The following is a 144179-nucleotide window of genomic DNA, read 5'->3' on the forward strand; positions in this document are numbered from 1 at the left end:
GGTGGTGATTGACTCCGCTGTCCTGGCGTCTTGAGGGAGTTTGTTCCACCATTGGGGAGCCAGAGCAGCGAACAGTTTTGGCTGGGCTGAGCGGGAACTGTACTTCCTCAGTGGTAGGGAGGCGAGCAGGCCAGAGGTGGATGAACGCAGTGCCCTTATTTGGGTGTAGGGCCTGATCAGAGCCTGGAGGTACTGAGGTGCCGTTCCCCTCACAGCTCCGTAGGCAAGCACCATGGTCTTGTAGCGGATGCGAGCTTCAACTGGAAGCCAGTGGAGAGAGCGGAGGAGCGGGGTGACGTGAGAGAACTTGGGAAGGTTGAACACTAGACGGGCTGCGGCGTTCTGGATGAGTTGTAGGGGTTTAATGGCACAGGCAGGGAGCCCAGCCAACAGCGAGTTGCAGTAATCCAGACGGGAGATGACAAGTGCCTGGATTAGGACCTGCGCCGCTTCCTGTGTGAGGCAGGGTCGTACTCTGCGGATGTTGTAGAGCATGAACCTACAGGAACGGGCCACCGCCTTGATGTTAGTTGAGAACGACAGGGTGTTGTCCAGGATCACGCCAAGGTTCTTAGCGCTCTGGGAGGAGGACACAATGGAATTGTCAACCGTGATGGCGAGATCATGGAACGGGCAGTCCTTCCCCTGGAGGAAGAGCAGCTCCGTCTTGCAGAAGTTCAGCTTGAGGTGGTGATCCGTCATCCACACTGATATGTCTGCCAGACATGCAGAGATGCGATTCGCCACCTGGTCATCAGAAGGGGGAAAGGAGAAGATTAATTGTGTGTCGTCTGCATAGCAATGATAGGAGAGACCATGTGAGGTTATGACAGAGCCAAGTGACTTGGTGTATAGCGAGAATAGGAGAGGGCCTAAAACAGAGCCCTGGGGGACACCAGTGGTGAGAGCGCGTGGTGAGGAGACAGATTCTCGCCACGCCACCTGGTAGGAGCGACCTGTCAGGTAGGACGCAATCCAAGCGTGGGCCGCGCCGGAGATGCCCAACTCGGAGAGGGTGGAGAGGAGGATCTGATGGTTCACAGTATCGAAGGCAGCCGATAGGTCTAGAAGGATGAGAGCAGAGGAGAGAGAGTTAGCTTTAGTGGTGCGGAGCGCCTCCGTGATACAGAGAAGAGCAGTCTCAGTTGAATGACTAGTCTTGAAACCTGACTGATTTGGATCAAGAAGGTCATTCTGAGAGAGATAGCGGGAGAGCTGACCAAGGACGGCACGTTCAAGAGTTTTGGAGAGAAAAGAAAGAAGGGATACTGGTCTGTAGTTGTTGACATCGGAGGGATCGAGTGTAGGTTTTTTCAGAAGGGGTGCAACTCTCGCTCTCTTGAAGACGGAAGGGACGTAGCCAGCGGTCAGGGATAAGTTGATGAGCGAGGTGAGGTAAGGGAGAAGGTCTCCGGAAATGGTCTGGAGAAGAGAGGAGGGGATGGGGTCGAGCGGGCAGGTTGTTGGGCGGCCGGCCGTCACAAGACGCGAGATTTCATCTGGAGAGAGAGGGGAGACAGAGGTCAGAGCACAGGGTAGGGCAGTGTGAGCAGAACCAGCGGTGTCGTTTTACTTCGCAAACGAGGATCGGATGTTGTCGACCTTCTTTTCAAAATGGTTGACAAAGTCATCTGCAGAGAGGGAGGAGGGGGGGAGGGGGAGGAGGATTCAGGAGGGAGGAGAAGGTGGCAAAGAGCTTCCTAGGGTTAGAGGCAGATGCTTGGAATTTAGAGTGGTAGAAAGTGGCTTTAGCAGCAGAGACAGAGGAGGAAAATGTAGAGAGGAGGGAGTGAAAGGATGCCAGGTCCGCAGGGAGGCGAGTTTTCCTCCATTTCCGCTCGGCTGCCCGGAGCCCTGTTCTGTGAGCTCGCAATGAGTCGTCAAGCCACGGAGCGGGAGGGGAGGACCGAGCCGGTCTTAGGTTCTTGTCTGCCATATGAGTTCTGTTATACTCACAGAAACTCCATAGTGTTTTCTATCCAAATATACTAATAATATGCATATCTTAGCTTCTGCGACTGAGTAGCAGGCAGTTTACTCTCGACCACCTCTGGGCACCTTATTCATCCAAACTACTCAATACTGCCCCCAGCCATAAGAAGTTAAGAGTATGTGAACATATGCTACTATTCTATATTTTCCCTGATTAATTTCACAGCATGTAAGAGGATTTGCCAATTTGAAGACCCTGTTGACATCTGTGACTTTGCATTGACAGTGGTCTAATAGGCTAATGCCTAGGCCTATATTGGATGAGGGGTTACACTCAGGCTTCCTGTGTCTAATGTAAATATTGCTGAGTAATAGGCCTAATGGGCGAGGGGTTAGGATAAGATAAGATAGATAGGGGAAGTGTAAACTCAGATGGCCCACAACAAATCTACTGTAGGCCTGTCATATTTCAATAGAAAACAATATAAATTGATTGTCCATCTTAAAAATAGATATTTTACCTTTTTTTAACTAGACAAGTCAGTTAAGAACAAATGGTTATTTACAATGACGGCCTACCCCATACCAATAAACACATTAATACAAACTGAATCTACATGCCGTGTTAAAAAAATATTCATAAACCGTTATAGCTGGAAATATATTTACAAAGTACAAACCAGTGATTGCCTACAAATCCCGAAAGTCTTAGCAGGGTCCAATTTGACAATCGTCCAATCCGCGTCATGACAGCTCCGCACGTGACTCTGGGTGAAGTTATTCCTGAGAGAGCGGTGCAAAACAGACTGACAAATCCAGGAACGGAGAATTGCAGTTTGTGTGTAAGTAATACAAATTACGATAAAAAATACCGCGGCGAATAAATTGGGTGGGCTTTTCGGCAGCTGTTGGTTGATGTTATGTTGTGCTGAGACGAGAGAAACGTTCGCCGTTGTGTTCTAAAGTAGCTGTCGGTTTGTGTTTGGGCCTTCGCTATTTCCTGGTCGATGCTCGCGAGCTCATTCTATGGATGTGATGCACTGGCTCGAGTTTTGGCTTTGCGCTCTTGCTGGAATGGGGGGCAAAGTTGTAAAAGTTGTCTTATCGTGTGTTTGAAGCCTTTATTTTGTAAACATTGCTTTCAGTTGGTGGTTATTTTTTGTGTTTACAATGTTATTTGAGCCGTAATGTCTAGTATTGAAGCAGAACGTTTTTTATTTTCTTTCAGCGCAACATTGAAGCTAGTTTTGCATTCCATTTCTCCTTCACCTCACTTGATTTTCGGGGGGATCGGGCTAGTCAGCAAGCAGGAATTACAAGTAAAGTCAGTTAGAATACAAAACGTTCCCGAGATGAGTAACTTTAGCGTGATATGGTTTCAATTCAAAACACTTCGTTTCCCATATTTCTGCATTGAAAGTCTGACTTCACTTGTGACAGTCCCGTGCTAGTGCTACTTAGTTGCTACAGTATTTGCCACTCACACTGACACAAATGGAAAGTGGGGAGGTTGTCATGCATTGTATCATATTAGCATCGACCATAAAAGTCATCGTGATAATAATCTCAGAGCTTGAAAGGAACATTATTGAATCATTAACGTTACAGACCTCGTGTGGATATTTTTTAGCACATAAATGTATCCAAATGGTTTTTAATATTGCATTCATCCAAAAGAGGTAACCAGAATATAGGACAGAATGCTTGACCCAAATGGCATCCTATTCTCTATATGGTGCGCTAAGTTTGACCAGGGTCCATAGAACTCTGGTCAAAAGTAGTGCACTATGTAGGGTATATGGTGCTATTTTGGATGTAAACCAGTGTTTGACCCACTTGCAGCATCAGCCTACAGTATGATAATATCAACAACAATGCAGGTATTGATTTAGCCCTTTTGGGGGGAGGTCTGTTTCTGTGTCTGTCTCTGTGTTTGTGTGATGGATTGAATAGATAAGAGTAGTTTGTAGTAATGTACTGTATGATGAGGCTTGATAAGCTAGGGCAGCCCCCTTGTCTCCCACTGCCTCCCACCCAGGCGGTAGTCACTTGTCAAATATTCTGAACAAAAATATAAATGCAACCATTTCAAATATGTTGCTCAGATACAGTTCATATAAGGAAATCACTAAATTCATTAGGCCCTAAATTCATTAGGCTCTAGCCAATCAGAATGAGTTTTTCCCCACAAAAGGGCTTTATTACAGACAGAAATACTCCTCAGCACCACCCCTTCCCTCCTCTGACGATCCTGCAGGTGAAGCAGCTAGATGTGGAAATTGTGGCCTGGCATGGTTACACGTGGTCTGCGGTTGTGAGGCCGGTTGGACATACTGACATATTCTTTAAAACGACGTTGGATGCGGCTTATGGTTGAGAAATTAACATAAAATTCTCTGGAAACAAATGAGAGAACTGCACATTTTAGAGTGACCTTTTATTGTCCCCAGCACAAGGTGCACCTGTGTAATGATTATGCTGTTTAATCAGCTTCTTAATATGCCACTAGCAGGGATAATAACACATTTGGGCACAACATTTGATAGCTTTCTGTGCGTGTGGAACATTTCTGAGATCTTATTTCAGTTCATGAAACATGGGACCAGCACTTTACATGTTGCGTTTATATTTTTGTTCAGTGTATATATTTGTCTGTGTTTGTGTGTGTCTGGCGGGTGTGTGTCAAACGTTTTAAATAACGATGCTCTTTGTCTCGACGCAGTGTATCACTACCTCATTGGTACAGTATGTTGTGACCCGATGTTGCTATATCAGCTATAGAGACTGGCACTTTCAATTAAATTATTGTCTTGACTTATACCTTTAGCATTTAAAGGGAAAATCCAAATGTTGACTTTTAAATCAGTGATATATAGGCCTATCCATTTGAAGAATGTAACTTATAAATGCCTCATGAGCTTAGCTCACCTGACCCCCAAAATATAAGCTGTATCACAACCGGATGTGATTGGGAGTCCCATAGGGCGGAACACAATTGGCACAGCGTCGTTCAGGTTTGGCCGGTGTAGGCCGTTGTTGTAAATAAGAATTTGTTCTTAACTGACTTAACTAGTTAAATGAAGGTTCAATTTTAAATAAACACGGTTTAGTTTCAAAACATGGTTAAAACGAACAGTTTGTTCCCATGGATGGTCTGTCCTTGCATCCATATGAATTTGACAGTGGTTAGACTTACATTTCCCCATCCCTCAGCTGTTTACCAAAAAGGTTGACTGCTGTGTTCATTTTTCGAATCCCGGATTGCCCTGTTAAACTGACATCAACCAACCGTTGGTTGATATTCCGGTGCTGGAGTAAACCAGGCTGAACTAGGCTATATGATGCTAAATATAACTCAAGTGGTCACTACTTCAAACTGTAATAGCTGCTCCTTGAGATGAGCGGTTTTATTTGTGTGGTGTAGTGTGTGTGTGTGTGTGTGTGTTAGGGCAGGGGTTTGAAATAATTTCACCATATGAATAGTATCATACATTTTTGTTGGATATCAGATATCCAAGGCAACCCTGCTACAGCCAAGGCTAGCTAATTTGTTGCATCCACAATGTTATTTATCATCCAATATAACAATGACTGTCTTGACTGGAGTAGGCTAGAGAAGCTAGTTAAGGATCCGCCAGTTTTTTTTTCAATTTTCGTCTAAAATGACATACCCAAATCTAACTGCCTGTATCTCAGGACCTGAAGCAAGGATAGGCATATTCTTGATACCATTTGAAAGGAAACACTTTGAAGTTTGTGGAAATGTGAAATTAATGTACGAAAATATAACACAGTACAAAAAATTGCATGTTTTTTCTTTGTATGCTAGAGAAATGCCATAATCTATTATTCCAGCCCAGGTGCAATTCAGATTCTGGTCACAAGGTGGCAGCAGTGTATGTGCAATGAACCATTGCATTTCTGTGAAAAAAGACTAATCAATACCCAAATGTGCCAAAAAAATGTATTAATAACTTTTCATGTTCATTATAATGCACTCTCCTCAAACAATAGCATTGTATTATTTCACTAATACCTACTGTAAATTGGATAGTGCAGTTAGATTAACACTAATCTAAGCTTTCTGCCAATATAAGATATGTCTATGTCCTGGGAAATGTTCTTGTTACTTACAACCTCATCCTAATCGCGTTAGCTCAACTGTCCCTCGGGGCACCCACCGATCTTGTAGAGGCTAGCTAAGCTCGCTAGCTAGGCTAATTGAGGCCACATGCTGCACTTTCTCCCCAACCCCATTCAGATAAAACAGCCTACCTGTTGGTTGCTCGTTTTAGCCTACTTCTAATAAATAAAATAAAAAGTATTATGCAATTTTATTGCATTGCATTGAGCTGCTTTGATTGGCCAACATAAACAACAAGCTACCTCTCACTTTCTCCATATCGCTAACTCTCTTTGTTCAGTATGTTTTATTGTGGTTTGCACCATGCACGTCATAAAAACTACATTAAAACGTTTTTTATTCAATTAATAATTGAACATTTTTCTTTCAGCCTTAGCAGAATATGTAGAATTGCAGGAAATTTGCTTTAAAACAGCTACATTTTGTCACTGCAGCCAACAGGAGGACCTCTAAATTTTTCGGACAGCGACCGCATCATTGACCATGCTCATGGCTACGCCTACCACCTAAGCTCCATGTTGTTCCTGAAAAAATTATTGAATGTAACAATACCACATGGATATTTTAATTTAATGTCGGAAAAAGTCTTTCCGTGTTAAAATCAGATTAAAATAGGCCTATTTCTCGGGCAAAAATGAAAAACCCACACAAGTTTCTGAAAACAAACGTTCGTTCGGATATTTGAATAACTGCACATCCGTGTGTTTTTTAAATATACCTCAGTTTGATTCACAGCTGTGTGTGTTGATATACACTGAGTGTGCAAACCTCAGAAACACCTGCACTGAACACTTTCCATGACAGACTGACCAGATTTAACTACATTCAGGTGGCAGGCGCAACTGTTTGTGTGTGTCAAGAGCTGCAACGCTGATGGGTTTTTCACACTCAACAGATTCCCATGTCTATCAAGAATGGTCCACCACCCAAAGGTCATCCAGCCATCTTGCCATAACTGTGGGAAGCATTGGAGTCAGCATGGGCCAGCATCCATGTGGAATGCTTTCGACATTTTGTAGAATCCATGCCCCAATGAATTGAGGCTGTTCTGAAACACCTTCCCAATTAATTGTTCTCTTCAAAGTAGGCATTAAACATTGTTGTAGACACATCTCATTATGGGCATTAATATGGGGTTTGTCCCCCCTTTGCGGCTATAACAGCCTCCATTCTTCTGGAAAGGCTTTCCACTAGATGTTGGAACATTGCTGCGGGGACTTGCTTCCGTTCAGCAACAAGAACATAAGTGAGGTCGGGGACTGATATGTTGGGCGATTAACAATCCTATCCAACCCAGAAATGTGACATTTAGAATTCTGGATCCGGACCCTCTCTGGTCCTGGATCGGGTCTCGGGTATTTGGGTACAGGTGGATCTGTGAAGACCTCTGTGGTTCTACGTTTTGGGGATAACTATGAGTGGAAACAGTCCCAATGACTTTATTAATCAATATTGATATCTTACGTTTTGTTCTCTGACCTCTCTCCTCTCCTATCTTCTCTCCTCCTGTAGAGTCAGTGGAAGAAGCACTCCCCTGTAGAGTCATGGCCTCTGCATCAATACCAGTCTACAACCGCTCAAATAACCCCCTGGAGAACAGCTCTAGTCAGAATGTAAGGATCTCGCTCTCTTCCTCGCTTCTCTTTCCCTTCTCTCTCTTTCTCTATTTGAATTCAAAGGGCTCTCTATACTCGCATGTTATTTCTCAAACTCTCTCTCTGTTCTATGTTTTTTTTTGGTGGTTTTCAGCATATATTATTAGCTCTACTGATACCGTACTACCGACCACATCTAATAAGCTGTTTCAGCGGTTAGGCTGAGCAGGGAAGATGATGGTGCCAGTCCACACTAATACATGCAAACTCTCATCTCTCTCACTTACATACTTGTATGCATTCACACATCCCTCTACACCAGGAATCCCCAGTAGGTGGGCCACCGGGTATTTTATTTGGCCCCACAAGTTTTCTTTGCAAAAATTTCTAAAAACCTATTTTCGCTTTGTCATTATGGGGTATTGTGTGTAGATAGATGAGGGGGATTTTTTTTTTTTGATCCATCTGCAATCTCAAGTCAGTGACCAAACCTTTTAACCATGCATTTCCTAGGTTGCTGCTGTTACTAGCTACTTACCCTCTTCTGTCATTAATAAGTTATGGTGGCTCTACCTAACATCCATAGGCAGTAGTGCTGTCTTACTCACGGCTGTGTTGAAAGCTCTTATGTAGGAACTCTTGTCTGTACAGTTCCGGCAACCAGCATGAAAGCAATTTATTGCACATAGTTTTTTTAGATCATGTGTCAGTTGGTTCAAATTCTTTTTAAACGTTCCTTCGGCCTTCCAGGATAGTGTACACGGTATAGAGTTTTTGTCAATAGACACCCTCTGTCTGTACTCATTCCTATTGGCTCTCGAATCAGGAAGTCCTCGAGTGGCGGGCCAATAAAAACAGTGCTCTTATAGCATTGACTGTTGAGGGTTTTCCATGCAAAACAAATGACGGCTAGGTACAGTACTATGGACACAAGTGTGGCTTTGTCGAGACCTAGGGAGGCTAGACGCCAAAGGAAACAGTGCCCCTTGCTAGACACACAAACACTTTCTCTCACTCACACACACACACACACACTCTTGCGCATGCGGATGCGGATGTACACATGCTAAACAGTAGCCTCATTTTCTTTCTCTCACTCACTCTCGCATACAGTACATCCCTGAAGATTTTGTGTTTTGTTAGCTGTTACTCTTCCTGCGGTCCAAACAGGAACAAAACAACACATCATAATATAACAGTAGACTACATCATAAATAATACAATGCATCATAATAAAACAGTAGGCTACATCATAATAATACAATAAATCATCATAAAATAGTAGCTGACATCATAATAAAACAATAGGCTACATCATAATAATTCAATACATCAAACAAGACATTGTGCATATACATTATAAGACATTGTGCAAATTTGCACAGCTCCTTTATTAAAAATGTACAATATTAAAACAATACAATATTACAAAATGTGTGTTTTGTAGTGTGTGTGTCTTCACAGTGCGTGTTGTACTGTACTGTGAAATGTTTTTAAGAAATCTGATTGTACTGCTAGCTTGAGTTAATTGATGTGTAAGAGTTCCATGTAGTCATGGCTCTGTAGTGCTGTGCGTTTCCCAGCCTCTCTTCTGGACTTGGGGACTGAGAAGAGACCCCTGGTGGCATGTCTTGTGGGGGTATGTACTATATGGGTAGGGGGTATGTACTATATGGGTGTCTGAGCTGTGTGTCAGCTGTTTGAACAGACAGTTCGGTGCTTTCAACACGTCAATACCACTCACAAAGACAAGTAGTGATGCAGTCAATCTCTCTTCCACTTTGAGCCAGGAGAGATTGACATGCATGTTCTTAATATTTAGCCCTCTGTGTACATCGAAGGTCCACCTGTGCTGCTTCGTTCTGCGACAAGTGTAATTTGCCTATGTCCATCTTTTCAGTACTTGACCATATAACTGGGCTGTAGTCCAGGTGTAATACGTAGAATGTATGCACACATGACTGTAAGTCGCTTTGGATAAAAGCGTCCGCTAAATGGCATTTATTATTATTATTATTATTATTATTATTATATTAATAAAACCAGGGGCAGTGGGACTTGCTTTGTGGAATGTGATGTCAAAAAAGCAGAGCATCTCTTTATTACGGACATACTTCTCCCCATCTTTATATCCATTGAATCTATATGTTTTGAACATGACAGTTTACAATCTAAGGTAACACCAAGTCATTTAGACTCCTCAACTTGTTCAACAGCCACACCATTTATTACCAGATTCAGCTGGGGTCTAGAACGTAGTGAATGATTTGTACCAAATACAATGCCCTTAGTTTCAGATGTCCAGGACTAAGGCTGTTGCGGTGACCATATTACCGCCACACCCGGCAGTCATGAGTCAGGGCCACAGTAAAATTCCACATCACCATAGGTCAAAGTAATCTCCTTTTTATGCACTTTGGACTTACTTTGGTAGTACCCAATTTGCTAACAACCATCAGGTCTCTAATGGCCTGGTACTCGGGGCTCTATTGTCCCTCTAACCACTCAGGCATCAATGCAACTACAATCACAAAACACATCAAAACAGTATGTTGCTTTTAAAGCTCACCTCACTGTGATGATCAACTTGAAGAAAGTTCATCAACAGCAGGTTGAAGCTGAGTGTAAAACATGGTCAATGTGGATTTTGCTTCAAAGCCTAACATAACGATATGGACAGCGCTTCCTAAGGTGATTATTGATTCAAAAACACCCATAGACATATTAGAGCTTATGCATACACAATCGGCTTAGGAGCCCAAGCCTCCCCCCCCACAAAAAAAAGGAATTAAAATGATTGTTATACAATACATTGCCTACTGCGTACAGTACCAGTCAAGAGTTTGGACACCTGCTTATTCCAGGGTTTTTCTTTACAATTACAATTTTTTTCATTGTAGAATAATAGTGAAGACATCAAAACTATGAAATCACACATGGAATCATGGAGTAACCAAAAAAGTATTAAACAACTCCAAATATAGCTTTACGTACGCTTGTTATTCTCTCAACCAGCTTCATGTGGTAGTCACCTGGAATGCGTTCCCTTTAACATTTGTGCCTTTTCTGGATATTTGTGGAATTTCTTAACACTTAATTTGTTTGAGCCAATTGTGTTGTGACAAGGTAGGGGTGGTATACAGAAGATGGCCCTATTTGGTAAAAGACCCAAGTCCATATTATGGCAAGAACGGCTCAAATAAGCAAAGAGAAACCACAGTCCATCATTACATTAAGACATGAAGGTCAGTCTATCCAGAACATTTCAAGAACTTTGAAAGTCTCTTCAAGTGCAGTCGCAAAAACCATCAAGCGCTATGATGAAACTGGCTCTCATGATGACCGCTATAGGAATGGAAGACCTAGAGTTACCTCTGCTGCAGAGGATAAGTTCATTAGAGTTACCAGCCTCAGAAATGGCAGCCTAAATAAATGCTTCAGAGTTCAAGTAACAGACACATCTCAACAGCAACTGTTCAGAGGAGACTGAGTGAATCAGGCCTTTAGCTATTCAGGACCAGTTTATTACTGGCCACCCATTCTAAAACTGACCAACTCTTTACTAAGAGTTTGACTTCATTAGCTGTGATTGCTGATGTGTTTATGGTTGAGTCATCAGCATACATGGACACACATGCTTTGTTCAATGCCTGTGGCACGTCATTGGTAAAAATACAAAAGAGTAGAGGGCCCAGAGAGCTGCCCTGTGGTACACCAAACTTTACATTTGACATAAGACAAGCTTCTATTAAAGGAAACCATTTGAGTTATATTTGATAGATAGCGCTGAATCCACAATATGCCAGAAGTTGAAAAGCCATAATGCAAGTTTTTTTTTTTCTCCAACAACCGCTTATGGTCAATAATATCAAAGGCTGCACTAAAATCTAACAGTACAGTTCGCACAATCTTCTTAACAATTTCTTTCAACCAATCATCAGTCATTTGTGTCAGTGCAGTACATGTTAAGTGCCCTTCTCTATAAGCATGCTGAAAGTCTGTGTTAATTTGTTCACAGAGAAATACCTAAGCACATTTTTGCTCCTGAACTTGTTTAGGCTTGCCTTAACAAAGGGGTTGAATACTTATTGATTCAAGACATTTCACAACTTTTCATTTTTAATTGATTTGTAAACATTTCTAAAAACAATTCACTTTGACATTGTGTCATTGGCCAACATACAATACTCCATCTCAATTGAATCCATTTTAAATTCAGGCTGTAATAAAACAATGTGGAAAAAGTGAAGGGGAATGAATACTTTCTGAAGACACTGTATTTGAGTGCTAAAAATAGAAGTCAACTATACCTGACACGTATAAGTGGTTTATGTTAATTTCCCATCCTTTGTCGGGGCTGCTTGTCAAGCAGCAGAAGTTAACTGATCATGTTTACTTAGCAAGCTACCGCTTGAAACTTTGTACAGTTGGCTTTTTTTGTGTGCTAATGTATAAAAAGGCCACTATGTTCTTGGGAACTTTCAATGCTGCAGAAATGTTTTGGTACCCTTCCCCAGTTCTGTGCCTCGACACAATCCTGCCTTGGACACAATTCCTTTGACCTCATGGCTTGGTTTTTGCTCTGACATGCACTGTGAACTGTGGGAACTTATATAGAAAGGTGTGCCTTTCCAAATAATGTCCAATCAATTGAATTTACCACAGGTGGACTCCAAGTTGTAGAAACATCTCAAGGATGATCAATGGAAATAGGGATGCAACTGAGCTGAATTTCGAGTCATAAAGCAAATGCTCTGAATACTTATGTAAATAAGGTATTTCTGTTTATATTTTTAAAAATTTGCATGTCATTCAGGGGTATTGTGTGTAGATTGCTGAGGTTTTATTTTTTAACTTTTTTTACATTTAAGGCTGGATCTTAACAAAATGTGGAAAAACTCAAGGGGCATTTAACATGTAGGCTATTGATTATAGACTTAATTAAGTTGAGGTTTCCTCTCCTCACTTTTCTCAGACAATTTATGGCAAGGGCTGTTTTCTCGTCTCCTAACGCTGCTGCTGTCGCCAATATTCTGGTTAATTTTGCTGTTTTGCACATAGCGAAATGGTCTAGGAAAAGCCAATTCAACAGCGCACTGGTGTGTTTCAGGACAGGGGCTGCTATCCAATGCGGTATAAATGTCTTTTTGTTATAAAATAATATAATTTGTATTCGTCTTGCGCCATTGTTCTTATGAGATATAACCACATACAATTTCAGTAGCACGTGTCTTAAAGTGATGGACTGTGTCGCCCCCATGGCCTCCACAATTGATTTTAGTCCCCTCAGACAGATGCGAATCAGACAAGTGTCATGTTTTTTGCTTCTTCTCTGCTAAAAAAAATTCTGTCAACCAACAGCCTATCGACCAAACAATCTAAATGGGGTCAGCCTTAATTGATGGACCATGTCAAATTGGCTAGCTAGCTAATAACAGATCACGTCAATATGGCTAGTTAACGTGCTAACTCTCCGGGGAAAAACTAAATGGCTATATCCAAATATTGTTTGATTTGCTTGCCATCTATAGTGGTGACGACAGTAGTCCGATTGACAACTTTACCAGAACGAGAACTTGCAGATGTCAAGCTGTATAACTCTGATAGAGCTCTGCATCATATTGTGACTGTTTATTGATAACGCCTTGGTGGCACACTGAGTTGAGATATTGGAATCCTCTTGTCTTAACCTGTGTATTTTGAACAAAGAAGGAAGTAAATGCCGTATGTATCTTTCTCTTTAAGGAGGTGTGTGTGTGTGTGAGCCCTATTAATGTTCCACTGTCTGTTTTGATGGCAGGCATCCAGAGAGAGTCTGAAGATGGAACCACTGGCAGTCACCCTACTGCCCGGAGAGGAGAGAGTCATAGGTGAGTTTTCTAAACTGTTTCTGGGTGAATCTCAATTGTATTTCCTTGATTGTGTGCATCCTCGCTCCTCAAAACGTATTGGAGGTGAAGATCTGAGTGGAGGAGCCTCAGATCTTCTGCTCCAATGTGCTTTGAGAGGGATAAAGAATTGAGGAAATATTATTGAGATTCACTCTCTGTCTCAAAGGAACCTCTCATAACAGCAACTCTCACTAGTGGTTAGTTTCAGATTCCATAGATGGTTACATCATATAGGATTTCTTGAATGTGATCTGTATTTAGCCTTGTAACCTTTCTCTAGCTGTCTTAGAGGAACTTCTCATAACAGGAAGAACTCACATTTTTTTTTCTCTAGCCTTGAAATTTGGTGACATCATTCAGCTGCAGTAGTTGGTGTCTTAGAATACTTACAGTGCATTCGGAAAGTATTCAGACCCCCCGACTTTTTCAACATTTTGTTACGTTACAGCCTTACTCTAAAATTGATACTTTTTTTCTTGCTGTTGTAAAATGTATGTGAACCCTTAAATTGGTCATCAAATTTGATCTGATCTTCATCTAAGTCACAACAGACAGTGTGCTTAAACTAATATCACATACATTATTGTATTTCCTTGTCTATATTGAATACATTTAAACAAACATTCACAGTGTAGGTTGAAAAAGGTAGGCTAATGACTTCTCCAAAAGCTAATTGGACTCCACGTTAGCGGACTCCTGACTCCAATCAATGAAATGAGATTGGAGAGGCTGGTTAGAGCTGCTCTGCCCTATAAAAAACACTCAAGAAATTTGGGTTTGCTATTCACTAGAAACATTGCCTGATGTGAACCATGCTTCAAACAAAAGAGATCACAGAAGACCTAAGATTAAGAATTGTTGACTTGCATAAAGCTGGAAACGGTTACAAAAATATCTCTAAAAGTCTTGATCATCAGTCCACAGTAAGACATTGTCTATAAATGGAGAAAGTTCAGCACTGTCGCTACTCTCCCTAGGAGTAGCAGTCCTGCAATGATGACTGCAAGAGCACAGCGCAGAATGCTCAGTGAGGTTAAGAAGAAACCTAGAATGTCAGCTAAAGACTTACAGAAATATCTGTAACATGCGAACATCTCTGTTGACGAGTCTACGATACGTGAAACACTAAACGAGAATGGTGTTCATGGGAGGACACCACGGAAGAAGCTTCTGCTGTCCAAAAAAACTATTGCTGCATGTCTGAAGTTGGCAAAGGTGCACCTGGATGTTCCACAGCGCAACTGGCAAAACCTTCTGTGGACAGATGAAACTACAATTGAGTTGTTTGGAAGGAACACACAATGAATTCCCAAGTTTAGCCTAACATTCTCCTGCAAAATGTCTTGATATGTCTGCCAATGGAAACTCAAATTAAGTTTGGTGATGCAATAGGACAACGACCCAAAACAGAGAAGTAAATCAACAGAATGGCTTCAACAGAAGAAAATACCCCTTCTGGAGTGGCCCAGTCAGAGTCCTGACCTCAACCCGATTTGCAAAGTTGTGGCTTGACCTCGAAAGCAGTTCACACCAGACATCCCAAGAATATTGCTGAACTGAAGCAGTTTTGTAAAGAGGAATGGTCCAAAGTTCCTCCTGACCTTTGGGCCGCTTGTGAATACAACTCACATATAAAAAGTGAATCGATTGAGTGCTCTACGATAATAATGGCTGGTCAACGATTCACGCTCAGATGATTAGCTCAGATGATTAGCTCAGATGATTAGCTCAGATGATTAGCTCAGATGATTAGCTCAGATGATTAGCTCAGATGATTAGCTCAGATGATTAGCTCAGATGATTAGCTCAGATGATTAGCTCAGATGATTAGCTCAGATGATTAGCTCAGATGATTAGCTCAGATGATTAGCTCAGATGATTAGCTCAGATGATTAGCTCAGATGATTAGCTCAGATGATTAGCTCAGATGATTAGCTCAGATGATTAGCTCAGATGATTCGTTGAGAGCTCCGAGACAAAATAGCCAAGATACACCCCTTTCAACCTACATGACGAGCAACGGATATATAGAATAGGTCACGAGGTTAAGATTTGTATGAAAGATACTCTCTGCTATGTATTATAGGTATCTGCTGTGTCAACAATTTTCATTGTGTAGAGACCAGTGTCTGGCCCTCCGACTCCAAACTGGAACCATCTCTCCCTGATACGGTATAGAACAGAAGCATTAACTCGTGCTCTTTAGGTTTTATCACCCAAAAGACATTGTAAATCTCCTCCCAGAGGCCCATCCTCAGTAGAACACACACACAGTAGTTAACAGAATACACTATTCTGTGCAATGAAATAACAATCTTGCAATTTTCCACCATAATTTCCAAAGGGTTCATGTACTTTTTCTTGGCACTGTACATTATTTTATAAGAAAGAAATTCTCATCACACGATAACCCATAATGACTAAGCAAAAACTGTTTTTTAGAAATGTTTGCAAATGTATAAAAAATCATTTGTCAAACTTACTTTTCCCCCACTGTATGTAAGGTATTTAGTCAGCCACCAATTGTGCAAGTTCTCCCACTTAAAAAGATGAGAGGCCTGTAATTTTCATCATAGTACACTTCAACTATGACAGACAAAATGAGAAGAAATAAATCCAGGAAAAAACATTGTAGGATTTTTTAAATGAATTTATTTGCAAATTATGGTGGAAAATAAGTATCACATCTGGAGTCACATCTGGAGGAAACCCCGCACCATCCCTACAGTGAAGCATGGTGGTGGCAGCATCATGCTGTAGGGATTCAGTGGCAGGGAGACTAGTCAGGATCAAGGGAAAGATGAAAGGAGCAAAGTACAGAGATCCTTGATGAAAACCTACTCCAGAGCACTCAGGACCTCAGACTGGGGCGAAGGTTCACCTTCCAACAGGACAACAACCCTAAGCACATAGCCAAGACAACGCAGTAGTGGCTTCGGGACAAGTCTCTGAATGTCCTTGAGTGGCCCAGCCAGAGCCCGGACTTGAAACCGATTAAACAACTCTGGAGAGACCTGAAAATAGCTGTGATGTGACGATCCCCATCCAACCTGACAGAGCTTGAGAGCATCTGCAGAGAAGAATGAGAGAAACAACCCAAATACAGGTGTGCCAAGCTTGTAACGTCGTACTCAGGAAGTCTCAAGGCTGTAATTGCTGCCAAATGTGCTTCAACGAAGTACTGCGTAAAGGGTCTGTGATATTTCGGGAAATATTTTTAATACATTTTCTAACATTTCTAAACTGTTATTGTTTTTTCATTATGGGGTGTTGGTTGTGTGTGTGTGTAGATTGAGGGGGAAAATAACGACTTCATCAATTTTAGAATAAGGCTGTAAAATAACAATGTGGAAAAAGTCTAGGGTTCTGAACCCTTTCCGAATGCACTGTATATACAGTATACCGCCCACACCAAAACGTGGTGTGTAAGTGTTTACTGAAAATATAACCAGAGAGGTGGTAGGGAGGAGATTCCTGTTGGGGTTGTCACAGGAGAGGCTCAATATGGAACCAACTCTCCCAGCCGTGTCAACTTGCATTGTTCCAGAGTAGTTATAATGTTGCTATCGCTCTCTCAATTTGTCTCTCCTCTTCAAGGCTTTATTGGCACGGGAAACATGTTTACATTGCCAAAGCAAGTGAAATAGACAAACTAAAGGGAAATCAAAAAATGAACAATAAACATTACTCTATCTCCGCTCTCACTCGCCCTCTGGGATCACTTCTGCCGATGTTATTTATGATGATATGGATGATTTTTAAGACTGGTTGAATACAGCTTTTGAAGAGGTTTTCTTTTCTTGCTGTAGTGTTTACATCATGGTTTGTTCTGAGTTTGTGTGGGTACGTGTGCATTGTATATTATTTTGTCATTCTTATATTGCTCGTTTTCTCCCCCCCCCCCCCAAGACAAAGACATAATGTACATATGTCCATTCAGCGGACCTGTCAAAGGCAAAGTCTTCATTACTAACTACAGACTGTACTTCAAGAGTGCAGACGCAGTGAGTAGTACACACATACGTACACACCCCCAGGGACTACTGCTGGGACAACACACACACACACACACACACACACACACACACACACACACACACACACACACACACACACACACACACACACACACACACACACACACACACACACACACACACACACACACACACACACACACATCTGTCTGGTGGTTGCGTCTTGTGTGGCAGACAGATGGAAGGCATCAGAACACCCAGTCAGTCTAACTCTCTAAATAACATGACTGCTATATACTTAACTACTCCTTGTCATTGAACTGTTTGACCAAGAAATCAAAGAGCATATGAGAAATCCACAATCACTGGTTCCTGTGGCATGCATTGAAACGCGTGGCCTTATCGTGGCTTTCTTTCGCAGGATTACAAGAAATGAACAGACTTGTTTAGTAAAAGTGTTCACTAGTAAACACTATGTTAAGGTGTGGAATGTTCATTGTATTACAAGAAAAAGAAATCGCAGGTCTATTTCCCTTCAGCAGGGGGCATAATCTGTCCGCCCACAATTCACCTGTGGGAACATGGCGGCTCAACACCAGACAACAGAAAGAGCTGGCCACTACTATCCGAGAGATTACCTCTGCCCTCGACTTCACTCGCCGTGTTCACTTCTAAAGTAGATACCTTTCCAGCTAAAGTGGAAAGTCTGAAGAACGCGGCCAATGCGACAGAGGTGAGACTCCATGACCTGGAAACACGAGCTAAGATTAGCGCGAGCTAAACTAGAATAGGCAATCAACTTCCTAAAAGAGAAAACGGAATCACTTAAATCATTCCCGTACATTCAATGTGTGGATCACAGGACTAGAAACTGGTGTGGAAGAGGGCAACCCAACTTCCTTCATGAGAAATATTTTCTATGACCTGTTCGAGTAGGTGAAGCTGGGTCCCGTGCCGGTGATTAACATTGCGAACCAAATGTTGCGAGCCAAATTATAATCATGTTTGTGCAGGACAACTCATTTCCATATGTTGGGTTGATAATTTTTATTATTACTTTTATTACTTTTCCGGGAGAGTACATGCATCTGAATTTGGTAAAAACCATCTCTTTGGCAATGCAGTAAGTGGTGTTAAATGTAATAAATTCTAGCTCAGTTAGCTTGGCCTGTTGACCGACTTGGGCTGCCACGTGTTGTTGCCTGTCGAATATGGACTTAGTGATGTTGCGCCAACCCCTGCCCCGATGTACTTGATGTGCTTTTGGCTTAACTTGTGTTTTAGCAACGATTCAAGTGTTTTTTTAGGTTGCTGGACCCAGTAGCAAAATGTGTCTTCCTTGCTGCTATTTCGCCCCACTTTCGATAGTGCTAACAGACCTTTGTTGCTAGTTTTGTCCCTCCTTAGCCACTTGAATTCGCGAACCAACCCTCTCGAGAAACATGTCAGTATTTTTCTGAAGAGGCGGATCACGTGGTAACGTCTCTGTCATTGTCCTCATCTTCTGGTTGTGCTTGATCATTTCATTTGTTTTTGTTTTTGTTCAACAAAGCTGAAAATACACCATGATTCATTGTTGTTCTTGCTAGCTAGCTAGCTAGCTAGCTAGCTTATGCCAAATAGCTGAAAGAAAGGGGCGGCACAGATCTAAGGGAAAGTTTGCAGGAAAAGGTATTGGTTGTGATTGGTTTAATTAGTTACATTTGTAGCATTATGATTGGTTATGATTTGTAATCAACGTATCAGCCTTTCTTGTATGAGCAGTGAAGAGAAGTGTTGCGGCAAAATATTCTTATGCATTTTTTTTTGTCGCGTGGTGCTCCCAAAATAAAAGTACTGGTCATGCAGCAATTGTTTTTGTTGCATCTGTGACCAAATTGGTCTCACTTTAGAGCCCTGCCTACAGGTCATGAGGACTGATTGTGAAGTTCTTGATTAGACTGCATTTCTTTCACATACCCTCTTCTTTTTTTGCACATAGTATGGAGCACTTGAAGCCATAATACAAATGGAGGGCAAATGTATGTTTGAGGTCATATATACCATATTGCTAATAATATATTATGACAATGGATTAAGCTAAAAGCTCTTGTTCCTACAGCTATCCTATTTGACTGTTTAGGCTTGCATATCTTTTTGTTATATATATTTTATTTTGTATTTAAACTGTTTTATGTTCTGCTTCATTTAGTTTTCAATACCTTAAAGGGGTGGTGCATTTTGCATCACCATGTTAATGTGGTCGTTAACACTTTGCTTCTTGAAAGTCCAATATCTTAACTTGACTGCTGACATGCAAAACATTTTAGGACTGTATCACCACGCTAACTACATCCAACACATTTCAGAATCTCCTAAAAGACCCACAAGAGGGTGTTTCAATGTTTAATTACTACAAAATCCTACATTCTGTGATCAATTTAAAATTGAACTTAATTAATTCATAATGATCAACAAAAATTGTCAATGACCCCCGGATTCTTTGGGTTTCCGCCAAAGATGGTATTAAAAATAATGAAACTGCATTTGCAGCTGGCTTGATTTAAATCACGATTAAAGCAGATATCAGAATTGGAAATGTTAACTGTGTTAGTCTAAAAATATATATATATTAGATCGGGTAGCTATTACTCTTTCCCAAGTCAAGACATAACTTAATTTATTCATAAGACAGAGAGCAGAATTTGCCATCCTTCGAGTTAGGCTCAACCATTACTTGCATGGTAGCCTCGTCGAGAACCAGGCTAAATGAGAAGCATGGGTAAGTCCATGGCACAAAATCAGCTAAAAGGGGGTGGGAACCAGGTGACTCCTCGCTACACGTCAAACCAATCAAATGCCTTACTTGGGCAGAGCATCAAAGGTGCTTATTAGATTAGTGTTGTAGGTGCATGAGGTTGGCAGATATTAAAACCCTACCAAAATGCACTTGCTTTCAAATGTTCGGGGTCACCTAGAAATTTCCATTCAAATAAGATCAAATAGATCAGAAATACAGTGTAGACGTTAATGTTGTAAATGACTATTGTAGCTGGAAATGGAGTATTTAAAAAAATGACATATCTACATAGGCGTACAAAGGCGCATTTATCAGCAACCGTCACTCCTGTGTTCCAATGGCACGTTGTGTTAGCTAATCCAAGTTTAGCATTTTACGTTAATTGGTCATTCAAAAACCCTTTTGCAATTGTTAGCACAGCTGAAAACCGATGTTCTGATTTTAAAGAAGCAATAAAACTGGCCTTCTTTAGACTAGTTGAGTTTCTGGAGCATCAGCATTTGTGGGTTCGATTACAGGCTCAAAATGTCCAGAAACTAATAACTTTCTTCTGAAACTCATCAGTCTATTCTTGTTCTGAGAAATGAAGGCTATTTCATGCGAGAAATTGCCAAGAAACTGAAGATCTCGTACAACGATGTGTACTACTCCCTTCACAGAACAGCGCAAACTGGTTCTAACCAGAATAGAAAGAGTGGGAGGCCCCGGTGCACAACTGAACAAGAGGACAAGTGCATTAGTGTCGAGTTTGAGAAACAGACGCCTCACAAGTCCTCAACTGGCAGCTTCATTAAATAGTACCCGCAGAACACCAATCTCAACGTCAACAATGAAGAGGTAGCTCTGGGATGCTGGCCTTCTCGGCAGAGTTGCAAAGAAAAAGCTATATCTCAGACTGGCCAATAAAAATAAAAGATTAAGATGGACAAAAGGACACGACACTGGACAGAGGAACTGCCTAGAAGGCCAGCATTCCGGAGTTGCCACTATTTAATCCATTTTAGAATAAGGCTGTAATGTAACAATAAGGGGTGGGGTCTGAATACCTTTCGAATGCACTGTATAGACTGTAGCTATTGAAATGTGTTGATGTTTTATGTTAATTTTAAATACAACCACTATAACAGACTACATACAGTATGATATACGGCTGTGTATGTTTGCTGTGTGTTTTATTTTGAAGAATTTTTATAGGGATTTTTTACAATTACCAAGGCAGTAGGAAACGAGTGACAGCAAGACAGGGTGACGAACCCAGTTCCTTGGGTAGCACTAATCGCATATGCCTTGATGTCTGGCGCGTTACCGCCAAGTCACGACGTCAGCATTGCTGTGTTAATCTAATATAGAAACCTGTTAAGACCCATGTCACTATCTATAATCCAATGCCTGATAGCCCATCCCCTGGATCCAAGGAAAGACCTTCATCTCAGCAGTGCTGGAATAGTATGCACACAGTGTGGTGTTTATACATGGCAACTCACAGTAGCTGCGCTTAATAGCATGCATTACGTGGCTACATGTATGTTTGCTGCATTAATTGAATCACTGATAACTGTTTTGAACCTCCTTTGCAACTGTTTGCAATCATCAGGGCCAGCTTTACAGTGGCCAGGTTTTAATGTCAGGGATCAAAGCTCTTCCTGACATCCCATCGCCTGGATCCGAGGAGAGACCCTCTCAACTGAACAATTATTAAATGTTTTGAATGAAATAACATATAAAATCATGAACTATCTTTTTGGTTGTAATATACATCTACATTCGGCTGATATTGGACATTCTAGGGAATAAGCATTATTTTTAATTAACTTGTTTCTGTGCTCCTTTTCTAGGCCTATGCACAGACAAATCCATATCCACTTACAATAGACACATTTGACAGCAGCGTAACACCTTGCATCATTTGACTAGAATATATTTTTTAAGAAGTCTACCACTGGATCAAAATGTTCGAGTCTCAAACGTGTTGGTGTAGATCACCTCCCACAACAGGTCTCCGTATAAGTCCTTTAATTTCCTAAATCAAAATTTGTTCCAAACACTGACGACAAACAATATCTCAAGAACAAATTCTAAGAGCTTGTGGGACATATCGTTGTAAGACAGTTACCATAATTTGAGCACTACAAATCTGTTAAGTGGCACATACTTCACAATTACTCAGATGTAATGGCAAGGAAATCAGATTTAATTCCTTTAGAGCTACTGGATGAAAATGAAATTCATTCAAAAGACATGAGGACAATCAATCTACTTAATGAAAATTATGTCCCGTATTCTTCCATAGAAGTAGATGGCAAGAACACTCAAACCCCGCATGGGAAGTTGACATTAACAGGTGATCAGTGGACAAAACCAAATGCAAATGCAGCAATTGGACATTTGAAAATGCCCTTGAACCCATGGACAAAGTCGAAGGCTTATACTGCCTGCCTTTCAACAGACTTCCACTGCGCAATTAACTTTACCGACGTCTACAAGACCACGTCCAATGGAGAAATTGGAACTTTGTACCAATTAAGGAACATGGTAAACAGAGGAAATGTGACTCAAAGTGCAGTTGGAGACAATTACAGGCCATGTTTGGATTTTTTTTAAAGATGGATCAGATGCCTCCATCACAGCTACGCTCCATTACTTTATCATGGCTTCAGCGCAGGACACAGTACACAGACATAGTCCACCAGAAGATTTCAAACATCTGCTACTGAAAAACAGAAGTGTTTTGATGCTCAGATGTTTACCATAGACACCTATGTCATGAACGATGACACAGGTTTCCACCGCCAGCTTAGTGGAGAAAAGCCAAACGCAGGACAGACCACCACAGATGCTGACCCGTCACTACCGTGGATTTAGCCATCCGGCCTTCCGAAGTCAGAAGAAACTGAGTTACCATCAGCAAAAAGAAACAAGATATCAGTTGCCTATAATCTAGCTAAAATTGAAGCCAGATCTAAAAGAAACACAGACAACACAGTTGATGCACTTTTCAGTTATCACTGTGGCCTGTGTGTATACATTCTATACATGAGGGTGATGGAGAGAACCTGCAGGCTGTGGAAATTCAAAACGCTGTATTTTAGGCAAGCAGAGAGAAGAAAACACAGCCTGGAGGGTCTGAAACGGCAGTTTGATCTAGCCTCATAAAGCCCCAGCGTGTCTCAAAGACTCGGGTGGAACGGCACAGTGAATACAGGTGGTGGATCAGAACACAACATAGCATTACACTTGAACTGCGAACACCATGTGTGCCGCGCAAAAGACCTCCTGCAACATCAAGGGGCCCGTGTCAAGTTTGACATTGCACAGAAAGTCAGCTGGACCATTGGAGAGCAGACAGACCTCGTGCATCAATATGATAAAGACTTTGAGCTGAAGGCAGAGTGTGGAAAGCACTCAATCTCAAGTAGATCTGAGGACATCGACCATATAGTAAGTGTGCTTCTTTATTGGAAGTTGTTTCCTTTGACACCTGGCAGGTTTTATTTACCCAAGTTTCCGGAACTTCCAAATGAAGCTGTTGCACAAATTGGACTATGAGGAACTATAGTTGTGGATCAACAACCACAAACTGAGCTTACACTGTGAGAAGAACCAACTGTCTGCTCATTTGGCACGCAGGCAGAGGCACAAACATTTGACAGTTGATTTCAGCTGCAGTGTTGACCCTCGAATGGAAATCATCTTTAACGCCGCAATTAGAGAAGTAATGTAGGAAAGAGGAAAGAAGATGCAGTACTGAAACCAATGACAATGTAGACTCAACCTGTATTTTTATACCGTTACAAATAAATGCACAGAAGAATGTATCATTATTTAAACTGAAAATATTATACAGAGCCTTCAAGGTATTCATACTCCTTGATGTATTCCTCATTTAGTTGTGTTACAACCTGAATTTAAAATGGATTCAAAATATATTTTTTTCTCTCACCCATCTACACACAATATCCCATTATGGCAATGTGAAACCATGTATTTATAAACGTTTTCTAATTTATTTGATTTGAAAATGAAATACAGATATCTAATTTACAGAAGCATTCACACCCCTCAGACAATACTTCGTACAAGCACCTTTTGGCAGTGATTACAGCTGTGAGTCTTTCTGGGTAAGTCTCTTAGAGCTTTGCAAACCTGGATTGTACAATATACAATACTTTTTTAAAATTCTTCAAGCTCTGCCAAACTGTTTGTTGTTCATTGCTAGACTGCCATGTTCAAGTCTTGCCATAGATTTTCAAGCAGATTTAAGTCAAAACTGTAACTAGGCTACTCAGGAGCATTCAACGTTATCTTCAACTCCAGTGTATGTTTGGCTTTGTGTATTAGGTGAATGTCCTGCTGAAAGGTGAATTAGTCTCCCAGTGTCTGGAACAGGTTTTCCTCTAGGATTTTGCCTGTGCTTATAGCTGTATTCTGTTTCTTTTATCCTAAAAAACTCCCTAGTCCTTGCCAATGACACCATAACATGATGCAGCCACCACCATGCTTGAAAATATGGGGAGTGGTATTTTTTATTACATTTTTGTTATTTAACCTTTATTTAACTAGTACTCAGTGATGGGTTGTGTTGGATTTACCCCAAACATAACTCTTTGTATTCAGGACAAAAAAATAATTATATATATTATATTTAAATGTTACTGAAGTGCCTTGTTGCAAACAGGATGGATGTTTTGGAATATTTTTATTCTGTACAGGTTTCCTTTTCACTGTCATTTATGTTAGTATTGTTGAGTAACGAAATTGCTGATCCATCCTCAGTTCTCATACCACAACCATTAAACACCAGCTTCAAAGATATTTCACATCGGTTTAGATGGTACAATGATTGAATGACTGCTGGTTTTGTCACATATACTGAAATTAGGCGAACCATTTCGAATTTTTGAAACCAGGAAATGGAAGAGCGGTTTCTGCATAATGCGCCTATTAATCCATTTTAAAATCAGTCAGTAACACAACAAAATGTGAAAAAAGTAAAAGCGTGTGAATACTTTCTGAAGGTACTGTATGTACATTTTCTTTACCATTTTCTTTACCATTTTATTTGTATAATGACTTTTACTTCCAATATTATGTACTGTTAACATTTTTCCTGCTGTTGCTGTCTTAAACCTTAAATAGGAAGAAGTTTTATGGGCTGTGATGTGTACACTAATGCAAGAACAGTACCACAAATGCTATAGCCTAGCCTTTTATCAATTCTCTATGCCAACTCTGGAGGGGAAAGTGCACACTTTTTATACTTGGAAAGTTGTTTATAGTAGTACACTTTCTTTTTAACGTATTTCAGCAAATAAAGGCAACTAAAAGTTCATTTACAATAAAGTCGTACAATCCAATGAGCATTAATGTTTTCAAATATGGATGATGTATTGAAGTTGAGTGAAGGAGAAAAGGGAGATCTAAAAATGCACTTTATGAACAAGTAACTATGGGTGACGGGTCACATCTTTGCCCACTAAATACACTGCTCAAAAAAATGAAGGGAACACTAAAATAACACATCCTAGATCTGAATGAATGAAATATTCTTGTTAAATACTTTTTTATTTACATAGTTGAATGTGCTGACAACAAAATCACACACAAATGATCAATGGAAATCAAATTTATCAACCCATGGAGGTCTGGATTTGGAGTCGCACTCAAAATTAAAGAGGAAAACCACACTACAGGCTGATCCAACTTTGATGTAATGTCCTTAAAACAAGTCCAAATGAGGCTCAGTAGTGTCTGTGGCCTCCATGTGCCTGTATGACCTCCCTACAATGCCTGGGCATGCTCCTGATGAGGTGGCGGATGGTCTCCTGAGGGATCTCCTCCCAGACCTGGACTAAAGCATCCACCAACTCCTGGACAGTCTGTGGTGCAACGTGGCGTTGGTGGATGGAGCGAGACATGATGTCCCAGATGTGCTCAATTGGATTCAGGTCTGGGGAACAGGCGGGCCAGTCCATAGCATCAATGCCTTCCTCTTGCAGGAACTGCTGACACACTCCAGCCACATGAGGTCTAGCATTCTTGCATTAGGAGGAACCCAGGGCCAACCACACCAGAATATGGTCTGAGGATCTCATCTCGGTACCTAATGGCAGTCAGGCTACCTCTGGCGAGCACATGGAGGGCTGTGCGGCCCCCCAAAGAAATGCCACCCCACACCATGACTGACCCACAGCCAAACCGGTCATGCTGGAGGATGTTGCAGGCAGCAGAACGTTCTCCACGGCGTCTCCAGACTGTCACGTCTGTCACGTGCTCAGTGTGAACCTGCTTTCATCTGTGAAGAGCACAGGGCGCCAGTGGCGAATTTGCCAATCTTGGTGTTCTCTGGCAAATGCCAAACGTCCTGCACGGTGTTGGGCTGTAAGCACAACCCCCACCTGTGGATGTCGGGCCCTCATATCACCCTCATGGAGTCTGTTTCTGACCGTTTGAGCAGACACATGCACATTTGTGGCCTGTTGGAGGTCATTTTGCAGGGCTCTGGCAGTGCTCCTCCTGCTCCTCCTTGCACAAAGGCGGAGGTAGCGGTCCTGCTGCTGGGTTGTTGCCCTCCTACGGCCTCCTCCACGTCTCCTGATGTACTGGCGTGTCTCCTGGTAGCGCCTCCATGCTCTGGACACTACGCTGACAGACACAGCAAACCTTCTTGTCACATCTCGCATTGATGTGCCATCCTGGATGAGCTGCACTACCTGAGCCACTTGTGTGGGTTGTAGACTCCGTCTCATGCTACCACGAGAGTGAAAGCACTGCCAGCATTCAAAAGTGACAAACATCAGCCAGGAAGCATAGGAACTGAGAAGTGGTCTGTGGTCCCCACCTGCAGAACCACTCCTTTATTGGGGGAGTTTTGCTAAATCCTATTCCATTTGCACAACAGCATGTGAAATTTTATTGTCAATCAGTGTTGCTTCCTAAGTGGACAGTTTGATTTCACAGAAGTGTGATTGACTTGGAGTTACATTGTGTTGTTTAAGTGTTCCCTTTATTTTTTGAGCAGTGTACTTTAGATAACTCAAAATGGGTATTAGAACAAATATTTAAGCCAAAGTATTTATTTACAGTGTGTGTATGGCTTACGTTCTACTATTCCACACAGCTCAATGGTTTCCACAACTATAATATCCAAGACTACATACATAAGTCTTTTGAAGTGTTAAGTATATATGAGAATGCCTACAATATTAATCAACACAGCATGAAAAAAGTCCACACATATACACAGTCATGTTTGCAAAAGACTTAAGTTGTCCCAACACTGAATCATAATCATCATCACTTAAGTGTTCATCATCTCCAAAAACCTCTGATGATAAACTCTAGGGCTATTGCATGTCTTATGTCAGTAATGGGCAGAGCAGAAACATTTCCTCAACTGAGAAACATAAGGCAATTGTGCTCCGAATGTTGTCCATGATTTTGTCAGGGTTACCCTCCATTGGCTGATGTGCAATAAACTGAGACTCCCATGAACACCTGTGTGTGCCATCTCAAGTGCAAGGTCATGTAATTTCTCTCTCGGGTATTACCTATGCTCTTCAATCACCAGCCTATGTCTTGGTTGTAATTGTTGTCCAGCATAACCTCTCCAAAGTGCTTGAATTGCCCTCACATACATCATTGTAGTTGCATGAGGTAAGCACAATTGTTACAGCGGTCATGTTTGGGTGATACTGGTTGCGTGACTGTTAGGGTTTTCTTCCATTAAAGGAGAGGAGGACCAAAATGCAGCGTGGTTATTTCGATACATGTTTAATAAAATATAAACATGAACAATACAAAACAATAAACGTAACGTGAAAACCTAGACAGCCTTATCTGGTGCAAACAGAGACAGAAACAATCACCACGAAATACTCAAAGAATATGGCTGCCTAAATATGGTTCCCAATCAGAGACCACGATAAACACCTGCCTCTGATTGAGAACCACTCCAGACAGCCATAGACTATTCTAGACAACCCCACTATACCACAATCCTAATACCTACAAAAACCCCAAGACAAAACACACCACATAATAAACCCATGTCACACCCTGGCCTAACCAAAATAATAAAGAGAACACAAAATACTAAGACCAGGGTGTGACTGTGACATCATAAAAGAGCTGTAACAGTTTCACCCGCTTGCAGCTTGTACTATTTGAAACTCCCAACAGGCTGTTTTCCATGTTACAGGATACAGTGCCTTCATAAAGTATTCAGACCCCTAGACTTTTTCCACATTTTTTTTAACGTTACAGCCTTATTGTAACATTTATTGAATTGTTTTTTTCTTCCCTCATCAATCTACAAAATACAGTTATTTTTTTTATTTTCACAACTGAAATATCACATTTACATAAGTATTCAGGCCCTTTACGCATACATTTTGTTGAAGCACCTTTAGCAGTGATTACAGCCTTGAGTCTTCTTGGGTATGACGCTACAAGCCACAATCACAACTGACCGTGATTGGGAGTCCCATAGGGTGGCGCACAATTGGCCCAGCGTCGTCCGGGTTTGGCCGGTGTAGGCCATCATCGTAAATAAGAATTTGTTCTTAACTGACTTGAATATAAATTAAAAGCTTGACACCTGTATTTGGGGAGTTTCTCCCATTCTTCTCTATAGATCCTCTCAAGCTCTGTCAGGTTGGTTGGGGAGTGTTGCTGCACAGCTATTCAATGGTCTCTCCAGAGATGTTCGATCAGGTTCAATTCCGGGCTCTGGCTGGACAACTAAAGGACATTGAGACTTGTCCTGAAGCCACTCCTGCGTTGTCTTGGCTATGTGCATCAAGGATCTCTGTACTTTGCTCTGTTCATCTTTGCCTCGATCTTGACTAGTCTCCCAGTCCCTGGTGCTGAAAACCATCACCACAAAATGTAGTCGACACCATGCTTCACCGTAGGGATCGTGCCAGGTTTCCTCCAGACATGACGGGTTGCATTCAGGCCAAAGAGTTCAATTTTGGTTTCATCAGACCAGAGAATCTTGTGTGTCATTTACTGAGATTCCTTTAGTTACCTTTTTGACAAACTCCAAGCAGGCTGTCATGTGGCTTTTACTGAGGAGTGGCTTCAGTCTGGCCACTTTACCATAAAGGCCTGATTTGGTGGAGTGGTGCAGAGATGGTTGTCCTTCTGGAAGGTTCTCCCATCTCCACAGAGGAACTCTGGAGCTCTGTCAGAGTGACCATCGGGTTCTTGGTCACCTCCCTGACCAAGGCCCTTCTCCCCCGATTGCTCAGTTTGGCTGGGTGGCCAGCTCAAGGTAGGGTCTTGGTGGGTCTTGGAAGGGTCTTGGCGGTTCCAAACTTCTTCCATTTAAGAATGATGGAGGCCACTGTGTTCTTGAGGTCCATCAATGCTGCAGACATTTAGAAAAAAAAAAATTAAAAAAATCTAAAAACCTTTTTGTTTTGTCATTTATGGGAATTGTGTGTAAATGTTTTTTAAATCAATTTTAGAATTTAAAAAATGTGGAAAAAGCAAAGGGGTCTGAATACTTTGAGGCACTCCCCACTCTTCCATATGCCTGCAATTAAGACTGAATGTCTTGTGGTCCATAGTTGACTACATGTTGGACACCCTCAAAGTCTACCCCTATGCCCAGTGCTGAAGTAGCCTAGCCATCACAACTCTGATATTAGATTAGTCTTATTTTAAGGCTGTGATGATGTGCAGTTTTATGTCCTTGGGTGTCTGAGTGGTACATGTCCAAAAACCTGTTTTCCATTGTGCCCTCTGCTCTTGCTGGATGCACAGATTTCTCCCCAGGGAAATTCTGAAAAACCTTGTTGTACCGAAAAGAACAGTCTTCAATTATCTTACACTATAGGACAGTTCTTGGGATCTCAGGTCCATTTGACTTCAACATTGTGAGCAACCATGAAAATATCTCTACGGGGTCAGAGGGCACCTTCTTCACGGCCAGTCTGATGATGTCCCTGTCAGGACTTTTCACAACCTCAAAACATTGCTGCGTGCATAGGTGCTTCGTTGTGCTCTTCCTTGTAGCATTGGATGCTGTAGCTCTGCTGGCCAATACAGGAACTGGTAGGGTGTCCGCAGCTCGCCAACCATTCCACACCACTTCCAAAAAGCAGCCTCCTTCCCCTGCGCCTTACCCTTTTATAGGAAATGGGATAAAAACAAGAAAATATGCAATAGTTGTAAATAAAGGACTAAATGTGAATCGTTTCTGGAAGCTAGTTTGTCTCGGGTCACTACTTCACTGGGCAGCTATTTGAATGTGTACTTTTTATTTTCTATTAAAATGCAATTGTTCAATTACGGGCCTAGGTGGTTTAGCCACAGAAAAAGACTGCAACCTTCCCGCTAGCCATGATTGGTTGAGTTAATGGGTGGGCTGGACATGCCGAGAGATGAGTCGGATTGGTCTGCCATATCGCATGCTTCTGTCTATTTGAGCTGGTCAGTATGTGTAGGTAATCCTGTTTAACGTGGCTTGTTGAAATCACTGGGATTAGAGTATGATATTTTAGGAGATGGAGAAAACACCTGTCTCTGGATTAACTCTTCAAACTAAGGGCAGCCATAGCATCTGTGACAGGGAGAAGCAACCATCCATGATGTATACAGGTAAGATGGTCTAACTAGCTACATTTTCAGATATTACACGTTTCTAATTTTGACAGACGTTTTCATTTCAAGTTAGTGTACTGTTAGCTAGCTAGCTAACGTTAGCTGGCTGGCTCGTTATGTGTATAATTTTATTATTATCTCAGAGCCATTTGCTTTGCTAGTTATAGCCTAATGTTAGCTAGATTGCTGGATGGTTAGTTACCTGCAGATTCAAGCAGGGTAGTAATGTCATGAGTTGGGATTATGGTTCATTGTTTACCTAGCTAGCTAGCAACATGTCTTAGCAATGTTTGTCAGTTAGCTTCGGTGTTTGACTGTTGTTGTTAGGACAGAACGATCAGAACAACCCTTAAAGAGATGGGTGGAGCTAAAGAGGGTGTGAACGATGCTGAATGGGTGTAAACAAAGATCTCTCCAGTAGGTACCAAAACATTAAATGGCTATTTTCTGTGAGGTTACAAGTTGATTAACTTTCAAAGCAGAATTACTTTCCCGTTGTTCCTCAAATGTAGCTTTGTGTGTCTGCTTTTATCCAATGTAAAAAACACCATTTCAAATTTTGCTACTTAAGACCGAATCAAGGCGGTCGGTCACAAATAATACTGGTTCAATGACAACATTGTCATGTTGAAGGTAGGAGCATGGCCTTAGTGTTCATTTAAAGTAATGTCATTTTAAGTAATGTCATTTTAACAGAAGGTCCAACATTATTTTAAGTGACATACAGTACCATTCAAAAGTTTGGACACACCTACTTATTCAAGGGTTTTTCTTTATTTTAACTAGTTTCTACATTGTAGAATAATAGTGAAGACATCAAAACTATTAAATAACACATGGAATCGTGTAGTCACCAAAGAAGTGTTAAACAAATCATATTTTATATTTGAGATTCTTCAAAGTAGCCTCCCTTTGCTTTGATGACAGTGTTGCATACTCTTGGCATTCTCCCAACCTACTTCATGAGGTAGTAACCTGGAATGCATTTCAATTAACAGGTGTGCCTTGTTAAAAGTTAATTTGTGGAATTTCTTTCTTTCCTTAATGCGTTTGAGCCAATCAGTTGTGTTGTGACAAGGTATACAGAAGGTGTCCCTATGTAGTAATATACCAACATTATAGAACAGCTCAAATAAGCAAAGAGAAACGACAGTCCATTACTTTAAGACATGAAGGTCAGTCAATGAGGAACATGTCAAGTACTTTAAAAGTGTCTTCATTTGCAGCTGCAAAAACATAAATATATTATAGGTACTTAGTTTTATTAGTTGTATTAGTAATTGCAGCAGTTTAAGATGTAGCCCTATTTAGTAGTTTTACAACTTTTTGTCTCTATTATTATTAGACAGTAGTTGCCATTATTATTCTTGTTATTTAGTATTGTTTTTTAATTATTTATTTGGACACTTAAAAATTGGATGGGCATCTCAAAAGATTTCATCCTGCAAAATGTAAAATACTAACTTACTAGTTAAGTTGCCTAACATTTAGTTAGCTGAACAATACCTAGCTAGATTGATTTTCAGCCAGGCTTAGAACAAAACATGCTTCATTTCATCAATATCATGCAAATAAGTAGGCCTACATGCAAAAAAGCTTATTGTCACTAAAACAGTTGTTAATTCGCTGGGGAGTTGCTGCTTGCTTTCCTGCTTGCTTTTGCAATGGAATAAATGGAGTGCTGAGATTACTTTAAAGCTACGACATCAATTTCAGATTAACCGGCTTTTACTGCAATTTCAGGTAAAAACTAAATATATTTCTCTAATTAATAAGAAAAATTTCTCTGCTATTATGATTTTTACTGTAGGCAATCTCTTGTAGTGAGAAGAGGCCCTTAGTCAAGCGTTACAATACTGTGCGTGTCTGCTATTGCTGTCTGTGTGTAGTTGTGTGTGACTTGGCTCTGTCTAGGTTATTCGGAAATGGGTATAACCACACTCTTAAATAAAGCAATATTGTGCCTCTAATTGTAATCCAGTCTCTCTGGTATTTTCACTTTCATTCTTCCTGTTTTAGACAAGACGTTAATCTCCAACACAACAAAAAGTGGGGAATCCCATATCCCTCTCTTGCTTTTTCATCCCTCTCTCTCTCGCTCTTTCCTCCTCCCTCTTTCTCCTGGCACCACCAATGTTTGGCACAGTTTCGTGGGCACTTGCTGTATTGTTTTCAGTTTCTGTAAATTGTAATGTTGCCGGGGCCAGTTGCCAGGGTCCATGGAGAGGTATGGGGGCATTGACAAGTTGACGGAGGGATGGAGGGAGGAGAACAAGAGAGAAGAGGGATGGTTAGAGAATGATAGATGGAACAGACGTGGAGGTCCCAAGGTTGGCTCTATCGGAGATCATCAGTCAGGGAGAGTGGTGTGTGTGTGTGCACGTGCTCGTGCATCTGTGTGTATGTGTGTGTGTCTGTGTGCATGTGCGTGTGTGTAATTGAGTGTGTGTCAGTGATGGAGTAGGTTATTACAGTCTACAGGGACACTACTGCAGCAGTAATGCTCTTTACTCCGGTCTACGTCCCAAATGGAACCCTATTCCCTATGTAGTGCACTATTTTTAACCCATATGTCCCATATGGCTCTGGTCAAAGTAGTGCACTAGATATGGAGTAGGGAGCCATTTGGAACGCATATTCCACTGTCTGTAATACAACATCTGACAACACTTTAACAATATGCTGACTTCATACTACTTCTACACACATGCACATACTCTGACTATGAACTGATGCACGTGATACGAATAAGTGCCTGCTACATGGGCCTATGCTTTACTAAGGGTTTACTTAAGTCTGCCCTATCTTGCATATTAAATATTGTCTACATAAATTATTTTCAAGAGTTTAGTGCATTACACAATTATATGGTTTGTGCCCTCTCAATAGCAATATCAAGTATGATTTCAGTTCAACCACTGCAGCACCAATCATCATTTTATGGCGTGTTCTGTTGTGATATAACTGGAATCCCAGCAGGACCAATCACATGTTTTTATTTCTTGTGACATCACAGGACCCGTCGGTGACCCTGAACGTTCCACTGGGTGCCATTGGCCGGGTGGAGAAGATGGGCGGAGCCTCCAGTCGGGGGGAAAACTCATACGGGCTGGACATCACCTGCAAGGTAAGATACTTCATCATGGCCCTGACACCCCTATTTTATACACAATGGTTCAGTCCTAGTCTGTCAGATATAATCGGAATGAAACACAATTTAATTAATTTTTAACATTGTGCTCAGAGACGTTAATTCCAGTGTTGGATCAGGAAGTTACAACATCAAGACGATAACTATTTATTTTGTACTGACATTTTGTGTGTTGTGTGTGTGTGTCTCCCAACAGGACATGAGGAACCTGAGGTTTGCGCTGAAGCAAGAGGGCCACAGCAGAAGAGACATCTTCGATATACTCTTTCGATACGCCTTTCCACTATCCCACGGCCTGGTACGTACACACCTTTTTTCCTTCTACCTTTTTTTATTTAGTCTCGCCTGATATTATTAACACTTTTAATAACTGTTTAACAACTATAATTGTACATGACGTGCTTTATTAGAGTTCGTCAGTTTGAGGTGGCCTGTATTTCTCTTTGCACATCATTAGAGTCAAACAATCACTCACAATGTGAGTAATAAAACCTCAGTATTGACAAGTCAATCACATTCTCTCTCTCTCCCTCAGCTTCTGTTTGCTTACCTGAGTCAGGAGAAATATGAAGAGAATGGCTGGAGTGTCTACAAACCCATGGAAGAGTTCAGGCGGCAGGTAAGCCTTATCATTGTCTTATTAAATGTGTCATTACATTGCTATGATAAGTCTTCTAGGTTTTATGTGTCTATTGGGCCAGGTCCAATGTCACAGCTTTTAACTCAGTCACTTACATGTAACTGACAATCCAGGAGGGGATCCTCAATCCAGGAGGGGATCCTCTCTGTTGCTGTTACCAAGAAGCTTGATCTTGCAAGCTAATGTTAGTCACTTTTCTAACAAGTTAGAAAAACCCAGCTGGTGAGAATGTATTTGGGACATCTTAGATAGTTAACTTAATAGTTATAAAATATATAGCTGGCAAACATTAGTAGTGAATTTCATACAAGTGCAGCAGGAGTGACTCACCTCACGAATCTCCCATTTTGCTCATCTTTGTAAACAAACATACACGACTGTCTCAAACAGCTGTTTTCGGAAACTAGTTACTGTAAGCTTCATAAAGTGATCTAACGACGAAATGGTAAACACAATCTGCTTTATCTATTATCTAGTGCACAAGTTGACTGCAGGTATTTGTTTAAAAAGTACTAATATTCAAAGCCAAAACAACATCACTTACCAGAATGCTAACGAAATGCTAACAAGTACTAAGGAATTCTCATAGAGAATGCTAACAAACATTTTGTACAGTTTCTGAACTAAACTGTACAAGTATACAAGTAACTCAAAAATTCTATTCACAGTTTGCTGAACCCCTAAACAAATATTAGCCAGCAAGACTCTTCATCCATGAGGGGACTATCTGCTGTTACCAAGCGAATGCATGAATCTTTTGGGAAGAAGCTAACCACTTAGCTGAATAGCTAACCAACGACTAAATTAGCAAACCAAATGCACAACTGCAAATAATTTAGCACATTTTAGACAGTTAACTTAATAGTTATAAGATATCTAGCTGGCAAACATTTAGTTGTGAATTCCATACTTTAATGAAATCACCAGGCACATGCTGCACGACAGTGAGTGACTCTGGTCTCTTGTTGTGTGCTTATAAACACACACTACGTGACTTGGAACGTAAGCTGCATAATAATGTGATAGGTGAAATGAAGAATGCAATGTTCTTTATCTCCTAATGTATTGCACAAGTTGACTGCAGGTATTTACTTAAAAAGTAGCTACAAATATTCAAATGTATTAAAAAATGTCAAATATTTTGAACTGTATTGAAGGTATTGAAAAAGCACCTTGTGGCTTTTTCGAAATACCCCTGTATACGGTATACTACCCAAGCCTAGTAGTTGGCCAACATCCTATTAAGACACTTTGTGTTGGTGTTACCTGTACTTAGTCTGTTTTTAAATACTGTCCTTATCCTGTCATCGGTGATGTTGTACTGTACTTCACCAATAATGCCTTCGAGTCACAACCTGCAATCTCTTCTCTGATTGGGTGTTTGTCTACCTCGGTCCCCAGGGCTTACCCACTGACAAGTGGCGTATCACGTTCATCAATGACAACTATGAGCTGTGTGACACCTACCCCACTATACTGGTGGTTCCCTTCAAAGCTACAGAGGAAGACCTGAGGAAAGTGTCTACCTTCAGGTCGAGAGGACGCATACCGGTAACTCCCCATTTCCTCATCCTATCCTCACATTCTTCCTGCCCTCTCTATTCACCTTATCCCGTTTCTTTTCTTCCATCTCTTTTATCCCTCTATCATATCCCCGTGTTCTATCTCTCTTACTTCCTTCCTTACACCCAACCCCCCTCCCTCTCCCACACCCCTCCATCTCCCACCTCCCCACTTACCTAACCCTCTCTCTCGCTCACTCTAACACTGCGTCTTTCTTTCTCGCCTCTCTCCTAGGTCCTATCCTGGATCCACCGTGAGAACCAGGCCGTTATCTGCCGCTGCTCCCAGCCCCTGGTGGGGATGTCTGGGAAGAGGAACAAGGACGACGAGCGCTACCTGGATGTGATCCGGGAGGCCAACGGCACTGCCAAGCTCACCATCTACGACGCACGGCCCAGTGTCAACGCCGTTGCCAACAAGGTCAGGGGACAAAGGTCACAGTGGGGTCAATGGATCATATAAGGGACACTGCCACCCTTTTTATTAACATGTACAGAAAAGCTAGCGAGGAATCTTTGGTATTGAGTTTTTTTTAATGTGAGCTCCTACATCACAGCAAAGCTTTGCTACATACAGACAAAGAGTCATACGGTGCAATGTTCTGGAAGGAGGTGTGTTGGTGATGGTGTCTTTTAGACATCCACATAGAATGGACTGTTGTGTATCTCTTGTTGTCTACTGTAGGGCCTTGCTAGTAGTCTCTTACATTGTTTACGGGTGTCAGAATCGAGGATGTAGAGTTTAGAAGCTAAGAGGCCACAACAACTACACTGTGTGTGAGTGTGTTTGGACTCTACTGATATGGAATCTATGACACCCAAGTGAGAGGCCTTTAACAGCTACCTGCCCTCTGCACATTGTGCCTGCAGTGTGTGTGTGTCATGGACTGATCAAAAGCCCAAAGCATTTACTAATGGCCCTGTTTGAACACCCTCAAGTGAGGAATGGGTAACACTTTATAATAACACCTTGGAATAAGGCATTTATAATGGTTTAGTAAATAGTTTATTCATCATTTAATAATCCTTACGCCCACATTTGTAAATGTTAGTAAACACATTTATTCACATTTCTAAACAACTTTTTAAAGTATGTTATGATTCCTAAGATCATTTCTAAGATTTTGAATATACAGCTCTGGAAAAAATTGAGACCACTGCAAAATGATCCGTTTCTCTAGTTTTACAGGTATGTGTTTTGGTAAAAATTAACATTTTTGTTTTATTATATAAACTACTGACAACATTTCTCCCAAATTCCAAATAAAAAATATTGTCATTTTTTGAGGTCTGACAACACTGCATTGTTTTTGTTATTTTGACCCGTTGTCATTTTCTGCAAATAAATGCTCTGAATAACAATATTTGTAATTTGGGAGAAATGTTGTCTGTAGTGTTTTGAATCAAACAAAAATGTAAATTTTACGCAAACACATACCTATAAATAGTAAAACCGGAGAAACTGATCATTTTGCAGTGGCCTCTTAATTTTTTCCAGAACTGTAGGTCCTTTAGCCAGCAGCATACCACTGCATACCACTGCTGGCTTGCTTCTGAAGCTAAGCAGGGTTGGTCCTGGTCAGTCCCTGGATGGGAGACCAGATGCTGTTGGAAGTGGTGTTAAAGGGCTAGTAGGAGGCACTCTATCCTCTGGTCTAAAAAATATCCCAATGCCCCAGGGCAGTGATTGGGGACACTGCCCTATGTAGGGTGCCGTCTTTCGGATGGGACGTTAAATGGGTGTCCTGTTATTAAAGATCCTATGGCACTTATCGTAAGAGTGGCTAAATTCTGGCTAAATTCCCAATCTGGCCCTCAAACCATCACGGTCACCTAATAATCCCCAGTTTACAATTGGCTCATTCATCCCCCTCCTCTCCCCTGTAACTATTCCCCAGGTCGTTGCTGCAAATGAAAACATGTTCTCAGTCAACTTACCTGGTAAAATAACGGATAAATAAAACAATAAGCCATTTACTAATCATTAGTGAAATCTTTTTGCAAGCCATCACTTTAGACGAGGCCTATTTATAGTTTATAAATACTTGATAAATGTTTAGAGTGACCAGTGTAATTTCTAACAAAAATATGGACAAGCCATTGGTAGACATTCCAGCAGTACCTGATGTTCCTTAAGTTCTCAAAATGTCCCTTGTAATTTCTTTTCAATATTCAAACAGGGCCAGTGGTTTTTGTTGTTGTCCATGAATGATGACATCACTCTCTAACCTTAACCTCTGACCTCTATTCCATCCCTATAGGCCACGGGTGGGGGTTACGAAGGAGACGACACTTATCAGAACGCTGAGCTGGTGTTTCTGGACATACACAACATCCACGTCATGAGAGAGTCACTGAAGAAGCTAAAGGACATCGTCTATCCCAACGTAGAGGAGTCACACTGGCTGTCTAGTCTGGAGTCCACACACTGGCTCGAACACATCAAGGTAGGGATGTGCATGCACCAGGGTTGGGCTCAATTCGAATTGAAGTCAGTCAATTCAGGAAGTGATTTGAATAAAAAAATAAATGACTTCTCCGTTTCAGTTTATCTAGAAGTCTTTGTCAATCATTGAATTGGAATTTCAGTTTGCTTCCTGAATTGACTGCCTTCAATTAGAATTGAGCCCAACCCTGGCACACACACACACCTCAACACCCCTCTCCTCTAGCTGGTGTAATTGGGAGCCATCCAGGTAGCAGATAAGATCAGTGGGGGTAACAGTGTGGTGGTCCACTGTAGTGACTTTAACGCTCTTGTTCTTTCTCACTCTCTCTTACGCTCTTACTCTCCTCCTCTCTCCAGCTCGTCCTCTCTGGAGCCATCCAGGTAGCAGATAAGATATCGGGGGGTAACTCTGTGGTGGTCCACTGTAGTGATGGGTGGGACCGGACAGCCCAGCTCACCTCTCTGGCCATGCTGATGCTTGACAGCCACTACCGCACCCTCAGGGGCTTCCAGGTGAGTACGAAGGATGGGAGAGAAGGGGAAAGGGGAGAGGGAGGGAGGGTGGGAGCAAGAGAATGGGTGATGAAGAGGGGACAGCCACTACAGCACCCTCAGGGGCTTTCAGGTGAGTAGGAGGGATGGAGGGAGGAAGGGTGGGTGGAAGAGAAGAGAAGGGGAAGGGGAAGAGGTACGGGAAGAAGAGGGGACAGCCACTCACACACTCAATGGAATCCGGGTATGTATGAATTGTTGTACTCAAATTGACGAGGCAACTAGATGTATAAATATACATTTATTAATTCATTCAGGTGCTGCTGGAGAAGGAGTGGATCAGCTTCGGACACAAGTTTGCCTCTGTAAGTCAGACAAATACTTTTTTTCTCCTCGTGGACATTTAATCACATTTATGATCAGGAAAACCACTCTGTGCTGTACATGTTCAGAGTTTTCTTCCCTGTTGACGGCACATATACTCTCTGCAATGTTATGACTGTGTGATTGCATAGATATCACCTCTGTCTTAAAGTATGTAAATGACCTAAAAGTACAAGCTACAGTGACAGGAAGCTGATAACACGCCATATCGTTTCTCTGTCTGTGTATGTGTAGAGGATAGGACACGGGGATAAGAACCATGCAGACCAGGATAGGTCTCCTATCTTTGTACAGTTCATAGACTGTGTCTGGCAGATGACCAAACAGGTAGGTACACACACACACTCACCTGTGTTTGGCTACGACTCTATCTCAATTTGTCTATCTCCACCTTCTCAACCATATTGGTGAGAAGGCCTAAGGTCCCTCTCGTGCCCTTCTTCTCCAATGGGTTTTGAGAAGGAAGTAAGGAGAGAGGATGCAAGGAATCAAGGAAATGTTAACTGAGACAGCCTTCAAGTTGTTTTCAAACCAGTCAGGCAATCAAATTTATTTATGAAGCCCTTTTTACATCAGCCGATGTCATAAAGTGCTATACAGAAACGCAGCCTAAAACCCCAAACAGCTTGCCATGCAAATGTAGAAGCACGGTGGCTAGGAAAAACGCCCTAGAACAGCAGGAACCTAGGAAGAAACCTAGAGAGGAACCAGGCTCTGAGGGGTGGCCAGTCCTCTTCTGGCTGTGCCAGGTGGAGATTATAACAGAACATGGCCAAGATGTTCAAACGTTCATAGATGACCAGCAGGGTCAAATAATAATAATCACCGTGGTTGTAGAGGGTGCAACAGGTCAGCACCTCAGGAGTAAATGTCATGTGACTTTTCATAGCCGATCATTCAGAGTTAGAAGACAGCAGGTGCAGTTGAGAGAGAGTCAAAAACAGCAGGTCTGGGACAAGGCAGCACGTCCGGTGAACAGGTCAGAGTTCCATAGCTGCAGGCAGAACCGTTGAAACTGGAGCAGCAGCATGACCAGGTGAACTGGGGACAGCAAGGAGTCATCAGGCCAGGTAGTCTGCTGCCTGTGACTGGAACGAATTGCAAAAATCGCTGAAGTTGGAGACTTTTGTCTCCCTCACCAACTTCAAACATCTGTTATCTGAGCAGCTAACCGATCGCTGCAGCTGTACATAGTCCATTGGTAAATAGCCCACCCATTTTTACCTACCTCATCCCCATACTGTTTTTATTTATTTACTTTTCTGCTCTTTTGCACACCAATATCTCTACCTGTACATGACGATCTGATCATTTATCACTCCAGTGTTCATCTGCAAAATTGTAATTATTCGCCTACCTCCTCATGCCTTTTGCACACAATGTATATAGACTCTCTTTTTTTCCTACTGTGTTATTGACTTGTTAATTGTTTACTCCATGTGTAACTCTGTGTTGTCTGTTCACACTGCTATTCTTTATATTGGCCAGGTCGCAGTTGCAAATGAGAACTTGTTCTCAACTAGCCTACCTGGTTAAATAAAGGTGAAATAAAAAAAATGAAAAAGTCCTCAGGGCTCAGGCATGGTCCTTAGGGCTCAGGTCCTCCTCGAGAAGAGAGAAAATTAGAGGGAGCATACTTAAATTCATACAGACAGAAGACAAAAGAAATAATCCAGATATAACATACTGACCCTAGCCCCACGACACATAAACTATTGCAGCATAATTACTGGAGGCTGAGACCGGAGGGGTCGGGGGACACTGTGGCCCCGTTCGACTATACCCCCAGACAGGGCCAACCAGGCAGGATATATCCCCACCCAGTTTGCCCAATCACAGCCCACTAGAGGGATATCTTCAACCACCAACTTACTACCCTGAGACAAGGCTGAGTATAGCCCACAAAGATCTCCCCCACGGCACAAACCCTGGGGGGGCCGCCAACCCGGACAGGAAGATCACGTTCATAGACTCAACCTACTCAAGTGACGCACCCTCCTAGGGACGGCATGGAAGAGCACCAGTAAGCTAGTGACTCAGCCCTCGTAATAGGGTTAGAGGCAGAGAATCCCAGTGTAGAGATAGGAACCGGCAAGGCAGAGACGGCAAGGGTGGTTCGTCCATTCACTTTAACACCCCTGGGCCAGACTACACTCAATCATAGGACCTACTGAAGAGATGAGTCTTCAATAAGGACTTAAAGGTCGAGACAGAGTCTGCGTCTCTCACATGGATAGGCAGACCATTCCATAAAAATGTATCTCTATAGGAGAAAGCCCTGCCTCCAGCTGTTTGCTTAGAAATTCTAGGGACAGTAAGGAGGCCAGCGTCTTGTGACCGTAGAGTATGTGTAGGTATGTACGGCAGGACCAAATCGGAAAGATGGGTAGGAGAAATCCCATGCAGTGCTTTGTAGGTTAGCAGTAAAACCTTGAAATCAGCCATAACCTTAACAGGAAACCAGTCTAGAGAGGCTAGCACTGGAGTAATATGATAAAAAATGTTGGTTCTAATCAAGATTCTAGCAGCTGTGTTTAGCACTAACTGAGGTTTATTTAGTGCTTTATCCGAGTAGCCAGAAAGTAGAACATTGCAGTAGTCTAATCTAGATGTGACAAAAGCATGGATAAATTTCTCTGCATCATTTTTGGACAAAGAATTTCAGATTTTTGCAATGTTACGTAGATGGAAAAATCTGTCCTGGAAACCGTCTTGATATATTCGTCAAAAGAGAGATGAGGGCCCAGAGTAACGCCAAGGTCCTTTACAGTTTTATTTGAGACGACTGTACAACCATCAAGATTAATTGTTAGATCCCACAGAAGATCTCTTTGTTTCTTGGTACCTAAAACTTGCGTCTCTGTTTTGTCCGATTTTGGGGCTTCACCATGTTTCATCAAAATGTACAGCTGTATATCGTCTGCATAGCAGGGAAAGTTAGCATTATGTTTCCGAATGAGGTAAAATATATAGTGAAAACAATAGTGGTCCTAAAACGGAACCTTGAGGAACACCGAAATGTACAGTTGATTTGTCAGGACAGACCATCCACAGAGACAAACTGTTATCTTTCCGACAGATAAGATCTAAACCAGGCGAGAACTTGTCCGTGTAGACCAATTTGGGTTTCCAATCTCTCCAAAATAATGTGGTGATCAATGGTATCAAAAGCAGCACTAAGGTCTAGGAGCACGAGGACAGATGCAGAGCCTTGGTCTGACACCATTAAAAGGTAATTTACCACCTTCATGAGTGCAGTCTCAGTGCTATGATGGGGTCTAAAACCAGACTGAAGCGTTTCGTATACATTGTTATTCTTCAGGAAGGCAGTGAGTTGCTGCGCAACAGCTTTTTCCAAAAGATTTGAGAGGAATGGGAGATTCGATATGGGCCGATTCGTTTTTTTATCTTTTTTATCTTTTTTTTCTATCTTCTGGGTCAAGGTTTGGCTTTTTCAAGAGAGGCTTTATTGCTGTCACTTTTAGTGAGTTTGGTACATATCCGGTGGATAGGGAGCCGTTTATTATGCTCAACATAGGAGGGCCAAACACAGGAAGCAGCTCTTTCAGTAGTTTAGTTGGAAAAGGGTTCAGGATGCAAGCTTAAAGGTTTAGAAGCTAGACTATTTTCATCAATGTGTCAAGAGATATAGTATTAACAAACTTGAGTATCTCACTTGATCCTAAGTCCTGGAAGTGTTGTGCAGACTCAGGACAACTGTGCTTTGGAGAAATACGTAGATTTAAAGAGGAGTCCATAATTTTCGTCAAATACGTTCGTGAATTTATCACTGCTGAAGTGAAAGCCATCCAGGCGTTACATTTCTCTTTCTTCTCTCTTCTTTCCTTATTTCCCCATCAGTTCCCGACAGCGTTTGAGTTCAACGAGCGGCTCCTAATGACCATCCTGGATCACCTGTTCAGCTGTCGCTTTGGAACCTTCCTCTACAACTGTGAGAGCGCCAGGGACACCAACGTAAGTCAGACTGTTACTATCTGTTTTATTGCTCTCTCTATCTCTGTTTCTGCCTCTCTCTCTTTATCTCTCTTTATATCTCTTTATCTCTCTCTCTCTTCCTTTCTCTCGCTTCCTTTCTCTCTCTCTCCCCCTCTCTCTCTCCCCCTCTCTCTCTCTCTCCCCCCCCTCTCTCTCTCTCTCTCTCTCTTCCTCTCTCTCTCTTCCTTTCTCTCTCTTCCTCTACAACTGTGAGAGCACCTGGGACACCAACGTAAGTTATGCTGTCACTTTCCTCATTCTCTCCTCCATCTATTTTTCTCCCTCTGTTTATCACTCTCTCTGTTCCTCTACAACTGCAAGTATCTGAGACCACAACATAATGAGTCAGAGCCCCACTTCTCTATCTTTTGGTAATTTCCTCCTTTCCAATACACCCTCTCTTCTCTCTACAATATTTCTCTCTACCAACCCTTTCCCTGTCTATAATATTTCTCTCTCACTCTCTTTGTCCCACCACGCTCCCTCCCCCTCCTTCTCTCCATCCTGATCATGTGAAGTAGAGCAGAAGAGAGAGGGAGAAAGACGGGACGCATTACTGGTTCTGAGTTTCAAACAGACAATAACAATGCACTATGGGGGATGCAACACACATTAGTACACACTGCACTCACTCTGACACAAACAGACTGTCTGCGTAACAGCACATCTAGAAAACACAGATACCCTCTTATCTACACACACCTCTCCCTTTACATCCCAGTGTAAACATTTGTAGACTGCACAAGAGTCTAATTATTGGTCCAGAGACTCATTACTGTATTCGCTCTTTCTTTAGTTTGCTCTCCATCTATCTGTGGTGCCAATGGCTCAGGTAATTCAGGGTTTGATTCAAGCATGGGCCATAAGCTAAATATATATATTACCTGTAGGTTGCGTTGGATAAAAACGTCTGATCTTTCTCCCACTATCCATCCCTCTCTCTCCAGGAGAGACGTGTCTCTGTGGTCCCTGGTCAAAAGTAGCCTATGCGGAGTCGCCAGAAAACGTTATCAGGGATACGGTATTTTCAACCTAACAGAAGTGTGAACTAGGCTCAGGCGTCTTTCTACCCCTGCTACGTTAGGTTAGGTCAACAGTCCTCCTAACCTCAACCCTTTCTACCCCTGCTACGTTAGGTTAGGTCAACAGTCCTCCTAACCTCAACCCTTTCTACCCCTGCTACGTTAGGTTAGGTCAACAGTCCTCCTAACCTCAACCCTTTCTACCCCTGCTACGTTAGGTTAGGTCAACAGTCCTCCTAACCTCAACCCTTTCTACCCATGCTACGTTAGGTCAACAGTCCTCCTAACCTCAACCCTTTCTACCCCTGCTACGTTAGGTTAGGTCAACAGTCCTCCTAACCTCAACCCTTTCTACCCCTGCTACGTTAGGTTAGGTCAACAGTCCTCCTAACCTCAACCCTTTCTACCCATGCTACGTTAGGTCAACAGTGCTCCTAACCTCAACCCTTTCTACCCCTGCTACGTAAGGTTAGGACAACAGTCCTCCTAACCTCAACCCTTTCTACCCCTGCGACGTTAGGTCACCAGTCCTCCTAACCTCAACCCTTTCTACCCCTGCTACGTTAGGTTAGGTCAACAGTCCTCCTAACCTCAACCCTTTCTACCCCTGCGACGTTAGGTCAACAGTCCTCCTAACCTCAACCCTTTCTACCCCTGCTACGTTAGGTCAACAGTCCTCCTAACCTCAACCCTTTCTACCCCTGCTACGTTAGGTCAACAGTCCTCCTAACCTCAACCCTTTCTACCCTTTCTACGTTAGGTCAACAGTCCTCCTAACCTCAACCCTTTCTACCCCTGCTACGTTAGGTCAACAGTCCTCCTAACCTCAACCCTTTCTACACCTGCTACGTTAGGTCAACAGTCCTCCTAACCTCAACCCTTTCTACCCCTGCTACGTTAGGTCAACAGTCCTCCTAACCTCAACCCTTTCTACCCCTGCTACGTTAAGTCAACAGTCCTCCTAACCTCAACCCTTTCTACACCTGCTACGTTAGGTCAACAGTCCTCCTAACCTCAACCCTTTCTACCCCTGCTACGTTAGGTCAACAGTCCTCCTAACCTCAACCCTTTCTACCCCTGCTACGTTAGGTTAGGTCAACAGTCCTCCTAACCTCAACCCTTTCTACCCCTGCTACGTTAGGTCAACAGTCCTCCTAACCTCAACCCTTTCTACACCTGCTACGTTAGGTCAACAGTCCTCCTAACCTCAACCCTTTCTACCCCTGCTACGTTAGGTCAACAGTCCTCCTAACCTCAACCCTTTCTACCCCTGCTACGTTAAGTCAACAGTCCTCCTAACCTCAACCCTTTCTACACCTGCTACGTTAGGTCAACAGTCCTCCTAACCTCAACCCTTTCTACCCCTGCTACGTTAGGTCAACAGTCCTCCTAACCTCAACCCTTTCTACCCCTGCTACGTTAGGTTAGGTCAACAGTCCTCCTAACCTCAACCCTTTCTACCCCTGCTACGTTAGATTAGGTCAACAGTCCTCCTAACCTCAACCCTTTCTACCCATGCTACGTTAGGTCAACAGTGCTCCTAACCTCAACCCTTTCTACCCCTGCTACGTAAGGTTAGGACAACAGTCCTCCTAACCTCAACCCTTTCTACCCCTGCGACGTTAGGTCACCAGTCCTCCTAACCTCAACCCTTTCTACCCCTGCTACGTTAGGTTAGGTCAACAGTCCTCCTAACCTCAACCCTTTCTACCCCTGCGACATTAGGTCAACAGTCCTCCTAACCTCAACCCTTTCTACCCCTGCTACGTTAGGTCAACAGTCCTCCTAACCTCAACCCTTTCTACCCCTGCTACGTTAGGTCAACAGTCCTCCTAACCTCAACCCTTTCTACCCTTTCTACGTTAGGTCAACAGTCCTCCTAACCTCAACCCTTTCTACCCCTGCTACGTTAGGTCAACAGTCCTCTTAACCTCAACCCTTTCTACACCTGCTACGTTAGGTCAACAGTCCTCCTAACCTCAACCCTTTCTACCCCTGCTACGTTAGGTCAACAGTCCTCCTAACCTCAACCCTTTCTACCCCTGCTACGTTAGGTCAACAGTCCTCCTAACCTCAACCCTTTCTACCCCTGCTACGTTAAGTCAACAGTCCTCCTAACCTCAACCCTTTCTACACCCCTCTCTCTCAATTTGTATTCTTCCCTTCCATCTCCCTCTCATGGAGGTTCGGTGTAATACGATGTCTCTGTGGTCGTTGGTGAACAGTGATACTTCCCACCTCTCTCTCTCTCTCTCTCTCTCTCTCTCTCTCTTTAACTAAAGTGTTATTGTTTTCACCAGGTGGTGCTGTCTAAGACGGTTTCTCTGTGGTTATTGGTGAACCTGAACCTTTTCCCTCTTCCTCCATCCTTCTCTCTCTCTCTCTCTCTCTCTCGCTCTCGCTCTCGCTCTCGCTCTCGCTCTCGCTCTCGCTCTCGCTCTCGCTCTCGCTCTCGCTCTCGCTCTCGCTCTCGCTCTCGCTCTCGCTCTCTCTCTCGCTCTCTCTCTCTCGCTCTCTCTCTCTCGCTCTCTCTCTCTCAACCAATCATTTTTCTTCTTCTCTACTTCTCTCTCTCCAGGAGGTACGGTCTAAGACAGTGTCCCTGTGGTCGTTGGTGAACAGTGACTCTACTTCCTACCTGAACCCCTTCTACACTCCTGAGTCCAGTAGGGTCCTCTACCCCGTAGCCAGCATGAGACACCTAGAGCTTTGGGTGACTTATTACATCCGCTGGAACCCACGCATACGACAACAGGTAGAGCGGGATGGGAGGATGGATGAAGAATAAATGAAAGTACTGTTACACTTTACCCTCTGTATTAAGGCTACATACCACTGTCATAATGGCCGCTTATGACAACTGACATTACACAGTCATAACACACATTTAGTCCAGCTAATATACTGTATCGTTATCTAGACCTGGTTCATAAGGCCAAAACTAATACTGTTATAACGATCACAACTGATGTTACAAATTTATAACATAAATGTAATAGGGAGGAGGTCAGAGACCTGACCATGTGGTGAAAGGACAACAACCTCTCTCTCAACGTGATCAAGACAAAGGAGATGATTGTGGACTACAAGAAAAGGAGGACCGAGCACGCCTCCATTCTCATCGACGGGGTTGTAGTGGAGCAGGTTGAGAGCTTCATGTTCCTTAGCGTCCACATCACCAACAAACTAACATGGTCCAAGCACACCAGGACATTCATGAAGAGGGCACGACAAAACCCATTCCCCCTCTGGAGACTGAAAAGATTGGTCATGGGTCCTCAGATCCTCAAAAGGTTTTACAGCTGCACCATTGAGAGCATCCTGATGATCCTGAGCAGTTGCCTGGTATGGCAACTGCTCGGCCCCCGACACTACAGAGGGTAGTGCGTATGGCCCGGCCCAGTACATCACCGGGGCCAAGCTTCCTGCCGTTCAGGACCTCTATACCAGGCAGTGTCAGATGAAGGCCCTAAAAATTGTCAGACTCCAGCCATTTCCACTAACTGAAGTTAACTGTAAGGATTTTTTTCCTAATACTGTAAAATGAACAGCTGTACCGAAAGACTTGTGTGATGTACAAATTGGTGATGGAGGAACTTCTTGATGCAGTTAAAGCCTTTAAGCCAGGGAAAACTCCAGGGCTGGATGAACCACTCCTACAAAAATTTGAACCACTCCTACAAAAATTGTGAACTATCTGGTAGTCAGCAAGAAGGTCTGATTTCACTATAACTGAAACAGGACCCCGTGTTGTGATGTTAAGGATCTCTACCGATTGGTGTCCCACCCGCTAGACGGTTGAGCTAATGTGCACTAATGCGATTAGCATGAGGTTGTAAGTAACATGAACATTTCCCAGGACATAGACATATCTGATATTGGCAGAAAGCTTAAATTCTTGTTACTCTAACTGCACTGTCCAATTTACTATTACAGTGCTATAACATTGAAAGAATACCATGCTATTGTTTGAGGAGAGTGCAGAGTTATGAACATAAAGTTATTAATTAACCAATTATGCACATTTGGGCAGTCTTTAAAAAAAAAATATATATATATATTTTGTAGTATCCAATTGTTAGTAGTTACTGTCTTGTCTCATCGCTACAACTCCTGTACGGTCTCGGGAGAGACTAAGGTTGAGAGTCATGCGTCCTCCGATACACAAACCAACCATACTGCACTGCTTCTTAACACAGCGTGCATCCAACCCGGAAGCCAGCCGCACCAATGTGTCTGAGGAAACACCGTGCACCTAGCGACCTGGTCAGTGTGCACTGCGCCCGGCCCGCCACAGGAGTCGCTAGTGCGTGATGAGACAAGGATATCCCTACCGGCCAAACCCTCCCTAACCCGGACAACACTAGGCCAATTGTGCGTCGCCCCATGGACCTATATAACCATTTCATTTGAGGACCAACATGTTGACAGCGGTGCCATACAGGTTGAAAAAGTAGTTGGGAAGAGATTGTCAATGTGCCGATTCAAGTGATACACAAAACAACGCGCTTGATTCTATTAAAATTATTATACAAAATTATTGCCAACAACAGAATGTTATGGGCGTACAACCATCTTAAATCATTAGATCACTTATTCTGATATTGCACCTGCATTATGTAACTAGTTTCTGGTAAGATTCATTAATGGCTTGAAAACACAAAATTTACCCCAAATGAACCCTACAAATAGCACTGTTCGGAGATTTGGAAAGCCATAGTCAATCAATCTTCAATATAATAATATTTATAGGAAACATTTTCATCCTTATCTTACAATCTGTACATACTATGCGATTTAGAAAGGTTTTGAATGTACTGTATGTGAAACAGAACAGTTAGAAAATATAGGGTACTTATTTACATAAGTATTCAGACCCTTTGCTATGAGACTCGAAATTGAGATCAGGTGCATCCTGTTTCCATTGATCATCCTTTAGATGTTTCTACAACTTGATTGGAGTCCATCTGTGGTAAATTTAATTGATTTGGAAAGGCACCCACCTGTCTATGTAAGGTCCCACAGTTGACAGTGCATGTCAGATCAAAAACCAAGCCATGAGGTTGAAGGAATTATCTGTAGAGCTCCGAGACAGGATTATGTCGAGGCACAGATCTGGGGAAGGGTACCAAAACATTTCTGCAGCATTGAAGGTCCCCAAGAACACAGTGGCCTCCATCATTCTTAAATTGAAGAAGTTTGGAACCACAAAACTCTGCCAAACTGAGCAGTTGGGGGAGATGGGCCTTGGTCAGGGAGGTGACCAAGAACCTGATGGTCACTCTGACAGAGCTCCAAAGTTCCTCTGTGGAGATGGGAGAACCTTCCAGAAGGATAACCATCTCTGCAGCACTCCACTAATCAGGACTTTATGGTAGAGAGAAGCCACTCCTCAGTAAAAGACACGACAGCCCGCTTGGAGTCTGCCAAAAGGCACCTAAAGGACTCTCAGTAAAATGGGAAACCAGATTCTCTGGTCTGATGAAATTAAGATTGAACTCTTTGGCCTGAATGCCAAGCATTACCTCTGGAGGAAACCTGGCACCATGCCTACGGTGAAGCATGGTGGTGGCCCGCTTTGAGGACAATACAGTGCCACTGACACGGCCTGCAACGAAAACATGCGGTCTCTCCTTCACTGCAGTCGAGGTGAGTAAGACATTTAAACGTGTTAACCCTCGCAAGGCTGCAGGCCCAGACGGCATCCCCAGCCGCGCCCTCAGAGCTTGCGCAGACCAGCTGGCCGGTGTGTTTACGGACATATTCAATCAATCCCTATACCAGTCTGCTGTTCCCACATGCTTCAAGAGGGCCACCATTGTTCCTGTTCCCAAGAAAGCTAAGGTAACTGAGCTAAACGACTACCGCCCCGTAGCACTCACTTCCGTCATCATGAAGTGCTTTGAGAGACTAGTCAAGGACCATATGGTCCTTCTGTAGCTCAGTTGGTAGAGCATGGCGCTTGTAACGCCAGGGTAGTAGGTTCGATTCCCGGGACCACCCATACGTAGAATGTATGCACACATGACTGTAAGTCGCTTTGGATAAAAGTGTCTGCTAAATGGCATATATTACCGCCCCGTAGCACTCACTTCCGTCATCATGAAGTGCTTTGAGAGACTAGTCAAGGACCATATCACCTCCACCCTACCTGACATCCTAGACCCACTCCAATTTGCTTACCGCCCAAATAGGTCCACAGACGATGCAATCTCAACCACACTGCACACTGCCCTAACCCACCTGGACAAGAGGAATACCTATGTGAGAATGCTGTTCATCGACTACAGCTCGGCATTCAACACCATAGTACCCTCCAAGCTCGTCATCAAGCTCGAGACCCTGGGTCTCGACCCCGCCCTGTGCAACTGGGTACTGGATTCCTGACGGGCCGCCCCCAGGTGGTGAGGGTAGGCAACAACATCTCCTCCCCGCTGATCCTCAACACGGGGGCCCCACAAGGGTGCGTTCTGAGCCCTCTCCTGTACTCCCTGTTCACCCACGACTGCGTGACCACGCACGCCTCCAACTCAATCATCAAGTTTGCGGACGACACAACAGTGGTAGGCTTGATTACCAACAACGACGAGATGGCCTACAGGGAGGAGGTGAGGGCCCTTGGAGTATGGTGTCAGGAAAATAACCTCACACTCAACGTCAACAAAACTAAGGAGATGATTGTGGACTTCAGGAAACAGCAGAGGGAACACCCCCCTATCAACATCGATGGAACAGTAGTGGAGAGGGTAGCAAGTTTTAAGTTCCTCGGCATACACATCACAGACAAACTGAATTGGTCCACTCACACTGACAGCGTCGTGAAGAAGGCGCAGCAGCGCCTCTTAAACCTCAGGAGGCTGAAGAAATTTGGCTTGTCACCAAAAGCACTCACAAACTTCAACAGATGCACAATCGAGAGCATCCTGGCGGGCTGTATCACCGCCTGGTACGGCAACTGCTCCGCCCTCAACCGTAAGGCTCTCCAGAGGGTAGTGAGGTCTGCACAACGCATCACCGGGGGCAAACTACCTGCCCTCCAGGACACCTACACCACCCGATGTTACAGGAAGGCCATAAAGACGGTCCTTCTGTAGCTCAGTTGGTAGAGCATGGCGCTTGTAACGCCAGGGTAGTGGGTTCGATCCCCGGGACCACCCATACGTAGAATGTATGCACACATGACTGTAAGTCGCTTTGGATAAAAGCGTCTGCTAAATGGCTTAAAAAATTAAAATAAAATAAAAAGATCATCAAGGACATCAACCACCCGAACCACTGCCTGTTCACCCCGCTATCATCCAGAATGCGAGGTCAGTACAGGTGCATCAAAGCTGGGACCGAGAGACTGAAAAACAGCTTCTATCTCAAGGCCATCAGACTGTTAAACAGCCACCACTAACATTGAGTGGCTGCTGCCAACACACTGTCATTGACACTGACCCAACTCCAGCCACTTTAATAATGGGAATTGATGGGAAATGATGTAAATATATCACTAGCCACTTTAAACAATGCTACCTTATATAATGTTACTTACCCTACATTATTAATCTCATATGCATACGTATATACTGTACTCTACATCATCGATTGCATCCTTATGTAATACATGTATCACTAGCCACTTTAACTATGCCACTTTGTTTACTTTGTCTACATACTCATCTCATATGTATATACTGTACTCGATACCATCTACTGTATGCTAATGCAAAGCACCCCCACAACCGTGCTTCACGGTTGGGATGATGTTCTTCGGCTTACAAGCCTCCCCCTTTTTCCTCCTAACATAAAGATGGTCATTATGGCAGTTCAATTTGTTTCATCAGACCAGCGGACATTTCTCCAAAAGTACGATCTTTGTCCCCATGTGCAGTTGCAAACCGTAGTCTGGCTTTTTTATGGTGGTTTTGGAGCAGTGACTTCTTCCTTGCTGAGCGGCCTTTCAGGTAATGTCAATATAGGACTTGTTTTACTGTGAATATAGATACTTTTGTACCGGTTTCCTCCAGCATCTTCACAAGGTCCTTTGCTGCTGTTCTGGGATTGATTTGCACTTTTTTCGCACCAAGGCACGTTCATCTCTAGGAGACAGAACGCGTCTCCTTCCTGAGCGGTATGACGGCTGCGTGGTCCCTTGGTGTTTGTACTTGCGTACTATTGTTTATACAGATGAACATGGTACCTTCAGGTGTTTGGAAATTGCTCCCAAGGATGAACCAGACTTGTGGAGGTTTACACATTTTTTTCTGAGGTCTTGGCTGATTTCTTTTGATTGTCCCATGATGTTAAGCAAAGAGGCATTGAGTTTGAAGGTAGGCCTTGAAATACATCCACAGGTACACCTCCAATTGACTCAAATGATGTCAATTAGCCTACCAGAAGCTTCTAAAGCCATGACAGCATTTTCTAGAATTTTCCAAGCTGTTTAAAGGCACAGTCAACTTAGTGTATGCAAACTTCTGGAATTGTTATACAGTGAATTATAAGTGACATAATCTGTCTGAAAACAATTGTTGGAAAATGACTTGCCATGCACAAAGTAGATGTCTTAACCCGACAAACCCGTTTGTTAACAAGATATTTGTGGAGTGGTTGAAAAGCAAGTTTTAATGTCTCCAACCGAACTGTATGTAAACTTCCAACTTCAACTGTATAACACACTGACGTATTGACCAGATAAATACTCTTGATGAACAGGACAATGACACTAAGCACACAGCCAAGACAATGCAGGAGTGGCTTTGGGACAAGTCTCTGAATGTCCTTGAGTGGCCCAGCCAGAGACCTAACCCGATCGAACATCTCTGGAGAGACCTGAAAATAGCTGTGCAGCAACACTCCCTATCCTACCTGACAGAGCTTGAGAGGATCTGCAGAGAATATTGAAACCCCAAAGCTTGTAGCGTCCTACCCAAGAAGACTCGAGCCTGTAATCGCTGCCAAAAGTGCTTCAACAAAGTACTGAGTAAAGGGTCTGAATACTTATGTAAATGTGATTTTTCAGTCTTTATTTTTATGAATGTTCAAAAATGTCTAAAAACCTGTTTTTGCTTTGTCATGGCGTATTGTGTGTAGATCTGAATACTTTCCGAATATACTGTAATAGTTGACTGAAAACACTATATATAATGTATACAGTATGTCACTTGTCAAACTCACTCCACGTAGGGCCATGTTTCTGTGGGTTTTCACTCTTCTCTTGTATTAGGTTGAAATAAGGTCGCTAATTAGTAAAGAACTCCCCTCACCTGGTTGTCTCGGGCTTAATTATAAGGAAAAAACAAAGATCAGCAGGAATGAGTTTGACACCCCTGCTGTATGTGTTTAAGTACTATCTATCCAGATGTAATGTATATCAAATAACTATATTCCTGCTATATACTGTAACTACTGTGGGAAAAAAATGCTTTGTATGTAAAATGTGCGTAGAATGTACATGTTAAAAGAAAAAATCTGTCAATACCTCTGTTTATATGCTGATCTTTTTCATTGTTTGCATATCATTCAAATCTTTTTTTCTCTCTTCCCCCACACCTCCTCTCTCTACCCCCTCTCTCACTCTCCCCTCCTCATTCTGCTCCCTACCCCCTCTCTCACTCTCCCCTCCTCATTCTGCTCCCTACCCCCTCTCTCACTCTCCCCTCCTCATTCTGCTCCCTACCCCCTCTCTCACTCTCCCTCCTCATTCTGCTCCCTACCCCCTCTCTCACTCTCCCCTCCTCATTCTGCTCCCTACCCCTCTCTCACTCTCCCCTCCTCATTCTGCTCCCTACCCCCCTCTCTCTCTCTCTCTCCCTACTCGTTCTCCATCCATCCATCTCCCTCCTCTCATTTCTCTCTCTTTGCTTCCACCTGGTGGTGGTTGTAATCTATTTGATCCTATCATACTCTACTCTATCTGTCTCTACTCTATTCTACAGCAGCAGAGTCCAGTGGAACAGCGTTACATGGAGCTCCTGGCACTGAGAGATGAATACCTGAAGAAACTAGAGGAACTGCAGCTCACTGACTCCTCCCCTAACTCCTCCCACCTATCAAATAGCTCTGCCTCCAATGCGGCCTCGCCCACGCAGCACATCAATCACCTGCACACCCCTTTCTGAGTGGGGTACTCAAACACACACACGTGAGTGTGTGTTTGTTCGTCAGGGTTGAGGTTACTTCGATATTAATTGAGTCAATGAATCAAAGGAAATATAATTCCTAATTTAAGAGTTGAAAAGTGAAATTTATTCCAAAATAGGAACTTTACCGATTCTTGAATTAGAATTTCAATTCACTTCCTGAATCGACATGTAATTTGACCCTGACACAGACACAATAAGTTGTTTTTTTGTACATAGCGTTAGTAAAGTAATAATGGAGATGATAAATAACATGGAAATCATGACGTATGACCATAACAAAAACGTAACTATGGTGATTATGCAATATGTCACAGTACAGCCTTTTGACAACTTTTGTATAACGTTGTTTTTTTCCTGCAAAAACAGAGAAGCCTTAATACGAAATAAAATAAATACTCAGTGTGTTGTAGATAAACTATAAAGGACGTGTGAAGGGTTAAAACTCAATGGCTGCATTATGATTCTCTACACTTTACATAGTGTGCACTCATTTACTCCCCATCATGCTTATGCATTGCATCGGTAAAAGCAGGCTGGAGGGAGTTTCCATCGTATTACTCACACCAGTCCAATCTGGGGGGGTGGGTGAATGAGTGCACACTTCCAGAAGAGTAAAGAATGGGAACATAGCCCCTGCTCCTCTTGAACTCTGTATACTGTGTCAACTCCAAGACCTGAAAAGGGCATTGTTAAACTGTTATGACAAACAAAAAGGGAAAGTTTTGACTATTAGTGCATTTGGCTGACTTAAATCAGTGTGCACCTGTACAGATGTCCTCTATGAGCAATACCAGTCCAGTCAACCAGTTAAGTTTGGATAACAAACTAGAGAAACTTCAGTAATAAGTTGGGTAACTCCCATAAGTTGGGTAAGTACAAACCCTGCAGTTCCCCAGTCCCAACTCACTTAAATTCTCTGAATATCTGCGTCCTTCAGTTTATTGCATACATTCGTAACAGCCCTAAGTCCTTGCATTTATCAGGGGTTGTCTGTAGTCCACTCTATGAGATGTCCAGTGGGCCTAGTATCCCCATGTATTTTACTGTAGAAGGTCTTTGGAGAGACATGACACTGAGTTGTATTGGTTTTTATTCGAGGAGCTGTGAGTTTTATCTCCAACAATGTCCACCCGAGCCTGGTCCCAGATCTGTTAGTGCTATCTTGCGAACTCATGCATGTCAAGTATGACAATGACCATAGGAATTGGCAAGACAGCACAAACCGATCTGGCACCAGGCTAGGTCCACTCAGTCAGTCCAATAAAGTTCTGCATCAACAGGACTCATTTTGCCAACCTAAAACTTGAGAACCTTAGAACCTGTCACCTTAAAACCAGTCAAACTCCTCTTGGCATAAACTTAAACCTGAAATCCCTAATGGTGAAACTGCCACGTCCATTTGCGATTATAACAACAAAGAAGTTACTGCAAACAACTAATTCTGGTTATTTCCCTCCGACATCATTGCACATGAATAGAAGCATATGTAATGCTTTTTTTTTTTTTACCACGATCTGCAACGCTCCCCAGCTCTGCTTCGTCAACAAAACAAAAACGATAACAACGGCCGTGGGGCGGACAGAGGCGCTGTTTTGCCTACTACTCATTCCGTCTTTAAACATTTGTCTCAACATTTTATCTCAGTCCAGGGAGCAAAATGGTTTAGATCAAGTTTGCTTGATTTGAAAGGTTTTAGGACTTCCACAGAGTATTCTCCAAAAGACTATGGGCAGGAAAAAGTTATTTTGACAAGAGCAACAACCAGAGGTGAGGTAAGATCGGTGGAAAAGTCCAGAATAGCTTAAAAACTTTCAAGGGACAACAATAAGGTGTCCCAAGTATTCTCAGACAAGATACAGTTCTTTGTACAATAACTACCATAGAGTTTGAGATACAATTTGGGATAAGATTAGTAAAAAGAAGTCTAGAAATGTTTAGTAACTCTTTTTAAAGGGCAGGTCCAGTGTTCTCGGGACCGCTGGTCGGGTCCAGTTCTGTGCCTTTGACCACCTGAGGTTCAACCTCAGGTAGACGTTTTGTACCCAAACCAGAGATCTGTATATAATGAGATGCTCATGTCTCTGCCCCAGCAATGGGAGTTGTTGACCCAAAGGCAGAAAGGCAGGCGACAAGCTTAGGTCAAAAATTAGCCCATAAAAAAACATTGGGCAATTTTTGAAATATATTTTGGCAGGAGTGAAACCTCTCGCTTCACCTCTTCCTCTCTGCTCAAACTATACATTTTGTCTTTGTTATCGTTCCTCTGTGGCGGGGAGAAAGGGAAAGAAAGCACCCTATTTGGTTGTGGCAGGAAAAAGGAAGCACCTGATTTGTTGTGGCGTGGGAAAGTCCAATCCTGATTCGTCGTCAGGGGGGAGAAAGATGGGGAAAGGAAACTGTTGATGGGTTGCTGTGGGTTCGTTTTGGTGAAGACTCTTCGTGTGGGTTACGCTTGTTTTAAAACGGTCACCATACTGGATATGGCAACGCCATACAAGAGAATGAATAGATATGACTTCGAAGGCTTGTGCGGGGTCACCCATGTTTGAAAGGTGGTGGTGGGGAAAGAATGAGGGCACTAGCGGCTCCCTAATGCCTCACCAGAATGCAGCACTTTGGAAGTCTTTGGCCTCAATAAGCGGCGGAAAGTTAAAAAAACGACACTGCAAGGGAAAAATAACCACATCGCAGAAGACTTTGTTGTTTGATTGTGTTAGTTGGTTGATTATTTTTAGCGAAAAATGTAAAAGACAAAAATCTATTTTTATTTTTTACTTTGTACAAGTACAGTAACTGATGTACACTGAACAAAAATATAAATGCAACATGCAACAATTTCAAAGATTTTACTGAGTTACAGTTCATATAAGGAAATCAGTCAATTTAAATAAATTCATTAGGGCCTAATCTATGGATTTCACATGACTGGGAATACAGATCTGCATCTGTTGGTAACAGATACCTTAAAAACAAAGGTAGGAGCATGGAACAGAAAACCAGTCAGTATCTGGTGTGACCACCATTTGCCTCATGCAGCGCAACACATCTTCACATTGAGTTTATCAGGCTGTTGATTGTGGCCTATGGAATGTTGTCCCACTCCTCTTCAATGGCTGTGCTAAGTTATCGTACACGTTGATCCAGAGCATCCCAAACATGCTCAATGGGTGACATGGCTGTTGAATATGCAGGTCATGGAAGAACTGGGACATTTTCATCTTCCAGGTTTTGTGTGACAGATCCTTGCGACATGGGGCCGTGCAATATCATGCTGAAACGGGATAGCGCCGAATGAATGGCATGACAATGGGCCTCTGGATCTTGTCATGGTACCTTTGTGCTTTCAAATTGCCATTGTTAAAATGCAATTGTGTTTGTTGCCTGTAGTCTATGCCTGCCCTTACCATAACCCCACCGCCACCATGGGGCACTCTGTTCACAACGTTGACATCAGCAAACCGCTCACCCACATGACGCCGTATGCCATCTGCCCGGTGCAGTTGAAACTAGGATTCATCCGTGAAGAGCACACTTCTCCAGTGTACCAATGGCCATCGATGGTGATAATGTCCCCACTGAAGTCGGTTACAACGCCGAACTGCTGTCAGGTCGAGACCCTGGTGAGGACAACGAGCGCTCAGATGAGCTTCCCTGAGACTGCTTGTGCAGAAAATCTTCAATTGTGCAAACCCACAATTTCATCAACTGTCCAGGTGGCTGGGCTGAGACATTCCCGCAGGTGAAGAAGCCGGATGTGGAGGTCCTGGGCTGATGGGGTTACACATGGTCTGCGGTTATGAGGCAGATTGTGACGTACTGCCAAATTCTCTTGCAGTCGGCTTAGGGTAGAGAAATTAACATAAAATTCTCTGGCAACAGCTCTGGTGGACATTCCTGCAGCCAGCACATCTATTGCACACTCCCTCAACTTGAGACATCTGGGGCATTGTGTTGTGTGACAAAACTCCACATGTTAGAGTGGCCTTTTACCTGTCAGGTGGATGGATTATCTTGGCAAAGGAGAAATGCTCACTAACAGGGATGTAACACATTTGTGCACAACATTTAGAGAAATATGCTTATTTTGCATATGAAACATTTGTGGGATCTTTTATTTCAGCTCATGAAACATGGGACCAACACTTTGTATGTTTCTTTTATATTTGTGTTCAGTATAATTACCTCAAACAAAACCTATTTTACTGTAGAAAAGTTATATTGTTGTAAAATATAATTTTATTTCGTGTAAAATTTGACACGTTTTATAAAAAGGAAAGTAATAAGACATGTATTTTTTGTTGCTTTGAATGGTTGGTTAATAATTTGTGGATTTGTTGTTCCATAAATTTAGTTTCTTTAGTTTGTTTTATTTTACCTTACGGGCATTTTTGCTTTCTAACATAGAAGAGAGGACAGTAAATCATGTTTGAATCATGATTCGTGGGATATTTGATTCAATCGGGAACCTATTCAGTTCCTTTTGGTTCTTTACCTGTGATTGTGAAACCTGGTGCGTGATTCAATCAAACTCGAATTTCGGTGTTTAAGGAGTAGCTCTCTTTCCCCCTTGGTCAAATTAAATGCCAGGATGGTTATGGGAACTGTTAAAACCTACTACTACTACCAAGTAGACTCCTCTGACAAGTAGATTATTACATTTTCCACAATAAGTCTATGCATGGACAGTAGTTTGTAAACAAAGGCACTGCTGTAAACATTCCCATAGCAAGTTGGATTGAATGCCAGACCTTGAGGATTTGAGGACTCTGATAAAGTAGTGCACTATATAGGGACTAGGGCACAATTTGGGACGCAGACAAACTGTCACTCATGATTTTTGTTATTTTCTTCATTTATTATATCTTAACGTAGGTAATATGGGGGGGTTTAATAAAGGGGGGTTTCTTTGTCATAGTAATGCCTACTTACGACTCCCTAGCCTGGTTCCAAATCAGTTTGTGCTGTCTTGCAAAGTCCTTGTGAGTCATGACTCGTGACCATAGGAGTTAGCTTGAGTGTCTTTCAAGGGGGTGTTCTGTCCAGGGGGTGTACTTTTACAACCATCTGCCTCACCCTACTGAAATAGGAGATGGCCTCTTGCCCTATGGGACGTTCTGGCTCAGACGAGGTTTACTTTCTGTTCATGCCATGACAAGCAGAAACAGACTTGCACCCAGACTACATAGGAGTTTTGGCTAGACAACACGAATCGATGTGGGATCCGGGCTGTACTACTCCCTCTCATGTATGAGTGCTCCACTGTTGGTTGTTTTGACCGGCTCTTGTTGTGTAAATAATGCTGATTAAATTAATTTAAACATTTCTCACTTTTTAAAAAATGGATTGATTCTGTCATTCAATTTCTTGTGGTAATTTATCCTTTATTTATTCAGGAGATCATAAGGAAATGTGCAAAATATCTTATGTAATGTCTGCTGATGTGAAAATTGTGGCTCGGAGAAGATTGTGGATATTCAGACCTTCATAGTCCCATCATAGCATATCTCAGCCCTAAATATAACAGAAGCACCAGTTCACACCTCCTTAGGATATTGGAATTGGTCCAAAATGCTTTTAAATTAGATACTTTCTAGCTCCATAGAATCGAACCCTACTAAAAATGACATTCAGACTACTGAACGTTCTCTAGGTCTATTCCATTAGTGGGGTTGTTCCACGAAATGAGTCACTTTGGCATGTCCCTCTGTGCACCCTCTGTGACTTCTAGGAAGATTTTAACCCATGTTTCACTATTGTTGTTGAGCCCTAGTTATTTTGTTGTTTTGACAAAGTAATTTCTGGAGATTATGTATTTCAAATAAAATGTTATTTGTCACATGTGCTGTGAACTGCTTACTTACAAGCCCTTAACAAACAATGCAGTTTTAAGAAAAATAAGTGTTTAAGTATTTACTAAATAAACTGAAGTTAAAAATAAAATGTGCTGGGCTATTCGCACTACCTTCTGTTGTGCCTTGCAGTCGGAGGCCGACCAGTTGCCATACCAGGCGGTGATGCAACTAGTCAGGATGCTCTCGATGGTGCAGCTTTAGAACCTTTTGAGAATCTGAAGACCCATGCCAAATCTTTTTAGTTTCCTGAGGGGAATAGGCTTTGTTGTGCCCTCTTCACGACTGTCTTGGTGTGTTTGGACCGTTCTAGTTTGTTGGTGATGTAGACACCAAGGAACTTGAAGCTCTCAACCTACCCCACTACAGGCCCGTTGATGAAAATGGGGGCATGCTTGGCCCTCCTTTTCCTGTAGTCCACAATCAACTCCTTTGTCTTGATTATGTTGAGGGATAGGTTGTTATCCTGGCACCACACTGCCAGGTCTCTTACCTCCCTATAAACTGTCTCATCGTTGTCGGTGAGCAGGCCTACCACTGTTGTCGTCGGCAAACTTAATGATGGAGTTGGAGTCGTGCTTGGCCATGCAGTCATGGGTGAACAGGGAGTATAGGAGAGGACTGAGCACACACCCCTGAGGGGCCCCAGTGTTGAGGATCAGCGTGGCAGATGTGTTGTTACCTAGGGACTACGGTGGTCTGCTTGCCTCGAAGCGCGCATTGAAGTCATTTAGCTCGTCTGGTAGGCTCGTGTCACTGGGAAGCTCGTGGCTGTGCTTCTCTTTGTAGTCTGTAATAGTTTGCAGGCCCTGCCACATCCAACAAGAATCGGAGCCGGTGTAGTAGGATTCAATATTAGTCCTGTATTGACGCTTTGCCTGTTTGATGGTTCGTCGGAGGGCATAGCGGAATTTATTATAAGTCCCGCTCCTTGAAAGCTGCAGCTCTACCATTTAGTTCAGTGCAGATGTTGCCTGTAATCCATGGCTTCTGGTTGAGGTATGTACTGTGGGGATGACGTCATCGATGCACTTATTGGTGAAGCCAGTGACTGACGTGGTGTACTCCTCAATGCAATCGGAAAAATCCCGGAACATATTCCAGTCCTGTAGCTTAGCATCTGCGTCATCTGACCACTTCCGTATTGAGCAAGTCACTGGTACTTCCTGCTTTAGTTTTTGCTTTTAACCTCTACGGGATCGGGGACTCCCCCCATAAACTTCAAAAGTGTTTCCTCTCAAATGGTATCAAGAATATGCATATTCTTGCTTCAGGTCCTGAGCTACAGGCAGTTAGATTTGGGTATGTAATTTTAGGCAAAAATGTAAAAAAAGAGTCCGATCCTTTAGAGGTTTTAAGCAGGAATTAGGAGGATAGAGTTATGGTCAGATTTGCCAAATGGAGGGTGAGGGAGAGCTTTGTGCATGTCTCTGTGTTTGGAGTAAAGGTAGTCTAGAGTTTTTTTTGACTCTGGTTGTACATGTAACATGCTGGTAGAAATGAGGTAAAACTGATTTAAGTTTCCCTGCATTAAAGTCCCCGGCTACTAAGAGCGCCACCTCTGGATCATCATTTTCTTGTTTGCTTATGGCCTTATACAGCTTGCATTTAATTGCCCCTCCATGTTGCACACAATAAGCTTCCATTTCTCCTCTCACACTGGGATTTATGGATGAATTACGATGAAATCGTCAACCATTTTACTTTATTTGGCACTTAATATAAGCATTTTTTAGTTAATCTTTTGAGATGGGAAAATGTGTTGTTTATTAAGTTGAACATTGCTCTATATAACCGAATGATAAATTATGTGAAATAAATGTACATTACCAAAATACCGAAATTGGGCTGATTTCGTGGGACGACCCAGTGACCTTTGAAGTGATCAATGTGTTTAATATGGGGATACATCAGGCTATATGTTGTAGTAACCTCTTATGATCTAGGCTATGAATTTTCCAGGTTTACTATAAAATCCCTACACCCTTTTACATTTTCCTGTCTATGCATGTGTTGCTGATGAGGCTGGTTTATGCTATTTGCCCTCAGCCAGTCGTTAGTTACAATAGGCAACATGTAGTAAGCCTCTGGTGACCTATTTTTGCAAGAACACTAACAATGTAATAACCATTTATTGGATGCAGGCCTCAAATTTATCCTCAATCTATGTGTTGCTGAAGCTGGTTAGTAAGGATGTGAGCATTTTGGGTGATCTTAATGGTTCGCCTGGGCAAGGTGTGTGCTGTCCTGCTCCGGGGTTGAGCTCACTGACTGCTTCCTCAAATCTGCAAAATAAACACACCGGCTCTATTTCATTAACAGAACGAGACTCGGAAGCTAGCGAACATCCGTATTCTCTCTCGTGCTGTGAGCTAGCTAGCGGAAGAGTCAGTCTCATCCGTATAAAACAACGTCAATTCTTAAACACGTTGCCGCCACACAGATTTGGTCGACATTCAGAAAGGAAGCATATTTGATCCGTCATCTAGCGGGAAGGAAACTGGGTTGAGCAGAGACTAAAATGGAAAAGCACTCGGTTGGAGGAGGAGATAGCCCTGCGCTGCCGGGAGTACCGAATCGAAACAACCAGCCACGAACGCTGGCCAACTCTGGATCGACACAGGCTAGCGTGGAGACATTGGACAGGTGAATGTATAGCTTTTCCGGTCTCGCTACAAAATTGTTACTAGCTACACTGTTATGGTGGATTTTGCACTGGGCAGTAGAAATATAAAAGCGAATTTCCCTTTCGTAGGCTGCAGTTGTTAGACATTGCTTGTCATATGTTGTTACAAAACGTTTAGAATGTTACTACAGCGTTACGTGTGTGTGTGTGTGTGTGTGTGTATTGGCTCTTGGGCGGTGTCGTGTATAGGCCTATCGTTGTAGAAATGTGACTGGCTCTTTCCTAGGCAATAGCCTGCCTGCATGCATCATTTAGGTACTTTTTTGACATTTGTTGTTAGTGTTGTATTCAACGTGTTTAACGTTAATCCTCAAAGCGTTTCATTGTGCTGTAACATGCAGTAAATGCATTGTAAGCTACCGTGTCTCTTGTGTATTTCGGCATTCGGCAACGAGAGCGCCAGATGGGCGTAGGGGATTTGTGCTAGTAATGGGTCGGGAACTGAATCGCATCGGTTTAAGAGCCGTTCATTTGGCTCCCTGATTTTTCACACTGCCTTTTGAGCTCAAAATATTTTCTACAGATAAATTCGAAAATAATGAGGATGAATCCTCACTGCACAAACAATAAATAGTGGGGAGAACAAGTAAATCTGGTCCACGCTCTTTTTTTGCAGTGCGAAAAACGTAATATTCCATATTTGGTCAGTTAAAAATGTATTTGAATGCGCATTTCACGAGCTGACATAATGCCACTTTTGGGCTTCACATTGGAGATGATTCTTTTATTGTTCTATGTCGTTTTTTAAAGCATTTTGAATAAAGAGCCGTTTGGGAGCCAAATGAGCCGGCTCGCCGAAAAGACTCGGAATGCCCATCACTAATCTGTGCCAAGTGAACACGCCCCTGTTATAAAGTAGTGGCTTTGCCCAGCAGGAATCAGCCTAACCGCGACCTATTTTTGCCCAGATGTTGCAAACAGGCTTTTTAAAAATGTGATGCAGCCTACTACTGTGTGTGACTGACTGCCTACCTCTGGTATCTCTTAAACATTGCTCTCTCTCTCTCCCTCCCTTGAAACCACTATTGAGCCCTCTGTCCCCCTCTGTCTGTCTCTTTGTTTTTGTGTCCCCTTGTCCCTCTCTCCTTTGAACTCTCTCTGACTATTCCCCTCTCTCTCATGTCTCTCTCTCCCTCTCTTTCTGTATATCCCCCATATTCCTCCATCTATCTGTGTGTGTGTGTCTCTCTCTGTCTCTCTCTTTGTGTATGTCCCCTATATACCTTCATCTGTCTGTTTCTCTCTCTCCCTTCATCCCTCGCCCAGTCCTACAGGTTCTCATGTGGAGTGGTGTAAGCAGCTGATAGCAGCCACCATCTCCAGCCAGATATCATCCATAACCCCAGACACTGCATCCAGAGACTTCAAGGTGGGGGAAACACGCGTGGTTGGTCACACGCACAAGCACTGACGCGCTCACACACGGTCGCATGCATTAGCATGGATACGCGCACGCACACACACACTTGCTGTTTGTAATAGCAGGCTTATAACAACACACACGAATGCGCACACAATAACAGGTTTAGACATCCACGTCATAACCTGTGTTTTCTGACTGACAGGTTGGGAGAAGGACAGATCTCCCACGGGTAAGGTTAACCGTAGCAGCAGCAGCAGTGTGTGTGTGTGTGTGTGTGTGTGTGTGTGTGTGTGTGTGTGTGTGTGTGTGTGTGTGTGTGTGTGTGTGTGTGTGTGTGTGTGTGTGTGTGTGTGTGTGTGTGTGTGTGTGTGTGTGTGTGTGTGTGTGTGTGTGCGTGCGTGCGTGCGTGCGTGCTTACGCGCTCTATGTACCCTGGGTCGAGTGATTTGGGTAGTCTTCCTTATGCTGATTTGGGTAGTCTTCCTTATGCTTTTCTACAGCAACTGACGTAGTCATGCAATGTCATTGTCTTTGCAAAGGCCACAGTCAACCTTTAGTCTGTCTCTCTTTGCACCATTCCGAAAGTATTATTTTAGTTATTTTAGTTTCTGAATTGAGGTTATAGCTTTTGTGTTCAGCGGGTCAATGCTTCTCTCGCCGTCTGCTGCAGCTTAGCCTTCCGGCGATACACCACTGTTCAGGGGCTCTTCTAGGTCTATCCTTTAGCTCTGTGTGTTTTGTGTATGTGAGTGTTAACCCGGAGAGTGTGTGTGTGTAGTAACTCGGTGTGTGCGGTTGTCTGTAACCAACAGGTGTCCAAGAGGCCTGTTCTCAGGGTAAGATTTGAAGACCGGTGGCGTCCACCCAACAGCCTTTTTAACATTCCTAGGTTACCTTAGTACTTGTCAACCTGTCAAGGAGTGTGTAAACTACAGCGCAGTGTGTTTCTTTGATGTTCTACAGCTATTTTTATGGTTGTCGGGCTCGTTCTTTGTGTAGTAGTTTGTAGGAGCTGTCATGCTGTTTGTACCTGTAGATATTACTTTCAAGGATAAAGAGACTGCGGGTCTCACAGCCTTCAAGGTCAAGGCCAGCGTTTCCCAAACCAGAGGTCGCAACCCCGTGTGGGCTCGCCTGATTCGAAATTTGGGTCGCGAGAGAAAGTCTGAAATATTTTTTCCGTTGCGCTTCATTCATAGAACCCTGGTTTCGTCAGTAGCCTCCGGTAGCCACTAGATATGGTTGTAATAAACAGAGCAGTTTCTGTTTACTTCCTACAAATGTGGCTCTATCGTTTCTAAATCAAACTGGGGGGAAAATAATAGAATCAATAACCAGGTTTCCATCCAACCTTTTTATTAGAGTAAGGTAAATTCCGGATAAAAAATGTCATGACAGGCCTGATGGAAACAGCAAATTTGTCGCTTAACTTTCCAAATGTCAACAAAATCTTTTTGTGTCGGTAAAATGTATTATGTGTGGAATCACCTTCATGCGCAAATATTGATATAATAACCATCATATCGAAGTGAACTTGGAGTCACATGATAATGTGTTGTGGTCCTCCCACTACGACTCGTGAAAGCGTGCAGTTTATTAAGGCTGCAGATGAAATAAGTTACTTCCCAGGGTGGCGAACGTGCACAGTGATGAGCTTGATTCCAATAACTATAGAGGGTTTTATTCTGGTGACATGATGATAGATGCTTGACTGCCGTTTGACAAATAAAAAGAATCTCGCTCTTTTGTCCATAATAATCTTATCGTGAAGTAGGCTAAACCCACACTGTGGCAATACCAGAGTGGACACACTCGCTATATAACGCAACAATTTGTGTGGCAAAACCATCAGTGGAATTTAGTGGGCTCCCAAGTGGCGCAGCAGTCTAAGGCACTGCATCTCAATGCTAGAGGAGTCACTACAGACCTTGGTTTGATTCCAGGCTGTATCACAACCGGCCGCGATTGGGAGTCCCATAGGGCGGTGCACAATTAGCCCAGCGTCCTCCGGGGTAGGGTTTGGCCGGTGTAGGCCATCATTGTGAATAAGAATTTGTTCTTAACTGATTTGCCTAGTTAAACAAGTCAATTTGATGTACGCACCTCTCTGGTGGGAAAATGTACATATTTTTTTATGCAGATTTTAGAATGTTCTCATTAAAATCTATTGCCAATTGGATGGAAACCAGGCTAATGATGATGATCTTTTATACACAGAAGATCCTACAAACACATTAACTGATGATCTTCTCAACTTCTCTATACCATTTCTGATGCATTTGTCATTTCCAACCATACTTCCTACATATTGGTACAAAAGTACTGTCAGACTGATTTGCAATATACTAAACATTAGCCGTTGATTAAATCACTCTTTTGTTTTTCCATAGCAAGGTTGTGGCTTTGCTCCCTTCTTCACTTCCTCTTAGAACTCTACTGACTAAATATTCTAATTTCTCTGCAGTGCTTCATGTCCGTGACCTCAAAGACCCTTTTATCTACCTCTCTGCCACTTCTGCATTCTCTTTCTCTCACGTTCTCTCTCTCATTTTCTCTTTCCTCATTTTCTCTCTTGTTCTCTCACGATAACTTGCAACTGTAAGAGAATTCACTCTTCCCTTCGCTCTCTCTTTCTCTGCTTCCACGCTTGCCTTGCCTCCCATCTTGGTCCAGGACTTTATGGAAAGGGGACATTGTTACCAAGGCGATAGTGACTCTGCGCTTCCCCCCCACGCTTTGGCAAGTTTCGCTCTCTGTCCATCACTCCCTCCATCCCTCTCTCCTGCCCCTTCGGCCTCCCCTGTTCCTTATCTACTGCTGCCCCTTTCCCTATTCCTCTGCCCACCCCCCGCTCTCTCCATTCCTCCTCTTCCACCTACAGCCTTCGTTTCATTCTCTTTCTGCCCCCCCCTCTTTGGCTGTGTAGCTGTAGCTTGGACAGTGAGAAATGGTTTTGCTTAGAACCCGATGTTCTGTTGAGAGTTCTAGATCTCTGAGATGGCTCTATGGTTCTATGTTCTAGGCTCTCAGAGACGGAACCAAGCAGGTCCAGATGGACGAGGTTCCACTGGTTCCGGGAGAGACCATCAAGGCTGTGGGTGGGCATCCATTCTGTGTCTGTCTTCTGTCGCTCTCTCGCTCACGTTCTCTCGCTCTCTCTCGAATCCAGCCACTACTTTTCTGTGTGCCTCTCCCTCTCTCTCTCCTTCTAGATCTCTTTTTCTCCATTTGGACTTATTTTCCCATTTTCTATACCTTTCTGTTTTCTCTCTCTTGTCTTCAGCCTATTATGAGAGGAGCTCTAGTTGTTAACATGTTTCTGTTTGTTTGTTTTGTTGTTGTTTGTCCCCTCAGCCAAGGATGTGATGTACATCTGTCCCTTCACTGGCTTGGTGACAGGAACCCTCACCAGCACTGACTATAAACTATACTTTATCAGCTTGGAGAGGGTAAGAGCACCCACATACACACTCAGGTTTGACCCTCGTTCACCCAATTCTTTATTTAAAACTTTTATATGTGAACTTCCCCATCCTGTTCCCGTCTCATTCCCGTCCCATTCTCATCCCACTATTTTCCCAGGATACTCCCTTCATCCTGGATGTGAACCTGGGAGCGATCAGTCGTCTCGAGACCATCAGTGTCCAGAGTCATGGAGAGAACACACAGGGCATGGAGATAGTCTGTAAGGTGAGAAAGCACACCCTACTACTGTTATAAAAGCCTGTTTATTAAGCCTGCACAAGGCTGTTATAAGCAGTCATAACAACCGCCATCAGTGGCCAGAGTCATGGAGGGAACACATAGGACATGGAGATATTCTGTAAGGTAAGAGAGAATTACAACCCAGGAGTTACACACACACACACACATAGTATTCTCTGTTAAAATGCATGTGCTTGCCCACAGGTTTACGAATTGTGTACGAGAGTTGAAGGAAGGATTGTTGGAAGATCTGGTTTCATTTGTATTCATAGATTTTACTTATAAAAACTCTTCTCTCTCTCTCTCTCTCTCTCTCTCCCCCTTTCTCTCTTTCTCTCTACCTCCATCAGGACATGCGTAGTCCCCGGTTTGCCTATAAGAAGGAGGACGCCAGCCAACCAGAGATAGTGGAGGTTCTAACAAAACACACCTTCCCCCTATCAAATGGCCTGGTAAGACCTGTCAATCAACCAATACAGGGCGGGAGTTAAGGATCCTTGCATTGTGATAGGTGCCTGGCATGTAACGCAATATGGGTTGTGATCTTAGTTAAAATCCTTGCTTGTTCATTTGTTGAGACCTGTCACTTACTCTCCCTGTTTTTATCCCTTTGCAGCCCTTGTTTGCCTTCCTGTATAAGGAGAAGTTTCTTGTGGACGGATGGAAGGTGTACGATCCCATATCTGAGTACAAGAGACAGGTAACCATGGTTGATATTAGCTAAGAGAAGAGATGAGAAATAGTATTCCTGATTTTCCAACATTAGAAAATCTGAACATTTCTGTGTAATTGGAGAAATCACTTGAGATTTATTTTCTTTGAGTCTCGAAGTCCTTTTGAAATGTTTCATGTAAGACTAACGTATATGTAATGGATAAATGCAGACATTTCGGTACATTACTTTGGAAGTAATGGACAACTAAGCACACGTTTACCGGAATAAATAACATGTTTTAAATTCTATTTTCATTTTGACATGTGAATACACACCTTCAAAAATGTTCCACTAAATCTGGTGGTTGTTAGTTCCAGTCGCGATTTTAGCATGTAAATCTTGGCGGGTCAAAAAAACGTGGGATTACATACCAGCAAAGCCACAACACATCACTAAACAATACATTAATTGAACTAGAACGGTGATAAACGGTGCCCGCAAACTGTTAGGGCCTACATAAAGCTGTCCCAACAGCAGTCCCCACACCTTACCACTGCTACTCCTGGCTATCAGCGGAGCCTTGTTTGGCAGTGAAACAGTTAATTCAGCCTCATTTACTTCCTTTAAAAAAAACATAGCCGATGTGGTTTCTGCTGACAATTGAGATGTACAAACTATGGCATAAGGGGACGGCAAGCGGATAAGAGGCAATCCATAATTTCGATTAAGACATTAATGAGCGAGCTGGAATGGACGTAGTCAATATAACTATTTGTTCAGCACTTTTGAAATGTACAGCAACATAATTCAGAACATGGACCGTTCCTAGTGTTCTTCCTGTACACCAATTCAGAACCGTAAGATAAATAAAGGGGGCATATAAGCAGACAACGAAAGCTCTTACAATATTCAATGATTACATTTCTCTAAAACAGGTTATAGGCTATGTGAACCACAAGTCAGAACAGTAGGCGAAATGAAGAGGTGAAAATATACCAAATTATTAGGGTGATAAACATGGGCTACTAACAGCTTACTACACAACATACACTTAGTATTACTTTCTTAGCTATAGTATGCATATCAAATCATTTATGCAATAGCATACAAGACATTTTTGGAAACACTTTCTTGTGCTGTGTTCACTTGAACAGGAAGGTTTCGCGGCGGCCCTTCGTTGGCAAATTCTGTCATCAAACTTTTTTACAATTCCGAGTTGGATGAAAGTTCAAAATGTATTTTCCCAGTCGTAGCTTGTTCCCAGTTGTCTTGAACTCTCTGAAGTCAGATTTTGCAGTTCCGAGTTAAGTTGTTTTGAGCGCGGCACAAATCATGCTTCGTTGACAGCATGGCCAATGTTGAATGTTTATAATTTTAAACTAGGAAAATAGACCCTTAATCTTAGACTTTGGACCACACAGCTACTCCACTGAATAGCAGGCTAATGATTTTGCAATGCTTGCATTTAGTTTGCATTTACATTTAAGTCATTTAGCAGACGCTCTTACAAATTGGTGCATTCACCTTATGACATCCAGTGGAACAGTCACTTTACAATAGTGCATCTAAATCTTAAAGGGGGGGGGTGAGAAGGATTACTGATTCCTTCCAAACCACTCATTGTTGAATTTGCGATTTCCAACTTGTTGTGTAATGTTTATGGCCGATGAGCACCGATATGTTTTACCTATAATTTCTCTTCAAATGACAAGGATTTAAAATGATTTGCCAGTAGAGTGTTGATTCATGAGGATAACTGCTGGCCAGGATTTTGAAAGTATGATGTTGACATGATCAGTCTAATCCAAGCTACTGTAGATATGTGATTTGATGTCATTTTATCTGTGGGCAATAACTTTGAGCCTTCATGGATGGGCACTTCAAATGTAACTCTATGACGGCACCCAAGGGGCTAGAATGTTTTTGCTCTACTCTTAGACTTGGGCGGTGACGCTGTCCCCTTGTGTGACAGAACACTGAGCCAATCACACCACAACGCTCAGTGTCTTCTTGTCAGGACTTTGTTCATTACGAGGATATCATTCACATTGCATATCAAAAACTAGGCTAGAAGCTTGCTAAATAGTTTGTTGCTAGGAAACATGCCAATGTGACAACTGAATTCAACAATGTCAGTTGCTGGAAACCGCTGGTCAAACTACAAATATGTGGGAGGATTTGACAGCATAGCGCCACTTGCGTCATGACTGCAACATTGAAGGACCGAGGAAATTCATGTTCATCCCATTACTCGCCACGTTAGGTCATCAGATGTCTGCAAAAACAAACAAATGAATGCTAGCTAGCTGCATTTTTCCCTCGTTCGGCCTGCATTTACAATGTATCCAATATCCGTTTGTGTGGATGTTGGTTTCGCGTTCTGTAACTTTGTAGCAAGGATGGTCTTGTGTATGCAGTGTATCTGTCCCAGAGACATCTAACTGTCCCGTATATATGTTTTTAATGCCCCTTCTTGCCAATCAGAAAACAGTCTTAAACAATGCTGTAGTCAAAGAACTGATGAATGAACTGTTGCTCACCACATTTAGAGTCTTGTTTTCCTGCTCTCCCCACACCAGGGTCTTCCCAACGAGAGTTGGGCCATCAGTAAGATGAACAGTAGTTATGAGGTGTGTGACACCTACCCTGCCCTGCTGGTCATCCCCACTAGCATCAAGGACGACGACCTCAAACGAGTTGTGGCCTTCAGGGCCAGGCACCGCATACCGGTACGTCTGGGGATGTGTGGGGGGGTGGTATGTGTAAAACAATATATATATTTAAAAAATTAAGATATGTGTTTTACCTGTTGGTGCTAGCTGTGTGTATACTGTGTACATGTTTAAATGTGCTGTTATTTTGAAAGTTACCTGGAAAGTTTCCTCAAAAGGTATCTTCAAAATTATGCCGAAACTTACCCTGTACCCCGCTAGGTGTTTACCATAAATCCACCCAGAGAGCCAGGCCGCTATAACTCCTTCCTTCCTCGCTCTCTCGCTTGTTCTCTCTCTCCTTCCTCTTCTTTAGGTATTGTCATGGATCCACCCGGAGAGCCAGGCCACTATAGTGCGTAGCAGTCAGCCTTTAGTTGGACCCTCTGACCGGCGCTGTAAGGAGGACGAAAGATACCTCCAGACCATCATGGATGCTAACGCACAGTCTCACAAACTCACCATATTTGACGCCCGACAGAGCAGCGTGGCAGACAACAACAAGGTGATCTATTGCAATTTAAGACCAATGTCGTCAACTGGAGACCGTGATGTAATAAGCATTGGTGTTCAAGCTAAGTTTTGACTTGAATCTCAGCTATGTTCTATATCACGACGTGTTTTATGGGGACCGTAAAGGGACCGTATGGTAAATGTCTGGTATGTACGGTGTTTTGAGCAATTTTGGTGAATGTCCTGTAACTGTGTCTGCCTGTTTTATGAGGTCACTCTTATGTCACACCACCAGCTCTCCAAGGGCTATTGACTACTTCGTGTCTGTTTCCATCTCTTCTCTCTCCTACCCTCTCCCTTTTTTCATTTTCTCTTTTCTCTTCTCGCTTTTCTTTACTCCCTTAACGTTTTCTCTTCTCGCTTTTCTTTACTCCCTTAACGTTTTCTCTTCTCGCTTTTCTTTACTCCCTTAACGTTTTCTCTTCTCGCTTTTCTTTACTCCCTTAACGTTTTCTCTTCTCGCTTTTCTTTACTCCCTTAACGTTTTCTCTTCTGTTTCTCTTTTGCCACTCCTCCTTTTTTCCGCTCTGCTAAATGTCCTTTCCACCCCTCTCTCCCCCCAGGCTAAGGATGGTGGTTATGAGAGTGAGAGTTTCTATCCCAACGTGGAACTCAACTTCCTGGAGATCCCCAACATCCACGTGATGAGGGAGTCACTGAGGAAACTGAAAGAAGTGGTCTACCCTAGTACAGACGAGGCCCACTGGCACTCTGCAGTCGACCAGACACACTGGCTAGAGTACATGCGGGTGAGGACGCTCTCGCTCTCTCTTGCTCTCTCTCGTTCACACGCACATACACACACACTGGCTCAAGGGAGAGAGATGGATACGCAGCACAACACATTTTCACAAGTCCTTACATATCCCCCCCACCCAGGTCCTCCTTGCGGGTGCAGTGCGTATAGCTGACAAGCTGGAGTCTGGTAAAACCTCTGTGGTGGTCCACTGTAGTGATGGGTGGGACCGGACAGCCCAGCTCACCTCTCTGGCCATGCTGATGCTTGACAGCCACTACCGCACCCTCAGGGGCTTCCAGGTGAGTAAGAAGGATGGGAGAGAAGGGGAGAGGGAGGGTGGGAGCAAGAGAAAGGGTGATGAAGAGGGGGCAGCCACTACAGCACCCTCAGGGGCTTCCAGGTGAGTAAAAGGGATGGGGAAAGGGGGAGGAAGAGAATGTTTAAGGGCTGGACAGGGGACGGCCACTACCGCAACCTGAGGGTCTTTCGGGTGAGTAAAAGGGATGGGGAAAGGGGGAGGAAGAGAATGTTTAAGGGCTGGACAGGGGACGGCCACTACCACACCCTCAGGGGCTTCCAGGTAGGAAGGAAGGGAAGAGGAGGAGAGCAGACTGGTGAGTGAGGAAGGGAAACCTTTGTCTCTCGTCATTTGTGTTATAAGTAAAGTATAAGAGGTGTGTCTTCTCAGGTACTGCTGGAGAAGGAGTGGATCAGCTTCGGACACAAGTTCGCCGCGGTGAGAGGAGTGTGTGTGATGTCTGCATTGTTTCTTGTGTGTTTTCTTAAAGATGTGTGAGAGGATATTTGTGTGTGTGTGTTTAATAACCTGTGTGGGTGTGTTTCTCAGCGTGTGGGCCATGGGGATGAGAACCATGCCAACTCGGAGAGATCACCTCTCTTCATCCAATTTATAGACTGTGTCTGGCAGATGACCCGACAGGTGAGTGTTACACACACACACACAGATGCACGTACAGACCGACACAAACACACACAGTACGTACATGTAGACACATCTGGTGAGATTTCCCTGCTACACACACACATACACACACACACAGGTAATTGTGTAGTTATACTCAATCTGTCTTTCTGTCTCTCTATTTGTTCAAAGTTCCCTGCAGCATTTGAGTTCAATGAGTTGTTCCTAATCACCATTCTGGACCACCTCTACAGCTGCCTCTTTGGTACGTTCCTCTACAACAGCGAACAGGAGAGAGTCGTCAATGTAAGTATCATTTCTTCACCTGCGAGGGGTGGGAGGCTGAGTATTACAGTCCTCAGCTGGTCTCTTACAGTAAAACTGTCTATGGAGGCGGGAGTGGGAGGCTGAGTATTACAGTCCTCAGCTGGTCTCTTACAGTAAAACTGTCTATGGAATGTTAATTGATTCCTCACTATCTGTCTCTTCTTCTTCCTCCACAGGAAGTCCAGACCAAGACAGTCTCTTTATGGTCCTACATCAACAGTCAACCAGAGGACTTCACCAACCCGTTCTATGTGGACTATGAGCATCACGTCCTGTACCCTCTGGCTAGTGTTCGACACCTGGAGCTGTGGACCGGGTATTACGTGCGATGGAACCCCCGTATGAGGCCGCAGGTAGGGGTGGTAGTGCGCTTGTGGAGGGAGGGAGGGAGGGAGGGAGGGAGGGAGGGAGGGAGGGAGGGAGGGAGGGAGGGAGGGAGGGAGGGAGGGAGGGAGGGAGGGAAAGTGTGTGGGGGGGGGTCTGAAATCTGCCTTGCCTACTACTTTACATAAACTGCTTACTGTGTACTAATTGTACTATATTCTATTTAGAAAAACTAGATTAGAAAAATATATATATTTTAGAATAAGGCTGTAACGTAACAAAATGTGGAAAAAGCGAAGGGGTCTGAATACTTTCCAAACGCGTTGTATGTTTGTATATATCGTACTAACCATGTCTCTCTCCCCATCAGATGCCAGTGCACCAGAACCTGAAGGAGTTGTTGTTCCTGAAAGCTGAGTTACAGAGGAAGGTTGAAGAGTTACAGAGAGAAGCATCTTCATCACACGGCTCTCTTTCCTCTTCATCAGAACACACATCATCACCCTCACACAGCGGGGGAACGCCCCTACACACCACCGTCTGAATACACACACACATACCCCTACCAACACATTTCTCTTTGTATTCCTCTATTTTTCCAAGTGTTTTTATCATAGAGACAATAAGTACACACTTGTAACAAAGTTTTGTTCTTGGTTGTATTCAAATAAGAGAAAAGATATAGGGTAATGTAATTGTTGAAAGAAATATTACAGTATTGAGAGAAATGCACCATAATATTTTGTTGAACGTTGAAAGTGTAAATATAAATAGATGTAACTAATATATTTATACCTACCAAAAGTATACTCTTTAAGAATGACAACAATTTCTAATTTAATTGAATTCATGTTTCTAAACTATCAATAGCACTTCTCAACTGCCACATTCCAGTAAGCATGTATTATCAACTCAATGGCAGCCTATTCCCTATAGGTCCCGGTCAAAAGTAGTGCACTATGTCGGGAATAGGGTGCCATTTGGAGTGTAGACTGAATAAAGATCTCTATCTCTCTGTACTAACTTAACCTGATCCAGCTGTGCCATAACTATTCCTCTGTAATATAATGTGCCCCCCCCCTCTTCCTGTCCGTCCATTTAATGTGCCCTGACTGGAGGTTTACCTTTTTGCGTATGTTGTGTTCCTATCAACACGTTCCATTGAAAGTCTCTGTGCACATGTTTTTTTTACGTCATTTTTTTTCCTATTCAATGTGTGTTTCATTTCTATGCAATGGTGATATCCATATGATCTGTATTATATCTTGTATTCTTATCTTTGCTATTCCTTTGTGACTTTTGTTGTGCTGACTTTTCTTTCATTGTGGTGACGCCAAATCCTTATTTTAGGTTACCATTTGCACCGAGATGCTCTCCTTGCCCTCTGCCGACGTTAATCAATGGTAATGTGGTCTGAGCTCATATCCCCGTTGTGGCTTTGAAGACACACTGCAGCAATACTGACATCCTGTGATACCCATATCCTTATCCTTGAGGATTAGATCAATATCATTTAAGTCTAACTAACCTTAATGTCTTCGATATTGTGTATGGTTCCTACTGTATTATGGTGGTTGTAGCTGTTTCCTGCGTCATGTGATGGTGATAAACACTGTTTCCTGTGTCAAGTTTATGTTCTCATTACTGTGCTGCAACTTCATTGAACTTTTCTGTGGTAAATGTGATTATTTTCCAATTATTGTAACCTATTGTTTTTCTCTTAGTTATTTTTTTTGGGGTTGACATGGTCAAATAACTCAAGAATAGATTGGTAACAAGTTTTCTAATTTGGCACACAAAACCTAGAGGCCATGAGTAACTTGATAAATAAAACATGTCATCAACTGGCCTATAGGTGGCGCTGTTATAAGCAGTCTCACTTACCCCCTCATATCCATCGCCCCGTTTGACCTAGACTTGAAACATTGTACATAGGTGAACAAATTTGTTTCAAGGACCCATCAGGTCAGGTTTGATTTTCCTCCATCTTGAAAATGTACAAAAAACACCAAATTCGGTATGTAGGCCTATCTTTTAACTTCGCGTGAGAAACTCATTCCACGGAGGGCTGGGTGTCGGCAGGTTTTCGCTCCACCCTTGTACTTGATTGATGAATTAAGATCAAACTCATTCCACGGAGGGCTGAGTGTCGACAGGTTTTCCCTCCACCCTTGTACTTGATTGATGAATTAAGGTCACTAATTAAGGGGCGGCAGGTAGAGCGTGGGGCCAGTAATTGAAAGGTTGCTGGATCGAATCCCGAGCTCACAAGGTAAAAATCTGTCGTTCTTCTGGTGAGCAAGGCAGTTAACCCAGACGCCGAAGACGTGGATGTCTAGGCAGCCCCACCGCACCTCTGATTCAGATGGGTTGGGTTAAATGCGGAAGACACATTTCAGTTGAATACATCCCTCTTTCCCTTTATTAAGGAACCTGGTGGTCTTAATTGAAAGGAAAAACCTGCAGACACTCGGCCCTCTGTTTGATACCCCTGATTGGTTAAGAGATGGCTGAGTTATTGATAAATCAGGAAATTTGATTTGACCTGTCTATTTATATCCTTTGTAAATCCACTCCACAATTGCCTGGAATCAAATGGAAATGTTAAGTTTGGCATTGAAATTTTAAAAAGGAAACTTAACCATTTAAATGTTTAACTATATGCATCAAATAATCATAAATCTTCTCGTGGACTAAAAGTCAGAAACTCAATTTGGTATTTGGACTCATCACAATAGTGCCTAAGGAGTTTGAGAAATAGTATTAGCACATATTGTAATATGCTAAAAATACTTCAAATCTTCTTCTCCTGAACTATATGACTAAATGACACCAAATTGGTACATGAGACCAAATTGAATGTAGGTCCATAGTTTGAGAAAAGCTAAGGAATTGGTCAAAAAATGGCTGAGTTATTGACAAATCAAAAATCTGATTTTGTGTACATTCAACTTGAAACTTGTCACTATTTTGGTATTCATATCTTAATTTGGTATTTATATTTTTTTAAACAAGGAAACTATTAATAGCAAATATTTATTGAATATTCAAAACATACAATATAATTGCAAGTGAAGCCGCTCAACAACTACATCATACCAGTCATCCAACAGACTCCCATTCAGAGTGACACACAGAAGCATCCAGGGTCAATGCCCTGCTCAAGGGCACGTTGGCCGATCTACCACCAGGCCAAAAACGTGAACCAGAACCCTCCAAGATCCCCCCTCCCCCACAGTTACCCAATAGCTCTCCCTCAACCATTCGAGACCACTCCCAAGAACTACAATTAATTCACATTTAAGTCATTTAGCAGACGCTCTTAAATGTTAATTCCATTCCCCACCTCCAAGAATCCCCCAATAACCAAGAGAATGAACTAAAGAGAAAAAAAGGAAACGACAGAAGCAAACAACGCAAAAAATATAATAAAACCAAATAATACATTTAAAACAAAGGACATCAAGGACAACTAAAATCATAACAGCAATGCCAACTGTATATGTATGTGTGTGTTCTTGTATGTGTTTATTTGAATGAGAGTGTGTATATCCATGTGGACAAACACCTGCGTGGCATCAGCCTCAGGCTCATTCAAATGTACTTTTAATTATGTTTCGATTATTTTATGCCCCAAATATTCAACATTTTGTTGGTGGCAAGATTCTTTGCAGATGTAACACTAATGCTCAGAATCATCTGCAATCATATTCTCATGAACCGTAACGGCAGATTCACTCAAGATGTTGTATTTACATCGTTACATCAGTCTAAATGGTTTTCACTAAAAATAGTTGCAGTATTCAGATATGGCCACACTGTACATATAGACGCACGTTAGCACATATGCTAATGCGAAAAATACTTCTTTTTTTTGCCGGCTATTCGCACACATCAAAATGTTTCTTGAGGCAAGTCAGTCTGGTAGCCGAAGTCTACGCCCATTGATGGTCAACAGTACCACTCGTAGTAGGAGTGAGAACTATGGATGGGATTCTTCAATTAAGTGTTTTTTATTCAACGAGAGACAACTAGTTTTCATGAGAAAAAAAATCACTTGATAAATACTCCACCAAACATCCTAGTTAGATGTATAATTGCACGACTAAGACCAAAAATGTCAACATTAATTACAGAATTCTTGATTTATCTTAGATTAATTCAGACTTTTTGAGGAAGTGTATACTGGCAATGTTGTTGCTACGGTGTCTGAAGAGGGACAAACAGTAATATTGTAGCTTCACTCGTTTTTCAAGCAAATGTCTTTTGGGGGCGTATGCCAGTCACCGGAGTTGGCTTCGCCCACACCAGGGCTATAAGAAATGAACCGATGGACATGGGGCCATACGTAGAATGTATGCACACATGACTGTAAGTCGCTTTGGATAAAAACGTCTGCTAAATGGCATATATTATATTTATTATATTAATTTGGTATTTAAACCGTATGTATATGGGCCTTAGAAGCTATGTGAATATTAAGTCACTGTTACCTTTAAAAAATATATATTTTTATTGAACATTTATCTAAATAGGCAAGTCATTAAGAGCGAAGTCTTATTTACAATGATGGCCTACACCAGCTAAACCTGGACGACACTGCGGGTTGTGATATCACGGCCAGGTGTGATACAGCCTGGACCTTAGTTGGCTGCACCAGACCAGTTAGTGGGACTATAGATGTCAGTGGCACCATTGGTTACTAGAGCAATAACTATTGCAATATGCAATATTTCACATTGTTGCCATATTACGTGGGTGGAACATAGCCAAACCCTCCCCTAACCCGGATTTAGCTGGGAATATTGTGCGATGTCTCATGGGTCTCCCGGTCACGTCCGGCTGTGAGGGGGTATGATCTTTAACCCTCTCTCTCACTCATCATAATTTTTTTATTCATTCAGGATTATCCGTAATCATGGTAGCATCCACATGAATTTGGATTAGAAATATTTTCTATTCTTATTTATAATAAAAGTGACTCAAATTACACTTAATTATATACCATACATTTCTATTGGGCACAAAATAATCTGAAACACAACCAAAATGAACTCACAAGCTAGATGTAGCCATTGCCTCCAAGGAATATGGGATCAAATGCTAAACCTTTGACTACTTTATTGATAAGCATCTTTAGAATTCATTATTGCTCATCCTTATCGAGGGTGTCAATCATTTCAAACCCCACTGTGTATAAACTATTTAGTTTATTTTACTTTTAAGTAAAATATTTTGAAGGATTACCTGTTGCATTCAAAGAGAACCAACCTACAGTACTAGACTAAACTTCACTTGCATCATCCTTGTGGTATTAAGAGATAAACATGGTTATGCTTTCACTGATTGAACATAAAGTAAATCAGGGATCATCAACTAGATTCAGCTGCGGTCTGATTTTTTTCTTGAGCAGATGGTCACAGATACTTTGTAAATTGCCCGCAAGAAGAAATATAACAAATATAACAAATATAATACTTGACTAAAACATAATTTCAAACTTAGCTTACAATTGTATACGATCACATGTTATGCTTGGGAATAATTATAATTATGCTTCCATAGTTAAAATCACTTGGAGCTGATTTGGTGTTTATTTTATGTCCAACAATACAAATGAAATAAAACATTTTTCTCAGAAAACTTGGAGGACCACATAAAATCACCTACGGGTCAAATTTAGCCTGCGGGCCACCAGATGGGCAACCCTGTCCTACATGATGGAGTGATTGCTTTGTTATCCAACTGATCTTGTGTCTTTCCTGTCATCCTGTGAACCCCGATCATTGCTGCTCACAGTTTTTTTTACCATGTGTTTATTTTTCAGTCATCTAACATGTCAAGCATTCGGTATTATCCTTTGGTGCTTCTGTGAATACTCTAAATGAATCCCAACCCCCTTGGAAACATGTCATATCTGCATATGAAGTAGCCTGAGTGCCTGTCTGTTTGTGTTATCATGCCTACTCCCTGTTACACCAAACTGTTTGTCTTGACAACAACAGCAATGGAGTTGGCAAGAACAGAAACAGACTTGCACCCAGTCCAGTGTTTGAGCCATTGTCAATAAAAACCTTCAGACATTCCACAGATATAAAAAATGAAAGCAGAGTCCAGAGTCTTGGGGTTTCTTTTCTTTTCAAATGATTTTATTGGGTTTCATTGATTGATGAATGTTGTTCCATAATGTATTGCCAGTGAGAGTGAGAGACAGCAGTGAGATATAGTATAGAACTGCAGCAGTATAGAAAGCCTCAGTAGGAATCATCACATTTCTGTTGTTAGTATAAGATTTATCCAAGATTGTCCAACATTCAGATGCTCATTGTTAGTTAGAAAACCAGTGGCCTTCAATGTGTGTGTGTGTGTGTGTGTGTGTGTGTGTGTGTGTGTGTGTGTGTGTGTGTGTGTGTGTGTGTGTGTGTGTGTGTGTGTGTGTGTGTGTGTGTGTGTGTGTGTGTGTGTGTGTGTGTGTGTGCATATACATGTCAAATGTGTGTTTTGTGTGTGTGATTGCGCATACATATGTGCGTGCGTGCGTAAATTGTGTGTGTGTAGTTCAGTTGACAGGCACTAGTGAATCAGGCGTGGATTCTGTGCATGCAGAAGGCCATATTGTTAGTACGTATCTGAAGTGAATGCTACAGTCGGAATACATTGTTTACATTGCGATGTCATAAGAGCCCTGCATTCTTACTTCTAACTGGTCAGTGGGGCTGGAGTGACAGCTAGTGCAACGGCTGGATGACGTCGCTCTAGAATGAGATAAAGAAGAGTGAGACAGTGGTGTAATAGTACTTCTTAATGAAGTACATCTGCACTGGAACCAAATTGAACTGTGTCTCCAAGAACACCCTATTTCCTAGATATTAGTGCACTACATTTAAACAGAGCCACCAGTGAATGGAACTCTTGCGCACTTCCAGGTTTCTATTATGACGACATGCCGGTCCAATCCTTATTGTTCTCATCCTAGACTTCACTGCCAGTTCATACATACCTTCACATTCAACCACCAACTACTACTCCTGATCCAAATACATTATCATCAGACACAGGCCTACCAATGCTAGCCTGGTCCCAGAGCTGTTTGTGCTTTTCCCAGCTCCTTTGCTGTCATGCGTCAAGTCATAAGGAGTTGGCGAGAGAGCGGAAGCATACTGGCGCCCAGGCGTTCTCAATGCAAACCCAATGAGGAAAACCTCCAAAGACTACTGCTACCATATCCCAAAACATGCATTGTATTTCTGTACAGTTCCATTATAGCCCATACGGCCGTATGTGTTGCAGAGGAGCCCCTAGATTTAAGGCAATCCAACTGCTGCTATGTCGGTTACCTTTAGTTCCCAGTTATCGTAAACCATAGAAACCAAGGGAAACGTCGAAGCCTTAGGACTGCAAACTACTGGGCAGCGTCTCCTAGGTCATTGACTCGTATACTACTGTATATACGTTTCCTTGCGTCTTTGAAAACTTGACATGATCTAATTTCCAAATCAGGCAAATTATCCATACTGCATCCAAGAGGGACAATAATATAATTCAAAACCATAGCACACCATAGTATAGCATAGTACCACAAGGGTACACCATACCACGAGAGTAAACCATAGTACCAGAAGAGTACACCATACCACGAGAGTAAACCATAGTGCCAGAAGAGTACACCATACCACGAGAGTAAACCATAGTACCACAAGATAATCATCTCACAGGCAATTCTGACACACACAACTCTGTGCTCTTCAAATCAAATTCTCTTATATCTACCAAGCCTATGACAAGTCTATGACGGGATGGTGGGATTCTTCGCCCTAACAGTCTCAATCCACGTTTAAAAAGTGAATATTTGTGAGGAATTTCTATGTCATTTTATTTGGGGGATTTTTATGTAGCTATGTGATGTTATCATGTGGAAGACACTCCTGAACATTCAATTGGTCCAGAATCGAATGTCTTCACATGTGTGTTTTCTTTTTGGTTGTGCCCAAAAACTACCTCGCATGCAACAGTAAAAAGAAAGGGGATGCCTTCCTCTACTATTTAGTGGCAGTTATAAAGTGAAACATTCAACCCAAAGCACAACACTAAGATCTGATATCTGAAAATCTTCCAATGGTCAAATCCATCAATGCTACATCTTTGGTGGGTTTTTTAACATCTTTGCTACGAGCGAAAAGCACCGCGGTAGGCGCTGTCGCATCTGAGTTAAGAGAAAGATTACATTCGTTTAACATTCGTTGTTGTTTTTTTTGTGTGTAAGCACAGATCTCAGTCACTGGGGTGGGGGGTAGCCATAGAAATAGAATTCATAGAATGGACACATGCCCTTAGAACACTGGAATTCAATTGGTAGTTCCCATAGAAATATCATCTCTAGTTCCCACACCAATGTTGCATGTGTGGAACACTGAGAGAATTCTATCCATTCTTGCCATTGAATGTTCCATTCCAAACTGGTCTCATAGACTAGACGTAACATAAGTAAATGCAAATCCATAACACTGAATTTAGTATTATGTTTGGTATAATGTAAAAATCTATCGAAAATCTTCAATTTTCGTCATGGACAACTTTAGCATTTTAGCTAATTAGCAACTTCTTACTACTTTTTAGCTAATTTGCAACTACTTAGTATGTTAGCTAACCCTCCCCGTAACCCTTTAACCTAACTCCTATCCCTAACCTTAACCCCTATCCCCTAGCCAAGCTAATTCTAGCCAGCTAGCTAACATTAGCAACAACAATTTGGAATTCGGAACATATTGTACGAATTGCAATTTGTAACATATCATGAAATGGATGAAGGACATCCTCAAATTAATACATACCATATGAAACGTAACATATCATATTAAATGGAGTGTCTTGGGTTTACATACAGAACCATACCAAATGCTCGGAGACAACATTGTTCATTCTATTGATTCTGGTCTATGTGGTTAGTACTGTAGGACCCAGCATGAGCTAGCAGGTTATAAGGCATAGAGAAGCACCATAACTACTACAGCAGTGTCATAGGAGAGAGGTTAGCAATGCACACCTGAATCTGGGTGACAGAAGAGGAAAGTGTTAACTACGGTTCTCCAGTTACTCACTCACTGTCCCTTAGTTAAAGGCCCGGTGCTGTCAAAAACCTGATTTTTGTTTTATATATATTTCCACTGTAAGGTTAGAATAATACTGTGAAATTGTGAAAATTATGATAATGTCCTTTTAGTGTTTGAAAAGGCCTGCTGAAATTTCGGCCTGTTTTGGTGGGATGGAGTTTTGGCCTGCCTGGTGACATCAGTTTCCCCCTCCCCACTCAGACCACTCCCTGACAGTCCTACCAAGATTCTTGCTTGAGAAATTGCTAATTTAGTTTCCTTTTGACTATTTTAATTGAAACCAATCACAATAACTAGGTTTCCATCCAACCTTTTTATGTGCATAATAGTACATCAAATAAAAAATGTCTGTGATGGAAAATTTGTCGGTAAACTTTTCAAATGTCGACAAAACAAAATACGCTAGACAAGGTGGGATCGTTTTGTGTTTGTAAAATTAATTATGCAAGAAATGTTGGTGGAAATGCTTTAATGCGCAAATATTGATATAATAACCATCATATCGAAGTAAACTTGGGAGTCACACGATGACACATTGTGTGGTCCTCCCCCTACGACTCGTCGGGAAAGCATGCAGTTCATTGGGCTACAGATTAAATAAATTACGATGAACTTCACAGGGTGGTGAACGTGCACGGTGATGAGCTTGATGCTCCTTTCCAATAACTATAGAGGGTTTTATTCTGGCGACATGATCATCGATGATTGGCTGCCGTTTGTCCATAATAATCTCATCATGTAGGCTATACCCACAAAGTATTCTGCAAACTAATGGCTCGAGCGCACATGCCAATACCAGAGTGGGCACGCGCTATATAATGCAATTGTTTTGGCGCGAAACCCATCAGTAGAGTTGAAAATGCGATGGAAACCCATTTACAGGAACTTGTATGTCTTTATTCGGTACATGGGAATTTAACCGCAAAAAGGTATGTTCATGTGCACTACGTCATCACACACAGCCTTTCATCTGCAACACGTCAAATTGGTGGAAACACATCTCTGGTGGGAAAATGTGCATAATGTTTTCATGTGGATTTTAGCATACTGTATTTGCAAGAAAATCACCAATTGGATGGAAACCTAGCTAGTAAGGTCATTGTTAACCAGAAATGATTTGATATTGAGATCATGAACTGCTGCATTGGACCTTTTAACCTGTGTGAAATTGAATGTTTGGACAGTTCTATTGTCCTGTGTTGTATTCCGCAACACTACGGTCCATGTTAAAGGAAAGGAAAGGGGGGATGCCTAGTCAGTTGTACAACTGAATGCCTTGAACTGAAATGTGTCTTCGGGATATTCTGTCCGTATTTTTACACGGTTTTACAACAGTTCCTCCGAACTCAAATCTTTAACTTACCCATTATAAGTAAGATGATACAACTGATCCTGGTGCAGGTAGGGAGAATACTGGAACATCACAGAAGGAGTGGTTCTAGAGCTGCGTTTCCAAGGCAACAAGGGAGCCAAACAGAACAGGGTGCGGCACACAGTAGGACTACATCCCAAATCACATCCTCTTCCCTATATAGTAAGTGCACTACAAAGGGAATCGGGGGCCATTTTGGATCCGCCCTAAAAAGATTTTCATTTCTGGAATAAAAGTCACTTGGAAACAAACGTTCTTCTATATCTAAAAGAAATGTTAAATACGTTGAGCTAAGAAGTTAAGACAGAACCCACTCTAGGGGTTTAGTGTAGAAAGAGTGGGGGTGGCAATTATTTTCTCGCAAAAACACACTTCGGAACGAGTGTATAGATCATCAGGTCACACTGTAATATCAAGGAATATGCTCATACAACAAGTACTAGTAAAAACACAGAAACACCGCAATTTACAAGCTTCACTTTCACTACTAGTCTCCTAACCAGGATTGGGGCCAATTCCATTTCAATTAAGTAAATTCAAGGGAGTGATTTCAAATCCCAATTCATGAACTGAAATGTGCCATTGTTTTTCAGTTAAGGATTTTTATGAATTCTTGTGCATTTTCTCAATTCTTGAAATGAAATTTGAAATCACTTCCTGAATTGACCCCAATCATCCTAACAAGCAACTGACTGCAGCACAGCAACACCTAGTATGAAGACTACCCAAAGAACCTAAGACTAACTAACTATGCTTTCATATTAGCAAAGAGCTAAATCTGAAGGACTTCAGAAGTCTATACATAGCCATAAATGACTTTGTTACAAAAACAAACTTCCATTTTCTATATTACCACTGGGCGCGTTACAGACTGTCTACATTGCAGACGCCTTCCAGATCCCACAATGCTTGGATAAGACTTTAACACACCAGCTAACCACATTATGATATAGCAACCTTATGCCTGACCGCCAAGTTGATGATGTGGCACGCAACTATTGGTTGATGCCCTGGAATATCTGCAACATCTACAATGTAGTTGGCCTGGAACGCGACCATTATGTTACTTCAATATCAAGAGGTTTTAAAGTTCAACTAGGCTTCGATTTCACATTGACTTAACTTTCTCTAGCACTGGCATTATCTCAATAAGACCAAATAGATATACAACGTACAAAGAGTAGTATTATTATCTTCATCACAAACACGTTTCCACACAAGTAGACTTAAAGGCTACGCTACAATATCCATACTAGCGTACTACTTTGAATGCTAGGACCTCATACACTGGCTCGTTCCCTAAGGCTACATTTACACAGGCTTCCCAATTCTGATCTTTTGCCACTAATTGGTATTTTGACTAATCAGATCAGATATTTTGTCAATAATTGGGCAAAATATCAGAATTGGACTGACAGTATAAACGCAACTTAAGTAGTGTGCTAGTGTGTATATTGGAACAGAGCCTTTGTGTACCCTCCGATGTCCATACTGGAATACTACTTAGAACGCTAGGACCCAATACACTGGTTCATACCCTACTGGTTCGTTCCCTAAGTAGTATGCTATTAAGGATATTGGAAAAGAGACTATTTTCTCTTCAGTGTCTTTAAAAAGCGCAAATTATATGATGGACAATAAAGCAGCAGCTCTGGGGGTTAGTAGGTAACAAACACGTTTTTCAAATTGCTTCATTTTTTTTCCCATCCTCAAATCAACACTATAAAAATGCTAGCATTACAATGAGTGACAAGGACGTGCCTAAAAAAGCACAAACAGGCTGTGGCATCGAGGTTATAAAAATGCAGCTTTTAGACATGAACCTGTGTAAGTAACCACTGCAAAAAACGCTTTGTGTCTTTCGGACAAGACGAGTATATACAATGAAGGTAGAAATGGTACAAAATCACACGGGGGGATATACGTACAACCAATTGAATTCAACCAATTCAACTAATATTGAAGGCAATTCGACAGATAGAAAGTGCAGGTCGGATATCAATCGACGTTTGATTTCTAGCATCAACAGTTGAACAGTTCAAATTACTTCTTCTTTTTTATATGCCAAAGCAAACAAATCCACACCGATCATAGGGCTTGTGTCGATTAGATACGCTATTTGATTGGATAAACAGAGTTACGGGACAAGTATGTGGGCTACACTATGTCCTATACTATCTCTTCAGGAAATACCGAGATGGAAGCCTGGTCCGAGATCTGTATGTGTTTTAGTTTAGCAAGTCCTCTGACTATCATTGTCAAACTCAAACTGATCCGGGATCAGGTTAACATCTCCTACATAATCATATAGGAAACAGGCATATTAGTGGTATTCAAAACAGTTCAAATAAATTAAAATGATATTTACACATAGTTTGGCAGGGGTAGGTCTACAGAGGTCGGCAAACTGCCCTCCATGTTGTGTCACAATGACATTCTGACCTTAGAATGTCATGCAAGTTGGCGGCGTCAACATGGCCGCCAATGGAACGTTACATTACAAACAGAGTCTGCCGATCTCTGTATAGCCAGGTATAAGGGGGGAGACTATCATTCAAAAGTGGTGTGTGTGTGTGTGTCAGGTGGAGAGAGATATTCCATAAGGTCGGAGCGGGTAAGTGTGTGTCGGAGCGGGTAAGTGTGGGGGGCGGGGGGGGGGTGTTAGACAGCGTTCTCCTCACTAGGGGGCTCAGCATTGGGGGGCTCCAGAAGAGTCTGTTGAACTGTTGGTGAAAGAGAGGAGACATGAAACTGATGGTTATAATCCTGATCACAAACTGCAACTTGTTTTTTTTTTCATATGTACACTACCGTTCAAAAGTTTGGGGTCATTTATTTAAATATACTTGTTTTTGAAAGAAAAGCAAAAAAAATAGTCCATTAAAATGACATCAAATTGATCCGAAATACAGTGTAGATATTGTTAATGTCGTAAATAACTATTGTAGCTGAAACCGGCAGATTTTATATGGAATATCTGCATAGGTGTACAGAGGCCCATTATCAGCAACCATCACTCCTGTTTTCCAATGGCACGTTGTGTTAGCTAATCCAAGTTTATCATTTTAAAAGGCTAATTGATCATTAGAAAACCCTTTTGCAATTATGTTAGCACAGCTGAAAACTGTGGTGCTTATTAAAGAAGCAATAAAACTGGCCTTCTTTAGACTAGTTGAGTATCTGGAGCATCAGCATTTGTGGGTTTGATTACAGGCTCAAAATGGCCAGAAACAAAGAACTTTCTTCTGAAACCAGCTATTCTTCTTCTGAGAAATGAAGGCCATTCCATTTGAGAAAATGCCAAGAAACTGAAGATCTCGTACAACTCTGTGTACTATTCCCTTCACAGAACAGCACAAACTGTCTCTAACCAGAATGGGAAAAGGACTGGGAGGCCAAGTACATTAGAGTGTCTAGATTGAGAAACAAACGCCTCACAAGTCCTCAACTGGCAGCTTCCTTAAAAAGTACCCGCAAAACACCAGTCTCAACATTAACAGGCGACTCCGGGATGCTGGCACCCTAGGAAGAGCTCCTCTGTTCTGTGTCTGTCTTCTTTTGCCCATCTTAATCTTTTATTTTTATTGGCCAGTCTGAGATATGGCTTTTTCTTTGCAACTCTGACTAGAAGGCCAGCATCCCGGAGTCGCCTCTTCACTGTTGACAACCCCTCGCTTAACCCAGAAGCCAGCTGCACCAACGTGTCGGAGGAAACACTATTGAACTTGCAGGCGCCCGGCCGGCCACAAGGATTGGCTAGAGTGTGATGAGCCAAGTAAAGCCCCCCCTAACCCGGACATCGCCCTATGAGACTTCCGGTCACGGGGATCCTACCCCAGGCTGTAGTGATGCCGCAACACTGCGATGCAGTGCCTTAGACCGCTGTGCCAAACGGTAGGCCCCACAAACGGAAACTTCTAAAGCTTAATAATAATGCCTTCATAAACCTTTTACAACCACAACCAGCCCTATGACAATTTTCAATTGAAGGTCATTTTATCTAGTCTAATCTACTTCATTTGAAGTTAAGTAAAATAGGCTGCAGATTGTCCAAACACAAAGATCACTTCTTCTCATGGATTCCATCATAAGAAAGGTGTTGGTCATATATGGTATAAGTTCCGAAAACGAAAACCATTCCCTCACTTTTCTTTTGTCTCCTTCTCTCACCAGATTGGAGACACCCCAGAGTATTGAGTTACAAAAAACAAAAAAACAGTTCCTCCCCCTCCATCTCCCTCCCACTTCCTCCCTCTCCTTCCCTCCCCATCTCCCTGACAGACCCTTTTAACTGGAGAGAATACGGTTTCATATTTCACTCTCGTGTCAACCAACAACACCGCAAAACTATCAATACTCACCAGCGAGTGAGCAATGCATCATTGGGTGAGTCAGTGAAACTGAATAGCATTTTTAGGACTATAATTTCATCCTCATATTGTAGCCTACAATATGTGTCTCCACACACGTAGGCCTATGCTGTTGATGGATTTAAGGTCGTTTTTATTGATCTCAGTTCGTCAGCGTCAAAGTAGCCTGTCATTTCCATCATTTGTGGGGTATTAAAAAAGATTCTGCCAAAGTCTCCAGTCATGTAAAATGATGTAGAATTGCATGAAATACATTTATAAAAGACCACATTTTCCCCCGGACCCTAGGCTACTACAATGTTCCCCATGTGTGCAACTTCTGTAAGTGCCTCTACTCTACTGCTTTGAGTCACTATGCAAATGTGATGATATGCATGAAATGCTTTATTAGAAAGGTGATTTTTTTTTCCCTCATGTGTTCCGGTACCTCAGAGCTCCCCAGGTCACCCCCCTCTCGCGCTCACTTTTTGATCCGGCACCTCCCGATTTACGAATGAAACAATGCCCGTCCCACTTGCGTTAGAAGTTAAGAACGAGAAAGTAGTACATAGAAATAATGGCGCTCAAATTGAAAATCATTCCACTAAATAATGAGGATTTCTATCAGCCTAATCAAGGTGTCGATTACATCTCACATTCCAGAGTTCGAACTTGTAATCAAGGCTGCATGGGATTTCTCGTAATGCCACTCCGTGCAGCCAATGGCAATGTCCGCTTTAGGTATAATGCCAGAGGAGCCGCTCGTGGATTTGTCAGCTCTAACGCAGTTCCACCTCTGACACCGCAAAAACAACTGCTATGCAAATGTGGGCTAAAGCGGATCTGATTGAATTAGAGCTCTAGCTCTCTATGGGTGGTTACCTTGTGGTTCTGTGGCCACCACAGCGTCCGGGTTATCAGTCTTCACCAGGTCTGCATTCAGGCTCTCTGTGATGGGAGGAGACAACAGTCTGAGATCATCTCACGTCTAGATTTATTATAATTAATCATTATTATAATGAATTCTAGATGATTATAATTCATTCATAATAAAGATTCATGTATTATTATCTCTAGATTATAGATTATAAGAGGACAATTATCCCAGCTGGTCACGTACGTTGTATGCTGAAGCAGAACTTCTTCTTCTGGTAGGAGATGTAGCTTGTAACCGCGCCAACCAGCGCCACGCCAACGGCACTGACGATCCCCGCGATGGTTCCGGTCTCCGCCATGGTGTCTGGAACGAAGGGAGAACACAGAGAGGTATAATCCATAATCAACCATCAATATAAGACCACGGCCATGTAAATCTTTTTTTTTTTTTCATAGAAATATTGTTGTTGTTGTCAACCAATATTGCTGTTGTTGTCATCATACCATAGTTGTTGTCATCAGCAGTGGATGGGCCACCATTGCGTCCACCTACATGGACAAATTTGAAAGATGTACTGCGAGGTAGTCTATCGCGTTATTTATTAGCGTGCATTCATGTGCAACCAATGACAATAAATATGCAGTATTTACATCGTGTAAATAAGAGAATCTTAACAAACCAGATGTAAATATATATTTTTTTGTATCTTCAATAATCCATCATAAGAAATACAAGCAAGTCTGAACACAGAAGTCTGTCCTTTAAGCTCGTTTAAAAAAAAATTAGCTCATCATTTCCCAAATCTGAGATCATTACCTTTCCCTTTGTCGGGGTTATAGGTGTTGTCTTTTCCAACGTCAAACAGATCATCGTCCGAGAAGGAGCCACCTAAAATGCGGGATATAGGATTACATTAACTGGCAACCCTAACCTGACACACCAGGCTCCCAGCCAGGGACGGTCCCCATACAAACAACGCCAATGTCTCCAAAGGAAGGTCATCGAGAGAGAGGACAAAGTTCAGCAGACGAGGAGTCAATCACAGTGCTGGTTGCCAGATTTCACCCGGGCAGGAAAAAGAGAAGATTAGCCTTTGACAAGACCCAGCCGGAGTGAAACTACAGCCACCATCCCCATGCAAGTTGCCAGATATTATGACCACATTGGCAGGAAATCGGAAGTGGTGCCTTTTTGAGGATGTGGGTTTTGGATATAGACCATCAGTCCTGCTTTCTTGCGCAGTACACCCACAGTACAAACTTGCCAAGAGGAAGCTTTTAGTAGAGTATGTGTTAAATACATCCAAACACAGTACCCATCCAAACACAGTACACACGCTCAGTGTGTGCCCAGTCGATAACTCCCCAGTAGGCCTTGTTAATGGTGTGAGAGAGAAATCGGGGGGATAGAGAGATGGATAAATGGAGATGGAGAGGCAGAAAGTAAGAGAGAGACAGGGAGAGATAAAGAGAGAGACAGGCATACAAGATAGAGAGAGTGACATAAAGACAGGACAGATATAGTCGATAATAAAGAGAGGAATGAGGTTAAATTGAACTAGGTATTATCCAAGAAGGTATTATCCAAAAAGCTAGTACCCAGCCCAGTAGACAAGAGGCAGGACAGGCACAGTAGGGTTTAGTTTGGTCAGGTAGACCATGTTGGTTAGGGTAGGTCAGGCAGGGTTCTTACCCCCATTCCCCCCCTCTGTTGTTGGAAGCTCCGGCACCCTTGCCCCCGCCTCCGATACCTTTATCTGACGAGCAGATGACACCACATCAACCTTCTGTATACTAATACTATAATAATACTACTGCTCTACTATATTACCACTATACTGTACTTCCAATTTGTAAGTCGCTCTGGATAAGAGCGTCTGCTAAATGACTTAAATGTAAATGTACTATTACTAATTTACAGTACTATAGCCCACACACCATCAACCCCCTGGTACTAAACTGTTACTACCACTAATACTACTATTTCTGGTGTCTAGAACATTACTGCTATTGTACAGCTATACTATGACTATACTACTTAATACTACACTACAACATTAAAGGCAATGTTTGTTTCTTTACAGAGAACTCACTCACGGTAAACGCTGCATATGTTCAATCGGAAATTACCTGTAAATGTCAATTGCACTATAATCCGCGATTCGGATTGAATCGAGGCCTAGTAAATACCATACTACTTCGCAGGACCATGCGATAGCATCTGCAAATCTGCGTACGCGAACAATAAACCTGGATTTGAACTGGGACGGCGTTATGGGCGGGTCTTAGGGGACCTGGTCGGACTTACCGTACCTCCTCGCCGTCCAAATAAAAGATAGAATATTGATCATTTATTTAACCGAGACGCGCGCCAACAGAAAGATGGCGTGCGTCCAAAATAATTCTAGCATCCGAACAGTGCACTCGCCAACTTTCCTTCAATCTGCAAGTGTCTGAATCAGCGCCCCTCTGTGTTACTATATGTATACAAACAAAGACGTGGAATGGGTTCGCACTCAAAAATATGTCGCATAAAGCTTACTTCAATATTCCATATTTACTGCATCAAGGGTTGGCGTTACACTGATGTTTCGGCTTTACAGCCTTCTCCGGTGTGTGGGTCCAATTTTCTTTCATTCAAAACAGCATTTGTTCTAATGAAACTACAAAGTATACCAGTTATTATTGAAGGAGACTGGTTAGTCACTTTTAATGTCTCATTTCCACATACCAATATTCCAAATGACGGCGGTATGGAGGCCCTCAAATTCTTCCTCTCGCTTAAGCGAGGTGTCGACAAATTACATCATTGAGCTTGCAACAACTAGTGCAAAGAAAACCTAAAAAAAAACATTATTTGATAAATATGACTATCTACAGACATTTGGAACAGCAATGGGAACTCCATTAGGGCCATTAACTATGCAAATCCATTTATGGGGTAATTCTAATTGGATTTTATTGATGAAAATAATCCTTACAAAGATCGTGTTAAATATTGGACCAGATATATAGACGATTGCTTTATGATCTGGTCGGGTTACGAAATTAAATTACATTTCTTAACTACATTAACTCTGGAGTACAATCAATCTCATTCACTATGTAAAATAACATTAACTCTATACATTTCTTAGATGTACTTGATACAAAGAAGGGACAATCTCTTAACTACTACATTTTACAGAAAATACTATATCGACAGTTGATAGTTATCACCCTCTCCCTCTAAAAAGAGGTTTACCAGTAAGCCAACTTCATAGACTGTGACACAAACGAAGAATATGATAGACAATCAAATTCTCTTCTTGAGCGTTTCCACGTGAGGGGATACCCGATTCCTGGCTTGATTAAGCTCCAAAACAAGTTCAAAGCTTGAACAGAAGCCAGTTACTTAATAAATCCCCACAAAAAGATGAAACTGTTTCCCGTAAACTATATACTTACTTTCAATGATAGCCGTAATGGCATAAGGTCTATTGTCAATTAACACTGGTACATTATCATCAGACTCCTCTTTAAATTCTGCTTTTTAGAATCTACCTCGCCTATAAACGACCAAGAAATCTATCAAACATATTGGTTAAAAACAGATGTGGTCAGAGAGAGAAAAGGGGCATTCATAAAAGGATGCTTCCCCCTGTAGATCTTCCCATGTACCTCTTGTAGCAACATAAGGAAATGTTCCAACTTTGTATGCCCTCAGACTTCTAGGACCCATTAAATAAAGTCACGTTTAACTTGCACGACTAAAGACGTGATGTATATGTTACAGTGTTCTTGCAATTAGATGTATATTGGAAAAACATCCCGCGTCTTGAAAAAGTACCTCTTGGAGAACATACATCCACTATTAGACGTCAAGATACCACCTCGCCAGTTACGAAACACTTTATAAAACAACACCATTTTATTAAATGAATTGCGTTGCGTCGGGATCGAAAAAGCTAATCCACCACGTAGAGGAGGTGACTATGACAACAAATTACTCCAAAACGAAGCCATGTGGATGTATACATTCAATTCTATCTCTCCACGCGATTTAAACGAATAATTTGATTTCATCTCCTTCCTATATGCCACATTTAGACTGTTAAACAAGAACTGTTCATATCAGATTTTGCATTCATGAGTTCATGAGTTGGCCCGACATATTTATGAACGGCTTTGTCTGATGTCCTTTGTGGTAGGCTATCTAATGAATTGATGTGAAGTATTTAGGTGAGTGGACACCTGGGGGCGATTGATTTGTGAGTTGCCCGTGCCCGCTTCCATATCCTAGAATGTTGTATCTCTTTGTGACTCATTTGTATGCAGGTAGACCAGAAAAGCGATATCCTTGATTGGCAGATGAATGCAACCTCTGATTTGAAGCACCTGCTGCACAGCTGTTGATCTTTGCAAATGCTGTTTTGAATGACATCAAATTGGACCTACACACTGAAGAAGGCTGCAAAGCTGAAACATCTGTGTACGCTATCCCTTGATGCAGTAAAAATATATATTTAAAAAATATATATATATATATTTTTTGTGTGTGTGATTTTTTTTATAGGGAACCCATTACACCTCTTTGTTTGTCTAAATTCCCGGGTTTACGCACCAGCCAAGCTTCTGGGAGAACGCGATGGTTCTGGGAGAACGCAATGGTTCTATTTTGATTAGTTACTATATGTAGCCCATGTATCTGATGCTGTCTGGCCAGAAAGAGTACAACAGGTCAGACAGCATCAGATACATGGGCTTTTCGCTACACCCGCAATAGCATCTGCTAAACACGTGTATGTGACCACATTTGATTTGATGAACATATAGTAAGGCAGAGGGGGCGCTGTTTCGCTCGATCGAATGCTTTCTCGGGTGAGATGGTTTCAGCTACTTATTTCGTAAGAATGTGCGAAGATAACCTACTTTTTTAAAGTGATTTCTTTGACAATCAGATGAAAACATCATGACTGGATGTGTTCATGCCAAGCTCATTCACACATAGGAGGTCCTATGAAAAAGCGCGCCCCCCTCTGGAAATCAAATGCCCGTCCAACTGATTCGTTCTGTTGCCCTGCACCATAACTATTGCAAACCCCAACTATAAGTATGTCATATACAAATAAATTAACAAAATATACAAAACACTTAAATAGACAAATAATAAAATAATAGGTAACCTGCTTGTCCCTTGTTCTTGTCCTTCCCTCCAATGTCGTTTTTGGGGTCCAGAGCATCACTCAGGTCAAACTCATCACCTGCTGCAGGGAAAGGTCACAGGTCAAAAGTAGAGTTGCAAAATGACAGTAACTTTCCCAAAATACCCAAGTTTTCCAGAAATCCTCATCAGGAGGATTCTGGATTTCGCGCTTATTCTCTCCAACTGGGATTTCTGAAAAACCAGGAAATGTGGGGAAAATCTATCAAAGGTGAGCCTGAACAAACCCCTGCTACGATGCATTAGGGCATCTAGCGCACCTCAACCAAGAGGAAACCACTGCAGTAGTGACTTCTGCTAGCCTGGTCCAAGATCTGTTTGTGCTCTTGCCAATTCCATTGCTGTCATTGTCAAGCCAAACATGCACATAGGCTACAATTATGTCACAATATACCAAGCATTCTAGAAATAGAGCAATATACAACAAGCTGTTGTATATAACAAATAGACAAACTTACAATGACCACAAATAAGGACAACAAGACAATTTGGGATTGAATACATACTAAATAGGTCCAAAGGTCATTCAAAGGTCAAATTGTTGTTTGGTCACTTGGTTGCATTCCAGAATGTGTCAGTGTTCTATGACTCAAAAGCCCAACATCAAAACAAAGATACTGACTCAAAACACAATATTTACACACACAACAACATGTGTGACACCAGACAACAGACAAACTACAACAACATGAAAACAACATGGCGTGTGTGTCTATTGTGTGTCTACAAGGGTGTGCTATAGGAGAACAAGATGTAATTGATGCAGACAAGATACCACTATAATGTGTGTGACTATAGACATGGAGTGCGTTCCAATAATCTTCACTCGCATCCTTTCCTCATCTCCTCTCCCCCATTATAAGCCATTAGGAGTTGTCATCTGTCCAGTCCAATCAGACCAGTGTTCATGAGGCAAAGCAGAGACCAGGAACAAGGAAGCTAGTTTAGACCAGAGCCATTGATATTGTATAGAGATTTTGGCAAACTAGCCTCCATGTTGGATCCAAACATTCTATGCCATTAACCTTCTAATATGCATTCTAATTAGAATGGTGTCAAAATGGTGCCTATACCAATTCTACGATCTAAAACTGAGTTTGCCAAACTCTGTATATCTACACCTCTGTTTTAGACTGATCAGACATAGGCGTTGTCTTCCGACAAGAGGCCTACGTCACAAACAAGCAGAGCTTGTCTTTCGAACCCACAGTGCAGACGGGATGATGATGTGCAACAACGGGAATATACATGTATATTGACACTGATACATAGGCTGCATCTGAAATGGCACCCTGTTCCCCACATCTGGGCCTGGTCAAAAGTAGTGCGCTTATCTAGTGAACAGGGGGCCATTTAGGACACACCTGCAGATGTGAAAACGGACGGGAGGGTGGGATGGTGGTTCTAAGACCTGGGTTCAAAACGCTATTCAAAATCATTTGAAATACTTTACCTGTGCTTGTTTGAGCTCGCCTAGCTTAATGGACCAATAGAATAGTCCACTGCAAGCTCCCGCCCATATGGCACTTCATTAGGCTAGAGCAAACGCTAAAAGTATTTACGTTTTGAAGCATTTCAAATAGTATTTGAACCCACGTCTGTTCGTTAAGTGGTAGCGGTACCAACCAGGATGGGGCCTAGGTGGGTTACGGGGGCCCTTGGTGGCACGGGGGAGCAGGCCCGGGCGGAGGCTGGGCCCAAAGTCAAAATCAGCCTGGGTGTCATCTGTTAGTGTAGTGAGTGCTCAGGAATTAGTATAGCCTAGTTAGCGTTCAGTCTGGTTTAACAAGGCTTAATGCTAGGCTTAGGACTAGATTCAATCCAGAGAGTGGAAGATATGGCTATAGCGTGATTGGAATTTAAAGGCAATGTTTCTGCCTTCGCAGGGACTGCATTCAAAGTAAACGCTGCATATGTCCGGCTCAATCGGAAATCCCCTTTAAATGTAAATCACGAGATAACGCGGCTCTTCCACGCTCCGGATTGAATCTAGCCCTTCGTTTAAGTGGTGTTAGGACAAGTTCTGTACAGATCTGTTAGTGCTGTGATCACTCTAGGGATAGCTAGTAGGGTTAATGGAATCCCATACAGTACTATAGTAGAGGTGCTTGAGAGTTGTAGCGGATTTAGCTAGAGATGATCTGAGAATAGTATGGCGATTACAAATTTACATACATGTTAATACCACAACATCAGAGGAGGCTTGTGGGAGGAGCTATACGAGGACGGGCTCATTGTAATGGCTGGAATGGAATCAATGGAATGGTACCAAACATCAAACACACAAAAACAACATATCTGACTCTGTTCCATCTATTATATTCCAGCCTTTACATCGAGCCCGTCCTCCGATAGCTCATCCCACCAGCCCCTCTGCAAGGCCAAGACTGTGACTAACACATAAGGGACAGCCTTTTTCACCAGAGAGATACAGACAAGACATGTGTTGATGGTACCGTGCTATCTTATAGCAGTGGTTTCTCAAAACGGTTCGAGTGTAGTGATCCATCTGAAGCATTGTCCAGACTTTGTTGTCAATAGTTTACCCATCATCTGTTCCAGCTGACTCAAACCCGAGACTGCATTTTGCTTATAATCAATATCTATTGACAAGCAGTATTGGCTGACTCTACACGACTCTACTGCGGCCATTGCGTTTTTTTTAAGTACACCACCTGTCTTCTGCATAGCCTACTTGTGAGTCACTTAGCGTAAAAGCCTCTCCTAAACGAGAGACTTAATGCATGCGGGTTTAGTAAGCAGGCCGTTGCAGGGATTTCTCCATTCCCTTGTTAAGTGTAACGGGTCTGATTAGAAAGCCTGTATGTTATGACGGTTTCTTCCCTCATGTCTCACCTGGTTTGGGTTTGGGTTTGAGCGGGGCCTTGGTTGCTGGGACTTTAGGAGGAACCTTAGAAGGAGCCTTGGTGGTGGTAATCTTGTCGCCCTCTCCAAAGACATCTGACAGGTCCAGGTCTGAAGAACACAACATCAAAATGACCGAAGTCAGTACAGTCAAACCACGGCTAAATTGCATACACGTTAAGACAAAGCCCGTATATGACATACTTATTATTGCCTACCTGCTTCAGAGATGATTTGCTTGCTTTGTGCCCGTACACCTATAGGTCTTTGTCATTGGTCTAAATTTCCACTAGAAATTATTTTCATGCATGTGGTAAGTTGCCCTTTCGTACATACAGTGCCTTCAGAAAGTATTCACACAGAGATGAGCCATGGGACCAACTTCAGGGAGAAAACGGAATTAACAAAATACGCTTGTGGCTATACCACCCTGAACATGCCTGTTCAGGGTCGGGCCTGATTAGTTCTGGGAGAGACAAAAAGGAGAAGAAAAAGTACGTATTCACACCACTTAACTTTTTCACATTTTGTTGTGTTAAAGCCTGGATTTTAAAATGAATTGAATTGATTTTTTTTGTTGTCACCGACTGGCCCGCACACAAAACTCCAAAATGTCAAAGTGGAATGATTTTTTTTAGACATCGTTATGGCAATCCTAAATACGTTCAGGAGTAAAAGTCTGCTTAACAAGTCACATAATAAGTTGCATGGACTCTGTGTGCAATAATAGTGTTTAACATGATTTTGGAATGACTACCTCATCTCAGTACCCCACACATACAATTATCTGTGAATTTCAAACACAGATTCAATCACAAAGGCCAGGGAGGTTTTCCAATGCCTCGCAAAGGGCACCTATTGGTAGATGAGTAAAAAATACATTTTAAAAAAGCATAGTGAAGTTATTAATTACACTTTGGATGGTGTAGCAATACATCCAGTCACTACAAAGATCCAGGTGTCCTTCCTAACTCAGTTGCCGGAGAGCAAGGAAACCACTCAGAGATTTCACCATGAGGACAATAGTGACTTTAAAACATTTACAGAGTTTAATGGCTGTGATAGGAGAAAACTGAGGATGGATCAACAACATTGTAGTTACTCCACAATACTCACCTAGATGACAGAGTGAAAAGAATGAAGCGTGTCCAGAATAAAAATATTAAAAAACATACATCCTGTTTGCAATAAGGCACTAAAGTAAAATTGAAATTAACTTTATGTCCTGAATACGCAGGGAGACAAATTCACTTTTCAGCAGGACGATAACCTAAAACACAAGGTCAAATATACACTGGAGTTGCTTACCAAGACGATGTTGAATGTTCCTGAGTAGCCTAGTTACAGTTTTGACCTAAATCAACTTAAAAATTGGCTGCCTAGCAATGATCAATAACCAACTTGACAAAGCTTGAAGAATTTCTTTGAAGAAAAATGTGCAAATATTGTACAATCCAGGTGTGCAAAGCTCTTAAGACTTACCCAGAATGACTCACAGCTGTAATCGCTGCCAAAGGTGATTCTAACATGTATTGACTCAAGGTTGTGAATACCTAAGTAAATTAGATATGTCTGTATTCAATTTCAATAAATTTGCTAATATTTCTAAAAACATGTTTTCACTTTGTCATTGTGGGGTATTGTGTGTAGATGGTTGAGAAAATATATATATTTAATCCATTTTGAATTCAGGCTGTAACACAACAAACTGTGGAATAAGTCAAAGGGTATGAATACTTCTGAAGGCACTGTAGCTACAGTAGAGATTAAAGGTATTTTTAAATATATGGATTCAAAGTACATATTGGCATGTTTAAACCATAGATTATTGTGATTACTAAGAAGTGGTATGTGTTAATTGTAACGGTGGGCCAGGGTGCTGGGGATCAAAAGTGCCAGTGCAAGGGAGTAGTCCAGGAGGTGTCGTATGCTGAGACAGTGAAGAAAGTAGAGGAAGAGGGGTCAAGGGGTCAAGGGGAAAGATCCTGAGAGGATCCGTGTAAGTAAGTGGATCTGTGCCAGCAAAGAGGGATAGGCCAACAAGTGATAGATCCTTCAGTAAGATTGGCTTCTTAGCATTCATAGCAATGGTTATCAACTGTACTGCAGGGATGGTACGAGAATTTTTTTTTTTTTCCACATTTTCCCTTTCGCCTTTTTTAAATGTCTTTATTTTATTTTGTGGCGCAAATTATAATGTGTTTATCCAAGTCTAGTTGGTGGCGGTAATGCAACATCTATGGATGCCAACTGCCGTAAAACCTCATAGAAGAAGAAGTTTAGATGAGAAGGCATCGGCCAGCTTGTCACATTTACGTGTCAGAATTGTGTATTAGCCCCTATCCTTTGGGGTGACCTATGGTTTTAAAAGGTTTTTAGAAGAATTAACAGCCAGTGATAGTGGCCCTCGAGCAGATACGGTCCTGAGGATGCAGACCAGCAGCAGAGGAGGTCAACTAACCACAGTGGTGCAAGTGTTCCGTTGGAGGAGAGTCCAGGATGGGCAGGAGTAGATGGTTGCTCAGCCCCCGAGGAGAGCAGCGGAGCTTGGAATAGGAGCAGCAGGGAACAACCCTTATTTGGTTGGGGTAAATGTTTTCTGCTACTGCCTGGAGAGAGCGCCGGTTCAGGTGTATTTCATTCAGTATGCACAACAGCAAGGTGAAGGTTGGACAGTAATTCAGTCAAGGTGAACTCAATGGCAACTACACGGGCGGCTGTTTCTCTTCCTGTCTCACTGACTCAAGCTTTGTGAAACTGGACAAGGGGGAGGAAATGTGAGGGAGAGCCGTAAGACTAAGAACTAAATGACTCTTTTTAAACATATGGATTCAAAGTGTGTATTGACATCGTGCAATGTTATTTATGCTCTGTATAAATTCATTCATTTAATCCATTAACCCGCGCTTTCTATCACTGGCAACCTTTTCTGTTGTATTGCACTGCTCATTGGTACAGGTGCCTGCAATGTGTAACCAGGGCTTGTGTTTTCTGGAGAAGGTGTCTCCTGACTGTGAGAGAGCCATTTGTTTTAGCCAGCAGTCATGTGCGTTTACTTAGTAACGACCCTGAGACACTACAGCCACCGGGCGTCCGCCATTGCCATCAACCATCAAGGGAATTCTTCCTTTGAACTCATTGAAGGCTGCTGTAAAACAACGCTGTGTTGCAGGTAGAATGTCACATTGAGGCGGCGCTGAGGGCAAAGCAACGCCACATCTATAGTGGAGCGGAAGTGGAAATCAGCTGTTTTTAAAAAAGTACCTTTAGGACTATTTCTCAGTTCGTCTTTTATGCCTTATAGATGACAAGGTATCAGCACATCACACACAGTATCTGTATTAGGCTGATATAGGGAGAATTGGAAGTAGATGCTGCTTATTCTAATATTATAACCTTGTATAATCATTAGCACTACATCTTTGTTAGTAGTCTTTCAAGTGGTCAATACCAGCTTAAATGCATGTCAATTTAATAAATGGTCATAAATTAGGAGCATTGTGCTTACTCATGTAAGCCCAGTATCTACGGTACAGGCAGATATAATCAATAACAGAGAAAGCCCATATCTAGATGAATCAGTGAATCTGGGATCGTTTACCTGCTCCCGATGGAACCGGTTTGGGTTTCGGTGTGGCTGCTGCTGCTGAGGAAAAGAGAAGAGGACGATGTTACACAGAATGTACAGCTTCGTCCTCAAACGCGGGACATCGGGTTTAGAAAAAATCATTCAGTCAGTTCAGGAAGTAAACTGACATTTCAAATGCATTTCTCCTCAATGCTTCTGTGTGAGAAACAATTGGAATTTCAGTTTACTTCCTGAACTGACTGAATGGAAATGGAATAGACCCAAACCCTGATAGAAAAACATTGTCAACCGAAGGCGTTGTTCGTGACTTTCGCCGTAATAAATGTATGATTCCAGAGACCGAAAGCATGAATCCAGGTTTTGCCAGAAATAGAAATAGACAGCAACAAGTCTAAAGCATATGAATACTGTATTGTCTTTCTGTACTTACGCGCTTTAGTGACATCGCCATCATCCAAGGCATCAGACAGGTCAAAGTCACCAAACTCCTGGGACAGGACTGCAATACAGGAAGGGTGGAAGGAAGGGAGGGAGAAGCGCGGAGGGTTTTTACACAATCCGTTGCGGAGAAAAGGACAGGAACTTTGCTCTAGTCACCCTGTACATGTGACCATTAAACAATCGGAATCAAATATTTTGCTACCCCAAGTCGCCACATCAGTGATTCTGCTACTAAATCTACACCAATGCGTTACAATCTTTCCATACGACAGCCATAATGATGCGGTATATAACATGTGCACAACACATTAGTTCTGAGTGCAGCAACACTACCAACCAGACCTGGGTTCAAATACTATTTGAAATCTCTCAAACACATTGAGCGGTTGCACTAGCCTGCCTGGAGTGCCAGACGAGGCAGGGTTTTAACAAGTAAGTTCAATAGTGGAAATGATTTCAAATAGCATTTGAACCCAGGTCTGCAGCCAACCCATCTTTCTTTGCAGTGTAGTGAAGGATGCATTGCGTTCTGTCAGATCTGGATATCAACTGAGATGGCCGGCTCTGGTCAAAAGTAGTACACTTGAAAGGTAATAGGGTGTTAATTTGCGACACAACCCCATGACAGACTCCAATGCATTCCTCCTGCACATGGGACAGAATAGCTATTGTGTCCATGTAGTGACACACACACATCTTTTTTTCAAAAATGTCTAGCTACATTGAGTGATCATGAAAGATCTCAAAAAGCCCATAAGGGGTTTTGCCCCCCAACAAAATAATTTGGGACATTTTCAATCAGGGCAGATACAATCTGTGTATCTCATTATCATCAGACGGGTCAAAGGTTATCTCTAGCAGGGCTAAGTGGAAATAGGAGGAAGCTGTCCCTCTACTGTTCTAAGGTCTGTTCCTAATTGTGCACCCTAATGGTGCTGGGTTAAGCTTCAGGGAAAAATAAGATGATCCTAGATCTGTGTCTACAGCAATTTATGTAATGATCGTTATGAAACTGCTGCATTTCCTGTGTTTATTAGTGAAATTCATTAGGTGGCACATTAGCATAAGGTAGCATCCTGTTTCTAATCATATCTGTAAGGGTCAGAGAGCAGCATTCTACACTGGTCTGAGAAGGGAAATATCCTAGCACACGCATGCACACACACACACATGCGCGCGCACACACACACACACACACACACACACACACACACACACACACACACACACACACACACACACACACACACACACACACACACACACACACACACACACACACACACACACACACACACACACACACACACATACACTGGTTTTGAGAGAGGAAGCAGAAACACAGACTCAGCTAACCCTACTAGCCAAGTACTGAAGGCTCAATCTTTAGACCAGGAATAATGTTGGTCAACCCAGAACTAAAGTCTTGTGTAATTTGTCAGCCGCTGGATTAAGTTCGAGGTCTGTACTGTATGTGCTACACCCTCTCTCGTTGCAAGTCGCAGCCTCTCTCCTCCCCTTCCGAAATTAGAAAGATGCTTAGCTCCAAGAACACAGAGTAGCCACACTTGCCTAGTTACACACACTCACATGCATGCAATGCACACACACTCACGCAAACACACAGACACTGCTGCCCTCTCCCTGTCCCTTCTGAGATTTGGCAGGCAACTTGTGGGTGACACTGGCTAGTAACTCTAAAAATAGATTCAAGGCTAAGAAGACCACTATCTATGTGACTGTGTGACTGCAGGCCAGGCTGGGTCGCCATGCACCTCTGCAGCACAGCCATGGTTCAATTATTAATGGGGCCCTAACTAATAATATGACTTTCATTATTGCAATTTATTAGCTATGGCTATTGCTAATAGTATGCTATAACATAGCTTTTAGTCTGCATAGTATTCATCTCTATTTCTATTGCTACGCTATCATTATTTATAGGACTTATAGCTATGTAGGCTATCTCCCACCCGGGGTGTAAGGATATTGGTCCAGCCCTGCTATAGAGGGAAAAAAAGCCATTTGAAATGATGTAGATTGTCGTAGGAATTCTGTGTGTGCGGATTCCATACGAGCTTGGTGACGACCTCAGAAGCAACCACGTGACTTCTGACCATCGCTCTCTTACTCGTGCGACGCGATCGTGCGTATATGTTCTTCAAGCGCCGATGAAGGATTGTCCAGCGAACGCAATCGTTTGACCTCGGCTGCTATTTGAAGAACACCCCCCCCCCCCACACGTGAATCTTGCTTGTAACAACTAGTTACTTTCTACATCCTAGACATCAACAGTCATCTCTATACCATAGCAGTTAATTAGATATCATTTCTCAGGTCAACGCTGAATTCACAATACGAACGGTTGTCTATAGAGACCTGTTTGGATCCCCAGCTGGTGTGTAACAAAGTGAATAAATAATCGATTCCTCTGTTCATTGACGAACACCACATGGCTCTGTCTCGCTGCGGGTCTAGGGGGTTGATCTTATTACTCTTCATTAGGCCAAAAAAGAAAGCTGGCACACACGCAGGTGTGCTCGTGCACATACACCCCTCTCCGTCTCCACAGATCCACCGCACACACCCTTCCTCTCCTCCTCCACAGACACGCACACACAACCCAAACAGCTCTCTTTTTCTCTCTGTCACACACACACACCCATCATCTCCCTCTCCCGAAGAAAATACTGCAGCTAAGGTTATGCCCCCCTCCTTTCCTCCCTCTCTTCCCCCTCCTTCATCCCCTCATCCCACAATCCAAACCCCTCTAGCTAAAAATTAGCCAAGTACGCACTAATCTGTGAAGGGTGGCAGAGCTGGCAGACTGAACTTTAAACATGCAGGGGTTTGTCCCAAATGGCACCCTATCCCTACATAGCATAGAGTACCATTTGGGACAGAACATTCAGATCATTAATGCAGTAATAATCTGAATAGAACAGAATAGGACTTGAGGACTCGACAGGTCTCATTGTCTCACAATGACACGCTCAGTGTGTGTGTGTGTGTGTGTGCGTGCGTATGCGCGTGCGCGTGCCTGCGTCTGTGTGGAGGGAGGACATTGGCACCCTCGAGGTTTGAACCTGCACCTGCCATGATGGAGAGAACGAAAGACACTCCACTCACTGAACGAGACCGTAGCTCCTTAGCTCACAATCTAACCATTCAATCAAAAACCATGCTGTCTTGTGAGTGTATCCTAACTGCCTAAGGGATCCACCAAAAATGTTAACTGGACTATCAATTACTTTCAGACAATCATCATCAATAGCTCATTTGCATATCTCTTTATTTAATTCATCCATCGTTAGTGATAAACAAAGACAATTTTACCCTTTAAAAATCCATCCATATTACCCCCAGAATAACGCCTATATCAAGCCTGAATATTAGTTCTTATTGTCTTGCCTGTAAGATGAATTCTATTGATCATGCTGACTGTTATGTGACTAGACTGCAACGAAATCAGCATCTCGGGGAACGTTTTTCCACCCCACATCTTCAAATAAAGCTTCCTCTTGTTTGATTAATTCGAATATTCACATCGACAAAAGCCTGATTAGAACGTGATTAATTTGGGTCCTGGAATCAAACATATGGAACATTAGTTCGCAGCCAGACTGGCTGGTCAATATGGCTCTAAATCCAAACCAGACTAACGTAGCAGGCTACATACAGGCATGACTGGGTAGTTAGGCTAAAACATATGTTAGACCGCAACGCGTAACTATGCAATAACCCTGTCTCGATCGTACGCTAATGAACTATGCAGCGGCGAGTTACTGCTGCCCGTGTACCGTTATTCTCTTTAGAATAAAGAAATTGGGCCTACTGGTTACAAACAACAGACCGAGGCAACAAAAAACTGATGAACTATGCAATAGCGTGAACTGCAACAAAGAAGAGAGAGAGGGGTTGGACGAAACGCTTACCTTTCACAGCAAGCAGCGAGACCACCAGAAAGATCGACCATGCCGAAAATGTGCCCATGTTTGAAATTCGTCCGTCCGGTGTTGTATCGACACTGGTTCTGAAGCGAGTGATACAATAACTTTACACTGTAACCATAAATCGACGTATATTTTATCCGTGAGTCTGGTTGCTGCAGTCTAACAGTTTTTTGTTAGTTTGATCTCCAATTTTTTTTTTTGTTGTTGGCGGCACCCGTGCGACAGTGGCAAACAGTTTGCTGCAACTGAACCCAAAATTCTGCAGTGCGAATATGGCCCTGTGCGCTGGTGGAGAAACGACGGGGTGGTAGGTTGGCGCAGCAGCACAAGCTACAGCGTGGTGGAATCATACGTTACAACGGCGGCGTAGGGCGGTTCCTTTCGGTTATTACAGATGCAGACAGACACACATACACCGTGGTGATTTAAATCCCGTTATTTTCTATTCCAATGGTGTAAATGCCTATGATTGTGCCATATTACATATTCAGGAATCGCGTGTAGGCTTGTTTTTTTTAGTGAGGGTGTGTAATAGACTATGCATGATGTTGAACTTTCATTCGCCTAAAGCTATTACAGAGGCAGACAGACGCACACACACACAAATGCAGGCAGACAGACACACAGACACAGTGGTGATTTCAATTCCGTATCTTATTTCCTATTTTAATGTCGAAAAAGGCCTATAATAGTTCCATATAGCATATTCTGGAAAGGCCTGTAGGCTAGGTTTTTAGTGAGGTTGTGTAGGCTAATAGAGAATTATTTATGATCTTAAACTTTAATTTGCATCCAGCTTTTACAGAGGCAGACAGACAGACAGACAGACAGACAGACAGACAGACAGACAGACAGACAGACAGACAGACAGACAGACAGACAGACAGACAGACAGACAGACAGACAGACAGACAGACAGACAGACAGACAGACAGACAGACAGACAGACAGACAGACAGACAGACAGACAGACAGACAGACAGACAGACAGACAGGCAGGCAGGCAGGCAGGCAGGCAGGCAGACACATTGGTGGTGACATAAATTCCCTTTCCAATGGCGAAAAAAAGTTGATGATAGTGCCATATTGCATGTTCAGGAATGGCCTCTAGCTTGGTTTTAAATGGTGTGTAATAGACACTGCATGATGTAGAAGTTGAATTTGCCCTAAAGCTAGACTACAGCTGCTGAATGATGTAGAAGTTGTATTACTCTACAGACTACACTGCTGAATGATGTAGAAGTTGTATTACTCTACAGACTACACTGCTGCAGGATGTAGAAGTTGAATTACTCTACAGACTACACTGCTGCAGGATGTAGAAGTTGTATTACTCTACAGACTACACTGCTGAATGATGTATAAGTTGTATTACTCTACAGACTACACTGCTGAATGATGTAGAAGTTGAATTACTCTACAGACTACACTGCTGCAGGATGTAGAAGTTGTATTACTCTACAGACTACAGCTGCTGAATGATGTAGAAGTTGTATTACTCTACAGACTACACTGCTGCAGGATGTAGAAGTTGAATTACTCTACAGACTACACTGCTGCAGGATGTAGAAGTTGAATTACTCTACAGACTACACTGCTGCAGGATGTAGAAGTTGGGTTACTCTACAGACTACAGATGCTGAATGATGTAGAAGTTGAATTACTCTACAGACTACAGCTGCTGAATGATGTAGAAGTTGAATTACTCTACAGACTACAGCTGCTGAATGATGTAGAAGTTGAATTACCCTACAGACTACAGCTGCTGAATGATGTAGAAGTTGAATTACTCTACAGACTACAGCTGCTGAATGATGTAGAAGTTGAATTACTCTACAGACTACAGCTGCTGAATGATGTAGAAGTTGAATTACTCTACAGACTACAGCTGCTGAATGATGTAGAAATTGAATTACTCTACAGACTACAGCTGCTGAATGATGTAGAAGTTGAATTACCCTACAGACTACACTGCTGAATGATGTAGAAGTTGTATTACCCTACAGACTACAGCTGCTGAATGATGTAGAAGTTGTATTACTCTACAGACTACATTGCTGCAGGATGTAAAAGTTGAATTACCCTATAGACTACACTGCTGAATGATGTAGAAGTTGTATTTCCCTACAGACTACACTGCTGCAGGATGTAGAAGTTGAATTACTCTACAGACTACAGCTGCTGAATGATGTAGAAGTTGAATTACCCTACAGGCTACAGCTGCTGAATGATGTAGAAGTTTAATTACCCTACAGGCTCCAGCTGCTGAATGATGTAGAAGTTGATTTACTCTACAGACTACAGCTGCTGAATGATGTAGAAGTTGAATTACCCTACAGACTACAGCTGCTGAATGATGTAGAAGTTGAATTACCCTACATACTACAGCTGCTGCAGGATGTAGAAGTTGAATTACTCTACAGACTACACTGCTGCAGGATGTAGAAGTTGATTTACCCTATAGACTACAGCTGCTGAATTATGTAAAAGTTGAATACCCTACAGACTACAGCTGCGGAATTATATAGACGTTGTTTTACTCTACAGACTACACTGCTGCAGGATGTAGAAGTTAAATTACCCTGTAGACTACAGCTGCTGCAGGATGTAGAAAATGAATTACCCTACAGACAACACTGCTGCAGGATGTAGAATTTGAATTACCCTACAGACTACAGCTGCTGAATTACTCTACAGACTACAGATGCTGAATGATGTAGAAGTTGAATTACCCTACAGACTACAGCTGCTGAATGATGTAGAAAATGAATTACCCTACAGACTACACTGCTGCAGGATGTAGAAGTTTAATTAATCTACAGCTGCTACAGGATGTAGAAGTTGAATTACCCTATAGACTACAGCTGCTGAATTATGTAGACATTGAATTACCCTACAGACTACACTGCTGCAAGATGTAGAAGTTGAATTACTCTACAGACTACAGCTGCTGAATGATGTAGAAGTTGAATTACCCTATAGACTACACTGCTGCAGGATGTAGACGTTGAATTACTGTAATGTAGTTCTGTTGTTTGTAGAGAGTCAGACCGAAATGCAGCGTGTAGGTTACTCATGACTTTTAATGAAGAATTATGCGGTACATGAAATAACTGAAAATACAAAAACAACAAACGAGTGAAACTAATACAGCCTATCTGGTGACTATAACACTAAGACAGGTACAATCTCCCACGAAATACAACGCGCACTCAAGCTACCTAAATACGGTTCCCAATCCGAGACAACTAGAATCAGCTGACTCCAATTAGGAATCGCCTCAGGCAGCCAAGCCTAACTAGATACACCCCTACTAATACACACTCCCAATTAATGCAAACCCCAATACGAAATACAACATATAAACCCATGTCACACCCTGGCCTACCCAAACATATAACAAAAACACAAGATACAATGACCAAGGCGTGACAGAACCCCCCCCTAAGGTGCGGACTCCGGGACGCACCTCAAGAGCATAGGGAGGGTCCGGGTGGGCGTCTGTCCATGGTGGCGGTTCTGGCTCGGGATGTGGACCCCACTCCATAAATGTCCTAGTTCCTCCCCTTCGCGTCCTAGGATAATCCACCTTCTCCGCCGACCATGGCCTAATAGTCCTCACCCTGATCCCCACATAACTGAGGGGCAGCTCGGGACCGAGGGGCAGCTCGGGACCGAGGGGCAGCTCGGGACCGAGGGGCAGCTCGGGACAGAGGGGCAGCCCGGGACAGAGGGGCAGCCCGGGACAGAGGGGCAGCCCGGGACAGAGGGGCAGCCCGGTACTGAGGGGAAGCCCGGTACTGAGAGGGAGCCCAGTACTGAGAGGGAGCCCAGTACTGAGAGGGAGCCCAGTACTGAGAGGGAGCCCAGTACTGAGAGGGAGCCCAGTACTGAGAGGGAGCTCAGTACAGAGAGGGAGCCCAGTACAGAGAGGGAGCCCAGTACAGAGAGGGAGCCTAGTACAGAGAGGGAGCCTAGTACAGAAATGAAGCTCAGGCAGGTAGTAGGCTCCGGTAAATCCTGGCTGGCTGGTGGACCTGGATGACTAAGGTTGTCTGGCCGATCTAGAAGATCTTGGCAGACTGGCACTTCTGGCGGATCCTGGCAGACTGGCACTTCTGGTGGATCCTGGCAGACTGGTGACGCTGGGCCGACTGGTGGCGCTGGGCAGACAGGAGACTCCGGCAGCACAGGAGAGGAGAAAGGCTCTGGCTGAGCTGAACAGGCGGGACACTCCAACAGTGCAGGAGAGGAGAAAAGCTCTGGCTGCGCTGAACAGGCGAGGCGCACTGGACGCGCTGGGCCGATTGGTAGCACTGGTGGCGCTGGACAGACAGGAGACTCCGGCAGCGCAGGAGAGGAGAAAAGCTCTGGCTGCGCTAAACAGGCTGGAGACTCCGATAGCACAGGAGGGGAGAAAAGCACTGGCTGTGCTGAACAGGCGATGCGCACTGGACGCGCTGGGCCGACTGGGAGCACTGGTGGCGCTGGACAGACAGGAGACTCCGGCAGCGCAGGAGAGGAGAAAAGCTCTGGCTGCGCTAAACAGGCTGGAAACTCCGATAGCACAGGAGGGGAGAAAAGCACTGGCTGTGCTGAACAGGCGAGGCGCACTGGAGGCCTGGTGCGTGGTGCTGGAACTGGTGGTACTGGCGCGAGGAAACGCACAGGAAGCCTGGTGCGGGGAGCTGCTACCGGAGGACTGGTGTGTAGAGGTGGCTCTGGATAGACCGGACCATGCAGGCGCACTGGAGCTCTTGAGCACCTAGCCTGCCCATGCTTACCTGGCTCGATGCCCACTCTAGCCCGGCAAATAGGAAGGGCTGGTATGTGTCGCAGCTGGCTCTCCACCCGCACTGGAAACACTGCGCTCCATAGCATAACACGGTGCCTGCCCAGTCTCTCTAGCCCAACGGTGAGCACAGGGAGTATGCGCAGGTTTCCTACCTGGCATAACTATTCTCCCTTTTTGCCGCCCCCCCAATATTTTTTTGGGGGTGACTTTCCGGTTTCCAACCGCGTCGCCGTGCTGCCTCCTCATACATGCGCCTCTCCGCTTTAGCTGCCTCTATTTCCTCCTTGGGACGGACGGCGATATTCTCCCGGCTGCTCCCAGGGTCCTTGACCGTCTAATTCCTCCTCCCATGTCCAAATCTCCAAATGATGCAGTCTCTCCCATTGCAACTGCTCTTCACGATTAACAGGGAGAGTAGGCTCAGGTCTATTCTCTGACTCAGCCACTCTCTCTCTGCGCTTTCCCCCTTTACTGTCGGTTTTCGCTCTGTATAGCAATGCTTTCCTTCTCGATTCCATACGTGTATAGCCCTCTTCGCATTGCTGTAGGGAATCCCAGGCGGGCTCCTGCACTTGCTCTGGGTCGGCCGCCCACCTGTCGATTTCTTCCCACATCTTATAATCCCTGCTTCTGCCGTCCATAGCATCCTCCTTTAGCTCCTGCCAGTTCACACGCTGCTCAGTCTGTGAATGGTGGTGGGCGATTCTGTAATGTAGTTTGTCTGTTGTTTGTAGAGAGTCAGACCGAAATGCAGCGTGTAGGTTACTCATGACTTTTAATGAAGAATAATGCGGTACATGAAATAACTGAAAATACAAAAACAACAAACGAGTGAAACTAATACAGCCTATCTGGTGACTAAGACAGGTACAATCGCCCACGAAATACAACGCGCACTCAAGCTACCTAAATACGGTTCCCAATCCAAGACAACTAGAATCAGCTGACTCCAATTAGGAATCGCCTCAGGCAGCCAAGCCTAACTAGACACACCCCTACTAATACACACTCCCAATTAATACAAACCCCAATACGAAATACAACATATAAACCCATGTCACACCCTGGCCTACCCAAACATATAACAAAAACACAAGATACAATGACCAAGGCGTGACAATTACCCTACAGACTACAGCTGCTGAGTTATGTAGAAAATGAATTACTCTACAGACTACACTGCTGCAGGATGTAGAAGTTGAATTACTCTACAGACTACAGCTGCTGAATGATGTAGAAGTTGAATTACTCTACAGACTACAGCTGCTGCAGGATGTAGAAGTTTAATTACTCTACAGACTACAGCTGCTGAATGATGTAGAAGTTTAATTACTCCACAGACTACAGCTGCTGAATGATGTAGAAGTTGAATTACTCTACAGACTACAGCTGCTGCAGGATGTAGAAGTTTAATTACTCTACACACTACAGCTGCTGAATGATGTAGAAGTTTAATTACTCCACAGACTACAGCTGCTGAATGATGTAGAAGTTTAATTACTCCACAGACTACAGCTGCTGAATGATGTAGAAGTTTAATTACTCCACAGACTACAGCTGCTGAATGATGTAGAAGTTGAATTACCCACAGACTACAGCTGCTGAATGATGTAGAAGTTTAATTACCCTACAGACTACAGCTGCTGCATGCTGTAGAAAAGTAGCCCTTTCCGGCAGTCAAATGACCTAGTGGCCTCATGGTGGAATGTTATTTTAGACTGGGTTTCTGTACAGCACTTTAAGATATCAGTTGATGTAAGAAGGGATATATAAATACTTATGATTTGATTCATATTTTTAATAATGAATCAACTTTTTTGTGTTTTAATAACACTGAAAATCTGTTGTTTCTATGTCAAACGATTTTGTTGTAGTTCAGTCTTCTGTGATGTATAAAACATTTAATATTGGGATATTGGGATACTACAAATGAACACATTGCAACTCTATCTGACATGCTCCAGGTGTCTTCTTTTTTTAAGCCCATCGCCATGTGTGAGGTGTGTACTTTTGTCTCAAAGTAGCTATGTTTAAGACGACCAAGAAACACTGTGTGACCCTGATTTAACCTACTGCAGTAAAAGGTTTAATTACTCTACAGCTACAGACTACAGCTGCTGCATGATGTAGAAGTTGAATTACCCTACAGACTACAGATGCTGTGTAACGGTTCTCTTGTGGTGAAGGAGAGTCTGACCAAAATGCAGCATGTAGATTGCGATCCATGTTTATTCAACAAACGAAACACGAATCTAAATACAAACACTACAAAACAATAAATGTAACGAAAACAGCCTATACTAGTGTAAACTTACACAGAATAAGGACATCAAGACACTCAAAGAATATGGCTGCCTAAATATGGTTCCCAATCAGAGACAACGATACACACCTGCCTCTGATTGAGAACCACTCCAGACAGCCATAGACTTTGCTAGATAACCCCACTAAGCCACACACCCAACACCCCACAAAACCCCAAGACAAAACACACCACAAATAAACCCATGTCACACCCTGGCCTGACCAAATAAATGAAGAAACACAAAATACTTCGACCAGGGCGTGACATGTTGAATGCTGTAGAAATTGAATTACCCTACGGACTACACTGCTGCAGGATGTAGAAGTTGAATTTCCCTACAGACTACACTACTGCAGGATGTAGAAGTTTAATTAATCTACAGACTACAGCTACTGAATGATGTAGAAGTTGAATTACCCTATAGACTACACTGCTGCAGGATGTAGAAGTTGAATTACTCTACAGACTACAGCTGCTGCATGCTGTAGAAAAGTAGCCTGTCACGCCCTGGTCTATATTTATTATGTCTATCTTCATTTATTTGGTCAGGCCAGGGTGTGACATGGGTTTATTTGTGGTGTGTTTCGTCTTGGGGTTGTGTGGGGTGTATAACATAGTCATTGGCTGCCTGAGGCGGTTCTAAATCAGAGTCAGGTGATTATCGTTGTCTCTGATTGGGAACCATATTTAGGTAGCCATATTCTTTGTGTGTTTCGTGGGTGATTGTCCTTAGTGTCTTTGTTTCTGTCGCTGTATTAGTTGACAAGTTTAGGCTGTTTCGGTTTTAGTTACGTTTCTTTGTTTTTGTAGTGTTTGTGTTATTTCGTGTTTACGTTTGTTTGATTAAACATGGATCGCAATCTACACGCTGCGTTTTGGTCCGACTCGCCTTCACCACACCAAGAAAACCGTTACATAGCCCGTTCCGGCAGTCAAATGACCTAGTGGCCTCATGGGTGGAATGTTATTTTAGACTGGGTTTCTGTGCAGGACTTTGAGATATCAGTTGATGTAAGAAGGGATATATAAATACATTTGATTTGATTCATATTTTTTATAATTAATCAACTTTTTTAAACATTTAATAACGCTGAAAATCTGGTGTTTCTATGTCAAACGATTTTGTTGTAGTTCAGTCTTCTGTGATGTATAAAACATTTAATATTGGGATATTGGGATACTACAAATGAACACATTTCAACTCTATCTGACATGCTCCAGGTGTCTTCTTTTTAAGCCCATCGCCATGTGTGTGAGGTGTGTACTTTTGTCTCAAAGTAGCTATGTTTAAGACTACCAAGAAACACTGTGTGACCCTGATTTAACCTACTGCAGTAAAAGGTTTAATTACTCTTCAGCTACAGACGACAGCTGCTGCATGATGTAGAAGTGTAATTACTCTTCAGCTACAGACTACAGCTGCTGCATGATGTAGAAGTGTAATTACTCTACAGCTACAGACTACAGCTGCTGCATGATGTAGAAGTGTAATTCCTCTTCAGCTACAGACTACAGCTGCTGCATGATGTAGAAGTGTAATTCCTCTTCAGCTACAGACTACAGCTGCTGCATGATGTAGAAGTGTAATTCCTCTTCAGCTACAGACTACAGCTGCTGCATGATGTAGAAGTGTAATTACTCTACAGCTACTGTAGAAAAGGCCCATGGAGTTGGTGGAATAATCCTTTAATTCATTGCCATTTACTCAGCTGGGCCAGGGGCGCTTTAATTAGATCAGGTGGAAATGTCCTACAGATCTCAACTCCATAAAAGGAGGAAATTGCCATCGCCTGATCTCGCTGCTTTCTCTTCCTTAACTCCATCTGATCCAGAAGTTCTGTGCGTCCATGAATCCACCACAGACTACTCAGTAAATATACCACTTTATGGTTAAAGGAATTCCTGCCTCAGTCTCATCCATTCCTCTGTCACCTGACACGTGACCACCTGTTCACCTTCACTGTCAGTCATCCTACCTGTCCAGCTACCCACACAGATTCCAATAATCTTTCAGCTACAGACTACCGCTGCTGCATGATGTAGAAGTGTAATTACTCTACAGACTACACTACTGCAGGATGTAGAAGTTGATTTACTCTACAGACTACAGCTGCTGAATGATGTAGAAGTTGAATTACCCTACAGACTACACTGCTGCATGATGTAGAAGTGTAATTACTCTTCAGCTACAGACTACAGCTGCTGCAGGATGTAGAAGTGTAATTACTCTTCAGCTTCAGACTACAGCTGCTGCATGATGTAGAAGTGTATTTACAGCTACAGACTACCGCTGCTGCATGATGTAGAAGTATAATTACTCTACGGCTACAGACTACAGCTGCTGCATGATGTAGAAGTGTAATTACTCTACAGCTACAGACTACAGCTGCTGCATGATGTAGAAGTGTAATTACTCTACAGCTACAGACTACAGCTGCTGCATGATGTAGAAGTGTAATTACTCTACAGCTACAGACTACAGCTGCTGCATGATGCTATGAAGCTACAGACTACCGCTGCTGCGTAATTACTCTACAGCTACAGACTACAGCTGCTGCATGATGTTGAAGCGTAATTACTCTACAGCTACAGATTACAGCTGCTGCATGATGTGGAAGTGTAATTACTCTACAGCTACAGATTACAGCTGCTGCATGATGTGGAAGTGTAATTACTCTACAGCTACAGATTACAGCTGCTGCATGATGTGGAAGTGTAATTACTCTACAGCTACAGACTACAGCTGCTGCATGATGTTGAAGCGTAATTACTCTACAGCTACAGATTACAGCTGCTGCATGATGTGGAAGTAGAATTACTCTACAGCTACAGACTACGGCTGCTGCATGATGTAGAAGTGTAATTACTCTACAGCTACAGACTACAGCTGCTGCATGATGTAGAAGTGTAATTACTCTACAGCTACAGACTACAGCTGCTGCATGATGTAGAAGTGTAATTACTCTACAGCTACAGATTACAGCTGCTGCATGATGTGGAAGTGTAATTACTCTACAGCTACAGACTACCGCTGCTGCATGATGTAGAAGTGTAATTACAGCTGTGCAGCACTACCAATGTAGTGACGGCTCCACCTATAGCCCATAATCAATTCCTATTGAATTATAGCTTTATAGCCCTTTTCTCAGAGGCTGTTTCTGTTGCTCTACTGTCACCTTGGGTCAAAAGCATAGAGAAAGGAGCAAGGGAGCAAGTGATCTATGACAAATCATGCAAGTTTTTGGAAATGGAACGGAGACCAAATCACATATATTTAATTGTGGAGTTGGATGTGTGCCATTCCTTCACCTTGGGGATCAGATACTGTTTGGGTCTCTTGTGCACACGTATGCAGTCTTTTGGTCCAGCCCTACTATAACACATAGCACACCTTAGGGTAGGTTTAGCTGGAGGCAGTAGGGTAGCTTCTTCCTACTACAGCACAACTGGGTACAGCTCCCAAAGAGGACCATTGGCCTCCCCTGCTTTAAAACAACAATTTACAACTCCAGTCCATGAGGGTTGCATGCAGTCCTGCTGATTTTCATATATCTTCCCTCACCAGCACTTCATTGATCAATATGATTGATTGGTTTAAGAGTCTAAACACCTGGTTGCCATGGTAAAAAATATATCTATGATTAAAAGGAAATGGCGAAAATCAACAAACACTGAAATATGTGCATTTGCTTTAAAGAGACAGTTCACTCAAAATGGTGTGGCCCACAAGGAGTAGATCTATCCTTTAAAGGGATAGTTTAGTCGGAGGTAAAACATGTATTAGAGCATTTTCCTGAAGAGACCATTCCACATAATCTATTCTATAGATTCCACTATAAGCAATAAGAGAAATCTTCAGGTCTCAATCTCAAATTAATGAGAAATATAGGCACCATCTAACTACATTTTATTAAATGATTACAATATGGTAATTATCCTACAGTGATTCATTAAATATGATCAACTTGGTGGTTCGAGCCCTGAATGCTGATTGGCTGACAGCCATGGTATATCAGACCGTATACCACAGGTATGACAAATAATTTATTTTCACTACTCCAATTACGTTGGTAACCAGTTGATAATAGCAATAAGGCACCTCCTTGGTTTGTGATATATGGCCAATATACCACGGCTAAGGGCTGTGTTCAGGCACTCCTCGTTGCATAGTGCATAAGAACAGCCCTTAGCTGTGGTATATTGGCCACAATACCACACCTCCTCGGGCCTTATTGCTTAATTATCTATAGGCCTAACTCCAATAAACTATACATTTTATCACTACATATGAGATAAAATACAAAACTGTAGTAAAATTAATTCATTATCATATTATGTATATCAATCTTTTGTCAATCCAATGACTTTACAGGTGTGTTCAGATCTGTATCTGTAGCCTACTGTCCTATTTGAACCCATCACCTGAGAAAGAACGCTGTCTCACAACATCTAAAAAGATCTCCCATTGAACCTCTATGTCAGCATACAGCCTGTACCCATACGCACTAACAGCACAGACTGCCTACCATCCTCACCCTGTGAACTTATTTCTATACTAGTCTAAAACTTTTCTCAGCGGCTCTTTTTCAAAGGGGTGGGTGTGACCAGGCCTCCGTGACGACCAATAACGAACGAGAAATCCGGAGCGCGTGTGAAGACACGTCCAATCAGCAGTTTGGGAGGCTATTTTGAATCGACCCGGCCGCTAGCCAATCAGGCCGTTCTCGTATTGAGCTAGCGCGAGGCTGTGTAGTCTACATGGGGATAGAGAAGATAGGGGAAAGGCGAGACTGTAGGATTCCAGAATCCAGACTGACTGATCGTTAACAATACAGGTACGTTCCACTGTTATGTTATTCATAACGCAATAATAACATGACATTAACATTTATTTTGATTTTTTTACTTTTCCATTGGAATACCTTAAGAATATGGTTTTGTGTTAAATTAGATTGTCATTTTAATAATTTGAAGTAAGATTGTGTTATTTTTAAGTGTTTATGTGGTATTTTAGTGCAATTATAGTTTACATGTGTTTAGATGTTATTCATCTTGCAGGCAAATAGTGTTTGATAATTTTCCTCCCTATAATGTGTGATGTGTTGTGTTATTGACAGAAATCTGCCGAGAATGTTCTTGATCTATTTTATTATCGTTTACAGGGTCATTTACCATAACGAAAATGAACATGTCACTGTTGTTTCGTTGACTCTGTGTTTTTTCCTGATTTTTAAAGTAACCAAAAGTTATTAAACTGTACATTTTCTGAGGCTTGTAATTCCTCACACGCATCTCTGCTGTGTGACACTGAATATGGCTGGCTATAGCCTGTCTACGAATAACACTGTCCTTCTATTGCGAACCAATTTCGATGTCATCTACATAAATACTCGTACATTTTCAGAGGAAATGTTCGTTTTCCGCCCAACTTTATTATCTCTATTCAACCATGTAAAGAAAATGTGAATGTCATCGTCAAAAATTAGTTTTGGAGATTTGTATCTTGCTTAGTCAAATGATCGCTCTCACCATGTAGTAAAATGGCTGGCGATTTAAACCATTGAAGAGAGGCAGTTCTAACACGGAGAAGGGACGGCGATTTTCTTTTGAAAAAAACAATTTCCTACCGACGAAAAATACCGCTCTTTATCGTTTTCCATTCGAAATGTTTATCTCTAACTTTCTGCCGTAAAGAATTTTTATTTCCCCCCGTTATATTCATTTTCGCAACTTCTCGCTTGCACCAGGATGACTCACATAAGAAATGGCTGGCGCACTGTCTTTGTTAACGGATAGCAATGCACCAAGCGACCGTCAGGGGTATAACTTCGGAAAACAGTGAAATGTCACGAAATACGCATTGCCAGTTTTACTGTTTTAACATGAATAAAAAGAACAGTCTTTATTTTATCTGACTACGTTGTTTTATTTTTAATTAACGGTCAAATTTAGTCGTTATAGCCCTTGGAACCGGAGGTAGTGTGTATCGCTTTGTTACATAGTCAAGCCCATAAGCCTTCCTCTCGCTAGACCTACAGAAGCCATTTTATTCAATGGGAGCTCCAGCGAAGAACAGCAAGCTCTCTTCGCCTGTATAGCAGCTAGTACTACCCAATACAAGGCGCTATGAACTGGGACTGAAAGCAACCGAACGGAGCGGCGAATTAAAACCAGAAAAAGTCATACATTTTTGGGCAAAGTAAGATCGAGATATGCAAGAAGGTGGAAAATAAACAGGAGTTTCTCTCATGAGAACGCATTTCACAAAATGGAAGATGAATAATTCGCGTTGATGACCTTTGTTTTTTCTCCGTCCGTGTAGTTGAAGCTTCTCATTCTATCGCAACATTGTAACCAGAGTCGGAGCGCTCGCTATACTATAGCTTGTATGAAGAGAGTTGAGTTCGCGTTGCGTTGGACGCAGTGAAGTAAAGTTTAGGGGAGCTGAAAAATATGAAATTAAAAGCCTGAAAATGGCTAATGACAAGGAGGTGGGCGGTGGCAGGAGGAGAATATGGCGGGGCATCCTTATTAGATTGAGATTTAATGTAAGGTATTTTGTAAAAATTAAAAAATCATTTTTAGATTCGAAATCGTTTTGTTCTTCCAATATTGAATTTATATCAGAGTATGAATTCACATTCTTAAGAGTATGAATTCACATTCTTAACAATGATATAACATTTCTCAAATAGTTAGTAGTTAAATCATTTAAAGTATTTTTGAGGAATTAAAAGAAAACACTTTAAATAATGCAATCGTATTACATTGTAATTACATAGTACATTGTACAACATAATAACAAATCAAAAACAGACATCAGAACAGCACACAGACTCCTAGATACATTTTTAAAAATACATATAATTTCCTTAATTCCACATTTTCCTTAATTCCAAGACTCCTTGAGCAATTTCTTCTTCAGTGTCACACCCACAGAATGCTAATTCATTTCAACCAATTCTAATTCTAATTGGAACTCATTCCGATTTTATAACTCATTCTAAGTCTAGAACTCATTTTAATTCTATGGTTCCACCATACTATGAAGTCGACCTTCACTTGGTGGCTAATGATGTTAAATGAATATAATAGATGTTGCATAATCAAATTATGTCTAAATTAGTCTATTAATTTTTACAAACCAATATAGAGACTTTAACAAATGTTATCAAACCTTGATTGAATAATCATAAAAAATGAAAATGCCATGGCCAATGTACACTGAACAAAAATATAAATGCAAGATGTAGTGAGCATTTCTCCTTTGCCAAGATAATCCATCCACCTGACAGGTGTGGCATATCAAGAACCGATTAAACAGCACAAATAATTACATAGGTGCACCTTGTGCGGGGGACGATAAGTGGCCACTCTAAAATGTGCAGTTTTGTCACCAACACTATGCCACAGATGTCTCAAGTTTTGAGTGAGTGTGCACCTTGCATGCTGACTGCAGGGACCTTCACCAGAGCTGTTTCCAGAAAATGTCATGTACATTTCTCTACCATAAGCTGCGTCCAATGACGTTTTAGAGAATTTGGCAGTACATCCAACTGGTGGCAATTCGAATTCACAGAGATACCGTGACTAGATCCTGGGACCCATTGTTGTGCCATTCCTCTGCTGCCTTCACCTCATGTTTCAGCATGATAATGCACTGCCACATGTCGCAAGGATCTGTACACAATTTCTGGAAGCTGAAAATGTCCCAGCCTGCATACTCTCCAGAAATGTCACCTATTGAGCATATTTGGGATGCTCTGGATCGATGTGTATGATAGCGTGTTCCAGTTCCCGCCAATGTCCAGCAACTTCGCACAGCCATTGAAGAGGAGTGGGACAACATTTCACAAGCAACAATCAACAGCCTGATCAACTGTATGTGAATGAAATGTGTCGCGTCGCATGAGGCAAATGGTGGTCACACCAGATACTGACTGGTTTTCTGATCCATGCCCCTACCTTTTTTTTAGGTATCTGTGACCAACAGATGCATATCTGTATTCAAAGTCCATAGATTAGGGAAATCCATAGATTAGGGCCTAATTTATTTATTTCAATTGACTGATTTCCTTATATGAAATGTAACTAAATTGTGACATGTTGCATTTATATTTTTGTTCAGTATTCTTTGTCAGTTTCATCACCTGATAAAAAAAATATATATTTTGTTTACTTCCCCAGAAGAAAATCGAACCACAGCATTGAATGAACCGATATCCATCTTCTCTCCACTCTCCCCTCTCCAGATACTGACCCAATCAACCACCTGACCAATTAACCAATAAACGAGTTACACAACGCCGCTAGGCCCCGCCCAGTGACCAGGATGGCTAAAGGCACCCCTGGGAAGCCCAAAGGCAAGATGTCTGCCTATGCCTACTTCGTTCAGACCTGCCGGGAGGAGCACAAGAAGAAGAGTCCCGAGATACCTGTCAACTTTGCTGAGTTTTCCAAGAAGTGCTCCGGACGATGGAAGGTGAGAATATAATAGAATAGATCTTTATTGTACTTCTGAGAATGCGGTTGATTGTTGGTGGATGGGATTGATTGTTGGTGGATGGGATTGATTGTTGGTGGATGGTTGATTCATTGATTCGTTGATGGGTAGACAGATGATTGGTTGATTGATTGATTGTTTAATTGGTAATTGATGAACGATGATGACTTTTATTTTTCTTCAAGAGGGAATTATTTTCACAACTCACAAGTCACTGTTTAGACATGATAGTCGATTTTTCGAGTTTACATCTCTTAATACTACGTAGTGCACTGCACATGTTTGGTTATTGGGACGGAGCTAAATGAAATTCAATCATTCTTTTGTTTCCAAATCTATTGTTCCCATAAAGGACACGTTTGACAAACCATCTGGTAGACTACAAGCTGGTTGGTACTGTACAAGTCAAGAATGGCATGTTATTTGGTAACGAATGAGCAGTTACATATTCCCCACTTTAGGTGGCGCAACAAGACCACACATGTACTCAATGATGTCATGCTGACTTAGCATGCAATGTAAATTATGTCAGCAATTATATTTCCCCCGAAAATTGCAACAGAAAACACAAAAATACTGATGTCTTATATTGAAGGACACGTCCAGGTAGCCCCTCAAGGGTACAGGGTTAAGTCTATTTGTCATGGATAAAAAAATACTGTGAAACGCTCACTTACAACACCTTTTTTTGTTTGGTGCTTAATGAACACAACCGTCTATTGTCCGTCTATTGGTGGGAATGTTTTAAAGTGGTATAAATGTTATGATTTTTTTGCAGACTATGTCTGGCAAAGAGAAGGGGAAGTTTGAGGACATGGCGAAGCAGGATAAGGTGCGCTATGACAACGAGATGATGCACTTTGCCCCTGGCGGCAAGAAGGGAAGGAAGAAGGACCCCAATGCACCAAAGAGGCCCCCGTATGTACCACACACACACACACACACACACACACACACACACACACACACACACACACACACACACACACACACACACACACACACACACACACACACACACACACACACACACACACACACACACACACACACACACAGTATTCATACCCCTTGACCTATTCCACATGTTGTTGTGTTACAGCCTGTTACACCCATCTACACACAATACCCATAATGACAAAGTAAAAAAATGTTTTTAGAAATATTTGAAAATGTATTGCAAATTAAATACAGATTTATCTAATTTACATAAGTATTCACACCCCTGAGTCAATACATGTTAGAATCACCTTTGGCAGTGATTTCTGGGTAAGTTCCTAAGATTCTTACACACCAGGATTGTATAATATTTGCACATTATTCTTTGAGCTCTGTCAAGTTGGTTGTTTTTTAAATTTAATTAATACATTTTTTAATTTTACCCCTTTTTCTCCCCAATTTCGTGGTATCGAATTGTTGTAGTAGCTACTATCTTGTCTCATCACTACAACTCCGTACGGGCTCGGGAGAGACGAAGGTTGAAAGTCATGCGTCCTCCGATACACAACCCAACCAGCCGTACTGCTTCTTAACACAGCGCGCATCCAACCCGGAAGCTAGCCGCAACAATGTGTCGGAGGGTGCAACCTTGGTTAGCACGCACTGCGCCCGGCCCGCCACAGCAGTCACTGGTGCACGATGAGACAAAGACATCCCTACCGACCAAGCCCTCCCTAACCCAGACGACGCTAGGCCAATTGTGCATCGCCCCACAGACGTCACGGCCGGTTGCGACAGAGCCTGGGCGCGATCCCAGGGACTCTGATGGCACAGCAGTACAGCGCCCTTAACCACTGCGCCACCCGGGAGGCCAAGTTGGTTGTTGATCATTGCTGACAGCCATTTTCAAGCCAAGTTGAATTAATAACTTCACCATGCTCAAAGGGATATTCAACTTCAAATCAAATGTATTTATATAGCCCTTCGTAGTACAGCTGATTTCTCAAAGTGCTGTACAGAAACCCAGCCTAAAACCCCAAACAGCAAGCAATGCAGGTGTAGAAGCACGGTGGCTAGGAAAAACTCCCTAGAAAGGGATGGCCAAGATGTTCAAATGTTCATAAATGACCAGCATGGTCCAATAATAATAAGGCAGAACAGTTGAAACTGGAGCAGCAGCACGGCCAGGTAACCTGGGAACAGCAAGGAGTCATCATGTCAGGTAGTCCTGAGGCATAGTCCTAGGGCTCAGGTCCTCCGAGAGAGAGAAAGAAAGAGGGAATTAGAGAGAGCACACTTAAATTCACACAGGACACCGAATAGGACAGGAGAAGTACTCCAGATATAACAAACTGACCCTAGCCCCCCGACACATAAACTACTGCAGCATAAATACTGGAGGCTGAGACAGGAGGGGTCAGGAGACACTGTGGCCCCATCCGAGGACACCCCCCGGACAGGGCCTAACAGGAAGAATATAACCCCACCCACTTTGCCGAAGCACAGCCCCCACACCACTAGAGGGATATCTTCAACCACCAACTTACCACCCTGAGACAAGGCTGAGTATAGCCCACAAAGATCTCTGCCACGGCACAACCCAGGGGGGGGGGGGGGGGGGGCGCCAACCCAACTTCACCATGCTCGAAAGGATATTTTATTTTTTATCCATCTACCAATAGGTGCCCTTCTTTGCGAGGCATTATAAAATCTCCCTGTTTTTTGTGGTTGAAATTTACTGCTCAGCTAAGGGGACCTTAGTTAATTGTATGTGTGGGGTACAGATATGTGGTAGTCATTCCAAAATCATGTTAAACACTATTATTGCACAAAGAGTGAGTCCATGCAACTTATTATGTGACTTGTTAAGCCATTTTTTTGTATTATTCCACTTTGACATGATGGGTTATTGTGTGTAGGCCAGTGGCATTTAGCACATTTTTTACTCCTGAACTTATTTAGGCCATAACAAAAGGGTTGAATACTTATTGACTCAAGACATTTCAGATCTTCACTTTTTATGAATTTCTTCAAATTCTACATTATGGGGTATTGTGTGTAGGCCTGTGACACAACATCTCAATTTAATCAATTTTATATTCAGGCTGTAACACAACAAAATGTGGAAAAGGTGAAGGGGTGTGAATACTTTCTGAAGGCACTGTATATGACTGGATGGACAGATGGGGGGGACAGGCAGACACGCAACACACTACTTAGCTCGTGTTTATATCAATACTCACATAAGACGTCACATCACCCAATATGACAAAAGAAAATCCATACGGGTAAATAAATGAATATTGCACCTTTTTTTAAATTGTACCTTTCTCCCTAGATCTGGTTTCTTCATCTTCTGCGCGGACCACCGGCCCAAGATCAAGGCCCAGCATCCCAGCCTGGGGATAGGGGACGTGGCCAAGAAACTAGGCGAGCAGTGGAACAACCTTACTGATGCTACGAAACAGCCCTACCTGATCAAGGCCAACAAACTCAAAGACAAGTATCAGAAGGTAGAAGAACACCTGTGTATTAGTTATTGAATTAATGCTTTTTTTATATTCAGATCCTCTTTCATTTAGGATAAGCTGCTCTTACTTGGGGTCTACTCAGAATCAATACTAAGCAAACAAACCACACGCCGACAGAACCAAGATGCTATACCTTTCTATGGGTCCATCTCGAAAGGAGATAAGGGGAGGAAGCCAGCTTAGAGATGTATCCATATCGCTTGTAAACTTCATTCAGATAGCAAGATAGTAATATAATATGATACTGATAATAACACATTTGTCTGTCTCCCTACTCTCTCTCTATCTATCTTTCTCTCTCTCTCCAGGACGTGGCTGACTATAAGTCCGGTAAGGGGAAGGTGGGTGCTCCGAGCATGGTGATGGCCCCTAAACCCATGACGAAGAGTAATATGGATGACGATGATGATGATGACGACGAGGAAGACGAGGAGGAGGATGAGGAGGAGGAGGAGGATGACGAGTAGACCGACCGCATTCTGTTTTGTGTGTTGTGTTATTATGATGAAGATGAAGAGGATGACGACGATGGTCATGATTATTAAGGGATGCAGGGTTTTTTTTTCAGTTTGAAATGCGATTTGTAGGGGTTAGAGGAAGAAACACTGGTGATATCTTTATGTTGCTTAATTACGTTGCTCCGCCCCTGCCACACTTCCCTCCTCCCCACTCTTTGTTGTTTTGACTTTGTCACTATGTTGATTTTGTGTAAACCGCTTACGCAAAGTTCTCTATGTAACACTGAGTCCGGTTAAGAAGTTGAGACTGTACGTTACCTCGGCAACTGTGATTGAACTCAAAGCAGATCCCTAATAATCCCCCCAACAGCTGTGTGTTTGCACACATGCACGTGTGTGTGTGTTACTGTGTCCATTTCACCAGCACTGTCCAGTGTCTTCCTCAAAACCCTCATAGCATTGTCACTATACTGGGTGTACATCGATTCAACGGAGAAGCATTTAAAACCAGTAGTAGCATTGTGGCAAAACATTCTGTTTTTGGTGTGCTTCCCAAATGGCACCCTAATCACTATATAGTGCACTACTTTTGACCTGGGCTCATAGGGAATCCCAAAGAGCTCTGGTCAAAAGTAGTGCACTATATAGGGAATAGGGTGTCATTTGGGAGGCAGACATATATTTTTTTTTTAAGAATGTGCAAGGTGGTGTGTTACTGTATATGGTTGATTTAGACTTAGTCCTTGTTTTTCCCGTTTAACAAAAGAAATGGAGGCCTCCGGATGTAAGGTGATATCAGATTGCACATATCTAGTAGTGGTGTTGTTGGTGTAGCTAGGTGGCTGTGTATGTAGCTGTGTGTTGGTTGTTGCACCAGGAAGTGTTGTAATCGTGAATGTCGAACTCACTGTTCAACAGCCTCCCATGTAAACAAACAGTCATGGCTGGTTAGCTAGTGCACACTGGCTAACAGTAATTTCACACTACAACTCACTCATTGTCTGGGGTAATTCCTAACTTCCATTTAAGTCAAATTTTCACTTAGTCATGCAACAGAGGAGGGTGGATACCACCCAACCAACGGTATATAATGGGAACTATTATCTCCCTTTTGGCTAAAGTGCACTTTTACTATTAACCGTTCGTTCATTGTTACAAGATCTTCTCATGGTTTAAAACACGACACATTGAGTGAAAAAGCACGGCTGTTGACTATTATAATAAACCTGTACTTATCTGTATCTAAGAGGATTTTCTTTTTTGTATGTTTTAGAAGAGCTACATTTGCTATTATTATTAAAGTATGACATTTTTACACGTGGTGTTATGTATTAATGATTTCCATCCAAACCATCTAAACTTGCTCCACACTTGTCTGCCAAAACAGTGAACATCCCTGCCTATAACACATGTATTATTATTATAAAAAGAGTTGTCTGGATATTATAACTAAAAGTTGATCAACAATAAAGAGAACATGATTTGCCCTTTGAACTCTATACTTTACTCTTAAAATAATTATCCTGCTGATCAGATACCTGACTTATTCCATCTCAACCTACAGGGTTGACAACAGAATATTCTAGCACACCATTACAACTTCATGTTTTTTACATTACACGTTGTTGATTAATCAATGTGATATAGGTCACTCGGGAAAATCTGAGAATTCACCTTAAATCCCTAATTTTGACAGGTAAATCTGATTTTACTCCCACATGTCCTACAGTGTTATTATCCTCTTGACAGTGAAATATAATGGGTCTGTATTTACCACTCTCTTTAAAGGGATATTTCACCCAAATTATAAAATGACACATTGGTTTCCTTTTCCCTGTAAGCAGTCTATAGACAAGTTATGACAGCAATCCATGCATTGGTTCAGTTTCCCTGGCATTGTTTCCACTGTTTCTACATGCAATTTTTTTTGCATTTGTGGCACAAATCCCATTCAAGTCATGGGACCGATATTAGCATTTGTCCAACTCATCCGAAAGTATCTCCAATTTCTTGTGAAGCTCAACAAAGTAATTTACAGATGTTTTGAGCATGTGAGAAAAATGCTAATATCGGTCCTATGACTTGAGTGGGATTTGTGCCACAAATGCAAAAAAAATTGCATGTAGAAACAGTGCCAGGGAAACTAAACCAAAGCATAGATTGCTGTCATAACTTGTTCATAGAATGTTCATGTTCTGGAAGGGAGATACAAAAGGGAAACATTAGGGACACAACATAGGAGGTGCATGAATCATAAAGTAGTACCAAGTGAACATGGGGAGAATGTGAGCTTAACATGAACTTTAAACTGAGGAGACTTCAAACTCATACCTAGAGCAAAGGAGCCATAGAATTTTGCAAGTTGTGGACATGGATATACAAAGGGATATACCATTGGGCAACGAGTATGTATTATTAAGGACTTCTTCAAACAGTATAATAACAAAGACTACTTACTTCATCCTATCAGGCACAATGGAAGGAGGAAGGATAGGGCCACCCACAGGGCCACCTAAAGCATCACCGAGCATTAACTGAACTGGTAGGTAAGAAGGAGCATGCAGCTTATTATGGGGAATGAAAGGGGTGAAAAATGTAGAGGAGAGTGGAGCGAAAACAGGTGTAGATGGAAGGGGAGTGACCTCGGAGTCCTGTAGGCGTGCCACGACTCTTCACAGCAGTTAGGGTTGAACTGGGATGTAGACATGAAGCTAGGGTTAGAGTTAGGGTTGAATCGGGGTTGAAAAGGTAGCACACTAACTCCAACTCCAACCCTAACCCTAACCCTAATACCCCCCCCACCACCAGCACCACCACCACCAACAACTACAACAACAACAAATAGAGCTCCCCATCTCTGAATTCCCATTTTAAGCCCTCCTCTGCATGTACTGTGTCAATGAATTGCACAGCTGTGATCACATCTGGATTCACTACTTTCTACATTTTGCCGCTAGGTGGCAATAGAGCTAGATGGACAGTCACAAGCATGCAGGGTTGGGTAGGTTACTTTCTAAATGTAATTGGTTATAGTTACTAGTTAGTTACCTGTCCAAAATTGCAATCAGTTATGTACATTTTGGATTACCCAAACTCAGTAACGTAATCTGATTACTTCCAGTTACTTTTGGATTACTTTCCCTTTAAGAGGCATTGGAAGAAGACAAAAATGATCCATCAAACGCATTTGGTGTGTCATCATAGTGATCTCTGACTTGTGGTCAGACTCGCTCAGGTGGAACAAACTTAAACGTGCACCGATTTTCAATGCTGAATTTAATGTAATTTCACACAATACGGACCCACACAGACCCACACAGACACACACACACACACACACACACACACACACACACACACACACACACACACACACACACACACACACACACACACACACACACACACACACACACACACACACACACACACACACACACACACACACACACACACACACACACACACACACACACACACACACACACAGGGAAGCAGCCTTTCCAATGACAAATGATGACCGAAAAGGTCTCAGCGCTATTGTTGCGCCAATATTGATTATAAAAAATAAACTGTTAGGCCTTGCAGTGAAAGCAATCATCTAAGGAGCATTCTCTCAAGTGTCACCTTTGAAATATATATCATTCCTATATGAAGTATATAACCTAGCCTACACTTCTATTACATTTCAATACCATATTAAAAGCAGGATTCAATCCAGAAATTATGTGGTGAACTGGGGACAGGGAAACCCTGAATTCGGTTTAAGGTTTGGTTATTTTGGTTATTCCCTATGGAAATGCACGACAAACTGGAGGGCATTGAATTATGATTGTGACAAGAGTAAAACAAATACATTCTGCCAGCGATTTGTTTTCCTCCTTATCGGTGACAAAAAGCCACACCCTCTTCCTAAAGCAGATTTCTAATTGGTGGGCCCGAGGGCAAGGGCGGGCCAATCCAGTTGTCGTTCACTAATTCACATGTTTCTGAATCAGCAATTGGTCGAAGGTGGTGTCTGTCACACGGGGAGGGCGTCGCTCTGTGTTTCGCTCGCTGTCAGAACTGGAGAAGGCAAGGAACGAAACGAACTGTTCATTGCCGTCTGTAGGCTGTGGAAACGGAATTTCAGGTAGCTAACTGTGCGAGCCGAACCGAGACGGATTGGACCTCGAGCCCGCAACGGAGAGGAGGAAAGAGGAGAGAATTGACGAAGACCTTGATATCCAAAATAGCGTTCAGATTTACACAAATATTACACTTTAGTAGCACTGAAACACAAGGCCTGCGAAGATGGGAGACAAGGCAGGCACCAGGTAGGAGACGTTCTCAGTATTATTATTATTTTTTTGGCGTTTGATTTTTTTGCGGTGATGTTTTGTGTTATTTGGGAAAATAGACAATCGACGGGATGAAAGGGTGGCCTAGGTTAACACGCAGAGACTGGGACGTGAAGGCAGCACACTGGTCGAGTTTCCCAGCAAAGAATCCGCGATAAGAAGGGGTTAATTAAGAAGTGTGCTCGTTGGTTCAGGGGAAGAGAGGAGGGAAGGAGGGAGTGAGAATTGCAGTGCAAACGATATCATCATCATCAAATATGCTCGCAACGCATAGCCTAGCCTACGGACTTGTGGCGATACAGTTATCCAGCATGCAAAACAGTGGATCAGTTTGTCAGCTGTCAGAATTCGCATAGGGTGGGGTTACATGGCAAACAACCTTCAATACATCATGAATTCTAGCCTATTCCAACCAGATCTAGCAAGTGTTGATGAACTCGGCTATTGTAACCAGCGACTTGGATGTCTTGATACAGTGTTTATAAAAATGATATTACTGTGTGCGGCCTCATCATTGTCAACGTGAAAACTTTCTTATTATTACAATGTAATCTAGACTGCAGTAGGTTAACCTACTGCCAGGGCCGAATTAATGCAGGGTCTTACCGGTGCTGAAGCCCCTGGGTCCAGGCCCGTGGGGGCCCAAGAAGCAGAAAAGATGTTGACAAAAATAAAATAATTAAGGAAATATATATACTGTTTAATTGATATGTCATATATATTATACTTTTTCAATGCAACCGCCAACCACAGGAAGACTGAGGAGCCTGCTCTCAATGAGTGTAGACAGCCTGCTGCCGCTCTGCTCATCATCACATGGGGGAGGAGAGGAGGTAGAGGGCCCATGTGGGTAACTGGGGGCCCCTGCCTTGATTGGGTAACAAACAAAAATGGTCTAATAAATAAAATGTGACTGGTTAATTGTGTGAGTCATGGGCTGGGCTCAAGAGGCATAAAATAAACGATATATCTTTTTAAATGTAATATAACGTTTTATCCAACCACAGGAGCCTGCTCTCAAGTACAGCAGAGAGCATCATTTAGCCACAGAGGATCAATAGTTTGTAAAAAATAAAAATGGATTGAGTTTTATCACAAGCACATACAGTATCTGCCTAAATTAAGGAAACACTGGCATGAAGTGTTTTAAAAGGGTATTATACCATCGCAAGCTGCCAGAACACAGATTCTACAAGTGGACCTAAACCATGCCAGGAAAAGGCAACCCACACCGTAACATATACTTTGTATACTTTGTTTTCTCAAGTGTTTCCTTTATTTTGGCAGTTACCGGTATGCCTACAGTCGGAAAGGCCGCAGTTTGGGTAGCATGCGCAACAAATACAGACTAGCGCTTGTTGCGTTGTGGCTATAGCCATATAATTCATAGAAGGGGTTTGTAACTTCTTACCCTGGCAATTTGACTGTTAAACTCATGGTTACACGAGAAATGGATGCCAGTCCTGACTTGAATGAATTATATTTCTATGGTTGGTTCCAGCTGACGGTTTTCTTTTTTTCACATTTCAAAATTAAATAGCCGGGAAAAACGCACAGTTTGACAAGCAAATGCCTACTGCTGAAAAAAGTCGACTAATCTGTCTGTAAAAGCAATAGATACATTTTTCTCAAATCCCAATTTGTAGCAAACAGCAGCACTGTTTTTTTTATACGTATCTCATCTTGAGATAGGCTAAAGCCATCACTGTGAGTAGCATATGGCTTCATCTTCATAATTAGGTGTGTCAGTTTCTCACTGGACATTTTATTTAGTATCCTACTGTAGATTATGATATCTATATGTACAGTGCATTCGGAAAGTATTCAGACCCCTTGACTTTTTCCACATTTTGTTACGTTACAGCCTTATTCTATAACGTATTCAATTAGATATGCTCCTCATCATAAGTATGCAGACCCTTAGGGGGGAGAAGGCCTTTGGTCAAGGAGGTGACCAAGAACCCGATGGTCACTGTGACCGAGCTCCTCTGTGGAGATAGGACAACCATCTCTGCAGCACTCCACCAATCAGGCCTTCATGCCAGAGTGGCCAGATGGAGGCCACTCCTCAGTAAAATGCACATGCCAGTCCGCTTGGTGTTTGCCAAAAGGCACTTAAACAACTCTTAGACCATGAGAAACAAGGTTCTCTGGTTTGATGAAACCAAGATTGAACTCTTTGGCCTGAATGCCAAGCATCACGTCTGGAGGAAAACCTGGCACCATCCCTACGATGAAGCGTGGTGGTGGTAGCACCATGCTGTGGGTATGCTTTTCGGCGGCAGGGACAGGGAGACTCGAGGGAAAGATGAACGGAGCAACGTACAGAGAGATCCTTGGTGAAAACTTGCTCCAGAGCGCTCAAGACCAGGGCAAAGGTTCATCTTCCAACAGGACAAAGACCCTAAGCACACAGCCAAGACAACGCAGGAGTGGCTTCGAGACAAGTTTCAATGTCATTATGGGGTATTGTGTGTAGATTGATGAGGGAAAAAACAACAATTGAATCAATTTTAGAATGAGGCTGTAACATAACAACATGTGGAAAAGGCAAGGGGTCTGAATACTTTCTGAAAGCACGGTATATATGTGTGTGTGTGTATATATCTCTATATCCTCATAATATTGTACAATCTGTGTGTTGCTTCATTGGCCTGGGCTATTGTTTGTTTGAATTCAAGACCAGATTGATCTCAGTTTGTCAGAGTAGCCATTCGGGGCCTATGATTTCTTAATCCGGCCCTGCTTGCTGCCCCACTTCATTTTTAGGGTAACCCTGAATGTCATGCACAAGGCTACCTCTAAAAGCCGCCAACTGTTTGTCTGTCTGTTTCTGTGGAAATAAAACGGAACGTGATCCTACCAAAAGCATGACACCTCCGACTATGACGTGTGTTTGACGCATGGTTCTGGTTTAATTCTAGTGCACGCACACGTGGTGGTAGCTCGAGCCTAGACCTTGGGAGTTCATGACCTGAGATACAGTACAATAGATAGATCCCATATGAAATACTCATTCTGCTTTTCTCTCTCTGTCTCACTCTCTTCACGGGCTTTGTCATTCTGACTGTCTTTCTCTCTCTCTCTCTCTCTCTCTCTCTCTCTCTCTCTCTCTCTCTCTCTCTCTCTCTCTCTCTCTCTCTCTCTCTCTCTCTCTCTCTCTCTCTCTCTCTGTGTCCATCTGAATTAGCCTACATATGGAGAAAGCTAAATATTGTTTTCTTTAATCCCCTCCTTTCTTAGTTAAATGTGACCACTTGAGGAAGAAGAACAAATGAACATGTTTAATGTGGTTTCCTTTTCTCTCTGTGTGTGTGTGTGTGTGGTGGGTTTTACCTATCTTATGGGTGTGTGGGATGTTGTAGTTTAAACCTGATTATAACGGGGTTCTTCTTTTGCCAACTGTCCAAATGAAAACATAACAAAAAAAGCGGTAGGCAAGGCCTATTGATTAGCAAAGGGTATATTCCAAATAGCACCCGTTTCCCTACATAGTGCACTACTTTAGACCAGAACCCTATCGGCACTATTAGGGCTGGGCGATACGGCCTAAAGATCATATCAAGATGTTTTTTTCCCTTCTTTTTTTAAACTTATGGGCGTTTCACAATAGGCTATATACTGCATACCTAAAAATACAAACAATTCTCTAAAGCTTTGTTGCACAATTAAAGGTCAAATACACTTCATTTCAAACAGTCAGGAGTAATCAAATGAATTCAGGGCTTGTAAAAGGATACCAAGGCCAAGTATCAGCCTTCCACAACCATACGACCCACTAATAAGCTAACTATTTAGTCAAAATAGTTTAACCTGCTTTTCTTTGTAATAATCACTGATCTGGCGTTATAGTCTATGACAATTATTTTTTGTTACAAATCTGATCAGAACAATGCACATCCACTCAGGATTATTCGCATGCGTACTAGAAAATGAACACAGGTCTCACAAACAATATGTGAAGCACACGTGCTAGTGACTAGCCATCTAATCTTTACAAGTCTAGCCAACTTGGATCTATTTGCTTGCCGACAAGGTAGAACACTGTTATGAGTACACCCTCCAACTGTTTGAACAACAACAGCCTGTTCGCTTTGTTTAGATGTTGAAATCAAGGGGCCTACCTGGATAAGAATTAGCTTATTTCTCAGAATGAGAACGAGTTGCCAATTCCTTATATAAATGCGCCTTTTTAAATGCTCCTTGCACATTTGATAAAACACAGACTAGACTGCTAACACATAGCAGTATGTTAGGTACAGTATGTTAGGTACAGTATGTTAGGTACAGTATGTTAGGTACCACAATGCCGCACGCGACAGAAACCGAGAAATGTAGTTTTCCACAATCAGGTTTTAGTAGTTGAAACATAAAAAGGGGAAACGGCTGATTCTGTTGTACCAAACCTCAAATGCAAATAGTGAATTGAAACTGCGCTTTGTCAGAGAGGATGAATTGATCTTTTGCCTTTGTTGTTGTTGAGTGGCAGGGGAGGGGCTGGTGCACACAGCACAGAAGGAGATGAGACCAAAAAGACACAACCTCGATTCTTGCGATTTCAGGCATTTGGAACATTGCACTAAAACATACATTCGAAATGAATCAAAATGAATTGGATTATTAGTCCAGCCCTAGGCACTATGGGCCCTGGTCTAAAGTAGTGCACTATAAAGGGAATAGGGTGCCATTTTAAGACTCACCCATAGATTCACAGAGGGTAAGCAGGGGGCTGCTTGCAAGAAATCGGTGTCATCCATCCGGTGTCTATTAGTCTAGGGGGGGAAAAATAACACCTATTTTTTTTTTACTGGCCCTCTCAATCTGGTCTCTCATCTCTCTTGCTCTCAATCTGGTCTCTCATCTCTCTTGCTCTCAATCTGGTCTCTCATCTCTCTTGCTCTCAATCTGGTCTCTCATCTCTCTTGCTCTCAATCTGGTCTCTCATCTCTCTTGCTCTCAATCTGGTCTCTCATCTCTCTTGCTCTCAATCTGGTCTCTCATCTCTCTTGCTCTCAATCTGGTCTCTCATCTCTCTTGCTCTCAATCTGGTCTCATCTCTCTTGCTCTCAATCTGGTCTCTCATCTCTCTTGCTCTCAATCTGGTCTCATCTCTCTTGCTCTCAATCTGGTCTCTCATCTCTCTTGCTCTCAATCTGGTCTCTCATCTCTCTTGCTCTCACTCTCTCTCTCATCCTTTGCTCCTCTCTCTGACTCCCTCGCTTTTCTCACTACAGAGACAGATAGAGAGGAGGCGTAGAGGAGTGGGTGTGATGTAGAACGCATTGTAACCGCCCGCGAGCCAGTTGTCCTTTTATTGCTGTTAGATATGATCACACACACACACACACACACACACACACACACACACACACACACACACACACACACACACACACACACACACACACACACACACACACACACACACACACACACACACACACACACACACACACACACACACACACACACACACACACCCGCGCATACGCACACACACACACCCGCGCATACGCACACACACACACCCGCGCACACGCACACACACGCACCCGAGCACACGCACACACACGCACACGCACCCGAGCACACGCACGCACACACACGCACGCACGCACACACGCGCACACACACACACACGCACACACCCGAGCACACGCGGTTGTACAATGGGGAACAACCTTTGGTTGTAACACAACTGCCTCGTGCCTCGTCACATTGACTCAGTACTGGTACTCCTCGTATGTAGTCTTGTTATTAGTCTTTTATTGTGTTACTATCTCCTTTTATTTTATTTTTTAACTAAACATTATTGGGAAATTGCTCATTAGTAAGCATTTCATTGTAAAGTCTACAGCTGTTGTATTCGGGGCATGTGACAAATACAATTTGATTTAATTTGCTTATGATGTGTATTGGGTGATAGAAAGCCTTGGGGTGAAGTTTCTGACTATTGTAGTGGTGTTACACAACTTTAGTGGTTAGAGACACAGAGGCAGAGAGGAGCACAGGGAGAGATAGAGGGAACTAGATGGAGTGAGAGATGGAATGGTGAGAGATGGAATGGTGAGTGATGAGGGAAGTCAATTGCAACCCTGACACACACACACACACACACACACACACACACACACACACACACACACACACACACACACACACACACACACACACACACACACACACACACACACACACACACACACACACACACACACACACACACACACACACACACACACACACACACACACACACACACACACACTCTCCTATATGTACAAAGATGCATCCTCCCTGAGCATTAAGGAATTCCTCAGCCCCCCCGTTCCTCCCTCTGTTATTAGAACAGAGGGTGGAGGAAAAGAGAAGAGACAGTCCCAAATGGTGCATGAAGAGTACAAGCGTGGGATGGATGGATAGAACAGGATAGTGATGGACTGACTGACCTCACTGGAGAGTGAGAGAGGTAGGGAGAGAGAGAGAGAGAGGTAGGGAGGGAGAGAGAGAGAGAGAGAGAGAGAGAGAGAGAGAGGGAAAGAGAGAGAGAGGGAGTGAGTGAGTCTGGTAGTTTTAAGAGGATGTCTTTTAGGCTGAACCTCTGTCACTTACAAATGGATTGTGTGTGTATCTCCGTATGCTGTGTGTGTTTGCGTGTGTTTCCCATGCCGTGTGTGCGTGTTACGTTCTCCACCTCTCCCTTTAGGTAGATGAAAAGAAAATCAAGGCCATTGACGTCTCACCTCCTGTCATACCCTTTAACTGATCTGTCCACCCCCATCTGTGTGTGGATTAACAAAAGAGCTTAGAATCTCCTTCATCGATTAATTGTTCTAGCCCCTGTGTGTGTGTGTGCGTGTGCACGCGTGTGTGCGTGTGCGCGTGTGTGTGTGCGTGTGTGTGTGCGTGTGTGTGCGTGTGTGTGTTAGGGCTGGGTATTGCCAGGGCCCTCGCGGTACGATACTTAGGTGCCGTTAAGATATGTATTGCGATTCTATATGTATTGCGATTCTATATGTATTGCGATTCTATATGTATTGCGATTTGATATTAGGATTTGACGTTCCAAATATATTGCTCATTATACGTCTGCTGCAGAGACGCGAGAGAGAGAGCGTGAGGAAATGAGTTTTGATCAGTCAGGGAAATAGAAGTGCTGAAAACATGGGTCACCATTTAAAAAGAAGGTGGAGAACAATCAGTAGGATGAAAAATACCAGAGTTTTACCGCACGTACAGCCCACTAGCGCTAGCAAACGCAACCTACAGTTTTTTATTCATTTTACAAATCGATACTTGGGAGTCACATCAATATACTATTGTCCAAAAATAATATTACGATATGCAACTATTGACTAGTCTGTGTGTATGAACCATTGGGTTCTAAATTGAAGTTCTGCCTCAGGGTAGCAGGTGAAAGCAGCGAGAGAGGGAAATAGAGAGAGTGGGGGTAGGGAAGGAGAGAGGGGAGAGTGAGAGCCAAAGATAGACATTGAATTCTCTATTACGGCCCTCCCTCTCACACCTCCAGGGAGACCGAAGGGAAGGTTGAGCTGAGCCGAGAGAATCAAGCGTCTCTGAGAAGGACTGCTGATTTAGGCTCAATTTAGCCTTTTAGATGAATAAGATGGACAGGGGAGTACTGCTAAATAGCATATATTACTGATCCTAGATCAGTAGTCTTACTCTGAGAAGCTCGAAACATACGGACCCTGATGTTGGATAAGCAAGGCTTAAGAGGAGGAGGCTGCAACAAGCTCTCACCGACTCACTGCAGAATCCAACGTTTGTCCATAAACGTCAAATTGCGAAGGTTAAGTTTAGGCATTCATTCCAAATGGTTAAGGGCTTATGGTTTAGGACAGGGTTAAAATAAAACAAATAGTGCCTAGAACTGGGATTGAACATGTAAACGAAAACGAAAACAACTCCGGGTTACGTTTGTGGCATTAATTTGGAATGTTAAGGATGAAGGTATAGTATAGGGAATAAACAATAAAAAAATGAATGTCTAGCTCTGGAATTGAACACGCAACCCTCAAAGCTGAGGCTTGCGGCTTATGTTCATTCGCCATCCCCGTCCACAATGCCCTAGCACATTGGTTCCGAAACCGGGGCTTCCCTGATATGAAAATGTGGTCACGGGAGAATTTCTCAAATCCTGGTAAAAAAAAAAATATATATATATATATACACTACTGATCAAAAGATTTAGAACACCTACTCATTCCAGGGTTTTTCATTTATTCTTTACTATTTTCTACATTGTAGAATAATAGTGAAGACATCAAAACGATTAAATAACACATGGACTCATGTAGTAACCAAAAAAGTTTGAAACAAATCAAAATATAGATTTTTTGATATTTTGATACCCTTTGCCTTGATGACAGCTTTGCACATTCTTGGCATTCTCTCAACCAGTTTCACCTGGAATGCTTTTCCAACCGTCTTGAAGGAGTTCCCACATATGCTGAGCACTTGTTGGCTGCTTTTTTTCACTCTGTGGTGTGACTCATCCCAAACCATCTCAGTTTCATTGAGGCCAGGTGATTGTGGAAGCCAGGTCATCTGATGCAGCACTCAATCACTTTACTTTTTGGTAAAATAGCCCTTCACAAAGACACAGCGGTTGGACACAAAAATCTCAAATTTGAACTCATCAGACCAAAGGACAGATTTCCACCGGTCTGATGACCATTGCTCGTGTTTCTTGGCCGAAGCAAGTCTCTTCTTATTGGTGTCCTTTAGTAGTGGTTTCTTTGCAGCAATTTGTCCATGAAGGCCTGATTCATGCAGTCTCCTCTGAACAGTTGATGTTAAAATGTGTCTGTTGAACTCTGTGAAGAATTTATTTGGGCTGCAATTTCTGAGGCTGGTAACTCTAATGAACTTATACTCTGCAGCAGAGGTAACTCTGGGTCTTCCATTCCTGTGGCGGTCCTCATGAGAGCCAGTTTCATCATAGCGCTTGGTGGTTTTTGTGATTGCACTTGAAGAAACTTTCGAAATTCTTGAAATGTTCCGCATTGACTGACCTTCACATCTTAAAGTAATGATGGATTGTATTTTCTCTTTGCGTATTTGAGATGTTTTTGCCATAATATGGACTTGGTCTTTTACCAAATAGGGCCATCTTCTGTATACCACCCCTACCTTGTCACAACACAACTGTTTGGCTGAAATGAAAATCCTACACTCGATCCCTCCGATGTCAACAACTACAGACCAGTATCCCTTCTTTCTTTTCTCTCCAAAACTCTTGAACGTGCCGTCCTTGGTCAGCTCTCCCGCTATCTCTCTCAGAATGACCTTCTTGATCCAAATCAGTCAGGTTTCAAGACTAGTCATTCAACTGAGACTGCTCTTCTCTGTATCACGGAGGCGCTCCGCACCGCTAAAGCTAACTCTCTCTCCTCTGCTCTCATCCTTCTAGACCTATCGGCTGCCTTCGATACTGTGAACCATCAGATCCTCCTCTCCACCCTCTCCGAGTTGGGCATCTCCGGCGCGGCCCACGCTTGGATTGCGTCCTACCTGACAGGTCGCTCCTACCAGGTGGCGTGGCGAGAATCTGTCTCCTCACCACGCGCTCTCACCACTGGTGTCCCCCAGGGCTCTGTTCTAGGCCCTCTCCTATTCTCGCTATACACCAAGTCACTTGGCTCTGTCATAACCTCACATGGTCTCTCCTATCATTGCTATGCAGACGACACACAATTAATCTTCTCCTTTCCCACTTCTGATGACCAGGTGGCGAATTGCATCTCTGCATGTCTGGCAGACATATCAGTGTGGATGACGGATCACCACCTCAAGCTGAACTTCTGCAAGACGGAGCTGCTCTTCCTCCCGGGGAAGGACTGCGCGTTCCATGATCTCGCCATCACGGTTGACAACTCCATTGTGTCCTCCTCCCAGAGCGCTAAGAACCTTGGCGTGATCCTGGACAACACCCTGTCGTTCTCAACTAACATCAAGGCGGTGGCCCGTTCCTGTAGGTTCATGCTCTACAACATCCGCAGAGTACGACCCTGCCTCACACAGGAAGCGGCGCAGGTCCTAATCCAGGCACTTGTCATCTCCCGTCTGGATTACTGCAACTCGCTGTTGGCTGGGCTCCCTGCCTGTGCCATTAAACCCCTACAACTCATCCAGAACGCCGCAGCCCGTCTAGTGTTCAACCTTCCCAAGTTCTCTCACGTCACCCCGCTCCTCCGCTCTCTCCACTGGCTTCCAGTTGAAGCTCGCATCCGCTACAAGATCATGGTGCTTGCCTACGGAGCTGTGAGGGGAACGGCACCTCAGTACCTCCAGGCTCTGATCAGGCCCTACACCCAAATAAGGGCACTACGTTCATCCACCTCTGGCCTGCTCGCCTCCCTACCACTGAGGAAGTACAGTTCCCGCTCAGCCCAGTCAAAACTGTTCGCTGCTCTGGCTCCCCAATGGTGGAACAAACTCCCTCACGACGCCAGGACAGCGGAGTCAATCACCACCTTCCGGAGACACCTGAAACCCCACCTCTTTAAGGAATACTTAGGATAGGATAAAGTAATCCTTCTCACCCCCCTTAAAATATTTAGATGCACTATTGTAAAGTGGTTGTTCCACTGGATGTCATAAGGTGAATGCACCAATTTGTAAGTCGCTCTGGATAAGAGCGTCTGCTAAATGACTTAAATGTAAATGTAAATGTAAATGCATTAAGAAGGAAATAAATTCCACAATTGTTTTTTTAACAAGGCATATCTGTTAATTGAAATGCATTCCAGGAGACTACCTCATGAAGCTGGTTGAGAGAACGCCAAAAGTGTGCAAAGCTGTTGTTGCAAAGGGTGGCTATTTGAAGAATCTCAAATATAACATATATTTTGAAACGTTTTTGGTTACTACATGATTCCATATGTGTTATTTCATAGTTTTGATGTCTTCAGTATTATTTTACAATGTAGAAAATAAAGAAAAAGCCTTGAATGAGTAGGTGTTCTTAAACGTTTGACTTGTACTGTATATGCAGTATGTAATATCGTCGTTGTCTATCAAAATAATTGTAATGCAGCTAACCTTAATCTAAATGAAAATGATTCATATCTAAAAGTAGAAATTCAACTAGAGAGGGCCCTTAGAATGGTGGGAAAAGTCTGCACCTGAGCGTTGCACTTGAATCATTCCCATGGTGAATGGCTGAGCCACTACGCTATGAAGCCACACACTATTGCACAGACTTTGCTGTCACCGGGGGCAATAGATATGGTAAAAATAATTTGCTGGGAGGCAGAGGCACAGAATCTCACATCAATGCCTTTGTCAGATAACACGAGTGAAACTAGGAACTGGTTCTATAGCTAGCACTCAAGAGGAAACTCTGACTGAATGACATAAATCCCTGCTCTCCAGATGGACTTTAGCTGTGAGGGCCGAGTTGCCTGCGCATGGACTTTTGTTCAATACATGTCGTGGGATGCTATTCACATGGACAAATTGTTCTGTCTCACGATTCCAGAGCATGGAACTGCACAGGCTATGTTTAGTGTTTAGCTGCATGGTTATATTGATGAAAAACACAGATGGCTTTTGCACAGATGGGGCTCCATCTATCATTGGATGGCGGGCAGGCCACTGCACTCTAGTTATGAATGTGTCTCCCTTTGCCATGTGGACACATTGTATGATACAACCACTGAGCTACACTATACACAGTACAAGTCAAAACTCTGGACGCACCTACTCATTCAAGGTTCTTTTTCTTTATTTGAACTGTTTTCTACATTGTCAAATAATAGTGAAGACATCAAAACGGTGGGAACCACGCATGCGGAGGTCATCCGTTCAACCTACTCTGCGTCTCACAAATACGGTTAGAACCAAAAATCTCCAATTTGGACGCATCGGACCAATGGACGGATTTCCACCGGTCTAATGTCCATTGCTTGTGTTTCTTGGTCGAAACAAGTCTCATCTTATTGCTGTCCTTTAGTAGTGGTTTCTTTGCAGCAATTTGATCATGAAGGCCTGATTCACGCAGTCTCCTCTGAACAGTCGATGTTGAAATGTGTCTGTTACTTGAACTCTGTGAAGCATTTATTTGGGCTGAAATTTCTGAGGCTGGTAACTCTAATGAACTTATCCTCTGCAACAGAGGTAACTCTGGGTCTTCCGTTCCTGTGGCGGTCCTCATGAGAGCCAGTTTCATCATAGCCTGGTCGATTGCACTTGAAGAAACTTTCGAAGTTCTTGAAATGTTCCGGATTGACTGACCTTCACATCTTAAAGTAATGATGGATTGTCTTTTCTCTTTGCTTATTTGAGATGTTTTTGCCATAATATGGACTTGGTATTTTACTAAATAGGGCTACCTTCTGTGTACCACCCCTATCTTGTCACAACTGATTGGCTCAAACGCATTAAGAAGGAAAGACATTCTACAAATGAACTTTTTAACGAGGCACACCTGTGAATTGAAATGCATTCCAGGTGACGACCTCATGAAGCTGGTTGAGAGAATGCCAAGAGTGTGCAAAACTGTAGTCAAGGCAAAGGGTGGCTACTTTGAAGAATCTCAAATGTAAAATATATATGGATTTGTTAAACACTTTTTTTGGGTTACTACATAATTACTACATAATGTGTTATTTCATAGTTGTCATGTCTTCACTGTTATTCTCCAATGTAGAAAATAGTAAAAATAAAGAAAAACCCTTGAATGAGTTGGTGTCCAAACTTTTGACTTGTACTATATGTACTATATATACAAAAGTATGTGGACGCCCCTTCGAATTAGTGGATTCGGCTATTTTAGCTACACCCGTTGCTGACAGGTGTATAAAATCGAGCACACAGCCATATAATCTCCATAGGCAAACATTGGCAGTAGAATGGTCTTATTGAGAAGCTCAGTGACTTTCATAGGATGCCACCTTTCCAACATGTCAGTTCGTCAAATTTCTGCTCTGCTAGAGCAGTCCCGGTCAACTGTAAGCGCTGTTATTTTGAAGTGGAAACGTCTAGAAGCAACACCGGATCAGCCGCGAAGTCGTAAGCCACACAAGCTCACAGAAGAGATCCACCGAGTGCTGAAGCGTGTAGCGCGTGTAAAAAATATTTTGTCCTCGGTTGCAACTCACTACCAAGTTCCAAATTGCCTCTGTAAGCATCGTCAGCACAATAACTGTTCTTCGGGAGCTTCGTGAAATGGGTTTCCATGGCCGTGCAGCCGCACACAAGCCTGAGATCACCATGCGCCATGCCAAGCATTGGCTGGAGTGGTGTAAATCTCGCCGCCATTGGACTCTGGGGCAGTGGAAACACATTCCTATGGAGTGATGAATAACGCTTCACCATCTGGCAGTTCGACGGATGAATCTGTGTTTAGTGGATGCCAGGAGAACGCTACCTGCCCCAATGCATCGTGCCAACTGTAAAGTTTGGCCGAGGAATAATGGTCTAGGGCTGTTTGGTCAAAGCACCTCAGTTCCTGTGAAGGGAAATCTTAATTCTACAGCATACAATAACATTCTAGACGATTCTGTGCTTCCAACTTTGTGGCAACAGTTTGGGGAAGGCCCTTTCCGGTTCCAGCATGACAATGCCACCATGCACATAGTGAGGTCCATACAAAAAATGGTTTGTCAAGATCACTGTGGAATATCTTGACTGGCCTGCACAGAGCCCTGACCTCAACCCCATCGAACACCTTTGTGATGATTTTGGAACGCCGACCGCGAGCCGGACCTAATCGCCCAACATCGGTCCCCGGCCTCACTAAGGCTCTTGTGCAAGTTCCTGAATGAAGTCACTACAACAATGTTTCAACATCTAGTGAAAAGCCTTCCCAGAAGAGTGGAGGCTGTTATTGCAGCAAAGGGGGGGGGGGGACAGCTCCATATTAATGCCCATGATTTTGGAATGAGAGGGTTGACGAGCAGATGTCCACATACGTAGTGTATAATTGATACATTGAGAGTAACTGGTGGCAGAGCGCAGAACTCGGCAAACACATTC

The 144179-nt window shown here is 42.6% G+C and overlaps 5 protein-coding genes across 11 annotated transcripts in view; 4 read left to right on the forward strand and 1 right to left on the reverse strand.

Moving 5' to 3' along the window:
- The first annotated feature begins 2643 nt into the window (after nt 1-2643).
- On the forward strand, nt 2644-57627 carry LOC124013781 (myotubularin-like). 2 transcript variants are annotated; one of them, XM_046328291.1, is made up of 16 exons: nt 2644-2774; nt 7589-7689; nt 13472-13541; nt 17472-17566; nt 33943-34053; nt 34274-34375; nt 34613-34696; nt 36119-36268; nt 36515-36700; nt 38541-38726; nt 39086-39241; nt 39538-39585; nt 39839-39931; nt 43466-43579; nt 47201-47377; nt 54546-57627. In XM_046328291.1, the coding sequence occupies exons 2-16, from the start codon at nt 7621-7623 to the stop codon at nt 54726-54728; spliced, it is 1824 nt and encodes a 607-aa protein (XP_046184247.1). In that variant the 5' UTR covers nt 2644-2774; nt 7589-7620; the 3' UTR covers nt 54729-57627. The 2 variants fall into 2 exon arrangements, with proteins under 2 accessions (XP_046184247.1, XP_046184249.1); XM_046328293.1 differs by having other exon boundaries at nt 54549-57627.
- Nucleotides 57628-62835: 5208 nt separating this feature from the next.
- LOC124013941 (myotubularin-related protein 1-like) lies at nt 62836-76170 on the forward strand. Of its 5 annotated transcripts, XM_046328513.1 has the most exons (18): nt 62836-63247; nt 64554-64656; nt 64853-64879; nt 65463-65486; nt 67673-67748; nt 68005-68099; nt 68233-68340; nt 68706-68807; nt 68972-69055; nt 71590-71739; nt 72038-72226; nt 72798-72983; nt 73114-73272; nt 73662-73709; nt 73821-73913; nt 74088-74201; nt 74399-74575; nt 74917-76170. In XM_046328513.1, exons 1-18 carry the CDS (start codon nt 63123-63125, stop codon nt 75088-75090), a joined length of 2034 nt encoding a protein of 677 aa, XP_046184469.1. In that variant the 5' UTR covers nt 62836-63122; the 3' UTR covers nt 75091-76170. The 5 variants fall into 5 exon arrangements, with proteins under 5 accessions (XP_046184469.1, XP_046184470.1, XP_046184471.1 ...); XM_046328514.1 differs by lacking the exon at nt 65463-65486; XM_046328515.1 differs by lacking the exon at nt 64853-64879.
- Nucleotides 76171-85415: 9245 nt separating this feature from the next.
- Nucleotides 85416-106630, reverse strand: LOC124013786 (CD99 antigen-like protein 2). Of its 2 annotated transcripts, XM_046328307.1 has the most exons (11): nt 106287-106630; nt 102341-102409; nt 101923-101967; nt 98313-98432; nt 97083-97181; nt 95419-95499; nt 91071-91142; nt 90758-90802; nt 90498-90617; nt 90260-90325; nt 85416-87751 (listed from the first exon to the last, which is right to left on the reverse strand). In XM_046328307.1, the coding sequence occupies exons 1-11, from the start codon at nt 106342-106344 to the stop codon at nt 87690-87692; spliced, it is 837 nt and encodes a 278-aa protein (XP_046184263.1). In that variant the 5' UTR covers nt 106345-106630; the 3' UTR covers nt 85416-87689. The 2 variants fall into 2 exon arrangements, with proteins under 2 accessions (XP_046184263.1, XP_046184264.1); XM_046328308.1 differs by lacking the exon at nt 97083-97181 and having other exon boundaries at nt 106287-106628.
- Nucleotides 106631-118119: 11489 nt separating this feature from the next.
- Nucleotides 118120-127152, forward strand: hmgb3a (high mobility group box 3a). Its single transcript, XM_046328754.1, has 5 exons — nt 118120-118239; nt 121657-121886; nt 122686-122825; nt 125185-125359; nt 125686-127152. The coding sequence occupies exons 2-5, from the start codon at nt 121737-121739 to the stop codon at nt 125842-125844; spliced, it is 624 nt and encodes a 207-aa protein (XP_046184710.1). The 5' UTR covers nt 118120-118239; nt 121657-121736; the 3' UTR covers nt 125845-127152.
- Nucleotides 127153-129888: 2736 nt separating this feature from the next.
- The window catches only part of arrb2b (arrestin, beta 2b), a 73182-nt gene continuing 58891 nt past the window's right edge, over nt 129889-144179 (forward strand). Inside the window, exon 1 of the mRNA XM_046328632.1 lies at nt 129889-130151. Within this exon, the coding sequence (XP_046184588.1) occupies nt 130129-130151 (23 nt within the window). The 5' untranslated portion in view covers nt 129889-130128. The remainder of the gene's footprint in view (nt 130152-144179) is intronic.

Source organism: Oncorhynchus gorbuscha, linkage group LG25, assembly GCF_021184085.1.
Source record: "Oncorhynchus gorbuscha isolate QuinsamMale2020 ecotype Even-year linkage group LG25, OgorEven_v1.0, whole genome shotgun sequence".
NCBI classification, from domain to species: Eukaryota; Metazoa; Chordata; class Actinopteri; order Salmoniformes; family Salmonidae; genus Oncorhynchus; species Oncorhynchus gorbuscha.

Excerpts from the sequence above, each read along its gene's own strand:
- LOC124013781 (XM_046328291.1), top strand. The coding sequence starts at position 7,621 with ATGGCCTCTGCATCAATACCAGTCTACAACCGCTCAAATAACCCCCTG. Across the intron at positions 39,586-39,838 it reads TCGGACACAAGTTTGCCTCT|AGGATAGGACACGGGGATAA; the intron begins GTAAGTCAGACA and ends GTGTATGTGTAG. Across the intron at positions 43,580-47,200 it reads AGAGCGCCAGGGACACCAAC|GAGGTACGGTCTAAGACAGT; the intron begins GTAAGTCAGACT and ends CTCTCTCTCCAG.
- LOC124013941 (XM_046328513.1), top strand. The coding sequence starts at position 63,123 with ATGGAAAAGCACTCGGTTGGAGGAGGAGATAGCCCTGCGCTGCCGGGA. Across the intron at positions 67,749-68,004 it reads AGAGACCATCAAGGCTGTGG|CCAAGGATGTGATGTACATC; the intron begins GTGGGCATCCAT and ends TTGTCCCCTCAG. Across the intron at positions 73,914-74,087 it reads TCTGGCAGATGACCCGACAG|TTCCCTGCAGCATTTGAGTT; the intron begins GTGAGTGTTACA and ends ATTTGTTCAAAG.
- LOC124013786 (XM_046328307.1), bottom strand. The coding sequence starts at position 106,344 with ATGGGCACATTTTCGGCATGGTCGATCTTTCTGGTGGTCTCGCTGCTT. Across the intron at positions 98,433-101,922 it reads ACCGGTTCCATCGGGAGCAG|ACCTGGACCTGTCAGATGTC; the intron begins GTAAACGATCCC and ends TGTGTTCTTCAG. Across the intron at positions 90,618-90,757 it reads TGCTGATGACAACAACTATG|ACACCATGGCGGAGACCGGA; the intron begins GTATGATGACAA and ends CCTTCGTTCCAG.
- hmgb3a (XM_046328754.1), top strand. The coding sequence starts at position 121,737 with ATGGCTAAAGGCACCCCTGGGAAGCCCAAAGGCAAGATGTCTGCCTAT. Across the intron at positions 121,887-122,685 it reads AGTGCTCCGGACGATGGAAG|ACTATGTCTGGCAAAGAGAA; the intron begins GTGAGAATATAA and ends ATTTTTTTGCAG. Across the intron at positions 125,360-125,685 it reads TCAAAGACAAGTATCAGAAG|GACGTGGCTGACTATAAGTC; the intron begins GTAGAAGAACAC and ends CTCTCTCTCCAG.